The sequence below is a fragment of the Arvicanthis niloticus genome, chromosome 2 (assembly GCF_011762505.2).
Source record: "Arvicanthis niloticus isolate mArvNil1 chromosome 2, mArvNil1.pat.X, whole genome shotgun sequence".
Taxonomy (NCBI): Eukaryota; Metazoa; Chordata; class Mammalia; order Rodentia; family Muridae; genus Arvicanthis; species Arvicanthis niloticus.
The window spans coordinates 146,076,691-146,217,475 of record NC_047659.1 but is presented as its reverse complement, the minus strand read 5'-3'; the positions used below and the strand labels follow the sequence as shown (position 1 = coordinate 146,217,475).

General features: G+C 48.2%; 4 protein-coding genes, 1 long non-coding RNA gene and 1 pseudogene across 8 annotated transcripts in view; 3 read left to right on the top strand and 3 right to left on the bottom strand.

The window, feature by feature from the left end:
• Ss18l1 (SS18L1 subunit of BAF chromatin remodeling complex) overlaps positions 1–7,593 on the bottom strand; it is a 23,283-nt gene extending 15,690 nt beyond the window's left edge. Inside the window, exon 1 of the mRNA XM_034495682.2 lies at positions 7,250–7,593. Within this exon, the coding sequence (XP_034351573.1) occupies positions 7,250–7,318 (69 nt within the window). The 5' untranslated portion in view covers positions 7,319–7,593. The remainder of the gene's footprint in view (positions 1–7,249) is intronic.
• An 82-nt stretch (positions 7,594–7,675) lies between these two features.
• Positions 7,676–13,967, top strand: Psma7 (proteasome 20S subunit alpha 7). Its single transcript, XM_034496351.2, has 7 exons — positions 7,676–7,850; positions 10,914–11,040; positions 11,574–11,698; positions 12,364–12,486; positions 12,760–12,879; positions 13,303–13,365; positions 13,767–13,967. Exons 1-7 carry the CDS (start codon positions 7,755–7,757, stop codon positions 13,857–13,859), a joined length of 747 nt encoding a protein of 248 aa, XP_034352242.1. The 5' UTR covers positions 7,676–7,754; the 3' UTR covers positions 13,860–13,967.
• A 1,020-nt stretch (positions 13,968–14,987) lies between these two features.
• On the bottom strand, positions 14,988–25,607 carry Lsm14b (LSM family member 14B). 4 transcript variants are annotated; one of them, XM_034495926.2, is made up of 10 exons: positions 25,260–25,607; positions 23,737–23,900; positions 22,458–22,593; positions 21,437–21,553; positions 18,870–19,037; positions 18,558–18,635; positions 18,213–18,374; positions 17,772–17,922; positions 16,567–16,751; positions 14,988–16,101 (listed from the first exon to the last, which is right to left on the bottom strand). In XM_034495926.2, exons 1-9 carry the CDS (start codon positions 25,384–25,386, stop codon positions 16,580–16,582), a joined length of 1,275 nt encoding a protein of 424 aa, XP_034351817.1. In that variant the 5' UTR covers positions 25,387–25,607; the 3' UTR covers positions 14,988–16,101; positions 16,567–16,579. The 4 variants fall into 4 exon arrangements, with proteins under 4 accessions (XP_034351817.1, XP_034351814.1, XP_034351818.1 ...); XM_034495923.2 differs by lacking the exon at positions 18,558–18,635; XM_034495927.2 differs by lacking the exon at positions 21,437–21,553 and having other exon boundaries at positions 25,260–25,604.
• An 18,234-nt stretch (positions 25,608–43,841) lies between these two features.
• Positions 43,842–50,303, top strand: LOC143441540 (uncharacterized). Its single transcript, XR_013109088.1, has 4 exons — positions 43,842–43,985; positions 48,501–48,569; positions 49,459–49,587; positions 49,940–50,303. It is a non-coding gene; the product is annotated as an uncharacterized LOC143441540 (long non-coding RNA).
• Positions 50,304–56,676: 6,373 nt separating this feature from the next.
• LOC117703575 (ATP synthase F(0) complex subunit C1, mitochondrial pseudogene) lies at positions 56,677–58,158 on the bottom strand (annotated as a pseudogene).
• A 14,379-nt stretch (positions 58,159–72,537) lies between these two features.
• Positions 72,538–139,203, top strand: Taf4 (TATA-box binding protein associated factor 4). The gene is made up of 15 exons (XM_034496146.2): positions 72,538–73,794; positions 112,372–112,532; positions 113,778–113,897; positions 116,237–116,356; positions 117,076–117,198; positions 118,361–118,450; positions 118,896–119,141; positions 121,896–122,043; positions 124,677–124,791; positions 126,575–126,744; positions 127,011–127,141; positions 128,138–128,263; positions 129,099–129,155; positions 129,583–129,702; positions 137,786–139,203. The coding sequence occupies exons 1-15, from the start codon at positions 72,600–72,602 to the stop codon at positions 137,951–137,953; spliced, it is 3,090 nt and encodes a 1,029-aa protein (XP_034352037.1). The 5' UTR covers positions 72,538–72,599; the 3' UTR covers positions 137,954–139,203.
• The last annotated feature ends 1,582 nt before the right edge of the window (positions 139,204–140,785 follow it).

The following is a 140,785-nucleotide window of genomic DNA, read 5'->3' as shown; positions in this document are numbered from 1 at the left end:
GCTGATCCATGATGGCCAGCATCAGCCTATGGAGGAAGCCTGTCCTCTGCTGACACACTAAACACAGAGGCTGGGTATACAGTCCAGTGGTAGAGCATCTGCCTAACATTAGAGGGATCCAATCTGATCCCTCAAATGGCCAACACTTGGAGCAACCAAAATCATGAAGAAAACAACAACTCTGTAACCACAACACAACAATAAAGACAAGTTACTATATTAATGAAAGATAACAGAGCTATTCAAAATTAACATAGGGTTCTGGACAGTGTAGGCACATGCTTTTAATCCCAGCACTCGGACACAGAGAAAGGCAGATTTCTGTGAGTATAAGTCTAGCCTGGTCTACAGAGTTCCGAGACAGCCAGGGCTACACAGGGAAACCTTGTCACAAACAAACAAACAAACAAACAAACCACCACCAAAATAGGGCTAGAGAAATGGCTCAGTGGTTAAGAGCACTGACTGGTCCTGAGTTCAATTCCCAGCAACCACATGGTGGCTCACAACCATCTGTAATGGGATCTGATGCCCTCTTCTGGCATGCAGATAGAGTGCTCCACCACCACCCCTGGCCCTGTGCACACACACATACGTGCATGCATGCATGTGTGTGTGCACATATATGCATATATGTGTGTATATACATTTGTATATATACATGTGTACATATATACACATTTGTACATATGTGGGTGTGTGTATATACATATTCATACATATACACATATATAAATACATAAATAAATCTAAAAAAGTAGCTGGATATTGGTGGCTCATACAGCACTCAGGAGGCAGGAACAGGTGGATCTCTGAGTTGAGGCCAACCTGGCCTACAGAGTTAGTTCTAGCACAGCCAGGGCTACACAGAGAAATCCTGTCTCAAAAAACAGAACGCAACCAACAAATAAAGTCAACGCAGACCTCCAAACCTCTGCCATGGCAACCATGCACAGGCAAACTAATATATGGAATAAAAACTATAGGGAGCCCCTCCCCCAAAAAGCTCTTGGAAGTTAAACAAAACAAATGCCAGGTATGGCAGTGTGTGCCCGTTAACACCAATGCTCAGACAGAAAGAGTGTCAAAAGTTGAAGGCTAATCTGGCCTATGTTGTGGCATCTAGGCCAGTTGTAACTATACAGTTGAGACCTGGTTGAAAATCAAAATAGGAATGGAGAGATGACTTGACAGTTAAGAGGCAGTGCTGATCTTGCAGAGGACCCCAGTTCAATTCCTAGTACCCACTCAGAAAGCTCACAAGTGCCTAGAACCGAAGGATTACCTAGATTAGATTGGGGTGACAAGACCCATCATCCACTATGAGTGGTTCCAGTCCATGGGCTGAGGTCTGAGCACAAATGTCCATCTAACTTCCCTGTTTCCTGAGGTGAAAATCTTCCACCGTGGAGAAAAACTCTCTAAAGTCCAGGATGTGAAAGTGGAGGTGAGACACATGACAAAAACACTCCAATCTACAGGGATGTTCCTTAGGACAGGAAGTAAACAACTCAATACAGCTTCAGGAAGTCCCTGAAACTGACCAGATTCAACAGGCTTCAAAAGTATATAAGCAGTAAGGACTGCTAAGAAGACTCCCAGGCATGCCTACCCACCTGAAAAAGGCTCTCCAACCTGCTGAGCAGTCTGCAGCCTGTGCAGTGTACTGCAAGTTCCCAGCTTTGTGAGCTGTCACTCACGCTAGAGAGGCCTTTGGTGATGCAGCTGTCTTTGAGTCATTTCTAGGAGACGGATGCCTGACCTAAAAGCACACTCTTAGAGAGTGCTGAAGACCTACTGAACATTCACCCACTGCACAAGACGTGAATTAGTTGTGCAAGCTTCAAAGCAGTCCCGAAGTCACACAGAGGCTGTGCATATGGGAGGTACACACAGCTTCGTAGTCTCACCACATGCTTAACACATATGTCCAGTTTTCAAAGACTACACACACAGTAAAGCACATGACCACAGATACGGTATGTTTCCACCTTCCTGAGACAACATGGGTGTCATTTCTGGTTCTGTGCATCTCTAAATATTTAGAAGACTGAGTTAGCTCAGCACAGCACAGCACCCTGCCTCCGTAAGACTCTCTGAGCTGAAGAAAGATACACAGATGGCAGATGGCATTAAAACTCTGCATGATCAGATGAATCCAAACCGCATGGCACAAACTGCCCTCTTTACAAGATTCTGGGCTGGCCAGTTTTCTATCATTTTCTAGGGAGTCCTCAGTGCTCTTGCAAAATGGCACTGAGATGGTCTGGCCCATCCATACTGCCTGCTCGAGTGGCTTTAACTCAACATCTTCTTCACTCTAAAAGCAGGACACCGAGGCCCAGAAAGCACTTGTCAGGTAGAACTGATGGAAGACAATTTGAGCCCAAGAAGCCTGAGTAACCCTCTTTGCTCTCACAGTCCAGAGTGTAAATGTCATTTTTATTTCCTCAGATGATGGGATGAGAACTGTACTCAAGCTATGCAAATACACAGCTTGGGCTGACTAACTATCACTACGCCTAGGCCTGGAAGCTTTTAACCTCCATACAATCTAATCTTCCAAGTTGACTGATTCAATCTGCCTTCTCTCGGCTTTTGACTGAATTTTGCTTGGCCTCACACTCATTCCATGGCTTCCTAGAACACAGGCAGTATGTTCTGATCTTCTGGATCCTTCTCGTTCTCTGACTCATTTTATCTTCACCTGTGTCTGGCTTCTCTCTGCAACCTGTCTCTGTAAAACTGTCTCTCTCTCTCTCCCTCTCTCTCTCACACACAAACACCCTCCTTTTTTCCCTCTCTCACTAATCTTTTTTTTTTTTTTAAGATTTATTCTTTATTTTATGTATGCTGTCTTCAGACATACCAGAAGAGGACATCAGATCCCATTACAGATGGTTGTGAGCCACCATGTGGTTGTTGGGAATTGAACTCAGGACCTCTGGAAGGAAAATCAGTCAGTGCTCTTAACCGCTGAGCCATCTCTCCAGCCCCTACTCTTAAGTCGCCTCTCTTTCTTGTGCTGTTTTTGTGTGATCTGAATGTATCCTTTCCTCAACTCATTCTGTCAAATCTTCCTCTGATTTGTCACTTTGTTTGCCCCTCAATTAAACACAGCTTTCAAGCATGGCTGCTTCCTTCTAAAAGCTAACCTTACCTTCACTGTCAGGGACTGAAGGTGTGTACTACTACAAGTATGTCTACACTCCGGCCAGATCACACAGACCCACAAGTGTGTCTACACTCCGGCCAGATCACACAGACCCACAAGTGTGTCTACACTCCGGCCAGATCACACAGACCCACAAGTGTGTCTACACTCCGGCCAGATCACACAGACCCACAAGGTCTTTGGATATGGTCACTTGCTAGAGCAGCCATGCTACTAGAATAAAATTCCTCTGCACCAGAGGACCCCGTATGTACATGCTTACAACGAGGCACAATCTGAAAGGTCGCACAGAGTGGCCCTGACCACAGCCTGTTCTACACAGCATCCCACAGTTCCCCATCCCCACTACCTAGACCTTCGGGCCTTTCTGCCACAGACGAGGCTCTGAAGCCTGACTGCTTTTCTCCAGCTTCAGTTCAACACTCTTGATTGCCGGTGCTCACATCTACCCCTCACTGAACCTGCTGGACACAGTGTGTTCATCACCTGTAGCTTGGGGACTTCATGGAAATGGCCCTGGGCTCCACGCACAGAGATAGTGGTAAGTAAACCCACTGGCCCAGAAATCTAGGATGCCTAAGGCAGAACACAGTGTACCAAACAGTATAGGTGCTCTCTCCAAAGGCACACAAAGGATAGGGGTATAAAGGTGATGGACACTGAATCCTGTTCCAAGTTGATTCTCCCCTTGAGACTGGGGAACAGATATGGCCTTTGGCCAGAGATGCCTTCTTGGGAGTGCTTCCAGCCAGACCTCACTGAGCAGAGGGCACAGGCCTGCGCGTCTCTTTCTAAAGAACACCTGTCCCCGCTTCTCTCGGTCTGAGGAATGCAAGGCTCAGGCTGAGAACCATGCAGAGTGGTTTCTTGCCTGACAGAAAGCAAAGAGGCCAAAGCACTGTTCCCTCCCCAAGTTGGACTCCAGACTGAGGAATGAAAGAGTGTCATTCCTTCCCCATTCCAGAGACGGGAAGAGAGACCCTGTGCTCCCCTGGGGCGTGTTGTTGCTCACGAACAGCTACCCAAGAGCCATTACTCTTCCACTTTAACAGCAGACTGAGGCTCATCTCCACAAGGCTTTCATCACTATGGGGACAGCTCTACCAGTGCAAGCAGCCAAGCTGCCTTCCTAACTGGATTGGCTTTAGAAACCTGGAGACTGGAACCCATGTCCAAGGAGAAGGAACTGACTCCACAATCCTCTGACCTCAACCCGTACACTGTGGCACATGTACCCATCATGTACTTAAGAATTTAAAAAAAAAAAAAAAAAAAGCCAACAGAGACAAATAACTTTTATTGTGTAATTGTTGTATGAAACAGCAGGGGGCGTCCAGTGGGCCTTCTAATAGGCATGCAGCCATAGGAATCACTGTACTGTACCCTGGCTAGCTGCGTCAGAAGCACAGTGCTGGACACTGGTATACTATGGCCCTTAGCTAGTGGAGAGGAAGACAGAGTTGGTCCTTGGTCAGTGGTGTCTCTGAGGGCTCTAGCCAGCTGCAGCTCCACCTCAGGATCTCAGGCATATACATGTCTTCAGAAAAGCACACTTCTGATTACATCCTTCTCTCAGGTACCAGTGCTCTATCACAAAGTCACCTGTTCCAGGTCAGGCCAGCTCTCCAGACTTTCACTCTGGGTCCCCACTCCCCGCAGGACACATCTAGAACTATTCGTAGCTTGCTCAGATTTCCTGACCTAGCACCCTTGCTTCTATGGAAAGCCCCTAAACTTGGAAAGAAGGCCGTGTGCAAATGAATGCTACCATTATCCTTGTAAGAAGACGGAGGGAAACAGGCAAGGAGAGCCCAGAAGAGGAAAATAGAGATCTTATTGCAGACCAAAGGACACCAAAGGCTGTGGCAGCCACCAGTTGAGAAGTTGAGAAGGTATGAGGTCGCCTCCCCCGGAACTGCAGTATGAAAGGAAGGCAGCTAGCCGCTCTTCATAGCTCCAGAGTGAGTGAGTGAAGTCTGTTGCCTAATGTCACCTGGGTTGTGGCCAGTCAGGGAAGTTATGGGACACGAATACATCTGCTTAGGCAGTACCCGTGCTATAGATTCTATAGTATATAGGGTGCACCATGTAAGGCTAGGGACCAGCAAAGGCTACCTCAGTACATGTTAACTCATATGCCACCAACAATACCTCAAAGTCTACGATGGCCTTGAGACTGTCAAGAGAAGATTAAGGAGAGGGCATTCTGGGAAGGTTGAGCAGGAGCTCCAAGAACAAGCTGTTACTTCAATCCCTGGCTCTCCCCAGTGGTCTTGGCATGGGCTGGTTAGCACACTGTGTGTGTGTGTGTGTGTGTGTGTGTGTGTGTGTGTGTGTGTGTAGTTTAGGGTTTTGCATGCTAGACAAGCAAGCGTTTTACTACTAAGATACACCCCTAGCCCTTGGCTTCGATCCAGGTTTTGCTAATACAGCTTGAGCTGTCCTTGAACTTGTCCTGTAGCTCAGGCTGTTTCTTAAGCCTCCCATCTTGCCACACTTGTTTCAGAATGTGATTACAGCGGTACATCACCAGGCCAGGTCAGAGTACAGTATTAAGTATATGACACATCCCCTCAAGCCTTTTCAGTAAAGGATTCAGAGACAGGAAGCGGACTGCTGGGCCCTACCAGGTCAAGGGCCTTGACAGGCTAAACTGAAGACCCACTTCCAAAGATGCACAGGCTGAGTTTCTGCCCTGGACTGAGGTCAGCAAATGTCCCCTCTGTGTGATCTGATGTTTGGGGTAGTCCTCCAACAAACCTTTACCTGGAGGAATTGAGAATCTTGGATGAGCAAGTGTGACTACAAAATTCTGAATAAACGTGGAAGCCAAAGGTGGCTCTGGAAACAGTGACTGTTAAGATCCAGCAGCCAGAGTGCCTGGGTACTGTCTCGACTTCCAGTGTGTGGGGCATCTCACTCTCCACCAACCAAGGCTCCTAGCCTCTGGCCACAGCGGCAGCAGCCAGGAGGCATACGTCAGGGCTACTATTAGTTCTATCATGTAGCCTCTGCGGGCTCAGACTCCTTCACTAAGTCACTTCTGCAAAAAGTTAAATGTGGTAAGATCTATAAAACCTGTATTTCTGCTCTGCTCCAATAATCTCCCCTGCTCAAAGCTGACTAGGGCTTGCCCACTGTGATAACCATTGTATTCCTAAGGAGGACAGCAAGGGTGATCAGGGAAACAGGCAACAAGCGAGGGAAATCCTCCCCAAGCCTTTCAGGTCATGAAGAAGTAGAAAGGCCAGTGCCCTTGGAGACCTAACTGGATCAAGAAAATTCAAGAATTCTGTAGAAGGAACCAGAATTTTAAAAAGCCAGCGCATAAAAAAATGCTCAGAACCGCGAAGACAAAACAGTAAAACGCTAAAGTGTCCATGTCAAAACTTAAAGCTTCCTTTTGTTAAAGATGTCCACAAACCCACGCAAACACCTTCTCTGAGAAACTGGCCCAAACTAAAGGATGGGACCGAGAGAGACTGCAGGACAAACCTGGCGTCTGAAGCCAGGGTGCAGGAGGCGAGGCTCGCTGATACCCAGTGGCCCGAGCGGGGGCGGGGCTGCGCTAGCCTCAGGTCCACCGCGTGCAGCAAGCTCCGGACAGCGGTGCGGGCCCTGGGGATGGCACGCACACTTTGGATGCGTCCCTTTGTGCAGGGCACCGCAGTACCTCACGAGAGCGGCCAACTCGCCGCAGCGGCGCGCCTCCAGGCTGCCCGCGCCCCCTTCTCCACTCGCCAAGCAGCGCGCAAACGCGCGCGACCGTCGCTACCAGAGCTGTCAGCGGAGCGCGACGAGCCCCCGCCCCGGCTGGAGGGGCCGCGGGCCCTGGCGTCTCGCGCTGCCTCGTCTGCTGCCTGGGGCGCTCTCGGAAGACACCGCGCGACGAGCTCCGGGGTCCCCACCCCCTGGGGCCGCCGGGTCCCCACTGCCAGTGCCTCCGGCAAAGTTGGCGCAGGCTTTCCTGGGGGCGCGCGGAGCCGCCGTTAGGGCTCCGTGCAGCGGGCTGTGCCCCGGCTTTGTTCGTGCCCCGCGCCCACCCGCACTCTGCACCCCCTCAGCCCTGCCCACCTTCTGGATGGTCTGCTGAGTGACCTCCCCTTTGCCTCTCGGCCGCGCCGAAGCGAAGGCCACGGACATGGTGGCGGCGCGGACTCAGCCCGTGATCATTGGGGTTTATTCTCCGGCTGCGCCCCGCGGCCCGAGGTGCCCATTCTCCGCAGCGCGGGGGGCGGGGGCGCGGGGGGCGCGGTGCCGTGGGCTCGCCCGCCTGCCTGTCGCCAATGCGCGCTCGAGCCTCCCGCGTCCCGGCGCCTCACGCGACTGCCTCCCGGGACCAGATCCCGCGCGGAGCCCCTCTGCACCCGGCCTGCGCTCTGCGTCCAGCCGGTCGCCGCTACGCCGCCCCCTGTGCTGAGCTTCGGTGGTTCCGCCCGCCCTGCCCCGCCCCGCCGCGCCGCACGTCCCGCTGACGCCGGACGCCGCAGACGCCAGCAGCGTGGCCCGGGCGGGCGGGGCGCTGACGGTGAGTGTGCGCTTTTGAGCGGCGGCGGCCCGAGCTCGCGCGTCCGCAGTGATGAGCTACGACCGCGCCATCACCGTCTTCTCGCCCGACGGCCACCTCTTCCAAGTGGAGTACGCGCAGGAGGCGGTCAAGAAGGGCTCCACCGCGGTGAGCCGGCCGGGGACCTGCGCGGCGGGGTGCACAAGGAAGCGGGGCACCCAGACCTGGGCGCGGAGGCCGCACATCTGCTGGCGGCGGGTGGCCCGGGAGGTGACGGGAGCTGAATGGTGACGACGTAGGAAGGGCGCCGGGCCGTGGGGACTGCGCCGCACTCCCCGGAGAGCCAGGCTGCTTTGCCTGGCTTCCTTGCTGCTGAGCGTCTAGGCGAGCGCATCCCCGGGGCTGGGCCGTGGCCATCTTGGTGCTGTGCGCGCGGCGCGGATGGCGGAGGCCGCAGGTGCGCGCGGGCGGCGGGAGGCTGGCTATAGTCAGCGCCGGCGGGGACCTGGGGATCTGCGAGCTAGGCCCAGGTGGGCGTTGTGAACAAAGGGCGTCTCGTCGGCCCTGCGATGGTGACAGGCTGCTTCCGGGTCCTCCTGCGCCACCGACGCCGTGTTCTGGTTCCGGTGGGTGCCCCTCACCGCGCCCCAGTTTTTGTTCTGAGACCTCTTGCGCTATTTCGAAAGGGGCTGCTCCACACCTGCAAGCGCCAGCCGTGAGACAGTTTTAGTTTTGGTTTTGGTTTTTCCCGAGTCACCGGATCTTCCGGAACACACGCGGTTCCGAGTCTTGAAGTGCTAGCATTTCCCAGGTATTTTATCGCCTTGAAACTAAAGCCCCAAGCTTTTGGTGACCCAACCCACTCAAGAACTGTGGAATGACCAGGCCTGGAATTGCAGGCCTATATAACTCTGGCATTTAGAACGTTGAGACTCGAATATCTCACAAATATAAAGCCAGCCTGGAGTTCTAAAATTAAAGACCCTCTTTCTTTGTGGTTGTGTATGTATGTGTGCATTATTAACTTACTATTTTTTAAAGTTATTTTTATGCATTTGGCATTTTGTCTCTCTCTATACACACACACACACACACACATCTGTGTGAGAGTGGCAGAGTCCCTGGAACTGGAGTTGCCATGTGGGTGCTGGGAATTGAACCTGGGGTCTTCTGGAAGAGCAACCAGTACTCTTAGCCGCTGAGCCATCTCTCCAACCCCAAGAGATAATGGCTAGTGAGAAACTGGTCTTTCAAAACAAAACAAAAACCTGTGAGGCTATTGAGATCGCTAAATCAGTGAAGTGCTTGCTTCCAGTGAGGCTTCCAGCATCCACTTTGGTTTTTAAAGGAAACTGCACCCAGTGACATGCCTGGAATCCCAGTGCCTGGGAGGCAGAGGCAGGAGGATAGGATACACTGGGCTTGTTGATCAGTAAGTGTAGCAGAATCTGTGAGCTTCAGGTTCAGTGTGAGACCTTGTCTCAAAACAACAACAACAAACCGTTGGAGGGCTGGAGAGACGATGCAGCAGTTGAAGAGTGCAGATCCCTCTTGAAGAGTACTGAGTCTCGTTTCCAGCACCCAGGTTGTAAGGATCAAAACTGCCTTACACTTAAGCTCCAAGGGCTCCATCGCCTATGGCCTCCGTGGGCAGCTACACTCAGGTGCAGGCACAACATACTTAGAAATAAAGCTGCTTTTGAAGTTGGAGAAGGGTTTCAGGAAGACACTGGTATAAGGACCTCTGGTCTCCATGCACCCAATAGGAGTGTTCTGAAATCTGGGGTGCCTGTCTTCCTGTGCTCCCACTTGGCAGCTGCTTGCTGAACCCAGCTAGCTTCTCTGGATCCTGCAGGTCACAAGAGTCAACACAGAAGGGACTTGTGAAATCACTCCAGGCCCTTGGTAGGCATTACAGAAGGTTCCTGGTCTCTGGAGAAATGGAGCCAGGGATCCTATCCCAAGTCAGAGGGAGCTGCCACGGAGTTGTGCCCTTTGCCCAACCGCCCTTTCAGGGATTGCTACATTTGTTTCTGTTCCTCTCTTGATCAAAGAGTTAACTGTCAGTGAATTTTTCTAGGTTTATTGTGGAGGTTTTTTTTTTTTTTTTAAACAAAATGTCAATCGTTGGATTTTACCAATAAAGACTCGGGAACCAGATGCTGGGGTGAAAGCCTGCTGGCTCAGAGGCAGAGAAAGCACCCTGCTGACCTTCCTCCTCAGTGTCCCACCAGGAATGCCATCCCCCTCTCGCTGACTCAAAAAAAACTTCAAACTGAAGGTCCCTCCTTATGCTTCCTGTGTGTCTCTCTATGCATCCTCCTGACTTCCTCTTACTCTTTTTTTTTTTTTTTCTTGGTTTTTCGAGACAGGGTTTCTCTGTGTAGTCCTGGCTGTCCTGGAACTCACTCTGTAGACCAGGCTGGCCTCGAACTCAGAAATCTGCCTGCCTCTGCCTCCCAAGTGTTGGGATTAAAGGCGTGCGCCACCACTGCCCGGCTTTTTCTTTCCTTTTTTTTTTTTTACTCTTTTTTTCTTAATAATCTTACGTCCATTTCTGGCTAACTGGTTGCTTGCCCTGCCTCTTGACCTGTGATCGACTTCATTTAATCCTGTTTCCCATATTCAAGCAGAAAGTCCTTGGACTAAAGGTGTGTGCTGAGGCTGAGCCATACCGCCACTAAAAAGTTGTTCTCGGTAAATAACGTAGTCTTGGGGTTCACAGTCTGATCAAATATCTCACAACATTGGTTTGGTTTGATTTTGGTTTTGATGGAGCTAGGCAAACACTGTCCCACATTTCCGGCCCATTTTCCCATCTAAACAGTGGATAGTGCTTCACTTTTATAGCACACTGGGTCCTGCCAGTACTGTGTGCAGTGTGGAGAGGCAGGATTGTGGCCCAGGGTTTAGTCGACTCAGGCTTCCACTCAGGGTCCCAGGACTGACTATTCAGCTATGATACAGTGTAAGTACTTCGGTGCTTTAAAGGCATGACATTGCCATTCAGTTCCTGATAACCTGTCCTAGTCCACAGGAGTGGATCTGGGTTCTCATTTGTGGTACAGTGTGTCGAGTGGTAGGCCAGGTATGGGTGGGCATACTTTCCTGCAGGGCTCCTGCACCAAGCCTTGTGTATGTGCCTGATCTCGCTCCACTCTGCTGCGTTAGAATGCAACAGCAGTCTTGCTGAGACAGTTCTTAAAAGTGACTTATGTACCTTCATTTAAGGTTGGTGTTCGAGGAAGGGACATTGTTGTTCTCGGTGTGGAAAAAAAATCAGTGGCCAAGCTACAAGATGAAAGAACAGTACGGAAAATCTGCGCTTTGGACGATAACGTCTGTATGGCCTTTGCAGGTATTAAGTTGGACCAGGGTGGCAAGTGGAGCATTGTTGACCGTTTGGAGGGAATGGGCAGTCATGACACGTGTATACTGGGTAAATGGAGATCCAGTCAAAGAAGTGGATCTCAGCCTCTGAGTTCCAGGCTAGCCTGGACTACAGAGCAAGAACAGCAGTTGTAGCATGGGGTCTCTGCTAGGGATTCCTGGACCTGGCTGCTGCTGTTAGTCATATCAGCAACTGTCACTGACTCTCCAGTCGGGGAGCACCTGTGGCTGGAGGGGTGACATTAGCCTCCTTGTCCTCACTCTCGCCACAGAGATGGCAGTCACCATCTTCAGCAGTTCCACCCTGAGAAGCCTCAATTCCCCTAAACAAAACTGAATGCTGGCATAACAGGATTTGCGGTTCTTCGTGTACTTGCTTCTTAGGACAGCTTGCGGAGGCTGGTGTGATGATTTGGGTTGTGATGATCAAACGCTGTGTGGCTTGACATTCTTGTACTCGGTTGTAGCCATGAGCTGCCCTGACAGGAGCTTTTGTCTCAGGTCTCACTGCTGATGCAAGGATAGTCATCAACCGAGCCCGAGTGGAGTGCCAGAGCCACCGGCTGACTGTGGAGGACCCGGTGACTGTGGAGTATATCACCCGCTACATTGCCAGTCTGAAGCAGGTAGGTGCTCGCTTAGGCACTGGCTGCTGTCAGGGTGCTGTGTGACTTCATCTTGCCCTTACAACACCGTTCTGTTGCGTCTTCTGGCTTGGAGCCATCCTGACTCTTGTTCTCTGAAGGGGAATACAGGTACTTGTCTTGCTTCTCTGGTTGAGAGGGTCTGAAAGGCACCCCCAACTCTGGTAAGCCGCTCATGAACTTTAGAGGCAGCTTATAGCTGGAACATGTCTGCCTGTGTTGGGGTGACTTCCAGTAGTCTCAGTTGACATGGGTGATGTACCTGCTAGAGAGATGATGACGGCTCGACAGTTAACGGTATTAGCTGCTCTGAGGACCCAGGCTCAATTCCCAGCACCCACAAGGTAGCTTACAAGCAGTCTCTAACTCCATTTGCAGGATATCTAACCCCTCCTCCTGACACTAGACACAAATACGGTGCACATTCATGAAGGCAAATACACATAAATAAATCTTTAAAGGTGCACAGTACATTGCCAGTCCTGGGTGTGTCTAAGAGGACAGGGATATATTGAAGGCTGTTCTCCAGTTTCACTTACCATGTAATTGCAGGTTGCTTTCAAGAGTCTTAGTCTTCTTTCTCTACTGACCGCTTGTCCGTCCGGCATGAACTTTGCGCTGACAGTGCTTGCTTCTTTTCCTTCCAGCGTTATACGCAGAGCAATGGGCGCAGGCCATTTGGTATCTCTGCCCTAATTGTGGGTTTTGACTTTGATGGCACCCCCAGACTCTATCAGACTGACCCCTCGGGCACATACCATGCTTGGAAGGTAAGTCTGTTTCAGAACAGTGGAGGTACAGAGCTGGCATCAGCTTGGTTCTACGTGCACTGCCTGTTTGTTCCGTGGTGTATGTATGAAATCAAAACATTCTATTCCTGTTTGGCACTGTATTGAAGGGCGATGGGATTAGATGAGAGAGGGCTTGGACCTGGGTCTGTGCCATCACCTCCCACTTCTGGATAGCCAACTGCAGGCCATGGAAGGAGGCAGCTACTAGCCAGCTACTCAGACTGGCTCTGCTAAGACTCACCTTTGTTTTAGGCCAATGCCATAGGCCGGGGCGCCAAGTCAGTGCGTGAGTTTCTAGAGAAGAACTACACGGATGATGCCATTGAAACAGATGATCTGACCATCAAACTTGTGATCAAGGCACTTCTAGAAGTGAGTATGCTGGGGACATTCCACCCTCACCCCGACCCAGGCAGGCCTGCTGGGTGGCAGTGGCATGGCTGGTGTGTTTACACAGCTTGGTCAGTCAGGGCTTACCCGAGGGCAGAACATGGGAAACAGTGCTGAGCTGTGAAGTCCCCTGCTCAGGTGACTGGGCCTTTCCAGAGGCTTGTGTTGCTAAATTGTGGAATTAGGATGCAAGTAGGTTAAGCCAGTGAGTAGAGCCTTGACTCCTGGTGACCATTGCTGCCTATTGAAGTTGCTGTACAGAGTGGAGGTTACACAGGCATCTTTCTTCCTTGAGTAGGCCTGACTCAGCAGCATTTGGGGCAATAGATGTTCCATCTTTGGTAGATTTTACTCATGAGCCAAAACTTAGGTCAAACACTCCTTGACTCTTTTGTCGTCTTCAAGGTGGTCCAGTCAGGTGGCAAAAACATCGAACTTGCTGTCATGAGGCGGGATCAGCCCCTCAAGGTAAGCCTACTTTTGGGTGGAAGGGCTCTTGCATGGGAGGGCTCCTTACCTTACATACCTAGTGCCCGGTTACAGGTGTGCACAGACAGTGATTTTTTGCTTCATTGATGTCACTTTCTTGGCTTACAGGGCTAAAATGCCTTGGGAAACGCCTTCCCAGGCCCTGTGATGTTTGCCTCTGAAGTTTACTTTCCTCAAAGGGCTATTTCTTATACTGAGGCATTAGTTCCTGCCCTCGTCCAAGAACATTCCCACTCCCCTGAGTCCCTCTGCTGCTGCTTCGAGGCCATGCCTTGTTCCTAGCAGCACCCTTCAGGTTGTTTAAATAGCCTTCCTACCCCAAGGTGCTGGGCCTGCACCTTGTATAGGGATTAACCATGGATGTGCTTCTTGTGGGGCAGATTCTAAATCCTGAAGAAATTGAGAAGTATGTCGCCGAAATTGAGAAGGAGAAAGAAGAGAATGAAAAGAAGAAGCAGAAGAAAGCATCTTGATGAAGAGGGCTCTGATCAGAGCAGCTTTGAGCCTCCATCCGGGCAAGCCTCGGTGCTGTGGGCCTTGTGGCTATTTGTCTGAGTCCAATAAACTACTACATTTTTTAACTCCTTCTGTGATGAGAACGTCATTTGGGTGCAGTTGTGGTTAAGATGGACTCTGTGCCTTTCTTGCCTTAGTGCTTGCTTCATCCCGCCCTCAGGGCCACGCTGAAGGGTATGGCAGCTCCTGGGTTCTCAATACATTTTCCTTTCAGACTTGGTCAAGTCTCTACAGGTACAAATAACAAGCCTGTGGAGCCGGAGCTTTGTTCAGGTGCGAGCTTTGAGTCTGGTGCTGTGGCTGTTTACTGGTGTAACTCAGGCCTAGCCTGTGAGGCCTGGAGATAGCTCAGCACGGAACACAACACTTGGTGGTGCTCTTCCAAAGGGCTTTTGTGGATTCCCAACAACTTACAACTCTCCAGTTCACAATATGGTATTATGTATATACTCAGTGATATAGACACCCATACACAAACCTTGAGGGAAGCCTCCATCTCCCATACCACCCCCAAACAGCTCAGTGCTCGCTCCATTTTTCTGTTTGTCACATTTTCTACATTAACCGTAGGCTGACCTTTTTTTTCCCTTGGCCAGAAGTGCACTTCCTCTTGGCTTCTAAACCAGTTTATCTTTCTGCCATCTGCTTTAGCTTGCAGCTTCCCTTGCCCTGCCCCTTGTTTGTTTTACCAGTTTTATAAAGATTTGGGTCAAACTTGTGCCTAGCACATCTGTGTGACTTAACGCTTAGTAAAAGCCTGTTCAGTCTGTTGGTTTTGTATGCTGCTTCCACCTAGCACAAGACTGACAGCCTCCTGCAGGCTCCCCCAGCCTGAAGATCATGCATCTGCTCTTGAGGACTGAGCTTATCCCATACTAGCTTGCATCCATACTAGATTGGAGTGCATCCCAGCAAGACAGCCCAGTGAGAACTACCCTGTCTACTGTCTGGCACCAGGTCACTTTTCTGGTATGCCATATAGTTCCCTGTCATTACCTCATCAGAGTCCTGGCCTGCATGTATGTGTTCTAGGCCTAACTAGTGCTTGCTCCTGACAGGCTTGACAAAGGCAACAGAGGCAGCACTTCAAGAGTCCAATGTTTATTTAGTTTGCATCACCCCAACAGTAGCCCCAATGCTATGTTCTACTCTCAGCTATGAAGTCCTACAAAAATAAAGCCAAGCCTTTACGTGACTTCATCAATACAGAACTAAAGCTTTGTAGCTGTTTGGAAGGGGTTTTGGTTTTCAAGGTGCTTTTATTTTCAACAAAATGCCCTGTCAGTCAGAGGAAGCATGCTTACACAGAAAATCTGACACGTACTCATGCAACAAATTTATGTCCCCACCCTCCCTCCACCGCCTTTTAAAATAAACAAATAACTATTTACAATCGAGGAAATAAGGCCAATGACCTTGAAAAAGGGAAAAAAAAAAAAAAAGACTGGCTCATTTCAAAGTGAAAGAACACTTAAGTGCAGCCAGAGGCTGACAAGGACAGGAAGGTTGGGCACACCACAGGAGCTTGCCTTGAACTTCAATACGATGCCTCAGTGCCTGTGGAAGGAAGGCAGGCTCTACCTGACACTCGGGCCCTTCCCACTACTTCACTTATCCCGTTAGTCCCCAGCACTGAACATCACTGGTTCATTACATAACATGATCCATGAAACACCTCCCCCACCCCGTCCCTGCCCTGGCCCTCCCACCCCGTATGACTGGCTCACCCTGTGCTGGCCCTGCCTGGCTCCTGAGACTTCCCACTTTTAGCAGTTGGGGTACCAGGCCAGCAGCACCAGGGGCCAGATGGGTAGCAGAGACACATTTGGACACCACACGTGCCAAATAAAATTTGGTTCCATTTTAAGAGTCAAAGCTGTCATTTAAAAAAAAAAGTTACAAAGTGAGGATTGAGCCTTTGCCTATAGAAACCTTTTTGCAAAATACCAAAACTTTACTAGTAGGCTGTGTGCAACCAAGAAGAAAATGTAGGTCAAGACACCTTCAGAGGTTACCTACAAATACTTCCCAAAAACCAAGTGGTACTAACTCTCAGACCAAGTCCAAGTAAGGTTAAATCCAAAACTAAGTAGCAGTATGAGGGTTTCCAGACTGGTAAGCAGAGTCCACTTCTCCTGCTGACTGTAGCAGTTCCTTCTGTCCTTATCTTCAGGGCAGCACCTCTGTCTCTTCAGGACCCTGTGAGGACAGGAAGGAGCATGTCCCAACAGGTGCCTATTATGCAGCTGTCTATTCCCTCACCTCTGGTGATCAGAAGGGAGTAGAGAGAGAGGTAGGAAGTCCTGGCCACATGGCACTGCAGAGATGGTCCAGCAGGATTGTTCCACAATAATGGAACAACAGGTCCTGACTCAGTGGCCACTGAGCTTCCATTCTCACTTATAGACACTACACAAGCCCCCAGCTCACAGATGACTGAGCCCTGGCCCTCCCATTCAGACAAAGCAGGGGCCTGCTTATGGTGCTCACTGCTCCTAGGATCTATCTGCCTGCATCATTCTAAGAGTCATGATCCATGCAATGGTGCGGTTTCTGTGAGCTTCTGTGAGTTTCTGACAGGCTTGCTCCCCAGCTTCTAACCAGTATCTAGGGACGCTCACCCCACCACCTCCTACCCAAGGATCCAGAAGGCTCCGCACTCACTTGTACTGCACCCTTATACCCGGCCAGTCCCAGCTCGGTGGGAAGTGGGGTTGCGGCGTGTTGTCCCATTTCCTCTGCCTCCTCGGAATCCACCACGTGAACTGCGGCCACGAAGGAACCTCCCCGACACTCCGAAAGTCTCAGTATTCAGCTTCCTCTCTTCAGCCCATGTTGTCCGCCTAGAACTGAACCAAGAGATAAGATGTGTTAAGATCTGACTGCAGTGGGCAACAACTAGTTTCTGAAATAGGCTTTGTCCTGCCACAGCTGTTAGAGACAGGGCCACTGCCCGGGACTTGGACCCTCATACAGCAGAATCAGGCCTCCTGCAGCCACTAAGTCACCTCCCTCCACCTGAGCCATCTAGCTCTTTCATACCAACCTAGCTTCAACCACAGTCTCATCACCAAGAGACTGTCATCAGCAAGTTCTCCTGACTGCCTTGGTGGGCCTCACTTAGCATGTAGTCAAGCTATCACCCTGCAGGCTGTTCTGATGCACAGCCACACGCGTGTCTGGGCTTCACCTACAAAGTCCCTTCCTCCACTCCGGCTGCTGCTGAGCTGGCCACACCTCTTGTACATGACAATGGTACAGCTGGGTCTAAGTCCTTTTCTTCCCTTGTCTCTTTCTTGCTTCAGTTGCTCCCCTGGTGAAGTGTGTGCACGACTCAGGATGCCCAGCTCATCTCCTGCTCTTCAATGGCTGGCAGCATGCCTAGTACTCAACCAACAGGACTCCTGGGTCTGTGTTTATACACCATTCCTTCTGTAAAGACTACCATACAGTCTGGGGTGCTCATACAGCTGACACAAATCACAAGGACAGACTTCCAACACTTGTGAGGACAGGATGCTCAACCAACTGCCTAAGCAGCAAGGTCGTCAAGGGCTTCCCAGACCGGTGGGCAGATCAGCCAGAGAGAACAGCATGAACGGAACTCTTAGAGGAAAGCACAGACTACAAAGACCTGACCTCAGCAAGTCCTGATCAAGCTCGGAGACAGCCAGAAGTTTCTGGCAGCACATCCTAGCAGACAGAAGTAGAACCAGCTGGGTCTCGTGCTTATCATGTAGAATGTAAGATCCCACAACACCCACTCCGAATATAAGCTCCAAGGCTGACTTAGTGCTAGTACGTTTTAGTCACGTGCTTCCAGGACTTAGAAAATAACCACGGTTTCCACAGTACACCCAGGTCCTTACCTTGTTTTGAGTTCAGAAGAGATGTTGTCAAAGAAGGACTTGGATTTGTCATAGTAACAGTTGGGCCCCAGAAGGTCCTCCTCGGCAGGGGTCTCTTCACTCTGCGTCATCACAGCTGGGTCCTTTTCTTCCCCCTTTTCAGCTTTGTCATCTACAAAGACAAGCAGAACACAAAGGTCCAGAAACCAAACACTACCGGAGTGGGGGTGGGAGGGTCTACTCTCAGCCATCCTCAGGCCAAGGATAAACAGCCTGACCAGAATATTTCATAACAAAGAGTCTTTCCTCTTACCACAAGTCACAGGTTCCACAAAACCTCCCAACACATACAATCGATTTCTCAGTTTATTCCAATTTCCACATTGGTCAGGACCCCACCAGTCCTCCTGTGCTAACATGCTCTAAGGACTCTCATAGGGAGAACGTGCGAGTGAGTCAGACCTTTAAAGTTCAGCTTCTTCTTAAACTCCTTATCAAGCTCCTCTCGGTTGAACTGGGCGTTTGCACTCTCAAAATCAAAGTCGCCTTCAAATTTGATTGTGTTTTCCTTAACATTAGCTGGACGGTTTTGCCCCCTGGAACGATTTCTTGTTCTCCGATTGCCTATGTGGAGAAAAAGCAGCATGGCTGATGTCACCAACTATTCCAGCTTCAACTCAAAAGCAGCTCACACACTAACGGAAGGCACAGCTCACCGAAGCACCACCTTAGTCCCAAGTCCCCAGCACAGGCAAGCAAAGCACAGCCTGCTGCTCATGGCTATGGACTCAGTGGCCATGGTGTTACCTGACCGCCTCCGTGGAGGTCTTCTGTTCTCATCATTCACCTGCCCTGGAGTGTGCACAGGTGCCGGCTGGACTACATCTAAGGTGCAAAGGGAGAAGTGAGGGAAAGCTCCTGCAGAAGCCAGAACCCAGCCACCAAAGCAGACCACCACCGCCACCACCATCACATGCAGCCCACAGAAAGGAATAAGGCTGCCCATAGGCCTGCCTGCAAAAGCATGTGGCTTGGGCTAGGATAAGGCTTTAAAACACAACCCAGTGAAACTTCACTGGGAACACAGAGCAAACTACAGGGGAATCAGTGTTCAAGTACCGCTGGCAGGCTTGCTGCTTGGCTGAGCCTGGCGACCATTGAGCTGTGTCGCCGGGGTGACCTTGCTGGGCAACAGTTTCTTAGCATTCAAGTTATCAACAGAACTAGTCTGGACAGCCTGCTCCACCATGGGGCTCTTGCCGACTGGGGTAGATGGGAACCCAGCTCCTGAGGTGAAGAGAGAAGGAATGTTTAGAAACAGCTGAGCAGAGAAAGCTTACCACCTCAGCCAGTTTTCCCCTGGCTGACACCTTGGGGTTAGGACAGAGGTGACATACTGTCTAGAAAAAGTCTGAACCTAGGGTTTACTCTCCCAGGCTGGCCCATTCCCTTTGAAGCTGGTCCAAGGTGACAAAAGAAAGTCACAGGATGGCACCAAAGCCAAGTCTCTAGGAGCACCAACCCTAGAGCTCCAAGTTAAGGAGCTCCAAGGAGAGCAAAGTCACTGTGCTGCCAACGGGAGCACCTCCAGATTTACCAGTAGGTTTTCTAGGCAAGCTCTGACCAACCCTGAAGGTGTCAACAGCCCTGAAACAAGTTCAGAATTCAAGAAATGTTACTCTGACCACCCCAGCCTGGTATCTTCTAGAAAATTCAGTAGTCAGACTCTGAAGTTAAATTCTCCAACAGCTTTATGAAAACCAGATGAGGTGAGGACGACAGACTGCAACAAAGGCTAACAACCCAGTTTCTCAAAGAGTAAGCCCTTCCTAAGCAAGGACTGGCTGCCAGGTGTCCACTGTGGGAGACTACACTCCACACCCCACCAAACAATCCTTTGACACTAGAGAAACATAAAGCGCCTCCAGTATTCTCTGCTGCCCCTTGACCTGTCCCAGGCCCTGTAACCCATGGGGAACATTGCATTCTTCAGGGTTGTGTGGAACTGGACTGAGATATGAAGCAGAAGATCATGGTAAAACAAAATGAAAACACTGATGTGGAGAAACTCCAACAGGGTCGGAGACACTCGCAAGGCAGGTCCACAAAGTCCTCCTAACAGAAACTGAGCTGCACCTGTTTCTCAGGCCTGTCATCTCACTCAGCAAGAATGACCCCAAGAAACAAACAGCAAACAGTCTCACATAAGTAGCTCATGTGTGTGGTTTTTAAAAATACTTCTCTATATAGACACAGCCAAACATTGGACTGAGGTCAGGGACCCCTAAGGAGGAGTGGGGGGAAGGATTGAAAGAGGTCAAGAGAATGACAACCCCATAGAACAACAGTATCAACCAACCTGGACCCCTGGGAGCTCCTAGAGAACGTGAGGAAGGTTGGTGGTAAGCCACCAACCAAAGAGCATATATGGGCTAGGCCTTCCCCACAGCCCACCCCAAACGTATGTAGTGAAAGACTGCCTTGTCTGGCCTCAGTGGGAGAGGATGCACCTAACCCTGTAGAGACTTGATGTCCCAGGTAAGGGGGATGCCGAGAGATGGGGTGAGGTAGGGGAGCACCCTGTCAGAGGCAAAGGGGGAGTGGGGATAAGATGAAAAACTGTCTGGGAGGGGAGACCAGAAAGGGGAAAATATTTGGAAAGTAAATAAAAATGCTTTTTTTTTTTTTTTAAATGCTTTTCCAGATATGTGTGTGGGTTTGGGTATTGTGCCTGCTTATCTCTATCTATGGGTATTGTGTGTGTGTGTGTGTGTGTGTGTGTGTGTGTGTGTGTGTGTGTTGTGTCTGTGTATCACATGCATGTCCAGTATCCTCAGAGGCCGGAAGAGATCAGAGACCCTAGGATTGGAGTTTTAGTAAGTTCTGGGAATCAAACCCAGGTCATCTGAAAAAGCATTCAGTATCCATTCAACTACCAATCCAGACCCTTGTGTGCTTTTTAAGAGGCAATTTTGCCTATGGGTAGATTTATGTGACCAGTCCTAAGAACAATGGAAGTATCTCCCGTCATAGCTCTTAATTAGAAAGGATATTGTATGTCCTAACTCAGATACAAAGAGGCCCTCAGGACTTAAGAGCCCACATATACAGACTGCTACTTGCTATGTCCCGACCCCTGGAGGCCTCCTGAACTGAGGGGTGTAATGAGGACGGCTTGAGCGAGCTATTAGCATGGCACCGCATATAAAACAGATCTGAGCACGAGAACACATGGAAGGTGCAACACCCTGTAAGTGCTGCTGTCTCAGCAGAGACAGGTGAGTGCACGGCAGCACAGCTAGCAGACTCTCCAATGGCGCTGTTCACGCAGCCAAGACACCTGGGGCTGCCATGCAAGCTCCCCACTTACAACATCCTGAAGAGAGAACTACATGTCTCATCTTACTTGTTGGGGGAATTTTCCAGAGCAGCAATTCAGAACATGTTTAAGACCTAGAAAACCCCAACAAACACCTTTATGTCTCCCCGTGCAACGGCCATGAGCAGGTCAAATCCTAAACCCAGCAGAGTGAATTAAGTGCTCTACTGACTCTAACCAAACACAAGCAGTAACCTGGTCCCTGGGCCTAACGGATGCTCTGTCCCAGCCCCTGCCATCCTGGATGTTCACCCCTGGCTCTCAGTCTACAAGACAGCATGCACTTAGTTCTCCAAACTGCTGTTACCCTTGCAAGTGAGCTGAGGTGGCTCTGAGGACATGTCAAGCTCTGAAACAGGCTGTGGAGATGGAGAAGAACTAGGGCTGGAAGCAGCGGCTGAGGCTGGAGGGCTTACCAACTTCTCTGAAGAAGAGAGAGAGAGAAGAGCAAAGAGAAAGCACACAAATAAGTCAGGGCATACTTGTCTTATCCTAGCAAGCCTGGAAAGAGCCAAGTGACCTCTCAAATGATGTATTTAAAGCCAGGCTGAGAACTCACCTGCCACATCAGAACAGCAATCTCAACAGGGTGGCCCATAGCATTGGTCTGGAGCTTAATTAACATTCCCTACCTCAGCTACCTTATGTTGGAGTCTGAGAAAGGGTGGATGGACAAGATGCATCCGTTCTTAGGGATGGGGAAAGCATGCATGTATACATGTATGCACATGTGCACATTCATGTAGAGGCCATAGGTTAACCTTGGGTGTTGTTCCCTTGGCTGTCACCCACCTTTTTTAAGACAAGGTCTCTCCGTTGGCCTGGAACTCACTGATTAGGCTCAATTTGCAGGCTAGCCAGTCTCAGGGTCTGCCTATCTCTGCCTCCCCAGCACTGACATAATGCCCAACTTTCCGAGTTTTGAACACAGCTTCAAGGTCAAAGACAGGGTTGATCTCTGGGAGTAGTAAACCCTGTCAGTAGAACCACGTTTGAGCTGGGCTCTTGCAACACACCAGTCTAGGCTACAACAGGACAAAGGGTATGAACGGGTTCACAGACAGATCTCAGCTGTAAAGCTTTTCATCTCAGGTGCACTCTCTGACTTATGTCATCTGGTGCAAAACTCAACACTGCTGCCTCAGTCTCAGAAAGCAGCTAGTCAACACTAATGAGCTGAAGCTGTGCTGGGCCGTTTATCAAGTGTGGTTTAAGATGCAAGAGTCCAGCAGCTGTAGGACATGAAGACTGTCTGGCTCTCAGGGTGCATGACTCCACTGTGTGGTGATCATGGTAAGAGTAGTCGCACACACAAAGCGGTCACTCACCTAGACCTAAGGAAGCGGCATACTGCTGGCTGAGCAGGGAGCTGGCTGCCAGCTGGCCATACGGTGGCATCCCTCTGAAGGGGCTGTAAGGCACATGCGGCTGGAAGGGCGAGGCGGAGGCAGAGCCCAGGGAGGACTGAACAAGGAGACACACAGGTAAGAGTGCTGCAACATCCTGTTACCCTCAAGTCTCCATATACTGTACTTTCTCAGGAAGAGGGTGCCAAGTCTGTCAGCCTGCACTCCTGGTCTGGTAGGTACTTCTGGGCAGTTCCCATTGTTGCCAAACATGCCTTTCCCCCAAAATTTCACTAATTTCACTGAAGTTCAGCTGCATGAACTTCACAGAATTAAAACTCTCTTACAGCTCCCCACTGCCAACAGCAATCTGACCTTTGCACATGAGGAAACGCCACTTTGAGGAGGAGAAAGGCTCCCTTGAAGAGGGACAACTATGAGGTCAGGAACTATTTACACATCTCTACGTGTCCTTCCTTTCTCTGCCCACCAACCTGCCTCCAGGATCATGAGTGCTTATGAGGACTGCCTGTCCCCACACCTCCTGACTCCTTGCAGCCCCTCTAGTCTGGCTATAACTTTCCCCGTTTTGAGACCTTAAATACCTATCCACCAAGCTTTTCAGAAATCTGACTTGGGTTCTTCCAAGTGCCAACCCTGCCCCCTGTCTGCTCCTATCTTTCTAAATATAGCTTCATCTCAGAACCTGGGGCAGTCTGTACCAGAGAAGCCAACAAAGGTCTAAACTTACAGAAGATAATAATCTAGCTGCCTTTCCCCTTGTAATCCTTGGGTATAACCTACTAGGCAGTCAAGCTTAGCTTAAGACTTTCAAATTTAGTGTCCTACAATAATGCAATACCACAGCAGAAAACTATTCAGACAGTGAACCAACCCTGTCACCCCTGAAAACACCTGATGCCACTTACACTCTGCCACTCAAAACTGGACTGCTATGCTCCAGGCACGCCAGGACCAGGCAAGACCACCAGCAGCAACATCTGTACATCATGCACAGCAAGCTACAGGTCTCTTTCCCTAGTGGCCTTGCCATGCTGAACATATTACCCTGTAAAGTGTGTGCTGCTGCATCGAATTAACCCTTTAGGAACAGAAACTGTCTAGATGAAAACCAGGCCAGTGCTCACTAAAGGGCAAGTCCTTAAGCTGAATGCTCTAGACAAACAGATGACACCAACTTTCACATGGAAACCAGCCTCTCTTGTAAAGGCACACCCACACAGAAGCACAACACACTTACCTGAACAATAGCAGGATCCTGAGGGAGTGTATGCTGAGCTTTCGGAGGTTCGCACACAGTAATATCTTTGATATCACTTCCCCGGAAAATGATGTACTCATAAATTTCCTCTCTTGGGGGAGCAGGCCTGTCTGTGGGACGGTCTTCAGTACCAAAGGACCTCACTTAGGGGTTGAGAAAAAGAGAGTTAAGTTGTTGTCCTGTGCCAAGTGCATTTGCTCAAGCTTCTGACTACAGCACCCTCTGACACAGCAGTCTCTTTAAACAGCTACTTAATCTCTCAATTTTCAGCTTACAATACCTATAAAGCACCATGTGGCAAAGATCACAAGGGACAGTAAGTAGTTCAGGAAGATGACATGAGAATTTCCATAGACTCTCAAGCTTCACAAATCTCCCTGATAATCTGCAAAAAACCGCCGACGGGCAGAGCTCTTTGTAGACAAGGCTGGTATGCAGAATCTCTTTTCTCACATCTGACTTTGCAGATGGAACCCTGGGCCCTCATCACAAGCTACAGCTGAGGAGATTTTCTGAGGCAAACACGGAAAGTCTCCCTAGCCCTGGTACAAAGAACAGGCCATGGTTGTGGCAGAAACAAAGGGAACAAGTCCCCAAACTCAGACACCCCCCCCCAACATATCCCATAAGGAAATCCTGGACCCAAAGGACCCTCTACAGGATGGGTCTAGGAAGGCTAGCACACCTCTGTTTGGCAAGACTCCTGGGCTGAGCTGAATCTGGTGGCAGGCTTTAAGCAGAAAACTCCTATTGCGGACAGGGGCCTACTCTGGGTCTGTTTCTCCAACTGGGTATCTCACTTCAAGTGCAGCATGAAGAGTTCAAGTGAACAAAAAGCCCAACACTGAGCTCTTCCCTGCAGCACAGCAGTCTGGGTCCAGGCGCCACGCTTCAAATAGAAGGTATGGCTAAGGTTTGGGAGAATGGCCCAGGACTGCAGCACGCTGGCTTCAGATTGGCCTCGACCCTTCCATCTGCACCCTCGAGGGTCTAACACACCCCGGGCGGGCTGCTGCGCTCATGCTTCTGGAGAGCCGAAGGAAACGAGCGCCCCATTTAACGCGGAGAAAAGAAGACAAAGAAAGAAGCTCTGGGCCCTCACGCTGCCGCGACTACCGCACCGGCTCTGCACTTCTCTCATCAAACCAACCCCTCAAGTGAACAGGGTCGGGAGAGTTCAGAGCAGGGCAGCCGCGTCCCAACCGACGCCCTAGCTCGGTGGGAGGCTGCACAGGACTCGACGGGCGGAGGCTACCAAGGGGTTCCAAGGAGAGCGCGCAGGACCCGGGACCCCGCCTCGGCGCGCGTCTCGCCCCGCGGGGGCGTCTCGCAGGTGGGGAGGTCCACGGCTTCAAAGCCGCCCCATCCCCCGACACCAGCAGGACCCTGGTCCACTCCTCCCACAGCCCCCAGCCGAAGCCAGGAACACCATTGTGCGGGCAGGCGCGGGCCGGCGAGCTGTTGGGGCGGCAGTTGGGCGCGCGGCGGCGGCGGGCCGCTACCTTTGGCGAGCGCCACGGTGGAATTGTCGGTGTCGATGGTGTAGAGGATGCCCTCGTAGCGGATCTGCGCCTTGGAGATGAGGCTGATCTTGCTGCCCAGATACGGGGTACCGGACGAGCCGCTCATGGCGGCGGCCGGGGCCCGCAGGGCGCGGGGTTCCAGCGCCGGGCCCCGCCCGCTCCGCTGCCGCGCGGTGGCCTGGCCGCCGGGAGCCGCCGCCGCCGCCGCCGCCGAGGCGCCTCCTGCCGCGCCTAGGGGCCTGCGGGCCACGAGCGAGCGGGAGTGGGAGCGGAGCGAGGCGCTTAGCCTGAGTCTGAGGGGAGCGGGGGAGGAGCGCCGCCGCAGCCACATCCGGGGCCTCCCGCCACCGCGCGCCGCCCCCGCACGCTCGTAGCCCATTGGCTCCTCGCTGCCGGCTCCCTTTAAATATGGCCGCGCCGCCGGCGGTGGGCGGGCCCGCGCCTGCGCAGCTGGGAGCTGCCGGCCGGCGACCTGCCTCTCGAGGTTTTCCCAGCGGGTTCCCGGCGGGCCCTGCGCACGGCTTAGGGGCGTGAGACTGAGCGGCCGGGGCGGAGCGCGCGTGCGCGGGGCAGGCGGGAGGCCACTGTTTGCAAACTCGGGGGCGGGGCTGGGGCTGGACCTGGAGGAGCGCCAGGCTCCTCCCGCCGCGCGTGCCAGAGGCACCCTTCGGGCCCAGGTGTTAATAGGGTGGAGATGTCAGTCTTCGCTTCTTGTTTGCAGGAGCTGGACCCCGACAGTTAGCCAGCGCTGGGCCAGGTGCGTCCTCAGTCCCGCTCGCGCCCGGGGGCCAAGGAACCGGCAAGCGGGTGCTACTCAGTTCTGCGTTGCTCCTGGCGGGGTGGCCCCGAAATAGAAAGTGCAGGGGGAGCCCGGGGGAGCCCTACGCTCCTCCCAAGCCTGTGGCGCTGATGTCCTTAAAATAAGCCCTGACTGTCTTGGATGGTTCCTGGGCGCCTGCACGCGTCCTCGGACTGCAGCCCGAAGCCCTGCCCACAGCTATGAAATTGGGAGTTCCCCGCCCCCCACCCCCTACCCCCGCTAAATCGCTGCCTGTTCTTGCTGGGCTGGCTCCGAGTCAAGCATGATCAGTAACTTTGTATATATGAGCGCAGGTTTATTTACAATTAGTCTCCACCATCAGATTAGGGTCCAATATTAGTTATTATTAGAAAATGGGTAGGTGGTGATCTGCATTTTATAAACGTGAAATAGAATGAAAGAAGAGATAAGGGAACATACCATAGAGTGAAAATAAGTACTGTTCATGAAATAATTTCTCTTAAATGTGAGACACGAAACATACTTCTTACTGTGGTGACATCAACTTACCACCACCACCACCGGAGGATGCTGGGAATAGTTGTGAACATTTTTAAATTTTAATATTTTCTTACTTGATCCGTGTGTGTGTGTGTCCATGTGTGCATATGTCACAACATGTGTAGAGGGCAGAGGACACCTAGGAGTTCTTTGCTTCCTGGAAGCATATGGGTCTTGGAAATGGGAACTCAACAAGTGCATTTACCCACTGAGCCATCTTGCTGACCCTGGTTTTTTCTTTTAGTTTTAGTTTTATTTGTGACAGGGGCCTCACTCTTAGCTCAGGTTGGCCTGGAACTGACTATGCAGCCCAGACTGGCCTCTAGCCTCCTGCCTCAGCCTTCCAATGTGCCAAAATTTTGAGAATGAGCCACCACACTAGAACACCCATAGTGGGACGACTTCCCACAGTTTACAGAGGCAGAAACAAGTGTAGTATGTGGGTGAATTGTTGGTGACCCTTGAGAGTCCTTTGAGATGTTAGTCTGGACCTCAGATGCCATGTATCCTATTCCACACCGCACTTCACCCCCATCTTTGTGAGACCCACCGAGTAACACCAGCAGCAGAGAAGGCAGAAAAGTCTGTTTGATCAACCATAATTCAGCCACACTTTTCACAGCTGCGTCTTGCACTCAGGAAAATTGCGTTCAGGAAAACTGAGGCAGCCCTGTTGGGGAGAGGTCTCCTGGCCTGGGGCATTCAGGCTGTCACTATGGCATGGCCTTGCTCACTCAAATATCCAAGTTGTACTTGATGGGGTGGGTGGGTGGGTGGACCTGTAAGCACCTCAGTGACCCAGCTGTGGATCCCTCCTGCATCTGCAACTGGGTGGTTCCCCGAGGACACTAAACACAGTGTAGATGGCCACACAGTGTAGAGCTAAAAATATACACACTGCCCAGGTCCAGGAATACAGGCTGGCCATTCATTCCTGATGTCCTGCCCAGAACCAGAAATGGAGGGTACTTGCACAGACCCAAGAAAGGGAACAGCTGTGCTAGCCTGAAATTTGACCCAAGTATCCACTGGAGAAGTGTGTGTTTCCTGGCTGGCACATCTGCCCACTACAATGTAGCTCTTTACAAGGGTGCAGGTCTGGAGAGCCTGCTGAGCCCGCCCATTTGATAGTCCATGGAGCCAGTGAACGGAGAGATCTAGAGAGAGAAGCCAGGGCTTCGGAGAAACTCTGACCATGTCAGAGTCCCTATCTCAGCCTCTCCTTTTCCCAAACTGTGATTTAGCTACTCGGTCCATCTTACTGGAATACTAGAAGTCCCCAGAAGATAATGCCTCCATGAGGCTTTGAGAGTGGCTAGGTTGGATGTGTGAAGAACCCGAGGGAGCTGCAGAAACCTACATTGCAGCCATAAGCTGCATGGAAGTAGGGTACAGAGCCCCCAAGAAGAGCAGGTAGAAGGTAGGAAGGTGAACCCCCATCTCACACTTCAGTGCTGACCAGCTGGGGTTACACTAGCCAGTATTCAGTATTCAGTAGCAGGTAATTATATGGTGCCACAGAAAACCATCTGTAGCTCAGAAGCACACCAGATCTCATACCAGCGCTTAGTACAAAGCATAACAAATCAAGAATCAAAGAAAACCATGGTTAGGTTGGTGGTCCACAGGTAAAGAGGGATTAAGACCCGGTCTGATTTATAGAGCTATGCCTGGTAAGGAATCCTGACCTGGCTCCTCCCCACACTCAGAATCTCATCACCACACTGCTGGAAAGAGTTCTGTGATCACAACTGGCTGAGATAGAATGAGGAGGCACAGGTGGACTGTGTGGGAGGCAGAGAGAAGAGGGTGGGTAGCCAGGGTGACTGCCTCTTAGCATACCTGTGCCACACGTGTGACTGCTCTGCATAAGCAGAAACCCTGTGGTCTTACCTGTTGTCCCTGGTTCCAGATGAACTCCATTTCCCACTGGTCAACAGGACTGCTGTCCCAGCATGAGCACAAGCAGGTCAAAGTTCATGTGTTTTGATATCCCCCCTTCTTTCTATTCAGACCCCCTTCTCGTCTTCCCCTTCCTAGTCCTGTATTGTGTCAAGTAGCCAAGGCTGGCTGAAAACTATGCAGCTCAGATGGCTTTGAACTCCTGATCTTCCTGTCTCTGCACCCCAAGTTTGGGGATCGAAGGCATTTGCAACCACATTAAATACAGGCTTGGTGCACAGTAGGCAAGCACCCTGCTAGCTAAGCAACATCCCCAGCCTTCCTGGTCCTCTTTCTGTCTTTTTTTTTTTTTTTTTTTTAAGACAGGATTTCTCTGTGTAGTTCTGGCTGTCCTGGAACTCACTCTGTAGACAAGGCTGGCCTCGAACTCAGAAATCCACCTGCCTCTGCCTCCCAAGTGCTAGGATTAAAGGCATGCACCACCACTGCCTGGCTTTCCTTACTCTTTTTAAAATTTACATGTATTTATTTATTGTATGTGTGCATGTGAATTTGTGTTGGGGGCCATTGTACATGCATGATAGTCAAAGGAAATTGTGGGCTTTGTCTTCCCTTCTGTCATGTTGGTTCTGAGGACTGAGCTGAGGTCACCAGGCTTGACAGGACACCAGGCAATTGCCTTTATGCTAAGCTCATCTTTCTGTCCCTATTCTTGCCTGTCTCCTCCCCTCCATCCCAGGTGGCTTCTTGTCCTCTTTGTTGCCTTTCTCCTCTTCCCTCCCCACTTCCTTGATACCCAGGTTTTCCAGGTTTGGAGCAGTGCAGCAATGAAGCATACTACAGGGAGGCAGAGAGAAGCATGTGAAGCTCTTGACACAATCACCAAGGCTCAGCGGCTCTCACAGGTGCCCTGTTTGTGGCTGGAATGCTGCTAAGACCTGATAGGGTTATAGGCAACCCTAGGTATTGAATCTCTAAATGTTGGAGAGGCGGAAACACAGAAAGTGCTTAGAGAACACTGTGTGGACAGAAATGGACCTCTACTTGGAGACAAGCCTCTCTGAGACCTCAGGAACAGCTTAGGGTGAGGGGCAAATTCCTTGGGCATCTGTTCTTCTTGGAGAGAAATACAAGCTCACTCAGAGCTAGTCTACCAAGCCCTCACTAAGTGCCCACCACTACACAAGAGCCAAATCCATGCAACTCCACGTGTGCCATCTGAGCACACCTGGTCACATGGTCTCCTTGTCATCCCTCTGATGTATCATGCACAGTTTCATCCTGAGCTGGGTGACTTTGCCAGGGTTATGCAGCCAGGGAACAGTAGGTATAGGGCAGGGCTTCTGACCTCTGACCCTTGGTTCTCAGCCACTGGGCATCCTGCCTTGTGGATCTGTGTAGTCATCTGAGTGACTAAGCCCAGATATGCCTGAACACAGGCTCTTCCCATGTCCAGAGGAAGGCTCCCTGAGGCTGGAGCAGGGCAGTGAGAAAGAAGCAGCAGATTCTCCAAGTGTTTTCTTTGGCGTTTCATCCTAGCGTGGCTCCACAGGAGACACAAGATGCTCCCCACCTCCTAGGTAGTTGCCATGACAACCCAGAAGCCTACCTGGGAGCCTTCCAGCCAGCCTGGGCACTCTTGGCACCTGCTTGCTGGGGAAGGAGCACCTGCTGGGCAAAGCCACTACCCAAGCAACAAGGTCATGTAAAAGAGAGATGTCCAGATTCCCTGAGGCGGTCCTCAGCTGACCCAGGACACTTGTCCCTGTTCTGAGGCTCTGTCCCTCAGTCCAAGGCCGGCATGCTGGGAAACGGAAGATTCTATTTTTACTCATAAGCAGGTCTGATTTGACAGCCACAGTCCTTCCGTCCCCACCCCACGAGCAAAGGACGAGCTAGTGCTCCTTGTGACTGAATTGTCGTGCACTAGCGATGGAAGCCTGCGGTGTGGAGCGCTGTCTGTGTCTGGGAAGCCTGGTCGGGAGCAGGCAGGGGCGGAGAAGAGGGCTGTCCCTAGAGGACACTGGTTCCCCGGCCTAGGGCTTCTGTGCTGTTTCAGCAGGTACCAGGCACTAGATAGGAAAGGTAGCCACTGGTAATATGTTCCCCTTGTACTAAAACTCTGGCGTTGGGAGTCCTGCAGGGTCAGAACACTCAAGTGACAGTCATCAACAATGGTGACGTTTCTTTTTCCACACTAGGCTGGACCAGAATAATTTCTGATTTACTTAAGTTTTACCTAGATGCTACTTACTCAAGTATACAGTTCAGTGATGTTCAAATATGTTCAGAGTTGTATAACCATTACCCCAAATAGAAACCCCATACTCATCAGCAGCTTTTCTCTGTTCCGTCTTCTCTAGTACCAAACAGCTTAGGTGTGTTTGTTTCTGTTGATTTGCCAACTATGGACATTAAATAAAATTTCATATGAGTGGAATCATGCATGGTCCCCCTGCATGGCATATGTTTATGTGATTTCCAGGCTCATCTCTGACAGCATGGATCAGTGGCTCCCTTTTGATGACTGGATAATGTTCTGTTTTATGATGTTGCTTGACTCGATGCCACCTGACAGACATTTAGGTTAATCCCACTGTTTAAGTGTTACGATTCTGCTGTGAACACCTGTGTATTTGCCTGGCTTTTTAAAAAATTCACTTTAATTGTTTACTTCCCCCAGCCCAGTAGACCCCTCCCAGAATCCTCCCCCCACCATCTCCCTCTTCTCCTCTGAGTGGGTGGGAGCTCCTGGGGTCTCCTCCCACCCTGGCACATCAAGTCTCTGTGGAGCTAGGTGCATCCTGTCTCACTGAGGCCAAAGCACCCAACCGACATCGCCTAGCTGTTTTAATTATCCTCGGGACTACAGTGTCTGGATCATGTGGTAATCAATATTTCACATTGTGAGGAACTGCTGACTATTTGCCAAAGCAGTTCTACAGGAGTCATTTCTGCTCCTGTAGGTAACTCCCTCCCAGTCCATAGTCCTGAAAGCAACTCCAATAAAACCTCGTATTCCCACTGTCAGCTGTGTGTGAGGCGGACCCTGTTTTTACAGTGCCTATTACGACCAAGGACAGGGTGCCGACACCTCAGTGGCCTATCCTTCCATTCAGGCACAGGGCCTCCTGCTCATTTGAGCATCTCAGGACTAAGCGCCCACTCTCCCTGACCACATTTTCCCAGGGTCTCGGGTGAGCAGGGCAGATGGAAGCTTCTCTCCTGGTGGAGTCAGGACTAGAAGCCTCTTCCAGAGCTGACTCCTCACTCTTGCTAGACAGTCCTCAGGGTTTCTCTTTTACGTGCTTGTGTGTGTGTGATGCATTTGAGAGTGTGTGTACATGTCTCTGTGTGTGCAGGTACACATTCACATGTGCATGCATGTGTATGGAGGACTAAAGGCAATGTTTGGTGCCTTTCTATGGATCTCTCTACTCATTTTCTAGAGGTGGGGTTCTCGCTGAGAGTGCTGGGAGCACCAGTTTCTAGCTAGCCAACCTGCTCAGGGACCTGGTTTCTGCCTCCTAAATGCTGAGCAGAAAACCAGCCTTCATGTGGAATTCAAATTTCAGACTTCATTCAGCGAGCCATGTCCCCAATCCCACAATCCTCTATTCTCACCACTCCCCTCCCTCAGTCTTCTTGTTACCATCACTACCCCGTATGGCCACATCCTGGGCCTGCTGTGTGACAAAACTTTTCTCGGAGAGAAACAACACACATCTACAAATCCCAGATAGGGAACCCGCTACAGACAAAAGTACGGATACCACCCACATCCACTTTGGTAAACGTTATATTATTAGGTATTTTATTAGGGTTGCTTTCAGGAATATGGACTGGGGGGGGGGGTCACCTACAGGGGCAGAAATGACTCAGACAGCTGCATCGCCAAAACCCACTCCAGCACGGGGACAGCTCACAAAGCTGGGAACTTGGAGCATGTTGCATAGCCTGCAGGCTGCTCAACAGATTAGAGCGTGCCCTTTCCAGGTGCTTCGGTTGGTCTAAACCTCTCCTTCCAGGGATCTGGGCTGGTGTTTTCCTCTTCCAGGCAGCTGGTCTAGTCTGAGAGTCTTCTTTGCAACTTGGCTCTGCTCTCCTAAGAAGGACTCTCAGCTTTTGTCATTTACCTTGTCAAGGAGGGACCTAGTGAATCCACTCAGTTTCAGGGACTTCTGGGTGCTGTTTTGAGTTTTTCCCTTCCTGCTTAAGGAAATATCTGCAGGATGGAGTGTTTTAATCTCGGAGGCAACTGTTACACAACGGTGTCCTAATTCTGAATAGAAAAACACGCTCATGGAGCAAAAGCCTCGAGATTAGTGCCCGAGCTGCAGATGAAGCTGCTCATTTGACCATGTGCTGGACATTCGCTAAGACTCAGCCACTAGGCAACCTACACATCTGACACGGGAGAGCGGATTTTACCCTGTCCCTGTCTTGTAGACAGCTGAGTGGCATGAGGTGCAGCCCAGCACAGCTAGATGCAGACCTAGATTGAAGAGTTGATGGTGGCCTTGAGTGTGAGGTAACACACCCTTCCCAAATGTTTGTGAGTGAGTAAAAGAACTCTCTGGCCCTTCCCACCTATCCCACAAGAAAGACTCCGTGAGAGGGTGCTGTGGACTACTGTCCTCCAGGCACGACAGAGCTGTCACTGTCTTAATTAGAGTATCTGAGATTACTCACTGGTGACTCTCACAAGATTGAGAGTGTGGGAGAGTCATTTGGGCCTCACTTGAGATTCTGGCCACTCCCCTTTAAAGCTGCCTGTAATTCTGTCCCAGAGGATGCACTTGGTCTTGGAAGACAACAGGCTACAGAAAAGGGAACCTGTGCTGCGCAGCTCTGAGCAGGGGCTGAACTTTTCAGTGATGCAGCCGTTTCGAGATCACCTGTAAGCAAGCCTTATAAACTAACTCAGTGGTCTGCCAAGCAAGACGTGGGTAGGCTCGTTCTATCTGTGGTCAGTGTGCTGACTGGAGTAAACAGACATTTCTGTGTTCCTGTCTCCCCAGGAAAAGCCATAGAGCAGCTCCTCCGGGAAGGTGGGGGGTGGGAGCTAGTGCCTGTGAGTACGCAGTAGAGATGCAGACTTCATGAAGTTGGCCAGGCCTACAGGGAACACAGAGGCAGCGGACAGTGCAGAGCCCCACAGTGGGCAGACCTGTCTGGGTTCTAGCACCGCTGGCAGTGGCAGGAGCTACAACTCAATGGTTGTCAGAAACCTGAAGAGTTCCCTTCCCTTCCCCCATAGGGAGCTCCAAGTGAAGCCAGATCCTTGAGTATACCATAAAAGAAGAATTTCAGGATTAGTCAGAGTGAAGCCAAGTTCTGAAGCCTTTAGGTGTTTAGACAGTCATATCGGAAACGGAGAATACACACCCATGACACAGGTGGGGTCCTGGGGAGAGTTGCAGCTCAGCGTCTTTACAATCACCGCCTACATGATGTGGCAGGTCTCCAGCTCACATTCCTCAACAGATATAATTTACAACAAGGTTTAAAGCTTAAAGTGTGGGTAAGGTTTAACAGGTGAGAACACGTGAGCTGCTTTAATTGTCTTCTTAAAGGATTTCCCCTCGTAAATTGTAAGGCTTTTTGTCTGTTCGTTTTTATAAGGGGCTTTGGTTAGACCAGGTGCTAATACAGTTAACTCACAAACATTCTGGTCCTGAGTTGGTCCAGTTCATTTGTTTTAAACACCCTTTAAAAGATGTCTCTTGGGAAACATGCATTATCTTTGTCATTTTGGCTGTATCAGTTGTCCAGACATTTCTTAACCCTTAGGCTGTGGGGAAGGCACATTAGATCCCAAGGTTCAAGGGTTCCCCCATTTCCTACAGCCCCTCTGTCTTGCCTGTCCTTCTGTCCTGCTGTAGTACCACAGTCTGAAGCACCAGCAGCTGTGGGCAGTTGGGTAGAGAGCCTCTTGCTGAGGGAAGGGGTATCGAGATTCTGGAACCCGAGGACTCACAGCCACTGAAGAGAACTCTGCCACTACACCACCTCCACTTACTTGTCCCTTTGTGAAGGGAGATGACCTTACGCAGCAGGCATCTCTCGCATCTGTGGGTAGCTCAGTGTCTGTAGCTACAGCTTAGCTCTTGCTTGACAGACTTTCCTCACTAACTCAGTTTTCCATGCCCCAGCTGTAACCCAGCTGTTACCACCCCAGCTCTCCAGGTCGAGCTTTGGCCACTGTACCAGATTAGGGAAGCTGTACTTCTCCATTCACAGGAAGAACTTGTGGGGGAGGACTCCAGGCACCCTCAGAGTCCACAGCATCTCACCTGCTGGGTTGTGTCTGGACAGATCTGGTTACAGAAAGAGCATATGTACAGCGACTTCCATCTGGAGAAAAGGTTGTTCATGGTTAGTCATCCCCACCTGGATCGGGCTAGATGGGGAGAGGGGCCTGCTTCTGTGGCACATGTGGTTCAGGGGTCTCTGAGGGGTCAAACTATAAACTCCTTGGGATATCTATCCACCTATTTGGGCCCCGTTCTCCCCTGCTGTCTGTCCAGACTTGTGCTGATTGAGTGTTCAGCTATCTTTGAAGTCAGTCACTCTGGCCATAAAATCTGGATTTGAACTTGAACTGTCTCAGTTCTTTCTAGAAAAAAAAAGAGGTTTGAAGCTGGGAGTATAACTGGCTGCTCTCAGCTTTCAGTTGTTAACTAATTGCCCTCGGCTCCTTGTTAACCAGCTGCAACTGCTGTTGTTAACAGCCACCATTATCCTCCCCTCCACACAGTCCTCTGTCAATTAACTCAATGCTGCGCTCACCCTAGAACAGCCCCTTGCACCGACATCTCCCCTGACTAGCTCTTAGACCATTTTCAGGAGAACTGTCACGATGTATGGCCCCCACCTGGAACCCACCACCTCACAGATGCAGTTGTGAGTCATCTGGTGCGCAGTTCATCTTCTCTGTCCTTTTTTGCAACATTCCATCCCTCGTTCCTGCTCTCCAGAGAGCAGACGCTGAGGTGACCAGAGGTTTCTTGGGAATCACATCTTTGAGAGGAGGAAGAAGGGACGCAGAGATAGTAACCGGAACCTGAAGAAGTCTGAAGCATCTCTCTCTGGGTTAAGAAGAAGCACAGACTGCCAGTAAGAAAGGCCATGTGGACAGACAAACTGCCCAGGGCTCCAGCTTTGCCCAGCAGGTCTCTGGAGACTCTTCACAGCAAGGCAAGCACGGTCCCTGAGTCTGCTACCGAGGGCATGGCAGCGTTCAGGCAAATCCTCCTGGGAGCGCTATGAGTAAGTCCTCCCTCTCTGAGTTACTCTGTGCCATTTATGGAGAATCCAGTTGAATATGGCTCCCAGGGATCACCTCCTTGGATTCTCTTGGATGGGATGGTAATCTAACCTGGAGCCTCTCCCTAGGTCAGACCTGACATACCTCCAGCTGGGGAAGGGTAGGGGTCAATGGCTGAGGTCAACGTAGTAGTCCCCCACACAGGGGTCACCCAGTGGAGCTGTGTCAGACAAGGCCTCATGGGTACATGTACTACAAAGCTGCAGAGAAGCCTCAATCAGAAGTACGAGGAGACATCCCACTAGCTGTCTCTCCAGATGAGGGAGAGGGCATCACTGATAACAGTTCATGTCGCCTGGCTAGCAGCAGCATTCAGCCTGCAGTGGCCTTCAATGGCATTTGCAGTCTTCATGATCCCAGACCTCAGGATGTGTAAACATATGGACAGAATTCTTTCTGTGTTTGCTGGCTTGGTGCTCTTCAGCATTCTGGCCCCAGGAATTAGATATCAGATTGCTGTTCCTTGAACGCTTGATTGTCCAGGACCCACAGACAATGGAGGTGATGGGGAAATATATAAGGCCACTCTGACTGCTCCAAGATTGGGTAGGTCGGAGACATTGGCTCAGGCCTATCGACATGTGGTGGAGAAGGGTTTGTGACTTTTGGCACTCAGATGAGGTATAACTTCTCTCCCCATCCCCAGGACCTTGCTAGCTTGCAAGTGAGTCTGGAACTGCATTGGGAATAAGGCCTGCCCAGGCAGGATGCAGCCTCCAAGTAAGACATCCAGTGGCTGCCTCCATCCAGCAGGCCTCCTCACTTTTATTTTGAGATAGTTGGGTTGAAATCTACTGCTTGTTTCCAGCTGTGATGGGTAAGAGTTCATTGTTAGCTTGACAGAATCGAGGATCACCTGAAGAATACGCCCCTGGGCTGCCGGTGGGGGGTTATTTTGATGACACTAATTGCCATGTGAGGACCCATCTTAAGTGTGAGCAGGATTGTGTCCTGGGGAGAAGATACTGTGAGAAGGCAAACTGAACACAAGCATGTGAGCTTTCATTGTTCTCTTGTACAGAGGTCACATGACCAGTCCGACCTCCTCAGACCTTGGCATAGTGGCTGCGAGAGACTACTTGGAATTGTGAGTTAAAATAAAAACCCCTCCTTCCTTAAGTTGATTTTTATATTCTTTTGTTAATATAAATTTATTTATTTTTATTTTATGCATGTCTTAGTCAGAGTTTCTATTCCTGCACAAACATCATGACCAAGAAGCAAGTTTGGGAGGAAAGTATTTATTCAGCTTACACTTCCACACTGCTGTTCATCACCAAAGGAAGTCAGGACCGGAACTCAAACAGGTCAGGAAGCAGGAGCTGATGCAGAGGCCATGGAGCAATGTTACTTACTGGCTTGCTTCCCCTGGCTTGCTCAGCTTGCTTTCTTATAGAACCCAGGACCACCAGCCCAAGGAATGGCACCACCCACAATGGCCCCTCCCACCTTTGATCACTAATTGAGAAAATGCCTTACAGCTGGACCTCATGGAGGCATTTCCTCAACGGAAGCTCTTTTCTCTGTGATAACTCCAGCTTGTGTCAAGTTCACACACAAAATCAGCCAGTACAATGTACATAAGTGTTTTGTCTACATCCATAAAGGTGTCAGATTTCCCCTGGAACAAGAGTTACAGACAGTTGTGAGCCGTCATGTGTGGGTGCTGGGAACTGAACCTGGGTCCTCTAGAAGAGGAGCCAGCACTCTTAACCACTGAGACATCTCTTCAGGCCCCTTAAGTTGCTTTTTTAAAAATTGTATTTATTGTTGGATAATGGTGGTGCACCCTTTTAAATGCCAGCACTTGGCAGGGAGGCAGATGCCAACAGATCTCTGAGTTTGAGGCCAGCAAGTTCTAGAATATTCAGGGCTACACAGAGAAACCCTGTCTCAGAAAAAAAATTAAAAAACAAACAAAAAAAAACAAAAAATCCCATATCTATCTATATATATGTGTGTGTATATATATGTGTGTGTGTGTGTATATGTGTGTGTGTATATATATGTGTGTGTGTGTGTATATGTGTGTGTGTATATATATGTGTGTGTGTGTGTATATGTGTGTGTATATGTGTGTGTGTATATGTGTGTGTGTATATATATATACATCAGCATATATACATATATACATTTATTTGTGTTTTTCATATATATATGCTTACATATTTCATTGTGTGTTTTTCATACATAAATATATATGTTTATATATGACATTTATTTGTGGGGGTGGGGTACACATGTGTGGAGGTTAGAGGATCCCTTGACAGGGTTACTTTTTCTTTCTACCACACAGATCCTGTGAGAAACAAGATCCCCATTTCATACTAAGAGTCTGGGGACTCAGAGGAACAGGACTGAAGTGTGTCTTCCATGAGCAGCCTCCAACAGTCTACAGACTGGAGCACAGTACCTTCCTTCCTGTCTCGAATAATCATGGGTGACAATCTTGGAGTCACCTAGCTCTTACCTTTCCCTCTGTTGGCTTATGGTGTTTTTTCCTCAACAAAACCTGTACTGAGTTCACCTCTGCATTCTACATCCTGTTTGTTTTAGAGCAGATCAGATCCGTGAGCTTGTAGTTAGGCATTGCTGACTGTCTACTCTAGGCTTCTAGGAGTTTTTGTTTGTTCATTTGTCTGTTTGTTTTTCAGGAGTCTGTGTGGCTGAACCAGCAGGCATTAAGCCAGGGGCCTAGTGTTTTCCACCCATTGCACCTAAGCTAGCTCAAGGCACATTTGAACACCGAGCCGTCAGATTTTATTTCTAACAGTTCCAGGGGGCAGACTCGGGTTATCTGGCCTGGTGACAATCACCCTCACCCACTGAACCCCTAAAATCTCCCTTTTCAGAATGTTTTATCATAATAACAAGAAAAGAAACTAAGACATCAGCCGAAGAGATTTACAGAACAGCCCTCCTGCCACAACCAAACCTGAACTCCAGGATTGCCCCAGGACCCTGCCTAGCCTAAAAGACTTAAAATGATGACAACTTTATCATTTTATCAACATTTAATTCAAATATACAATAATGTACTAATTTAAAACAAACACTTCAATGTCTTGGGGCCATGTTGACCATTATGGTTTAGAATGGTTTGCATATCCAGTCAAGGAACCCAACACCCACCATTGCTGTCTCTCCTCAGGCCCCTCCCACCCAAGACAGGCCCCTCCCACCTGTCTACTCTCATGTCTTTATGGAGTGCCTCCTCTGGACATTTTGTGTAAATGGAAACCATGTAAGATGTGTAAGATGCGGGCTTTGTCCCAGGCTTCTTCCTATAGCATGAAGGTTTCCAGGTGACTCCTTGTTAAGATCTGTCAGCAATCCATTCCTTCACATGGCTGTACAATGATCTATCATATTGATATGCTATGTCTTTTTTTTTTCTTTTGTGGTTTTAACATTTACTTTTAGTCCAGACATAGAGGCATACACCTTTAATACCAGCACTTGAGAGGCAGAGGTAGGTGGATCTCTATGAGTTCAAAGCCCTGTCTTAACTGGCCTCCTACTCCAAAAAAAAAAAAAAAAAAATGTTTTTAATTGGTACTTAAGTATGTACACCACATGGGTGTGGGTATCCACAAAGGCCAGAAGAGGGTATCAGATCCCCTAGAGCTACAGTTACAGGTGGTTGGTTGTGAGCCATTTGATATGGGTGCTGGGAGCCACACTTATATCCTGTGGAACAGCAGAGAGCACTCTTTAACTGCTGGGCCATCTCTCAAGCCTCTTGGGTTTTGGTGGTGTTGAAATTGTGTGTGTTTGTTTGCTGGTTTGTCTCATTTTGTGACAGGTTCTTGATATGTACCCCAAGGTATCCTGGAACTAACTATGTAGCCCAGAGTGGCCTCAAACTCATGGCAATCCTCCTACTTCAGTCTTTCCAAGTGCTAGCGTGACAGGTGTCACTCATCTTCTTTGCCCATCACCAGCTGATGGCCATTTCTTAGCTAGGCAGGACTGTGCTGCTATGAACTTGGTATACAAGCTTTTGTGTAGGCAGTTTTCATTTCTTTTGGGGACACACTGGGGTGGACTTGGCAGGGTCAATTGGTAACAGGCCAGCCTTTTGAAGAACCATCAGCCCGTTTCCCAGTGGCAATTCTAGGCCACACTCTCACCAGCAGTGTTGTGCTGGCCAGTCTGGCGTCAACTTGACACAAGCTAAAGTCATCTGAAATGACGGAACCTCAGGTGTGAAAATGTCCCATAAGATCCAAGTGTAAGACATTTTCTAAATTAGTGATTGATGGGGGAGGGTCCAGCCCATTGTGGGCAGTGCTATTCCTAGGCTGGTGGTCCTAGGTTCTATAAGAAAACAGGCTGAGCAAGCCAGTAAGCAGCAGCCTCCATGGCCTACGCTTTAGCTCCTGCTCCAGGTTCCTGCCCTGTTTTGAGTTCCTGTTCTGACTTCTTTAATGAACAGTTATATGGAAGTGTAAGCTGAACAAACCCTTTCCTTCCCAACTTGTTTTTTGGTCATGGTATTTTGTCAGCAATAGAAACCCTAGCTGAGATGAGTATGTATTTTTTTTAACATAAAGGACTTAAAAGAAAATTTTTAATTTTGTTTTCTGCTTATGTTTGTGTGCCTGAGTTTATGTGTACCACACACATGCATGCAATGCCCATGGAAGCCAGAAGAGGGTGTCAGAACCCATAGATCTGGACTTAACAGATCTTTGTTAGTTGTTACATGGGTGCTGGACATTGAACCCAGGTCCCTGGAAGAACAGCCAGTCATTTTTAACTCCTGAGCCATCTCTATAGTATATCATACATACTATACATAGTATATAATTTTGTTTTTAATTTGTTCATCAGGACTAAATAGAAGTAAAACTGATTTTTTGTGTATTGATTTTATATCTTGTAATCTTGTCAAACTCATTTATTATGCTTGTGAGTTTTTGTTTCTTTGTTTGTTTGAGACAGAGTATCACTATGTAACTCTATCCTGGAACTCACTTTGTAGACCAGGCTGGCCTTGAACTCACAGAAGCCTCTTGCTTTTGCCTTCCAAATGCTGGGATTAAAGGTGTGTACTGCTATGCCCACATTAATAGATTTTCTTTTAGTGGATTCCTTAGGATTTTTATCTCTCATCATATTTTCATTCTCTCTCCTTCTCTCCCTCCTCCCTCCCTCCCTTCTTTCCTCCCTCCCTTCCTGTGGTGGTTTGAATAGTATGGCCTCCATAGACTCATGTGTTTAAATGCTTGGCCCATAGATGTGGCACTATTAGGAGGTGTGGCTTTGTTGGAGGAAGTGTGTCACTGTGGAGGAGGGCTTTGAGATCTCCTGTGCTCAAGCTAAACCTAGGGTGGCTCACGGTCTCCTTCTGCTCCCTGTAGTTCAAGATATGGGACTCTCAGCTCCTCCAACACCATGTCTGCCCGCACGCTGCCATGCTTCTCACCATGAGTAAACCTCCGAAACTGTAAGACCATCCCAATGAAATGTTTTCCTTTGTGAGAGTTGTTGTGGTCACAGTGTCTCTTCACAGCAATAGAAACCATAACTAAGACACTCCCTCTCCCTTCACAATAACAGCAGAGCTTCAAGCCTGCTAAGCAAGTGCTATACTACTGAGCTATATTTCTGGTTCTTTTTTTTTTTTTTTTTAAATGTGTTGTTTTTCAGACCAAGTCACTAAGTTGCCCGGGCTAGCCTTGAACTTGAAATCCTCCTGCCTTCATCTCCTGAGTAGTGGGGATGACAGGCCTGCAGCACCAGGCCAGCTTCCCTGGAGGTTTTAGCATAGGAGATCCTATAGCTTGCAAGTGGTTTTCCTTCTTTCTTGTATCTTATTTTGTCTTTGTAAGTTGGAGACTTAGAGAAAAGAGCCACTCAGTGAGGTATACACGGTCAGAACCAACAGTTGAGCCTGAAGCCCTGTGGAGCAGAGACAACCATGTCTCCCTGGCCACCGCTTCCTGCACAATCTGAAGCTGCCACTTCTCATTCCTGAGCTATCTTCTGGTACCTGGGGCTCAGGCCAGGAAGTCTGAGGTCTAGTTTGGCCATAGGACCGAGGATGCTTGACATTTTTCAGTAAAGTCTGTGAGGACCACACTTCCATTTTGCCCAGCAGAAGCTGCCCTGATCTTAATGGCCTGCCCTGGGGAAGCTGGCTCTTCCTTGTCTGCTCAGAGAAGGTTGGGTCCTCAGCCACCACTGACACCTCCATATCCCAGAGGCTCTCTAACATGGAACTCTACAACCCAGGTCAATTGATGCCAGAGTTCTTTGTTCTCTTGGAAGCCAAATCAGGGTCAGAAGCAGACCTGAACCTGACTGTGGGAAGGCAAGGCTCAGCAAGTGCAGGGCGCATCCTTGGAACACCCCGACGCCCGTCAGTCAGCAGCAGAATCCGGGGTGACTGGGGTGGATCGGGTGTGTTAGCAAAGCTGTGAACTAACATATTAACCAGATAAAGATGGAATTACAAATGTGAAGTCCCCCCAGAAGGAAGCAGACAGGTGAAACGTGAAGGAGCTCTGTGCCATCTCTTAAGCTACTTCAGGAGGATTTATTTTCCCGCGTGGGTGCTCTGAGGGGATACAGTCCATCCTGGTGGGGAAGTCATGGTGGCAGGAATGTGAGGCAAAGGCGGCTGAGAAGCAGAGAAAATGTTGCCACTCAGTTCATAGTCTCCTCTTTGTTTAGTGTGGGACCTCAGCCCATGGAATGGTGCCAACCACACGCACGATGGGGTTTCCCTTCTCAGTTAAGCCTCTCTGGAAGTCTAGTCTAGTCTAGTTGGTGGTTGAAATCACCCCATTGTGAAAGCTAACCCAGCGGTTCACGCAGCTGGGGGCCAAGGGGATCGTGATATGAGGAATATGCATCAAAGACACACAAAGCATCTGGCTATCTGAGGATTGCATTCCTTGAAAGGATTATACAGCCAGCAGGGAGGTGGTGAAAGCAGAGGTGGTGGTGGTGGTGGTGGTGAATCCTTCTCCATCGGGATCCCTGAAAAGGGTTTCCTGAGGAAGGAGCCAGGGGTAAAATGGCTTCGTCAAGGAGACACCTCTGTGGGAACCCAGGTGCCAGCAAGAGACCAGGGTATATTCGGAGCTGTGTGAGGCTCTGGGACGTCTTAGCCCGGAGCCAGTGTGGCCAGCAGATGTGGAGATAATGGATCTCCAGAAGGTTTATACTTCGTCTTCAGCCCAGATGGGGTCCTGAACAAATCGGAACAGATGAGCTGTGGACTCAGCACACTGTACTCTGATCCATTGGCCCCAGAACTGGCCCCAGAGCACCTGCAGGCAAACATGACTCAAAGGGCACAAGAAGGAGCATGGTGCCCGGGCAAGCAGGTCTCCTTCCGCTTAGCACCTGGCAGGCGGCCACCAACCCTCTTTTCCTCCTGCAAGTGTGGTGACTTTGCCTGTGGGGGTGAGGAGAGGCACCGGATTTATCTAGCTTCCCACAGGCAACCTGCACACCCAGCCTAGAACGGCCCACAACCCAAACTGGTCTGTTCAGTCCCCAATCCTTCCACTGGGCCCTTTTGCTTAGCTCATAGTCCTGCTTGAAAGGCCAGTCTCTCCTCTTCCAGGAAGCCCTCCTTGACTGGCATATGTGGTGACCTGTGTTTCTCAGAAGCTGGGAGAAGTCGGTGACTGAAGAAAGCTGTACTCTCTATCAAGGGCTGTGAGGTGACTGCCTTTGGTTTTGTCCCCAGGCTGCTGTTTGGCTCTGGTGAGCTTGGGTAAAAAAATCTCACCTAGGTACACGGTGACATCATTTCTTGTATTGCCTGGCACCTGCCCAAGGCTAAGCCCCTTTCCTCTCTTCCCACCATGAATGTGTCCTCTCCCCAGCCCTGCCAGCTTCCCTCTCCACAGTTTTCCCACAGCTCCCTGGCTAACTTGCCTCATTTCTCTGACTCCTTCACAGAATCGCCCCTCCAGAGGCCACACTGCTCTCCTCCATTACTGCCCACCCACCTCCTCTGTGCAAAGCAGGCTTCTACTAAGACAGATATAGCTGTCAAGGTTACCAGTGACCTCCAGGATGCTAAGCCCCTTAAGCCCATCTCTGGGGCGGGAGTGGGTGCCCAAGCATGCATCTCCTCTCCTTGTTGGCTTCCCTGTCTCTCCTCCTCCTTGGATTTCCCTGGAACATGGTAAGCAGTCCTGACCTGGCCCTGACGCTTGCCAAGGGATCTCTCCTGTGGGCAGATGGCCCTGAAGCTCCCAGGATGCAGTCTTCTCATTTATGGCTGACACACAGGGGAATCACACAAGAATACGGACCCTAAACCGTCTTCATTATCTCTTTTTTTCTCTCCAGGCCAGGAAATCCCAGTGCCTGACTTTTCTACAGGTATCCAGATTCACGTGGATCCCACTTTTGTTTGTATTATGTTACATTGAGCTGGCCTCTGCCCCTCTTCTGACCCAGGGGTGGGTGGATGTAACCAGACTTTTGCTACTTTGTGGGTTCTTTGTTATTATACCCTTCTCCACCCTTCCAACCTCTAAATACTAGATAAGAAAGAAAAAGACTACTTTTCCTGCCACTAGGGTAGTCGAGTTCCTTGTGTCAAGTTTGATGTTCCACTGTCAGGATATCTAAATTATTCTTCTTGTTTCTTCTTTGTGCACAACTACTTAACGAACTACAACCAACCAGCAACCTACTCTACCTCTCAAATGCCCCAGCATTTGTTTACTCTCTGAAGAGTCCCCAGAATTCCAAACGTCTGCATCTGGCAAAACCACGGTTCTGCTAGAGCAGGGGGCAACTCGTTGTTAGCTGCTCTGGACAATCTGAAGCAGCCCCATGTCCTACATCTGGGCTTAAAGAAACCAGAGTTCTCACTACAGGTGGGGGGCGGGAGATTCCTTCAAAGACTTGTTCTCTTGGAATCTTCTCAGTCCCACACCTGTGGGCTGTCCTAGGCTCAGGGACAGGGGTTCCTGCCTCTGTTTTTTCATGTGGTGTTTCAGAGATGGCCCTCCTTACTGGGGTCCCTCCCTTCGCCTACTCCGTTCATTGGCACAGAAGTCCTGCCTGGGTCCTTTCTCTACCCACCTAACATCAAGGCTCTGGACATTAAGTAGCTCATCAAGAAGATTCTACTTAAGGGCTGAAGGAACGTCTCAGTCAGTAATTGCTTGCCTAGACGCTGAAGGTCACTTTGAACTTCTGCCTCCACACCCTAAATTCTGGGACTACAGGTGTGTGCCACTAGGCTAAGTTTACGTGATACTTGGCTAGTACCCAACTGAGTACATGCCCAGACACTCATGAATTGTTTAACAAAATCGTGCGAGTGTGTGTGTGTGTGTGTGTGTGTACACGTGTGTTTCTGTTTCAGGGTATATCCATACCATGGCACACATGGAAGTCAGAGGACAACCTCAGGTGTTGATCTTTGCCTTCCACCATGTCTGAGGCAGGGGCTCTCTTGTTTGCTGCTGAGATATGTATTCAAGTCTAGCAGACAAGGTTCTAAGGGATTCTTTTGTCTCTGCTTTCCATTTTTCCATAGCAGTGCTTGGGTTATAGACATGAGCCATAGCATCTGACTTTCATGGATTCCTGGAGTTGAGAGTTGAGATTTGGGTTACCTGGCTTGCCTGTTGAGCCCTTTTACCTGCTGAGACATCTCCCTGCCCCTTTGACTTCTTTTCTATTTTGAATTTGTAATAGCTATTATATATATATATATATATATATATATATATATATATATATAAAATTTTATATATGTATTCTGCCTGGATGTATGTCTGTGCAACTGTATGAGCCTGGTGCCTATGGAGTTTGGAAGAGGGCATTGGATCCACTAAAGCTGGAGTTACAGGCAGTTGTAAGCCACCATGTATGTGTTCAGAATTGAGCCCAGGTCCTCTAGAAGAGCCAAGTGTTCCTAACCAAGGAGACATCTCTCCAACATTCACCTTTTATGTTTTGTACCTAGCTCTCCTGTCCTCATTGAACCTGAACTCACCCCAGATACCCTGAATATTCTGGAAGCCAAGGTGACCAGCATGGTCATGTTTTCTGGCTCCACAGGCTGAGCCCTCCACCCCTACAGGACTCACCAAGCCACCTCAAGAACCTTCCTCGTTTGAACGTGGCACTTGGGGAGCTACCCAGAGCTGAGTGGTTGAAAGCATAAATTTACTTTCACTTATTTTCCTGCTTCATCATGTCCTCATGATGTCTCCTCACATCTACTCTGGGACCGTGATTCATCGGGTCAGTGGTTCTCACCCTGCAAGTGCAGCCTCGGAAACTCGACTGCATGTTAAGGCTAAATTCCTAGCTTGCAGTTGAAGGCTCATGGGACTTAGCCTCCATAATCATGCAAGCCACTACCTCATTATGCCTATAGTCAGAGACATAAGAATGCTTTGGTCAATGTTGGCTGCACGGACAGTGAAGGTATCATAAGACTATAGGGGAGATTGGAAACCCCCTGCAGGCTAGTGACATCATAACCATCACAGGACAATGCATCTTTCACATGTGCCTGGTGGTTTAGACAGATCTTTTACATTGGCTATAAAAGCATGTGTAATTTAGTATAGTGCATAGGCTTTGACAAAAGCAAACACTGGTTACTGGTTTATGAATTTACTATATGCACATTTTACCACTAGCATGCATCCTTTCTACTTATAAAACTAAGTACTATAAATAGCTTGTGGTAGTATAAGCAGTAGCCTCATGTATCTATATATCTGACATGTCTTGGTATCATGGGTTAGCCCAATGTCTGGGAACATATGCCACAATACACACACACACACACACACACTCCTTATGCATCTGATGACATCTATACAACAAAGAAATGGTCTAAGGATGCCTTGCTCAGATTGTGACCCTACTGCTGCTAGGTCTCTTGTTTGTTCTGAAGAACCCTGTGATGGATCTTTGTTGTCTTGATCAAGTTATGGATCAATAAAAGACACAGCTCTTGGAGGGTAGATGCCCTAGTTAGCTTTCACTGTTAACACAGGTCTAAGAAATGGTTCTGGGGTCTCAAGAAAATGACCGCACAATCCAAAGTATTTGGTAAGGCAAGTTTTATTTCTGCAGAAGGGTATGTAGCTATGCTTAAGCAAGCAAGCATGCCCTGGAGATATGTCTGGCCAGGAAGTGTTGGCCATACCTTTAATTCCAGTATTCAGGAGGCAGAGGCAGGCAGATTTCTGAGTTCTAGGCTGCCATGGTCTCTACAGCAGGTTCCAGGACTGCCAGGGCTACACAGAGAAGCCCAGTCTTGAAAAACAAAACGAAAGAGAACTCAGTACATTTGTTTACATTTTCACACAGCCTCCAAATATCTGAGAAGGGAAGCTTCAATTGAATTTTCTAGAGCAGAGTGGCCTGTGGGCTTGTCTGAGAGGCACTGGCTTGATTATTGATGCTGGAGGGACCAGTCCACTGTGGGTGGTACTATTCCCTAGTCAGATGGTCCTGGGATGAATTAGAAAGCTTGTTATGAGCCTTTGAGAAAGCCAGTAAGCAGAATCCCTCCTGCTTCTAGTTTGAGTTCTTGCCCTGGCTTTCCTCAACTATGACTTGGAAGTGTAAACCAAATAACTCCTTTCCTCCCTAAGGTGCTTTTGGTCAGAGTGTTTACTCACAGCACCAGAAAGGAAGTAAGAACAATATGGGAAGGTAACTTCTGGGAGGATTAACTAAGGAGGAAACCGTCTCCCAGAGGGTTTCTATTCCTGCTTCTACTATTCTGAAGTTAGAGCTCAGCTTCTTCAGCCTTCCCATGATCACAAAGACCAGCTGTAGGCCTTTAGCACCAGCCTGGGCTCCCTGAGACACCCAGCCTTGTGGACTGAGCAGATTCTCAGCCTCCCCAGCATGCAGATAGCCACTGTTTGACTACGCAGGCCACATGTGGAAACCAATTTGGAAAATATTCTATGTGATATGTACATTCTATTGACCTGTTCTTCTAGAGAGCTCTGACTAATACGAACCCTATCATACCACCTTTATGTTGATAGACTATAGACCTAGCTTATTCCCAGATGCCCTCGTCTTCCGCTATGCGGTCCCCATCATCGTTGTTTTATTGAGTATTAGTCATGACTCACAGAGACCAGGGTTTAAGCCAGATTTACAAGCCAAGAGCTTCTTTGTGTGTTAGCTGAGGTAGGAAAGAAAGGACAGGGAAGATGGGAGAGCCTGGGTGAACGCTGAACTGCCCAGCAGCTGGAGAGATGGAATGATTTGTTCAAATCATACAGCAAGTCTTATCCAACGAGTCCAGTCTGACGTGTATCATTCATTCCTTGGCTTCCAGCTCCCATTGATTAACACCTCCCATTGGAGGCGGAGCCTGAGTCACTGGTCTGTGTTGAGTGGGCTTGGGAATCAGGGTAGAAAAGATGGCAGCAGGGCTAGAGGCAGGGCTAGAGGTGGGGCTAGAGGCTGCCGCTGTGTGAAACGGATTGACCATCTGCTTTCAGTTGGCTTATGCAGCTGTGTGTGTGTGTGTGGGGGGGATGTAGGGTGTGGCCACGAGAATTCGAAGAGGTGCCCAAGAAATGCCAACCAATAGTCATTGTTTACTTATATGTTTGTGTGCTTATATGGCCTGAATGTTTATTAGTAAAATTTCAACATTAAGAATTTTAAAGACTTTTTTTTTTTTTTACAGTTCTGAAGGCTGGAAACCCCAGATCGGAAGGAGAATCTATTTCTAGAGTTCCCAGCTCCAACCACTCAGGTAGGGGTTCTTCTTGAAGTCCCTGTTAATCTTCCCCCTTTTGTTATAAGGACAGCTGATATTCTCTCTCTCTCTCTCTCTCTCTCTCTCTCTCTCTCTCTCTCTCTCTCTCTCTCTCTCTCTCTCGCTCTCGCTCTCTCCCCCCCCCCCCCGACCTCTTTCTGGGCAGAGTCATGCTATGTGGTTCTGGTTGTCCTGGAACTCAGGAATCCACCTGCCTCTGCCTCAAAAGTGCAGATATTAAAGGTGTGAGCCATTATGCCTGGTTTTCAAGAAAAAAATTTTAAAAATAATTATTTATTTTATGTATGTGAGTACACTGTAGCTGTTTTCAGACACACCAGAAAAGGGCATCGGATACCATTACAGATGGTTGTGAGCCACCATGTGGTTGCTGGGAACTGAACTCAAGACCTCTGGAAAAGCAGTCAGTGCTCTAAACCACTAAGCCATCTCTCCAGGCCCCTCAAAATTCCTTTAAAATAAGTAACAATAATCCTACTTTCTAACAGTTAATTTTTCTGCTGCTTCAGCATCCCCCCCTCCCCCCCAGACAACACAAGTTTTAGTATTGGATCACTCGGGGACCTTTTTCCTCTTGTTTTCTACAGTTCAAAACACCACATCTCTGAAGACCACGTCTTTGAAAGCCATGTCTCTAAAGACCAGTGTCTCTGGGACTTGCAGTTGGTCTGGAGATGGTCTTCTCTGTAGTTTAGGGCTTTTAAAAAAATTAAATTAATTAGTTAATTAATTTTCAATTAGCTTTGTTTCCCTGCCTATCACAGCCACTCTGCTTCTGATTGTAACCCCACAGTCCTTGGGTCATTTCCCAAGGCTGATGTTTTTGATACGTGCCATATTCCTTACAGGAGCTTCTTTTCCTCAGGGTTTAGGTACATTGGTCATCTTTGCAGTGGAGGCATTTACAGGAAGAAAATGAGAGATTCAGTGACTAGGATTGCTACCACAAACTGCTTGCACTGAACAGGAGCTGATCTCAAAATTGATAAACGAGGTATGGTGGCTAATGCTTATAATTCTAGTGCTGAAAAGGCAGAGGCAGGAGGATTGCTGTGAATTTGAGAGCAGGTTTGGCTACTTGAGACTTTGTCTCAAACAAAGTAAAATTTGTGAGTACATCTACACAGATGGTATCTCCAAACAAGGTCCTGTTCATGGGTAACGAATTAGGACTTAACTGGATCTAACCCAATTCCAAGGCTAAACACTTCATTTAGTGAAAAAAAGATGGCTAGCGGGGGCTCTGGTCCCCCCATTATTTGACAGTTTCATTTAGATCACCTTCCTGTGTGTGCATGTGTGTGTGTGTGTGTGTGTGTGTGTGTGTGTGTGTGTGTGTTTTGCAGGCCACTCTATCCCATGTTTGGGGGCCAAAGTGTCACGGACCGCTCTGTCAATGTTGGAACCTGCACTGCCAAAAGCCTTGGGGGCTAAACTGTTAGAGCCTGCACTGCCTCAAGCTGCTCCAGTCCTCAGGTCGGGGTTCAGCAAGAGAGAGTGAGGATGATGCAAGGGATGGAGACCAGCCAGAGTGTGATTCAATCCCGTTTATTCTTCAGTCTCTCTTCTTAGTCTAAGTCCCAAATCTTGAGTTCCTAGTCCCTAGTTCCTAGTCCCTAGTGCCTCCAAGTTCCAAGTTACTTCTTCCAAGTGCTAAGTGCCTAATGTCTAATTCCAAGTTCTTCCTCCAAATGCCAAGTACCTAATACCTAATAATAATAATTTCTTCTGAGTTCTCTAGTCCAAGTGTCTTCTTCCTCAATGCCTAATTCCTACTCCAAGTTGTACTCAACTCTTCTGTCTGCCTCTTGCCTTTTATATGTCTCACTTCTAAGCCACACCTTTAAGTCATGCCCTTAGACCTTGTCTCTAAATCTGATCTCTAAGTCATGCCCTTAAGCCTCGGCTCTAAATCACACCTTTAAGTCTCACACACCCAAGGGAAGATCCTGGGTATCTAAAGCAAGATGTTATCAGAGTGTGCTCAGCTGTTGTAGGCTATTGTAATGAAGTCTCTTATCCAGGTATATGGCTCAAGATGGCTGCAAGGATGATAGCCGCCTTCTGTCAGCTCCCCACAGGTCCCTCTTTTAAATTTTTTTTTCAAAAGGTAAAGCTGGGAAAACTTATGGAAACCGTGCATGTCTTAGGTTGGGACAAATGACCCCAGCCTGCCTTTCCTGTTTTTGTATACTCAACAGCCATTAGTTGAGCTCCTGTCTTAGGATGGTGAGGCCTCCCTTTTTAGGGGCAAGGGTCTTGAAGTGTTCTCTTACCCGTCATTGACTATCTGGCTTAGCGCGTAAGTTAGGGGATAATCCTTGTTAGTCTTGATGACAGAGGTTTTACAATCCTCTACTTCCAGCCTGTAATAACGGACCTGTATAGGTTTCATTTGAATAGTGTACAAAAGCCATCAGTTTGTTGAACAGCATGGACCCAAGAGACAATAGACTTAACAATGCCTGAATAGTCAGTATAAGAGCAACACTCTTTTTTAAGGGCAACACATAACTCCCTCTATCAGAGGAGTAAAAAGTATAAGCCTCTTCTATTCTGTTTACAAATGTGTTATAGCAGAATCTAAATCTATAGAAATACAGAACTGATCATAGCTTTGATCTTAACAAAACAAGTAAGGAAATCTCTGTTCCTGCTTCAGTCAATCTCAAACCCAAAAAACAACTATAGTAACTGTGGTACTGGGTTTTCTCCTGGGTCTAAACAATGTTCTCCACTAAATCATAAGTTGGGGAACTAAGAGTCCAATAGAGCCACCCTGGAGGTATGGGTGGTGATGTCTCCTTCCATACTGGGGACTTCTCAAGTCAGGTTTGCTAGTTGATCTGTTCCAGTTTGAAGGCAATTGAGAAGCATCTATATGTTTCCTGCAAAGAAAAAATATGCTTCTCGGGGGGTTTTTTCTCCCTGGATTTTTTATTGTTGTCTATTTATTTAATCAGTCTCTCTGGCAGCCAGCATGTGGATTCTGCAGTTTGGGAATATATGCAGACTGAACCTCTTCCCCAGATAAGCACTGGATCTGGCCCATTCCAGGTTCCAGTTAATGGGTCTTTCCAGAGGACTGTTGCAACATTCTTTTTGGTATCAGAATGCCAGAATCTATCTGCAGTGGATTTTCCTTCAGAATCCAAAGTTTAAAAATTTAAAATAAAGAATGTGTGATGAAGGATATTTCTGGGGGATCCCTTGGTAGGGTGCCATTACCCCTTTTTAATTTTTTCAAATTGACACTTAATGGTTCGATGTGCCCTTTCTACCATACCTTGGCCCTGTGGATTATATGGAATACCCGTTTTATGTAGTATTCCCAATTTTTCAATTTTTGGTGGAAACTGGAGCTTGTATAACCTGGGCCATTGTCAGTCTTTATCTGTTGTTGCAGCAAGCATACGAGTGATCACATGCTTGCTTGTTTCTCCAGATTGTAATGTCGCATAAATGAAGCCACTGTATGTATCTGCACATACATGTATGTATTTTTTGATTGCCAAATTCATTATAATGAGTAACATCCATTTGCCAGATACTGTTTGGTATCAGTCCCTTTGGATTTACGCCCAAATGAGGAACTGGTAAAAGTGTAACACATGATTGACATTGTTTAACAATTTGTCTAGCTTGTTCTCTGGTAATTTTAAACATAATTTTTAAAGTTTCAGAATTAAGGTGATGTAACTCATGAGCCTTTATGGCCTGATGCAAGTTAGATTGCGAATCTAATAAAGCCACTTCGGTGGGTAAGGCCTGAGGTCCCATTTCTGGGGTTAATACTGTGTGGGTAGCAGAACTGAGGTCTAGTCCTGCACTTCCTGGTGTTGCTCGACTAAGTTCTGAATTGAATTGTTGTTTGCTGGTAAGAAACTGACTGATCCATAATCACGTTTTGGCTTGTGTTGGTTTGGGGCCTGGAGCTGGCCCCTGTTCCTGTTTCCCTGATTATGGGAAAGGATGTTTCCTTGTGCATCTCTTTTGGACCTACATTCACTAGCCCAATGCCGTCCACCTTTGCAAAGTGGGCAGAGCCCAGGCAGTTTTCTGGGCTGTCGCTGGGTTAACTCATTTTCTGCCTTGCAATCTCTTGCAAAGTGTCTAGGCTTGCCACATTTAAAACAGGCCTTTTGGTTTCTACTTGCCAAAAAATCTCTTACTGATTGTCCTTGCATGGCGGCCACCATAGCTAAGCCCTGTTGGTAGGAGGGACCTATGTCAGAACAGAGTCTGATATACCCTGTAAGGTTTTTCCTGTAGGGTCTAATGGCTGCTTGGCAGGCAGGATTGACATTTTCATATGCAAGTTGTTTCACATAATCTACACCTGCCTCTGCATTACCAAAAATCCTCCCTGCTGTTGTCATTAATCGATGAGCAAAATCAGAAAATCATTCATCAGGTCCTTGTCTGATTGCTGTTAAGGACGCACCAGGGTCCCCTTTTGCTGGGAGTTTATGCCAAGCCTTCATGTCTGCATTTTGAATTTGAGCAAATAAGCCTGGGTAATATTGCATCTGGTTATCACTAGAAGCAAATTGTCCTTCTCCTACTAAGGCTTCAAAGGATCAACCATTGCTTGCCTGAATGTTTCTCCTAGCTGTTTCTTTACAATTCTCATGATACTCTGATTTCCAAATAAGATAGTCACCACCGCTAAGAACTGCTCTCACTAACGTATTCCAATCACTAGGAGTCAGCACTCCTCTGCGGCAGACTCTAAAATTGCAAGAGTAAATATTTAATTTGAAAATTAAATCCTGTGTGATATCTCCAAGCAACCCCTTGATTGTCTCTGGTCTCTGATACAGGAAAAGCCTCAGCATCTCCCTTCTCTGGATGATCTGTGGCAAATCTTAAGCTAGGTGATAGGGACTGCCTTTGGACTCCTAGTTGAGGAATCCAAGGAGCCGGGGTTTTTTCGCAGTTTACCTCTCAAGACATCTTCCCTGTCTTTAATTTTTGTAGCTGATTAATTAAGTCCTGATACTCTTTTTCTAACTCTATTTGTTGTTTAAGAACAGATATTTTTTTCCTATAATTCCCATCTGGGATCTATAACCACCATCTCCATTGCGGGAGCACTTGGAGGCGGAGGTGCATAGGGAGGGTGTCGTCTGGAAGAGGGCCATTCAGGGTCGTAATGATCGGCAGCCTCTTCCTCTAGGTCAGCACAATCTGGCTCTGACAAATTGTCATCAACCTTTGGTTGTATTTTAGATTTTAATTTATGTTTCTTTTTATTTTGAACATGAAAGATAGCATTCAAACAATGAAACAAAAGCAGACAATTAACACACGTGAGCAGCAAACAACAAAACAAAAACAGAGAGTTGAGTTCAGGCTGACTTTTTTCTTGCCCCATTTTCATTAACATGACTTACCTTTCTCAAAGAGGCAGATTCCCGCGGTGATCACGTTCATTTCACTTCTGAATTTTCAGCAGATCCTTCTTCCAGTAATGTCCTTCACTGGGTCTCTTGTTCTTGCTGCCCCATGTTGGGCGCCAAAAATGTTGTGGCCTGAGCTGCTTCATGTTTGGGGGCCAAAAATGTTGCGAACCGCTCTATCAGTGTTGGGACCTGCACTGCCAAAAGCCTTGGGGGCTAAATTGTTCCGGCTTGTACTATCCCAAGCTGCTCAGGTCTTCGGGTCAGGGTTCAGCAAGAGAGAGAGTGAGGACAGATGAGGAATGGAGACCAGACAGAGTGTGATTCAATCCCGTTTATTTTTCGGTCTCTCTTCCCAGTTCAAGTCCCAAGTCTTGAGTTCCTAGTTTCTAGTCCCTAGTGCCTCCAAGTTCCAAGTTACTTCTTACAAGTGCTAAGTGCCTAATGTCTAATAACTAACTTCAAGTTGTTCTCAACTCTTCTGTCTGCCTCTCGCCTTTTATATGTCTCACTTCTAAGCCACGACCTTAAGTCACACCCTTATGTCTTATCTCTAAATCTGATCTCTAAGTCACACCCTTTAAGCTTTAAGTGAGCTTTAAGTCTCACACACCCAAGGGAAGATCCTGGGTATCTAAAACAAGATGTTATCAGAGTGTGCTCAGCTGTTGCAGGCTATTGTAATCAAATTTCTTGTTAGGTTATATGGCTCAAGATGGCTGCAAGGATGATAGCCGCCTTCTGTTGGCTTCCCACATTTCTACATGCAGATATTCAGTTTGTCTAGCTCCATTTGTTGAAGATGCTTTTTATCTTCCACCATATATTTCTGACCTCTTTATAAAAAAATCAAATGTCTATAAGTGTGTGGATTTATGTTTGGGTTTTCAGTTGGATTTCATTGACCAACATGTCTGGCTTTATGCCTATACCATGTTGTTTTTATTACTATGGCACTGCAGTACAACTTGAAATCAGGGATAGTGATACTTCCTGCAGTTCTTTTATCATTCAGGATTGTTTTAGCTATCTTGGATTTTTTTTAAACATATAAAGCTGAAAATTGTCTTTCAAGATCTGTGAAAAATTGTGTTGGAATTTTGATGGGGATCACATTGAATCTGTAGATTGCTTTTGGTACTATGGCCATTTTTAACTATGTTAATTCTACTGGTCCATGAGCATGAGAAATCCCTCTATCTTCTGATGTCTTCTTCAATGTCTTAAAGTTTTCATCCTACAGGTCTTTTACTTGTTTGGTTAGAGTTGTCCTGAGATATTTTATATTTTGATGCTATTGTGAAAGGTGTTGCTTCCCTGACTTTTTTTCCTCAGTCTCTTTGCCATTTGCATATAGGAAAGCTATTGATTTTTGTAAGTTAATTTTGTATCCAGCTACTTTGCTAAAAGTGTTTGTTAGTTATAGGAGTTTTCCAGTAGAGTTTTTAGGGTCACCTACATATACTATCATATCATCTGCAAATAAAAATACTTTGACTTCTTCCTTTTCAAAGTGTAGCCACTTGATCACCTTCAGTTGTCTTACTGCTCTAGCTAAGACTTCAAGTACTAAATTGGATAGGTGTGGAGAGTGTGGACACCCTTTCCTTGCTCCTGATTTTGGTAGAATTGCTTTGAGTTTTTCTCTATTTAAGTTAATGTTGACTATAGGCTTACTGAAACTGCCTTTATCATGAGCTATGTCCGTTGTATCCCAAATCTCTCTATGGCTTTTATTCTGAAAGTGTGTTGAATTTTGTCAAAGACCTTTTTTGCTTCTAATGAGATGATCATGTGTTTTTTGTCTTTCAGTGTGATTGTGTGGTGTATTACATTTATTCATGTTTGTATATTGAAACATTCCCCATATCTTTGGGATGAAGCCTTTTTGATCATAATGGATAATCTTTTTGGTGTGTTCTTGGATTTGGTTTGTAAATATTTTATTGAGAATTTTCATATCTATGTTCATGAGGGAAATTGGTCCCTAATGATAATTCTCTTTATTGGTCCAGTCTTTGTGTGGTTTGGGCATCAGAGTAACTGTAGCCTCATAGAATGAATTGGGCAATGTTCCTTCTGTTTCTATTTTGTGGAATAATTTGAGGAGTATTGGCATTAACTCTTCTTTGAAAGTCTGGTAGAATTTCTTTGCTAAATAAAACCATCTGGCCCTGAGCTTTTTTTTTTTTTGGTTGGTTGGTTGGAAGCTTTTAAGTACTGCTTCTATTCTATTCATTAGGGGTTATAGATTTGCTTAAATTGTTTATCTGACTTTGATTTTTTATTTTACTTTGGTAAGTGTCATTGAGAAAGTTATTCATTTCTTTTAGATTTTTCAATTTGGTGAAGTACGGTTTTTATTTATTTATTTTTTTAAAGTATGTCCTTGAGATTCTCTGGGTTCTTCTGTGTTTGGTGCTATGCCCCTCTCTGCCTTTAGTAAATTTGGATAAGAGTTTGTCAATCTTAAATTTTCTTAAAGAACTAACTTTGTTTCATTGTTTCTTTGTAGGTGTTTTTTGTTGTTGTTTCTATTTTATTGATTTCAGCTCTGAGTTTGATTATTTCTTGTTGTCTATTCCTTTTCTGTGTGACTTCTTGCTGTTCTAGAGCTTTCAGATGTGCTATTAAGTTACTAGTGTGATATCTGTCCAATCTTTCTTTCTTTTCTTCAGAGAAAAGTTGTTGTTTGATGATAAAACTCAGAACACCCATCACTGGGACTGGCATGGAGTCAAAGCAGCAGAGACAGCTGGATGACCCCACAGAGCCTCCATGGTGAAGACAATGAGGAAGGCGACCACCAAACAAGAGCTCCCTGGCTTCAGACAGGGCAAAGCCCAGAATGGCATAGGAGAAGAGTGCTGCTTAAGAGACATAGCCAATAATCAAACTACCAAACACTGTTCCAATGATAGCCCCTGATCTAGCCTCACCAACTGCGGTGGTCCTATACCAATAAACTTGGCTGCTCTGTCAATGTCCTAGGAAATAACACTGGTCTGGAATTTCTGTCTGGCCACCTAGAAGAGAGCTGCTGCAGGAAGGCTGTTTAGAGGAGGCTTCTGGTGTACTTAGGAGGCAGACACAGGCCTGATCAGAACCTTGGTACATGAGCAGATCAGAAGAAAGGAGCAGTGCCTTGGTGGTCTGCATCTTTCCGTCTGCAACCCCGTTTACTTGCCTTTTTGAACTTGCCTCTTCATTGTGTCCCATAAGTTTGGGACACAAAGTTGTGTGTCCATTTTCATTAAATTCTAGGAAGTTTTTAATTTCTTTCTTGATCCATTTTTCATTCAGTAATGAGTTGTTCAGATTCTTTGAGTTTGCAATCTTTCTATTGTTTCTGTTGTGTAGGGGTCAGAGAGGGTGCAGGGGGTATTTCAGTTTCCTACTATCTGTTGAGGCTTGCTTTCTGTCCAAGTATGTGGTCAGTTTTGGAGAACGTTCCATGAGAGGCTAAGAAAAAGAACAAGGCATGGTCTTTTGTGTCTGGGTGAAATGTTCTATAAATGTTTGTCAGTTTGGTTCATAACATCTGTTAGCTCCAGCATTTCTCTGTTTAGCTTTTGTCTGGATGACCTGTCTATTGGTGAGAGTGGGATATTGAAGTCTCTGCTTATCAATGTGTGTGGGTTATATGATTTAAGCTGGAGCAGTGTTGTTTATTATTATTATTTAACTTGGCTGCATAGATGTATGTATAGATGTTAAGAATTGAATTGCAAGCTGGGTGGTAACATATACCTTTAATCCTAAGACTCATAAGGCAGAGGTAAGCAGATCTCTTTGAGTTCAAGGATAGCTTGGTCTACAGAGTGAGTTTCAGAATAGCCAGGGGCCACACAGAGAAACTGTGTCTCAAAACAAAACAAACAGCCAAACAAACAAAAGAATAGAGATGCCCTTTTGGTGAATTTTTCCTTTAATGAGCATGTAGTGTCTTTCCTTGTCTTTTCTGATTAGTCTTGGTTTAAAGTCTATTTTGTCAGATATTAAAATGGCTACATCAGCTTGCTTCTTAGGTCCATTTGCTTGGAATATTTTTTCCACTCTCTTTTACCCTGAGGTGAAGTCTACCCTTGGTGTTAAGGTGTGTTTCTTGGATGCAACAGAAGAATGGTTATTTTCACATCTATACTGTTAGTTTTTGTTTTTTAATTGGGGAAAGATCACTGATATTTAGAGATATCATTGAGAAGTGTTTGCTGATACTCATAGTTTGGTGTGTGTGTGTTTCCCCTCTTGATTTCCTGGTTTATTTTTTTATGTTTTCTTGGGTATGGTTGATGTTCTTTCTACAAACTTCTCTAGGGCTATATTTGTAGGCAGATATTGTTTAAATTTGGCTTTCTCCATTCATCATGATAGAAAGTTTTGCTGGGTATCATAGTCTGGCCTGGCATCTGTGGTCTCTTAGATTTTTAAAAACTTCTGCCCAGGTCCTACTTTTATAAATTACTTGATTTCTTTACCTTGAAATTCTTTTTTTATTTGTTTTTTGTTTTTCAAGACAGGGTTTCTCTTTATAGCCTTGGCTGTCCTGGAACCCACTCTGTAGACCAGGCTGGTCTCAAACTCAGAACTCAGAAATTCACCTGCCTCTCTCTGCCTCCCAAGTGCTGGGATTAAAGGCATGTGCCACCACTGCCCAGCTACCTTAAAATTCTTAATATTTTCTTTTTTCTATAGTGTTTTGATTATGTGCCAAGGGGGGCTTTCTTTTCCTCCTGGTTCAGTTATTTGGTGCTCTGTCTGCTTCCTGTGTTTTGTGATAGGTACTTTCTTCTTTAGGTTGGATATATTTTCATTTCCAGATTTCTCTCAGTTTGGGTTTTCTTTATTGTTTGTATTTCTGCTTCCAGGTCTTAAACTGTTTTAATTCATTTTTTTCACAGTTTTTGACTTCGTAGATTTTTTTAAAGGATGTATTTTCTCTTTAAGGACCTCTGTCATATTCATAAAGGCTATTTTAAGGTCTTTTTCTTGTACTTTAGCTATGTTAGAATATTCAGGGTCTGCTGTGGTAGGGTTGCTGGTTGTAGCAAAGATGTAGTGTCCTGGTAATTGTTGATTCTGTTTTAACACTAGCAGCTAGGCATCTGGTGTTGGGATGAATGTAATTCTAGTTGCTGACATCTAGTCTTGTCTTTGTTGGGTGGGTTTTTGTTGTCATTGTTTGTTTCTTGGTTTCTGTTGACATCTGGTGTGGGGAGCCGACAGAAGGCGGCTATCATCCTTGCAGCTATCTTGAGCCATATACCCTGATAAGAGACTTGATTACAACAGCCTACAACAGCTGAGCACACTCTGATAACATCTTCCCTTGGGTGTGTGAGACTTAGAGATCAGATTTAGAGCCAAGACTTAAGGGTGTGACTTAAGGTGTGATTCAGAGATAAGACCTAAGGGCGTGACATAAGGGCGTGTCTTAGAAGTGAGACATATAAAAGGCGAGAGGCAGACAGAAGAGTTGAGTACAACTTGAAGTCAGTTATTAGGCATTAGGTAATAGGCACTTGGCACTTGGAGGAAGAACTTGGAGGCCAGCCTGGTCTACAGAGTGAGTTCCAGGACAGCCGGGACCACACAGAGAAACCCTGTCTCAAAAAACCAAAAAAAAAAAAAAAAAAAAAAAAAAAACCAAAAAAACCAAAAAACCTGCTAAAATTGTGGCTGTGGTGATGGCTCAGTTGACAAACTGCTGGTCATGCAAGCATGAAAACCTGAGAGTGGACCAAAACCCTCTTTAAAAGCCTGGCAAAGTGGCCAGAATCTGCAATCCCAGTCTTGGGTTGGGGGAAAAAGTTAGATCACTGAAGCTCACTGGCTGGCCAGCCTTCCCCACTCAGAGAGCTGAGCGTCAGGTTTAGTGAGAGATGCTTTCTCAGAATCGAACAAACAAAGGTGGAGGGGTGGAGAGATGGCCGAGTGGTTAGGAGCATTTTTTCTTACAGACGACACAGGTTGATTCCTAGAACATACCTGGCAGCTCACAACTGTCCAGAACTCTGGTTCCAGGGATCCAATGCTCTCTTCTTACCTCTGTGGGCACCAGGCATGCACATGATACCCAGATATGCATGCAGGCAAAATATCTGTATACCCAATATAAAGGATATTAAAAAAATAACGACATGTAGAAAAGGATCACGGATAGGCACCTGTTGTCAATATTGGGCCTCAACTTGCAAACGCCCACGGGTGCACCTTCAGTCACATCTCACATAACACACATAACACACATAACACACACACACAACCCTCCACAATACATAAGTGTGATAAAGTATACAGAAAGTTTATCACCTTCATGGTGGCAGTTTAACACAGCATACAGTATACAACTCTGTCCAGTTTACTGATTTCCTTCCAAGTTGGTTATGTCCTATCAGTTTGTGCCTAATTCAAAGCACAAGGATTTTCTTTTGAATTTTCTTTTAGAATGTTTATGCTTTTGCTTTTCTGGGATCTGGTTTGAAAGAATTTTGTTAGAATTGTAAGGTAGGGTGGGTTGCAGTTTCTCCATAGTATGTCCAGTCTAGCCCTGTGTGTTGAGAACAGTTTTCTCCCATTGGTGGCCACTGGCTACAGAGTGGAGTACTTCTTTCCAGGACCCTGAGTCCTTACTCCTCTGCCTTTTCAAGACTGTGTGGGGGCTATTCTGGTTCTTTGTTGAAGTAATCATTTAAAACGGCCACTGGTCAAACTGACTATCTAAGCTGCAGTGGCTCTGCCTAGCTCAGCTGCCATGTTCTGTGGCCAGAGGCTACATGTGCACCGCAGCTAGAAACGGCCAGCCAGAAACACCAGCCCTGCCACCCATGAGACGCCAACATGGGAGATGGCACTGCCAATTTTCCATGCTGTCTCCTCAAGGCTGGGCATTGCCCAGACCATCCGCCAACCACATGGGCTTGGTACAAATGAGACCCTAATGCATAGATTATCCAAAGGCTTATATATTTGGTAATGATCAATAACAAGATGCCCACTCATTCAGAGGTGTAACCCAATACCCAACCTAGATATGCCAACTACCTTTGATTGTGGGAGACAGATGAACATCCACCTCCATGTTCCCCTCTCTCTCTCTCGTTCCTCCCATCCTAGCTCTTCCTCTTCCTTCTCCTCCTCTTTCTCTTCTTACTCCTCCCACCTTAGCTCCTCCTACATTTTGTCCTCATGTAAGCTCTAGAATTAACGAGTTTCTGCTCCTCAGTGCTGGGACCACAGGGACAGACCACCTTGCCTGGCCTTTGGTTTGCTCATCACTGTGGTCACCATCTTGGGCAGCAGGTCATCATTCTCACACCTCCTGCCTAGGTGGATTCTGCTCTGGCTGACCACTCTGCTCTTGTTTCTTTCTTTTTTTTTTTTTTTTTTTTTTTTTGTTTTTCGAGACAGGGTTTCTCTGTGTAGTCCTGGCTGTCCTGGAACTCACTCTGTAGACCAGGCTGGCCTCGAACTCAGAAATCCGCCTGCCTCTGCCTCCCAAGTGCTGGGATTAAAGGCGTGCGCCACCACCGCCCAGCTCTGCTCTGTTTCCTTCTCACTACCAGACGCCGGAAACTCCTCCATGGTCCACACTCACTATTTTGCTTGTCTTTACATTATATATCTAAGTGAGACCTTGTGGTTTTGTCCTTCTGTGCTTGGTGTATTGTCAGCTAGCATGACATACTTCAGGCTCACACATGTTGTCACACTGATAGAATTTCCTTCCTTCATAGTGCTGAATAGCATTCTGTTGTGTGTATACTATATTCTAAAGATTTTTTTAATGTTTAATTATGTATTTGTGTCTGTGTCTCTCTATGTGCATGTGTGTGCAGGTGCTTAAAGAGGCCAGAAGAGAGTGTCAGACCCTCTGGAGATGGAGTTACAGGTGGTTGTGAGTCATCTGACATGGGTGTTGTAACTGAACTTGGATCATCTGCCAGAGCAGCAAGTGCTCTGGACCTCTGAGGCATCTCCCCAGCCCTCTGCCTTATTTTGAGATAGGGTTTCTTACTTAGCCTGGCTTGCAGTGAGCACCTGGTATCTGCCTGACACTACCCTCTATCCAGCACTGGCTTTTACATGGGTGCTAGGGATTCCAGACCTGGATCTTGTATTTGTGTGGTAGGCACTTTGCCTACTGACACATGTGCACTTCTGAGGAAAGCAGCTTGTTGGCCTTGAATCTTTGGTCTGGGTCATAGCCTTCTGTTTTCTGGAGGCCAAAGGTCAGTTTCATCTCTGGGCTCGGGTTTCTGCTTCCTACAAAATGAATTTGCTCTTGACTTTCCAGCTCAGAAAGTCAGTTTGCACAGAAGAGCTGCATCCTACACTGACTTTCGTCCAACAGTAACACACTTAAAACTTTACTCACAAACACACTCAAAACTGCACACACAAACACACTCAAAACTGTACATGCAAACACTCAAAACTGCAAACACACACACACTCAAAACTGCACACATAAACACACTCAAACTGTACATGCAAACACACTCAAAACTGCAAACACACACACACACACTCAAAACTGCACACATAAACACACTCATAACTGCACACACAAACATACTCAAAACTGCACACACAAATGATCTTTACCAGAAAGAACCACTCACCATAGGCTGAGCAGACGGTTTCTCCTCACTGCCTTTACTGCTGGCAGAGACCTGGGATATTCCTAGTGTGTGGTTATCAGGAAGAGCACTGTGAGTCTGGGGTGTGGAGTACGCATGTTTTTTGGGGATATGTACAATTGCTGGACTAGATATGTGTTTATTGGAATCTGACAGGAATAAAAGAGTCTGCAAAATGGTTAAGTAGATAAAACACATAGGCATGCTGACCTGAGTTTGGAACTCCAGAACCCACTGAAGTCACATTTGGTAATGTGTGTATCTGCAATTCCCATGCTCCCATGTTGATATTGTGTACAATCCCAGTGCTCCCATGCTTAGATGGAGACAGGAGAGTCCATAGAACCTCACACAGAGCAGCAAACAGCAAAAAAGATGAATATGGAAAACAGACCCCTGAGATTGTCCTGACCTCACACATGGATGCCACAGAACAAGACCCACCCCCCATCTATGCACATGCATGCACATACTTGAGCACAAAGACACCCCCCACACACACACACACACAGAGGGAGAGAGAGAGATATTTTGAAAGTGGGTGAGGCAGCATAGAAAGACCAAAAAATAAAGGTAACAGAGTGAATGAGGCCCTATCCTGGGACCCAGTTTGCATTTCCTGCTGCCGAGAGAAGCAGCTGTAAACTTAAAACTGCAGAGACTGTGCCTGTCCTAGAGACATCTTAAAACATGACAAAAATAGCACACTGTGTTCCCACTGGGTGAGAATGTGTGTGCCCTGCAGCTTAAAGGCTAACGATCCCCTAGTCCCCAAGTCTAAGCAGCAAGGCTCATAAAGCCGCCTTACAAGAACTATTTTAAAGATTCCATTTTACGCCTATTTGTATATGTGGGGATGTGTGCAGGTTCCCAGGGAGGCTGGAAGAGGGGGGTCAAAACCCCTGGAGCTGGAGTTACAGGAGGTTGCGAACCACCCACCCAACTGAGGTGCTGGGAGCTGAACCCTAGTCCTCCGAAAGCCCAGTGTGTGCTCTTTACTGCTGAGCTTTCTCTCCAGCTCCAAAAACAAACTTTAAAACATTTTTATTATATTTGGCGCTCTCTCTCTCTCTCTCTCTCTCTCTCTCTCTCTCTCTCTCTCTCTCTGATGTGATCCATCCTGGGAACCCACTAGGTGGAAAGGATTGTCATAAGATGTCCTCTGACTTTCACTTGTGCACTGTGGCATGTGTATACCACACACACACACACACACACACACACACACACACACACACACACACACGTCTTTGGTGTGTACTGTACTTTTCCCTACATGTCTCTGGGTCTAAATACTTACTGAAACCTACACCTGATAACTTTGCTTCAGAAGTTATCTGGCCCTGACATTCTTTCCTTCACTGGCAGCCAAGGTTCTCTAGCTTTATTCAAAGGGAAGTTCCTAAGGGGGTGGGATTCTTCAGGCTGCTGACAGCAGTGCTGAGCTGTCTCCCTGAAATGCTGCTGACGTGTGAACTGATGCCCATTGTCATCAGTGGCTGCTTGTCACAGGCACAAGCACTTGAGTAGTGTAGGACCACTTTTTATTATAGACGTGTTGTGTCGTTGCTGTAAAATTGCCACAATTCACTGCTGCTGATTTTGCATTAGAAAGGCATGTGCATTTCAAAGGAATGAGGAAAAGCATTGTTTTTTGCTTATTCTAATATTCAACATTTCTGAGATTTTTAATTTTTTTTCTGGTCACCAAATTTGTGTCTGGTATCCCTTCAGTCTAAACAATCTCCTGTGGTGTTTTGGGGTCTGCTGGTGGTGAGTTCTCTTAATTTTACACGAAAATATCTTGACTTAGCCTTATTCTCCAGTATTGAGGATGGAACACATGGGGTGAGTGCTTTACTTCTAAGCTATATTCACAGCCCCATTCTTGCCTTTTATTTTGATAGTCTTACTAAGTTGCTCAGGCTTGAACTTATGGCCTCCCTCCTGCCCGAGCCTGATTAAACTAGGATTCCAGGTCAGTGCCACCGGGGCCAACTTTACTCTCACTCTTAAAAGGTCTGATATATATAAATTGGTCAACAGGCATCTTTCCAACACTTTATTTTTGTTCTTTCGAGACAGGTCTCACTGTGCAGTCCTCAGTGGCCTGGCACTCGGTATGTAGATCAGGTATATATTTGACCACGTTGCACATACCTCTACTTTCCTGTGAGTTTATTCTTGTGGGAGTTCAGAGAATTTATAAAAATATTAGTGTATATCTCTCACTAGACAGAATTCCAGCCACGATTCCCTCCCAGGCTCTCCCTGTCTCTGTTTTCTCTGTAATTCCAGTAATACACACACAGACAATGTCACACGGCAATGATCACACAGACACTGTCACACATAAACACTGTCACACAGCAATGCACACATAGACATTGTCACATTGCCCCAACTTCTCACCTCTCCCTTTCAGATTATATGAGTTCTATCAATTCATGGCCCAATCACTGAGTTTTATCTCAGTTCCAGAATATAAACTTAAAACAGTTTCTAGTTATGTTGTGAAAGAAACGTTTCATTGGCTGAAAGCCTATTTTTCTTTATGCCAGATATTATTGCTCTAGTAGTTGTCTTATATTTCAATTTTATTTGTGTTCATATTTGTGTAGGGGTGTGACAGAGGATGACTCCAGGTGTTCCTCAGGTACTGTCTAGCTTTTGAATATTTTAAAAAATGTGTTTGTGTGTGTGTAGGGGAGCATGTTCACATGTACACACATGCAGGCCAGAGGACAACTTCGGGACTTCTTCAGGACACTTTCTTTGCTTTTGCTTTTGCATGCATGCATGCATGTGTATGTGATATGCACATTTACATGCAGAGGACAGAGGACTTTGTGTTTGGGACTGCATGTGTCACTAGACCTGGATCTTGTCAGGCAGGTCACAGGCCATCTCCTTGTCTATGTCCCTCAGAGCACTGCAGTACATGTGTGTATGGAGTCATGCCTGGCCTTTCTACATGGCTGCTGGGATCCAAACACAGATTCTCATGCCTGCATAGCAAGCACTCTTACCCATTGACCTTTTTCAGCCTTTGTCTTTGTCTAAGACAGGGTCTCTCACGCATCTAAAAAATATGAGCTAGGCTGACTGGCCTGCGAGCCCCAAGGATTTCCCTGTCTCCAATTCTGCAGCACTGGATCATGAATTTGTTTATTTATTTATTTATAGAATTTAAAAAAATTATTTATCCTTTTGTCCTTGAAACAAAGTTTTATTATGCAGTCTTGGCTGGCCTCAAACTTCTAGCAATCTACTTGCCTCTCTCTCTGAGTGCTGGTATTAAAAGCATGAACCACCATGCCCAGCTTAAATTTTTTTTTTAAACTTCAAATTTTTTTTTTAACTTTAATCTTTTTAAACATGGTTGTCAGGGATGAAACTCTGGCCCCCACGCTTGCAAGGAAAACATTTTATAGAGCCATCTCCATAGCCCACAGCTACTTTATAATCCTTACATACTAATCCCATCAGGTCAATTTCCTTACTCTTGTTGAGAATGGGTGATTTTTAAATCTATTTAAACATTTTCTTTGAGACAGGATTTCTCTGTGCAGTTCTGGCTGATCTGGAACTCACTCTGTAGATCAGGCTGGTCTTGAACTCAGAGATGTCCCTGCCTCTGCCTTCTGAGTGCTGGGATTAAAGGAGTGTGCTCCACCTCCACTTTAGGATAATATTATTTTGGTACTGGTTCTTTTGGGCTTGTGGCCTGGACATTGTGACACTGTTTTGTCAGCTGATGGCTGACTTGAGGGACTGAGACCCAAGTCCTCATCTGTCACTTGGACAGCTGTTCCTGTCTCCTCTCATGTCTTATTCTGAGCTATGCTGTTTGGAATCTCCCTAGTACGTGGCTCAGAGTCCAAGTGGAGATGGAGACAATGCTCGTAAGCCCAACTCTATCTCCCTTTCTCAAGCTTTTTCTTTTCTAGGATTCCCTGTACCTTCAGGAGAAGGGTGACACCCAACTTTGACATCCAGCTCTTTGGGGTTTCTTTCTGCCTAAGTGGCCTGGACCATGCTCTGACCTTAGCGGCTCTCCAGGCATGAGTCCCTGTCCTGTGATGAACCCTTTCCAGAACCTGCACCTGAAGTCCGGCTCTGGAAAGCTGGGCAAATGTTAATATCATTTCACCCAGAGTTTGAGGTATGACCCAAGGGAGAGTTAGTCTTGCCATGTGGGAAACACAAGCCCAGCTTGTCAACTTTTGTGACCAATGATTTAAAAAAAAAAAAAAAAAAGTGCCGGTGGTCGTGGTGCATGCCTTTAATCCCAGCACTTGGGAGGCAGGGGCAGGCGGATTTCTGAGTTCCAGGCCAGCCTGGTCTACAGAGGGAGTGCCAGGACAGCCAGGGCTACACAGAGAAACCCTGTCTCGAAAACAAACAAACAAAACAAAACAAAACAAAAAGCGAAACAATTGGGATTTAAACGCATCCCCCCCTAAGTCTGTAGCTGATTCTGGGGAGAAACGGCACTTTTACAATGTCAAGACTTCTCATTCTTTAATTTGGTATACTCCTCTAGGTATCTACTCTATGTGCAGTGTAAATGTTTGCATGGGTGTGCAGGCCTGAAGTTGAAAACATGAAGTCTGTCATGTTTTCCTTGATTGCCTCCCACTTCATTCACAGAGGCAGGCTGTCTTGACGAACCCAGAGTTCACCAATTCCAGCTAGCTAGCCAGCTTGATCTGGGAATCTAGTCTGCCTCCTGAGTGTTGGGGTTACAGGTGGTTGCCACACCTGCCTGGCTTTTACAGAAACTGTGCAGATCTGAACTCTGGCTCGGGCTTGCAAGGTAAGCACTTGGCTCACTGAGGCATCTCCCCTGCCCTCCTCCAACTTACCTCAGTTACGTGGTAACTGTGGACTATGGGTCCCATGTTTTTCATTCATTTCATACTAAGGTACTTTTTACTTTACGTGTGAGTTCTCCGTGTGCCCTGGCTGTCTGCCTGCCTCTGTTGGGATTCAAGTCACATCACCACTCAATCCGTATTTCACATTCTAAGTGGTCAACTGTTTGATTACTTGGTCCCCAGCTGCTGACACCTGTAGGAGGTGGACATGGATGAAAGGGGATGCTCAGAGGCTAGACCTTCAAGTATAGCAGCCAGGCCTTGCTTCCTGTCTTGTGGGTTACAAGCATCCTCAAGCTCCTGACACTGCAATCCACGGGCTGTTCTCCTGTCATGTCTTCTCCGGCATGCTGCACCAGAGTAAGCTCTTCCTCACTGAGGCTCACTGAGTCAGCCAAGAGAACGTTGTCTTTTGTCACTCTGTCACGGAGAGGTGAAAAGTGTGCTGGGCTCCACCCTCTTTTTAGCATCCTCAGTGACCTGGGCATCTCACTTTCTGCTTAAGTGGCCTGGACCAGAAAGTGGCTCCCCACCAAACCTTAAATGTGATCATTCAACATGTAACAGCACTAAGTTTTCAGGGGCATGAGGTGAGGTTTGAGGGGTTTGTTGTTATTGTTGTTTATTTTTTATTTATCTTTTGAGACAGAGTTTTATGTGGACCACCTGCTCGCCACACTACTATACAGCTGAGGCTGGCCTTGAACAGTTCCTGCCTCCACCTCTGAAGTGCTGGGATTGTATGTGTGTACCACTATTCTCAGTTCCAAATTGAGTTAGGATTTTATAAACTGGACATGTGAGCTGAATGGGGGCAAGTTGTATTAGAAATCAACCAAAAAGAAAACCCTCAGGGAACCACCTGATAGTAGAGTCACACTGTACCTAGCAGGAGGTATGGCCAGCTTTTCCTGGGAATTGAGGCTGATGAAGAAGCACTCAGGGTAGGTGGAGGCTCGGGAATGCAGATGCAGGCATGCTGTCAGGCTGGGCTCCCTCATGCACTCTGAGTAAGCTCCTCTGAGCTGAACTGTAAACCCGCTCACACAGCTATAGTTAGTCCTTTGTGGGAGTCAGCCAAGAGAATGTTGTCCTGAGTCATTCTAGAGTTTAGTAGACAGCTGGCTCTGGAGACCAGGGTCAGTTTCAGAAGGAGAAGGCAGGAGCAGGCACCAGACCTATGATGTCCATTTGTGTATGACATGTGGACAGAAGGATGGCTAACCTCAGCATGAGAAGAGTGCCACCAGTGCCCAGCAACTTAGTGTCCGAGACTTGGCTTTCTACCCTAACCAAGAGTGAGAACCAGCCACAAACTTGGCCTTGCAGAGAGCACTCAATGCATTAGTCCTAAGATTGGTGGCCACCCAAGCCTGGTCCCAGGCAAAGGGGCCTTGAATAGGCACAATTGAATGCTGTTACTTTCTTGGGAATACAGGGCAGCAATTGGACTCTGTTCCAGATGCGTCCAGCCTGTATCCTACTCCAGCTGCCTCAGGCTTCTGTACAAGCATGAGAGACTGGATAGGCCAAAGAGTACCTTGTGACTTTTACAAGCCTTTTCTCTTCTTACAGGGACACAGGGTGTAGAGGGTTGAATAATGAGTGACCCTTCCCTCAACTCACATCACCCATTACACAAACTTCTCTTCCCTCAACTCACATCACCCATTACACAAACTTCCTTTCCCTCAACTCACATCACCCATTACACAAACTTCTCTTCCCTCAACTCACATCACCCACAACACAAACTTCTCTGGAGGAGATTATCTTTGCAGTTGTAATGTGTTAAAAACCTTTCAAAATCATCTTGGAATCTGGTAGGTCCCAAATCCAGGGACTGGCATCATTCGAAGATGAGAGGTAGCAGCTATGTGAAAGGCTGACAGGATAGAATGAGCCTATCAAGGCTAGCATGTGCAACTCAGCAAGACACTGTGTCAAAACAAAACAGAGGAGAAACCATAGCCAGGTGAGGCCAGAGATGGCTGAAGCCACCACTAGGCAAGGGTGCCTGACATAATCACCCAGAAGCCAGAAGCAGGAACCAGCTCAAGACCTCCAGCTACCATCTAGTGTGCCCCCAACCCCGTGTGTGGAGTGTGCCCCCCAGCCCCCCATGTGTGGAGTGTGCCCCCAGCCCCCCATGTGTGGAGTGCACCCCCCAGCCCTGTGTATGGAGTGTGCCCCCCAGCCCCCCGTGTGTGGAGTGTGACCCCCAGCCCCCCATGTGTGGAGTGCACCCCCAGCCCCTGTGTGTGGAGTGTACTCCCCAGCCCCCCATGTGTGGAGTGCACCCCCAACCCCCCAGCCGTGTGGTATGTGCATGTGCATGGAGGTTAGAGGTCAGCATCAGGTATACAGTGTATTCCTCAGTCATTCTTATTTTTGAGACAGGATATTTCACTATACTGTCTGGACCAGTGGGACCCAGGAATACTGTGATTTCCCCTCTCCATAGTTGGGATTACTACACCCAGTATTTTCATGTGGGCGGGATTCAACTCATATCCTATCACTTCACCAAGTGAGCCATCTCCTTATCCCTCTGCTGTGCCTTTTTAAAAAATTTACTTATTTTTTTAATTAAACAAACATCTTATGGAGCTGGTGAGATGACTAAGCAAAGGTAATTGCGATATTAGCCCAAAATAAATTTGATCCCTTGAACCTATGGTGGCCAGAACCCACTCCTAAAAGCTGTCCTCTGCTTCTACAAAATGAGGTGTTTTATACTTTATACTGACTGATTCTTCCTTTTCTCTTTTAATGCTAGTTCTGAGATTTTCAGCTTCAAACTATGGAAGTTATAACAGCCTGTGGCACCCTATCAAAGGGAGAGACATTAAAAAAAAATTGTCCTTTAGGCTCCAGAGTAACAAAGGTTAAAACTCTAATAGTGTCTACTGGCCCTTGCACATAGATTTTGAGGAGGGGAGGACTTTTTTTTTTAGCTCCACCCACTTCAGTCTTAAGGGCAGTGTGCTTGAAAACAGCTGCCTGAACTGTGGCTCCCATACTGGGCTCTGCAATAAGAAATGAAGGTGTTGGGGCACAAACCCTAAGCTCTACACCTGTAACTTAAATCTTGGTGGTTCAGGGGCTGTAAGTGTTATCAACAGATGCTTAGGAATGAAAGAAGGCTTTGTCCCCTTGAAGAGGCTTGGGACCACACTGGAGATACATCCTGGTGGGCCTATGGAGAGGACAATGCTTGCCCTCATGAAAGATCTTAGTACCATGGCAGCAATGGACATGCAGGGTAGGAGTGTGGCGCTGGGAATCACCAGTCTCCAGAGGCCTGTGAGCTCCTGAGCCTGGGCTTTGCTATAGGTGTTCACTGTTTTGCGCTCTGTCACCTAAAGGTTTTGGGGTACAGGCTGCTGCTGTATACCTAACTGGTAGTTCCCAGCATCAAGTCAGCTAGCAGAACCTGCTGATCATCTGGTTGACTTTAAAATCTTCAAACCACCATCAAGAGTGAAAAATTCCGAGTGGTGTCCCACTCTCTAAGGGTGCTCTTGACCCTGAGTGTGTTCTGTGTCAAAAGAAGATTCTTGGGTTTTATTTACAAATGTGAATTTCTGTTTCTCATGCCAAGCCTATACCGGCTTGTATCAACCTGCTTCCTCACTGTCTTTCTTTTTACTGACTTCCCAAACTTGGAGACCTGATGTTCAAGAACAAAGTTTCTGTTGTTTAAGGATTCACAGGCACACTTTGCAGTGAGGGCACCGTTTCTTCTGGCTTCGATGTACACAGTTCCTTAGGTAGACTACTGCTTAGACAGCAGCTGGGGTAGGGTGGGGTTTGTATAGTAGTTATGTAACTCATTTAGTTTAAAAGGCTGGGATAGGATCAGCACACAGGCTGAGAGTTATATTCTGCTTTTGAGAGAAGAGTCCTCACCTCACCTTTTTGATACAGGGTCTCACCAGACCCCAGGCTGGCCTCCAACTAAATACATAGCAAAGGTTGAACTCTTTACCCTCCTGCCTCCATCTTTCAAGTGCAGGGATGGTGTGTGTAGGTAGTACCCGGGCTGATGGGAAACGTCTCTTTCAAGGTACCAAAGGGGGGAAAAAAAAATTACAATGTCAAATTCCTCATCCCGCAGTGCTGGATCTGTGCAGACTGTGGCAAGTCTCTTTCTTCTGAAGTGACGATGATTCTAGGAGGGTCAGTTGTAGTGAGGTCCCAACAAGGAGCTTTGCCATCTGGAATTTGTTTTTCGGCCTTTCCAAAAAAAAAAAAAAAAAAAAAAAAAAAAAAAAAAAAAAAAAAAAAAAAAAAAAAAAATGGGAAGACAAAATTCATAGCAACGTCCAATAAGACGGTCTTTTGGTTAAGAAAACAGCCAGGAAGAAAGGGGCGAAACGGTAACGAAATTGTTCCCACGAAGTGCTTGCAAGCATCAGTTTAGAGGATTTACTACCCCCTCCCCCACGAGAAAAGTAAATAAAGAACAAATCAGCTTCCGGATGTCCAGCTTCGCCCGGGGTGTGCACGGCCCTCGTACTAACCGCTGTAACTCAGGGGAGCTGACCCGTCGCGTCCGCCGTGTCCTCTGCGCACCTCTCCGCCCCGAAAGCGTCTTCGTGCCAGGACTCAAGCTCCTCACTGACCGCCGAGGCCCCGGGAGCGCTCGCGCAGCTGTCGCCGCCCGCCCTGGCCGCAGCCATTTTGGAAGGGTGCAGACAAAGGGCGAACCCCGCAGCAGGCTGCCGCGACCCAGCCGGCGCCGAGCGCCGCCGCTCTCCCGGCTCCGCTGCCATTCCCACCCACGCTCCAACAGCCGACCGGCACCCAGCACCTCGCCTGCTCCCCGGCCTCTGGCGCTCGCAGCCATTGGCCGCGTCTTTTAAGAGGCGGCCGCAGCCAATCAGAGGCCACAGGGGTGCGGGCGGGGGCGGTGCGTGTCGGCGCGCCTGCGCCGTAGGCCGCCCCTCCCCCTCCCTGCGCGCCGCGCCCCCGCCCGCCCCGCGCACCGCCCCCCGCCCGCCCCGCGCCCCGCTGGAACCTCCTCCTGCCCAGGCGCGCTCGGCCGAGCGGCGGCGGCGGCGGCGGCGAGGAGGAAAGATGGCGGCGGGCTCGGATCTGCTGGACGAGGTCTTCTTCAACAGCGAGGTGGACGAGAAAGTGGTGAGCGACCTGGTGGGCTCGCTCGAGTCGCAGCTGGCGGCCAGCGCGGCCCACCACCACCACCTCGCGCCGCGCACGCCCGAGCTGCGGGCCGCGGCCGCCGGCGCGCTCGGGAACCATGTTGTGAGCGGCAGCCCGGCCGGAGCCGCGGGCGCAGGGCCGGCCGCCTCCGCCGAGGGCGCGCCCGCAGCGGCGCCGGAGCCGCCCCCCGCAGGTAGAGCGCGGCCGGCGGGTGGGGGCCCGCGGCGCCCGGGCTCCAGCTCACCGCGCCGCTTGCTTGTCCCCGCAGGGCCCGCGCCGGCGCCCGCCAAGCTGAGGCCGCCGCCCGAGGCCAGCGCGGGGCCCTGCCCCGTCGTCGCCGCCGCCGCCACCGCCGCCGGGCCGGATCCCGCCGCCGCCGCCCCGCCCGCCGGCCCCGGCGCCTCCAAGCCCGGCCCGCCTGGCCCGCCCGGCCCCGGCGCCGCGCAAACTTTGAATGGGAGCGCCGCGCCGCCCACCGCGCCGCACGCCGCACCTGCTGTCAGCCCGGTCAACAACGGGCCCGCGCCGCCGCCCGCCGCCGGCTCTGTCATCCAGGCGGCCCCCGCGCCCGCCGCGCCCTCGCCGCCCGCCGCGCCCGCGCCCGCCGCGCCCCCGCCGCCCGCGCCCCCAGCGCCCGTCGCGCCAGCCCGGCCGCCCGGGCACCCCGCCGCGCCCGCGCCCCCCGTGTCACCCGCCGCCGCCGCCGCCGCCGCGCAGAACGGGGCCGCTCCTGCCCCCGCCGCGGCCTCCGGGGGCGCCGCGGGGTTGGGCCAGCCGGGCGCGGGCGCGCAGGGGGCCAAGGCCGAGGCGCCCAAGCCCGGACCCGGGCCGGGGCCGGCGGCGGCGGCGGCGGCGGCGGGGGTCGCGGGCGGGGGCGCGGCGGGCGGTGTGCTGCTCGGGCCCGCCATGCCGGGCGCGCTGCCGGGGCCTGCGCCCGGGACCCCCGCGGGGCTGGCGAAGGGCGCGGCCGCGGCGACCCCCAGCCTGCCTCGGACGCCGGCGGCCACCACCGGCGCTATCCGGGCCACGCTGACGCCCACCGTGCTGGCCCCGCGCCTGCCGCAGCCGCCGCAGAACCCGACCAACATCCAGAACTTCCAGCTGCCCCCAGGTGAGTGGCAGCGCGCGGCGGGAGGCGAGGGCGGGTGCACCAGGCTGCCCTGGTGTTCCAGGAAGTTCTAGGCTGCATTCTGGGGACGTGCCCTGGTCGGGTGGCCCGCGAGGCCGAGGGGCGGCCTCTGCCCAGGTGACCTGCCAGTTTTGAGTGCTTCCCAGTCCTGGAGCTTCCAGAGCCTTCGGGGAACTCTGCTGTCCCGTTGGGGTGCTGTGGGTCACCACCGTATAGACGAGGGTCCCTTCTCTCTCCTCCTTCAGGTGAGGTCAAGAGAGGGCGAACCAACTACTCACGGGCAGGCTTATGAAGTCTGTTTCTGTGTGGAAGGTGTGGGCTTCCCTGTTGCCAGGGAAGCCGGTTGGGGACTCTATGCAAGGGTCTAGTGGTCAGCGGTGCCTGAAAGGGGATCCTGGGTGTTTTTATTGTTGTCATCCCTGGAGGTCAGCAGGACACTCAGTGCGTAGGGGTCTGCGGATGCAGGAGATCACAGTGATGTGGATGCTGAGACTCAGACGCTGTCTCGGCTAGGCGCTAGCAGATTCCACACATGCTCTGACTCTTGTCCTCGAATTCCTCAGGGCCCCTTGGGTTTGATGAGTGGCTCCTTACCCCGCTTTTAGACTGCTTTTGTTTGAGAGTCCTCTGCAGGAGTGTTCCCACTGAACCCTGGGCCGGAGCGAGCCCTGAGCGCTCCTCCCGTATTACACAGTGACATGTGCAATCAGTAAGTAGCAGCGCCGCCCGCCCGCCCGCCGCCGCCGCCGCGGTGGCAGTAGTAGAGAATTAGAAAGCATGCTGCTACTGTGTCCTCTCCTGTTTTCTGAAAAGTGGTTTGGGTCACTCTGAAGGAGCTACAGCGTCTTTAGAGTTGAGTTTCACTGTGGAAGTCAGTGAGGATGGGCAAGGCTCCCCAAAGGTCCAGAGATAGCTGCCCTATCTATGCAGATCATAGGACCCAGAAGTGTTTTCAGGGTTGCAGGGGCTGCCATGCTCTGAGGAGGCTCTGGGTGTGACATAAGGCCTAGGAGCTGCAGATGTCTGTTGCCACACATCTGGGGCTTGCTGAGAAGTGTGCACGGTGTGTGTGAGTGTGAGTGTGAGTGATTGAAAGGTCTTGTTCATTATCTTCATTATGACTTTTGGGTGGGAAACATGGCTGATGTTTATAGTTCAAGATGCATTTTGTGCTTATAGCCTGTTATTTGAAATGCCACAGTACTTTGATACTAATTTCCCCAATGCAAGGATGTGCCCACGTTGTCCTTTTATCAGGAAAGCTGGCCTAGTCAGGTGCCCATGCCATCCTTCCATAGCAGTCTTGGCTTACCCTGGTTCCTTTGCTTTTGAGTGCTGTACAAGTGAAGTCCATCTCCCTGGGAGAAGGACGATGTCGTTTGAAAAGGGCATTGGCTGCTGTCTCCATCACTAATGCCTCCTTTTCCAGGTCAGGCTCAGGGTTGGTGCATCTGCATCAGCCCCCCATGCTTGTGTTGAAGAGTAGGGCAGAGTCTGTTGGTGTCTGAGTGGCAGACACTCAGAACTCTGTTTCAGAGTAGCCACATGCTTTCTGAAAGGAGAAGGCTCATACCCATCTTCTGTACCCTCTGGCTTCTGTTGCTGTTTTGAAAAGGAGTGCTGATTGATTACTTTAAAAACACTCAAAGCTAAGGTAATGTTTGGTGCTTAAAACTACTGCCACCAATGCTAGAAAGCCAACATCTTTTTAAACAAGACAGGAAGGCATAGGATGCAAACATTCTAGCTTTGTCCTGTAACTGAGTAATCAGAACTTTTTCTAACTGATGTTCCTCCTTCATTGAAATCTTTAATAATAAAATCTATTCAAAAAGGTGAAAAATAGGTTATAATAAAACTTTGTTTAGTCAATAGCAGCCTGCATGGTAAGGTGGAGAGAGATAGGGGAAGCAGGTTTCAAGGCTACACATAGGTGTCAAGTGAAGCAGCATACACACCATTGGCAGTTGAGTGAGAGGAGTGTGAAAGGGGCTGAGTCCCTCCCAGTGCCCTCATGATAGAGGTCATGCTGGGGGAGGGGAGGGACACGGGTTTGACCCTGAGATCTTTGAGATCAAATTTCATCTTCACAGTTCACCAGGAACTTCTAATAAACATGTTGAACCTTTTTTTTTTTTTTTTTTTTTTGCCCTGATCTTCCCTGTCAGGACAAGTTTGTAAAGGGACAGGGATGTTACTGTGGTTGTGGCTTGCTGCTGGTTTGCTGGTGCCAAAGTCTAAGTTTGATCCACAGTGAGAGCTTTAGAGAGCTCTGGAGAGCACTGGACAGCAGGTGCACATGTCAGGAGGAGATAGAGGGCGAGGCACAGTGTGACTACAGTTGCCGAAGGGGCAGGTGAGAGAGAGGACCTCAGAGTTAGTGTTGCTCTGGTAGCTTTGAAAGATCTGGGTGGAGGATGCTGTTCTGCAGGCTGTTTTTCTTACTTGGCAAATTAGCATTTTCGTTTGTATGTGCTCTTTCTACCTTCATACTGAATTTACTCTCATGTTGCTCTAGATCTTGGCTAATTGTAGGTTCTCCGTCTAGGAGAAAACACTCCTTCTGTTGGACTGGATGCTGTGGCTCTGGAGTGAGCACAGGTGTCAGGTGCTGGTGCCCACATGTGGTAGGTTGTGGATTAGTGGCTCACTGCATGTGGGCCTGCCTGAGTTGTTGGGCAGACAGAGTCTCAGGTTTAGAATCTCAGGCAGCTCAGGGTGGAGAGATGCCGGTGGACTCTCTGGGCTGGGGTTCTGGAGGCCAACTTTGGCTGCAGCAGCAACCAAAAGGAACATTCTTGGAACTTTAGCTTTTCTTACTTGAGGTCACAGTTGCTGTTTGCCTGGGAAAATACATTGCTAATGGAGCCTCAGTTTGACTGTAAAGTGACCGACAGCTTTGTGAATAGGAGTTCTGTTCGGATGAGGCATAGACGGGCACAGCGGCACTGTATTCCTAGTTCCCCAATCCTTTCCCTGCTTTAAGGGTGGTGTTGCTGTAGAAGTAACAGTGTTTTTAAGGTTAGTTTTATTCCAGTGAAAATTCCTACCCAGTGGACAAGAAGTTTGGGGCAGGTTGTCTTGCTTTGAGTGGAAAGAACAGTGGACCGCTGGGGTGGTCGCCACCCACAGAGCCACATGCTACCTGTGCGAGGACCTCACCAGGGCCTGGCTTTAGGCCAAAGGTTGTAACCTAGTTTGCTGCTGCTGGATGAGAAGGAGGAAGAGAAGGAAGAGGAAGAAAAGGAAAAACATTTTGGTAACCATCATGGGCAGTGGTGCACTTTGGAAGACTGAGGGTGGGTCTCCTTCCCTGTTAGATTCACAGCTGGCCTGTCATTGTCATCTTTGGGCAGTGTGGTAATGGGATAATGACTGGCATTTGCAGCTGTTTTTAAGGCTGTTCAGCATTGTGTTTTGGTGGTAGTAGTAGAGGGGCCTGTGAACATTTTAGGATGGTGGTCTTGTCTATACTTCATGCTGTGTGTGGGTTTTGTGAGGCAAGGTCTCTCATTAGATTGTCTGGGACTCTCATTCTATAGCCCATTCAGGCCTTGCTTGAGTCCTCAGTTCCAGCTTCCTGGGTGCCAGTGTACGCCGTCACACTTGGCTTATTGGTCTCCACATATATGCACTGCACTTCTGGGCAGATCCCTGAACACCAGGGCTGCTGGGAAGAGCACCCCCTGGCGTGAGTTGGAGTGAGTGAAGGAGGGAAGACAGGCTGCTGGGAAACATCTTCACAGTTGCCCCAGAGATGCCACTGGGTCAGAACCATGCCTATTTCACTCAGCCCTGGCCCTCAATGGAGTGCCTAGTTGGGGGTGGTACAGTCAGGGTGTTCCAGGATGCTTCCAAAGTCTGCCTCTGTGGAAATGTGCACTTTCTTCCACTTACAATATAAATTTGGAAACAGCTTTTATAAATAGCAGGTTATATTTGAGCTGATCAAATCGTAATAGCTGTTTTTTTTTTTTTTTTTTTTTTTTTTTTTTTTTTTTTTTTGCAAAGTTTGAAGTAAAGATGTAAAATTCTATAGAAACTGCCTAAGGTCTGAAGAAGTTTGTAGAGTTTGAAGAAGCAACTTTTCTTTTCTCCATGAGCCTCTGCTTGCCTGGTCTAGGATGCAGCTGTTATTCAGGGCCGTTGTTGGCAGTCTTTTAGTCAGGCCTTGGCTGACTAAACTGCTAGATTAAGTTGGGGGGGGGGGTGTCATTGTGTAGGAAGTCTAGGTGCTATGCAGCTTTGTGCCTGCACTGGGAGCCAGGGTTACCTGGGTGTTGGTTTGAGTGCAGTTGGGCCAATTCTCTTAGAGCATCTTGCTTGGCAGTGTTGTTCTGCAAGGCAGATAAGGCACGGCAAGGTTATGTCTACGAATTAGGAGTTTTATATTTTATGGTAGGGCTGTGAAAGTTTTAGTTTTTACATTCTTTTGAATATTTGTACCAAAGACATAAAAACCTGAAAATCTTCAAGAGCTAAGATTGCCCACAGTTAGGATCCACCTTTGCCCTGTTTTTTTGTTACCTGCCTGTCCAAGTGCTTTGTCGCTGCTGAATGGGGCCAGGGAGCTGCATGCAGACCTGCAGTTTGCTCTGTGATCATGTTCTGGTAGGAACTTAGGATGGGAGAGGTTGCTGGAAGCTAGGGCCCTTTTGCTACTCTGAGAGTCTGTGAAGTTAGGGAGACGCTTATACTTCCTGAAGCTTTAAAGATATTATTGTGTGTGTACATGGTGTGTGTGGGTGCATGTGCTTCAGCACATGTGACGAGCAGACAATAGTGTGTGGAGGCATTTGTCCTTGCCACTTTCTGTGGGTTTTGGGGAATCAAACTCAGGTTGCCAGGCTTGCATGACATAGCAAGTGCCTTTACTCACTGAACCATCTCGGTGTCTCCTTCCTGAGGTTTTGAGAGACAGTTTTGTTAAGGTCCTGTCCTCTGTGTATGGTAGAGTGGCTCTGAGGAAGGCACTTCCTGGTTTCTGTGGCCCCTAAACTTTTGCAGGGAGTGCACCCACAACACACATTCAGGTGGGTGGTGCTCATGACCTTGGGTTTTGGAGTCATTGCTCTGAGGGACTTCTGGTTCTTGCGACAAACTGAATATCTGATTTTAGAATGAGACCTTAGTAGTGAGTCTGCTCTGTGATTCTGAAGGCGTTTAATTTGAGGGTCTGAGGTCTTAGTTGATACTGAGCAGCAAAAAGAGTTGAGCCCTCCCCATCCAGGGCTACTGTCCAGTTCGTCCTGCAGAGTCAAAACTGGGGTATGTGGCCCAGGGCAGCTACAGGGCAGAGGCTGAGCATCTCTTGATCTGAAAGCACTTTTGAGCAGGTGCTAGCAGGGGTGAAGGGTCCTTGGCTGGTGACCTTTCACCGAGTGGCAAAGAAGGGAGGGAAAGAGCCTGCTTTTTACTTCCTGTGTTAAAATACATGGGGGTGGGGCTCAAGATTCATTTATTTCCCTGTGTGTACCAGTTTGTGTTTGCATGTGTATACATAGTATATGGTGTCTCCCTACCCCTTTAAAAAGGACAAGGTTGCTCACAGAACCTAGAGCTTAATAAAGCTCTAGGCTGGCTGGCCAGCAAAGCACAGGGCTCCTTCTTTCTCTGCCTCACCAGCTCTGTCTGAGACTATAGTGGAGCTGCCATGCCTGACTTGTCTTAGAGTGTGCTTTGGATTAAACTTAGGTCTTCCTGTGTGCACAGCAAGTATTTTACTGCCTGAACTATTTCCCCAGCCCCTTGCTTTTAAATTAACCTATTCCCACCGTGGGGTGTGTGTGTGTGTCTGTCTGTCTGACAACTTGGTAGAGAGGCCAGGGGTTATTCTTGGGAGGTATTTCTCACATGCAGACTACCTGTTTGTTGAGAAGGGTCTCTCAGTGACTGGAACTCAGCAAGTAGGATGGACTGGTTGGCCAACAAACCCTTGGGATCCACAGGCCAGTGCTTGTCTAGTGCTGGGGTTACAAGTGCAAGCCCTGGCTGTTTATGTGGGTACTGAGGCTCAAACTCAGATAGATCCTCACAGTTGTGCAACTAACACTTTACCAACTGAGCTCTCCCCAGCCCTCAAGATTAGTTTTTGAGAGACTTTGGGTTTTTCACAGCGGGGCCTGACTTGATGACTACTCCTATAATCCACTCGGAACTCTTGTGGAGAAGCTCCCACTCACAGGATGAGGCTGCTTGGTGCGCAGCTGAACCTTGTGAAATGATTCAGAATACTACCGCCTCTCTCTCAAGCAGTGGTTATTTGAAGGAAAGCCTTTTGGGCTGACTTACTTGGACAGGGTCTCCCTCCATGTGTAGCCCAGGATGTCTTGGAACATGCAGTTCCCTGGCCCCTGCCTCCAGAATGATGTGGTTACAGGTATGCACCACCACACCTTGGTGTCCCCCACATCCCCCAGTGTTGCAGGGGCATTAGTATTTTCCAGTCTGCCTTTTCTGATTTTAAGTTTGTATTTACTATAGGAAAATTTGAAGTTAGTGGGAAGAAAGTAAGTCTTGTGTTGTTGATCCTTGCCCAGACTCTCCTGTCAGGGCTGGTCATTTCTGCCCCTCTTAGGATATACTTGATTTCATAAAGTTAGGACCTTCCCCACCCTCTGAGTGTGGCTAGCCTTGCCTTGTCCTAGGTTTTCTGTGCTCTTCCAGCCCTTACTGGCTTTTGAGACTTTGTTGCACTGCCAGCACCTCAGCCTGTGCAGACCCCATGCTGAGGTGTCCTAGCCTGCTGTAATGGCCCACCCTTACTTGCATATCTCCACATACACCTGCACATCTGATGGTTGAGCATTTTCTAGGCCTTGATAGAAATTACTTTGCAGGAGCTAGGCCAGTTTATACTTTTATAAGTATTTCCAAAATATGACTTTCTTGGGAATCAGTACTACTGCATAGTGACTATGTAGTTGTGTTTTGATTGTGTCTGTGACTCAGCTGGTGTGGGTCTTGTTAGTGTGGATGGTGCTGGGGCATGCTGACTGATTTCACTATGAACTTGCAGAACTGCACCTATAAATACATGGTGACAGTGAGCATGCTGAGCCGGGTGCTAAGGGGCCTACCTCAGGGTCTCACAGCTATAGATCCCCACTCTTCTGCAATGCCCTTGTGTGGGGTCAGGTACTTGACAGAGGAAGTTCAAAATATATTTCTGGCCGTGATGGGTGCCTATGGCAGAGAGGTAATGTTAGGCAGGGAGGACCTTCCTGGGAGTGAAGAGAAGGGCCAGCCATACGGTCTGTCCAGAGAATGAACGACTGGGGAAGGTGAGGGGTGTGGAGAGAAGGGTAGTAGGAGGTGAGGCTGTGTTGGTTCAGTCTAGGAATTGAGATTTCTCTCACCTGGGAACCAGCTGTTGAGAGTTTAGTCAGGGCAATGACAGAATCAAACTTGGTTTTGTGGTCCCTTTTGTGTCTGTGAGCTGTGGAATACAAAGTTGTTTGTTGTGGGGGCTGGGCAGAGGCAGGGCATGGGATTGGCAGGATCCTAGTTGTGGTGTGAGGTGAACGTCAGTGGGGCTTGCTCATGGCCTCAGTTCTGGAGACTGGTTAGGTGGTCTTGTCAGTGAGTCTGGTATGTGGGCCATACTGATGGATGCCCTCTTGGTGGAATGTGCAGGGTTTGATGTGTTATGTCTGAGTGGGAACATTGGGTAGTGAACATAATCCGGAGCCCAGGTGGAGGTAAGAATTTGAGAGTCAAGAGTATTTGATGGCCCTTATAATCATGGTGGGAAGAGCTGTGGGCTCTTCTTCCAGGCATGCCCTGCACCTGGAAGCAGTGGCCTGCTCCTGGGATGAGCTGTGGAGTCTCTCAAGCCTGGGCCTGGCTTGGGAGGAAGGCCTCCCAAGCAGGCAACTGAGATGGAGACATAGTGTAGACACTGTGCTGGGGCCTTTTTTTTTTTTTTTTTTTTTTTTTGGTATGGGGACCAGGGCTTGGTGTTTGGGCTCTTTGATATTGTAAATGGGCTCAGGCCCAGCCCAGCTGCCAGGTGTGCTGATGTTGTAAGTTTGAGTCTGTGGCCTGTCTCTGGGCCTTGGAAGTCTCATAGTAGGGACAGTTCCTGTGTGAAGGTGCTGAACAAGAGGAAAACGCCTGCCAGGGACCCAAGGCCACTGAGGAGACTTGGCAGTTCAGCGTGTTAGCAGCTCTTGGGGACCTGCTTGGGGTTCACTTTGAAGTTTGTTTTTGTGCTTTACACATGTGTGTGCAGGGAGTGGGCTTCTATAGGGAACACATGGGGGGAGAGCCATCATCTGCATAGGGGAAGTGCTCACTATGCTTAAGGATCAGGGAGCCTATTTGGTGCAGTGACTCAGTGTGTTCTCTGGCCTTGGCTTCTGTCATTCTGCGAGGGTGCTGGTGGGCTCTGTTTCACAAGGCTCCTTTGATTTGAGTTCTTTGAGTTCTGTTCCTTCTTGCAGCTCCTGTTTGTAGCTAGGGCTCCCTGGCTAATAATGCCTGTGAGGTAAGTTATTGTAGTCATGCCAGATGCAAGAGCAGCAGGCAGTGGGCAGGGGCTTCCCCTTGTCCTTAGGTCTTGTCCCAGAAGCATCATAACTCTCTTTCTCTAATTCCAGCTGGGGAAATTTGGTAATTGGCTGGTTCTAAGTGCAGAAAATATTGGGGAATTGGACCTATACAATGGGGAAGGACGTGGAGGTTTGAGGGACAAGGAGCAGGCCCCAGGATATGGCTAAGTGGGCGAGAGGGATGGTCTAGGGAAGGTCCGGCTTCAGATCCCTGTGGAGGTGGAGGACGACTGTTGCGGCTGTGTTTCGGGAGCAGAGCTCTGTAAGTGTGGAGTGCAGTTTACTAATAGACTGTCCTCTGCATCCCAGAGACGCTTGGTCAGCTGCATTCCATACAGGACACTTCCCTGATGCTTCCTGGAAACTGGGTGGAGCCACTTGGTGCCACTTAGGGAAGAATTTACTTTAGCACTGAGGGAATTTGGATCACAGAATGTGTGTGAAACTTTAGGGTGACTCGGTGAAGTTCTGGTGCTGTGAAGAGCTGTAGGGAGTTTCTCACCAGGGTCATTACTCCGTCTGGTTCTAGGTGTCTCTTGACTTCTGTTCTCTGACCTCTGTCTCCTGGTTTGGAGGCCTTACCAGGCATTGATTGCTTCTAGTTTCACCCCTTGGGTCCTGTGACATGATTCTGTTGCCATAACATTTGTGATCACTCTTTGGAGGCTGATTGAAGGTTGAAGAGAGAGATGTTCTCTTTCATCCTTGGGATGTTTTGTAGGCCAGATTCATTCTGTGGGATGGATCTCTGAGTTACTGCTGTCTTAGCATCATGGTCATGAAAACCCCAGTGTCTAGACTGGCTTTCCCAGAATCCTGGCATCATTGTCCTATGACTTTCTCATCCCAGACCTGGCTCCAGAGGGTAACACCTCATGACTACATGTGACCATGACCTTATGGACAGCTGAAGCGCTTGAGCCCAGGTAATACGTATGTGCGTGCGGAATATTGTGTGTGTGCATCAGCTCTACATGACACACATGTACTGGGAGATGTATGAACACCATTCTTAGGTGACAGAAATGCACTAGGACCAGACCTAGTGGCACAGTCTGTAATCCCAACTACTTACTTAAAGGCTGGTATGGAAGGATCATGAGTTCAAGGCCAGTCTGGCTGCAGCATGAGCTCCTGACTGAAATGCAAAGTAAAGAGGGCTTGGGCACTACTTTTGAGTCTTTGTTCAAGGCTCTACCTTTATTGCCTGGCAGTGGGCTGAAAAGGACAAAACCTGTGTCTTGGTGTTGTGTAGACAGGGTGGCCTCACTACTCCCAGTTTTCTGTGAACAGCATTGTGCCTGCTGAGGTAGAGAGTTTTCACATGCAGCACGTCCAGGTAGACAAGGAACTGCTCAGGCATGTTACTGTGGGTCTCTTAAGGAGACCTGGAGCCGGGCTGTTGCTGCAATTTTAACAGCCTCTCCTCTGGGTGCTAGCTTTGTTCTTACAGTTATTTACAGCAGCCTCAGCACTGGGAGGGAATTGTGCAGCACCTGTGGCAGGTGTACTTCCAGCCATGGTGACACTGTGTGGTTGGTTACAGGTGTCTCTCTCCACTGTTGGGACAACACTTTAAATGCTCTTTGAGCACAGGGTGTTCTTCCTCTGCCTGCCGAGGAAGCTTCGTGAGTTCTCTGCTGCTTTTAGAATGAAATCTAGACTCCCAGAGCAGCCTGACCCTCCAAAATCAGTCTGGCCTTTCTGCCAGTTTTGTGCTTGACAGTTAGGACCTTTTCCCTTGGCAGAGCTTGGTGAGTCCTTCACTGTCACTGGGTTGGAGACCCAGCTGAACAGAGTCCCTATGAGGTACTGTCCCAGGTGGTTGCATTATTCAAGCAAGCCCACCTCTGGAGCTTCCTGTTGCTTCAGTGCTGGTCTTGCTGTGATCTTGTCTGCTGATTGGGAGTGCCTACACAGTCTTACACTCTGGTGGTTTAAATATGCTTGACCCAGGGGGTGGCACTATTAGGAGGTGTGGCCTTGCTGGAGTAGGTGTGGTTTTGTTGGAGGAGGTGTGCCACTGTGGGGCTGGGCTTTGAGACCCTCCTCCTAGCTGGCTGGGAGATAGTCTTCTGGTCACCTTTGGAACAAGTTGTAGAACTCTCAGCTCCTTCTCCAGCACCATGCCTGCCTGGATGCTGCCATGCTTCCTGCCATGATGATAATGGACTGAACCTCTGAACCTCTAAGCCAGCTCCAATTAAATGTTTTCTTTTATAAGAGGCGCTTTGGTCACGGTGTCTCTTCACAGCAGTAGAAACCTTAACTAGACATGCACCCTCAGCATCTGGTGTAGCACTCATGTGGTGAGATGTCCCAGTGATTCAAGGAGTCTGTAGGATGCCATGTGGCTTGGCTAAGGGTTGATGGCTGGTGTTTAGAAGACTATTAATTAGCATGGGACGCCACACAAGGGACAGGGTGTATGCTCTGGGATCTCACAGATGTAGATCTGGGTTTGCTTACAGTCTCTGCACCCTGCCTGGCCTGCTTTCTTTTGTGTCGTTTCACATAGAGCTTGCAGGAGAGCTTGGATCGAGTCGGCATCCCAGGTGACCATGCATTGCATTGCTGTCCTGGCCTTCCTTTCCTTCTGTGCATGGGCACTGCCTTTTCAGTCTCTTCCTAGGTGTGGGCACTTCATCTTATCCTAATGGTGTAGAGCTTTCTGTTACCTGTGGCCTTTGAGGATTGGTTCCTAGGCTGCTCTGCTTTTTTGCAAAACCTTTTCTGTTGGCGTCTCACCGGCCACAGTCTCCATGGCTGTGTGGTGCCTCCTGTGTGTGGTCTCTGCAGGTTTTTCTGTCATCCATGTTGTTGTCTGTGTAGAGGGGCGCCCTGTCCATCTCCCAGGGTAAGTTTGGCAGATGGACAGATGGATGGCAGCAGTGCAGCCTTGGACATTGTCAAACTGTCTTTCATGTGTTCAGTTGTTGTCCAATATTGAAGGTGGCCTTCTGAGAACAGGCCGTTTACGTACTGCCTGTGACTCTGGGAGTGCAGCTTTTGAGTAACAGATATAAGGTGAATCATTTCAGGATAGGGACTCCCAAAAGATGAGTGACTTTTAAACCATGAAGATGTCCCTTCATTTGGTGTTGGGGAGAGGACAAGAAAACCAGCCTGGAGTCCAGCTCTGGTCTGGTCGGGGAAGAAGGGTAGGTGTACAGGAGGACCCATGGGGGACACACAGGGTAGCCTGGTGCAGGAGTGTGGTAGAAGGTGCTTGCCTTCCCTAAACCTTCTCAGAAGGAATGTGGGAGAGCATGTCACTGTAGGAATGGGGTCAAAGGGCGTTTCCTTTGTTTATTGTTTTGTTTTGTTTTTGAGACAGGATCTCATCATGTAGTCCTGGCTGGCCCAAGGTCTCTGCCTCTGCCTCTGCCTCTGCCTCTGCCTCTGCCTCTGCCTCTGCCTCTGCCTCTGCCTCTGCCTCTGCCTCTGCCTCTGCCTCTGCCTCTGCCTCTGCCTCTGCCTCTGCCTCTGCCTCTGCCTCTGCCTCTGCCTCTGCCTCTGCCTCTGCATGCTAGAGTTAAAGATGTGCATTGCCACACCTGCTAAGGAGAACTTTGGGGAGGGGGTATTCCCTAGTAGAGACAGAGCGTGAGTCACGTGGGCAAGTTACCATTCCTAATAGCATGTGAAAGCATCTAAGAGACACTGGTGGTGCATGCCTTCAAGCAAGAGGCAGATAGAAGGGACTCTGAGTTCTAGGCCGCAGAACTACATAGTGAGACTCTGGTCTCAACAAACCAAACAAATGGTGAAGCCAACTTGATCAGTCTGTCTGATGTGACTGCCGTGTCTGTAGTTATGCACTGTGAGCAACGGCTGCCTCTGTCCTCTCTGGTAAGCCTGTGCTGCCACTTGTGCTTAGACTTTGTGATGCTGTGTAGCAAACAACAATTGAGCAGAGGGAGGAGCTGATGGCATTGGAGTGTGGACGGACTTCAGGAAGGACAGAGGGGAGGGGTGCGTATGGCTAATGTGGAAAGAATAGGGCGGCAGGCAGGGCCTTGTTCTTTCCCTGGACACGTTGACCATGTGGAAACAAGGATGCTGGTGGCTGGCCACCGAGGCCACTGATGAAAGATTATCCAGGAGACGAGTGGCGGCAGGTGGTTAGGGTAGAAGTTGTCCTATGAGTACAGACTTCCTGTAGTTGGGATCCCTGGGTGTCCCTGACCTCCTCTGCCGAGAACCCTGCTGGACCGAGTCAGCAGTGGCCACAGGCCTGGGAAGGCGGGACAGAAAAGGACCACAGACTAAGGACCAGCACCAGGAGAGCAGAGCTGTCACACAGTTGGTCCCACTTTTCTCATATGTGATTTCTGAGGTAATCAAGTATGAGGTCATGGAGTGGGGCCAACCATTCTCCTCATGAGGGTACTGAGGACTGAAGGACTGTCCCAGTGGCTATGGTGATCACTGAGTGTGTGTGTAGGGAGACTGAACCAGACAGTGAAGAGGGCCAGGGTAGCCCGGTGTTTGGCATAGCCACTGGCACAGGTAGCAGAGGTTGGCTGGTGGACCCCTGGCTACCAAGAGTTGGGCCTCCATCCTGTGCTCTTCAGGCCAATGTCTGTCCTGGTTTCAGGTCAGTAGGTGAAAGAGTTCTTAGCAAGAGTATTCTTGAAAGGGTGGGCACCTACAGAGGGACCTTGTAGCATCAGGGTTAGGCTGGGGTATTGACAGTTTCTCACCAGCCAGGAGCTTTTGTGAGTGTGAAAGGGGTCATACCCAGATCAGAGCTGGACACATTCCAGTTGGGATGTCATACTCAGGGCGAGTCCTGCCTTGTCTTGTCATGGACAGACAGAACATGGACCCTCCAAGGGCCCAGTAAGGACCTCTTATAGGCCCACCTTCGTGCTTCCTCCTGCTGCTAGCCTGTGTGGCCCCCTTGTTTGTAGGCTGTGAGGGTGTGTGTGGAGAGAGCGGCTGTGTTTCAGGCTGGCTGTGTTGAAGAGCTGTGGTCACTTCTGGCCTAGTTTCTATGGCAGTTCCTCCTTTATGAAGCTCTTCTCTAGTCTCCAGAGAAGTCTCTTATTTTGGGATGCCTGTGACTCTCTTGTGGTGCTTTCTCCCCCAACCTGAGTGTTTCCAGTGAGGTCCTCCCCACCTCCATTCTCCACCTGGATCCTTTAGACTTGGGTCTTCCCTGCTTGGGTCCTCTTCACCTATGTCCTTACTTCTTCCTGGATTCCACCACCTCCTCTCTACAATCCTTCCTTTAGGTTCTCCCTCTTCTACTAGCAGGCCTCATGGTACTTTTGACAAGAATTTCAGAATTGCCTGCTGGATAGACAAGACAGGGGGCACTGAGAAGCTCAGGTAAGAGGGATCTGTGGGACTTGTGAGGTCTAGGTCACTGTTAGCATGGGAGGAACAAGGCAGGGCTGATGGGCCTCTCAGGCAGAACCAAAGACAGACAAGCTCTTGGACAGCTCTGACGGGTGCTGTGCACTATCCCCAAATGAGCAAGTATGTGGCTTTCTTTTGAAGTTACTTTGTGTTTGTGACCACACTCAGCATTCGAGCCTGTCTTCATGTGACACAAGGTCTCCGTTGTATCTTCTCAGTATGTTGTACTCAAGTAATCGGTCAGAGCATGGGCATTGGCTCTGGGTAGATGGGCAAGTGTCTGATTAAGCAAGATGGCATCCGCTTTGGTGGTGTGGAGGTCAATGGTGTAGCCATCACTCAGATGGAGCCACATAGGTTCATGGGAAAGTTGTGCTGTTGGACTGTAGTTGAAGATCAGGCAGGCACAGTGAAAGACGTCGGAGGGCACACGTAGGCTCATATAAGAGCCTCGTATGTGTTCGGGAAGTAGAGTAGAACAGTGTTCAGGTGTAGAGCCTGGCTGGGGTTTCATAGCTCAGTTCTGATGTTACACAGGAGAGATGAAGAGCCAGCGGCGGTGCTGTGGGAGCAGGGACATGGGGGGGGGGGGGCCCGCCAAGCACTGCCCACAAGGCAAGCGCTCAATCATTTCTCAGGAGGTTGCTGGCAGTCATAGCTGTAAATTGAGCTTAGAGACTGTGAATAGTAGACATGGAAGATGGTGCATGGCACAGTGTGTATGGAGATGCCACAGTCTAACAGGCATCCTTGGACGATGCTGGCTGGTGGGAGGGCTGGGAGAGGCACTCCAGGAAGTCCCAGAGCTATGTGCAAATAAAGGTCTTGGAAGATGACATACTAGTGGGCATGAGAGTGGGTGAGCCTCAGTTCTCAGGGGAGCAGCAGGGCCTGATTCGTTCGGGGAGTGGCACTGATTGCCAGATAGCATAGGAAGGTCAGGTTCAGGGTAGTGCTGGGGGGCTGTTGGTGGTACCTCAATGGTTTTGTCTTACAGGGCTCCAAAGGTTTCACTCTGATAGGCATGGTCCTGTCCATACTCTCCTAGCCACATGAGAACAGTTTCTAGGGCACTGAAGAGCACATTAGGATGCTTGTGGCACTCAAGCAGTGCATGAGCCCAGGGGTTGTAAAGCAGTTTTTGTGCCACATTAGAACCCTTCCATTGGTGCTCACTCAGCTACGCAGGTGTTCATCTGCTCCAGGGAAGAGCTGATACAGAGGGGCTGCCTCAGCTCTGTGCCCTCTGGGCCCTCCAGATTATTCTGGCCATTGATTGTTAGCAGACATGGTTGCAGTTGGAAGGAACCCTCTCAAGTTGCAGCTCTTGGTGTGGGGATGGGCACTTCGTGTGTCAGGATGGGAGCAGTGAACCTAGGAGGAAGAGGGGCCTAGGGCAGCCCTTGATGAGATCACCACAAGCCCCTCTCTGTCTATTTGTCCTCAGAGGAATTACAGGTACTTATAAAATTGGTTGCTGGCTTCTGTGACTGTGCCATTCATTTTTGGTGAAACTGAAATTTGACACTGCACATGTGGAAACCAGGATGACCTTTATCATGGCAGAGCCTGATTGTTCCCAAGAGTACTAAAGGACCTTTGGTTTGTGACAGGAACTCCGAGTTGGCAGAGAAAGGAGGGGCTGCCTGTCACAGTGTCTTAAGCAGATATCCTTTCTGCCACAGCCAACCCATCTTCTCCTTGGAGTGAAGGAGGGAGGACAGTGAGTCTTCCCCCAGGGTGAGCTGGCCTTCTCCTTCCTAGTGCCTTCCAGGTAGACCTTGGTGACATTCCCAGAGGGAGAGATCTCTGGAAAGCTGCAATGCAAGGTGTCATGTTGGCCTCAGGGGCGAGTGAAGACTTCAGGAAGATGTGTGAACTGCTCCTGTGTCTTCTGACTGGGCTGAGGAAAGGCCTCAGGACATGGCAACATCAGAAGTAGAGGGGGTCGGAAATCTTGACTTCAAAATGAAAAGAAAGTGAGTCGTTCTGGCAAACACTTTACAAAAAAAAAAAAAAAAAAAAAACTCTTGCCAGAGTTTACTGCTAAGGCAAAGGCAGCAAGCAGCTCTCACACAGAGGAAGGAAGGCAGCAGTGCTTGAAGAGACATTTTCACTCTCATGTAACTGCCGAGGTGAAAGAGACTGTCAGTGGAATGAGACCCCAGGTCCTGCAGGGCCTGCAGCAATGGTGGGGGTCAGGAGAAGAGAAGTGAGGGGTGAGAGCTTACTCACCAGCCCATCACCTCACTCCACGGGCCACTCCTGTGGGAATGAGTGGTCTAAAAATACTGGTCAAGAGAAAGCAGGTGTTGCATTGCATAGTTCTGTCCGTATGGCATTCTAGAGAAAGGTGGTGCAGCTCAGTGGTAGGTAGCTCTTTGGTTAGCATGAGCCAGCTCTGGGCTCAGTTCCTAATACTGTAAACCCTGTCTCCAAACAACACAAAACCTAAAGTGAACTGAGTGGACGTGCTTTCTTAGAGCAGAGAAGTTGCAGTGAGGCCCAGGGACGCTTGTCATGTATGGGAACATTTGTGTCGCAACGGTGTTGTCTCATCACTGCACATATTCTCCAGACCATCAGACTGTGCCCCCTAAGATTTGAGTTGTATTTTTGTGAGCTACATTTTAGTAAAGTTGCAGGAAAGTTCATACTATCCTGTCTTATCCTTAGTGCTATGAACTATTACAGGGTCAAGAAAGGTGTTTGCAGCTGGAACCATGTTTGGGTTCAATAATGATGATGATGGTGGTGGTGGTGGTAGTTCAATAATAATAACAACAATAACAACACAATTATTGTATTTAATTGTTGTTGTTGTTGTTATTATTATATCTCAACACCCTGCTGCCTCTGAAAAGCAGGTGCAGCGGAAGAGCAGGTGCGGCAGGGCTAGCTCTGGCTACCTGCTTAGGGCTCAGTTAAAGCGGCCCTGGGGCTGATGCTGTCTTGTTTGCACAAGGACAGTGTTGAGTGTTTTGAAGAGTTGAAGGAGTCTGTTGTGTGAGAAGACTTACTCACACGCATCAGCAGGCTTCCTGGGATTCTGTCCATCTGTGCTCCATCTGAGCAGAAGTATTTGTCTTTGATAGCCTAGGTTTGGTTTCTCCTTGGGCGCTCTGATTCCAGTTGTGGCTGTTACATGATATCTACATTGCTCACACTTGAATGCAATAATTGTGTGTGTGTGTGTTCATGCATGCACATGTTTGTGTGCTCTGTAGCACCGAGGTGTAATCGTGGCAGGGCCGGGCATACAGCTCAGCATTGCCTGTTTAGGCTTTTGGCATGGCATCCTCTGCCACAGGTCCTTTTGAATTGTTCCTATCTTTTTTACACAGGAGGTCCAATAAGGTCAGTGTGTTCACTAGCCTGGTTGAACTTATTAGACATGGGTGAGGCTCTGCAGTTCTGACGTCAGAGCAGAGTAGGTGTGGCTTCCAGGGTCTTTGCCTCAGAGCTGTCCTGTAAGGATGCTTCTCAGGCTGCCTTTCTTGTGAGTGCTGAGAATTGCTCGCCTGTCTCGTGTACCCGTGGTAGCTTGGTTTGGTTTCAAAATTTCTATTTGTTGTTTGTTTTCATCTTATGTATTAAGTTTGTAAAACACATGGGTCGGGAGGGCATTTCTCAGAAGCACTTTGACCTCTGCCCTTCTTCTCTTTCCTGCCCCCAGGATAGGTTTCCATGTTTCTTCTTGCTAATTTCTAAGCCATTCTTAGTGTTTCTTTGTAAAAACAAGCAAGTGTATACATGTGTGCCTGTGCACACAGTGTACATGAACACATGCAGACATGTAGCCATTGACTCCTGTCCTGTTAGTTTTAGTTTAGGTCTGTTTTGAGAGAGGGTCTTGTTCTGTAGTATAGACCAGCTTTGGATTCTCCTGTCTTCACTTGAAGGAGATGCTGGAATTGCAGGTGTGCCCCATGGTGTCTGGTGTAGTGTGTTCTCTGTCTTCTTGACACCATTGGTGTCACCATTGGTATCAAATAAACTGATGTGTTCCTTGTGTTTTCCTCAACAGGTATAGCTTATAGATTGTTGTTGGTGACATTTTCTTGTTGAGATTTACCTATTTTTGCTCTGTGTATATGAGTCTTTTGTCTGCGTGTATGACTGTGCATCATGTGTGCTGTATCCCTGGAGGACAGAAGAGGGAATTTGATTCTTGGGAACTGGAGTCATCCCGGAACCCAGTTCCCTTCTGGAAGACCAGCCAATACTCTTAATCCTTGAGCCGTTACTATAGCCCTGACATTTCCTTTTAATTGAAATACTTTTAAATTTATATCTAATACACTCAGAGAAGAAATTGCTTTCAATAGTGATGTGTTTCTGTATAATTCAGGCACTAGAACTTGAAACATAATTTCACAAGGAAATAGTTCAAATCACACCACGCTTTGCTAATGTCAAAAGCATGTAGTGGGTTCAGTTAGTTCTGCCTGGGTGAATCTGAGAGTGGAAGTGATGGCATCCAGGCAGAGTGGGTGGTGGTGAGGGCCCCCTTTCTGTCTTCTCTTCAGTCACTGTACTGGTTGTTTTTTTGTCAACTTAGCACAAACTAGAGTAACCCGGGAAGAGGTGACCTGGGTTGAAGATTGCTTTTCTCAGACTGGTACATGGGTAACTTTGTGGAGCATTTTCTTGAGTAGTGATTGCTATGGAGAACCCACTCCATCCTGCAGCAGCCAGTGGTTGTGTGAAAAAGCAGTCTGGGTAGGGCATGAGAACAAGCCATATCATTGTTTTCCCATTGTCTCTGCTTCATATCTTGTCTCAGGTTCCTGCTTTGAGCTTTTGCCCTGACTTCCCTCAGCAGTGGAGTGTAACCTGGGATATATAAGCCAATTAAACCCTTTCTTCCCCTAAGTTGGTGTTTGTTATTATTTTATTATAGCAACAGAAACCAAACTAGGACAGTCACTGTGGACTTGTGGGCAGGTGACATGGTACTTGGAAGTTTGAGGGGGTGGGCAAGGTCTTGCTTTATTTTTAAATTAGGCAGCCTTAAAACTTACAATCTTCCTGTCTTCGTTTCCTGCCTGATGGGCTTGTAGATAGGTGCTACCACACCAGCTAGGTACCTTTTAAATATTTATTTATTTGCTTATTTATTTATTTTGAGGTACAGTCTTACTTTGTAGCTCTGGCTAGCCCAGAACTTGCTATGTAAACCAGGCTGGCCTTGAATTTATAGAGATGTACCTTTCTGCCTCCTAAGTGCTGAGATTAAAAGATTTGAGTCATCTTGTCCTGAATGGCTGTTTTTGGTTTTTGGTTTTTTTTTTTTTTTTTTTTTTTTTTTTTTTTTTTTTTTTTTTTTTTTTTTTTGCCAATGATGGAACCTAAGGCCACCTGTGTGCTAGGTGAGTATTCCCTTTAAATACAGGCATGTATATATAACATTTTTTTTGAGGGTCATATTTTACAGCAACATATCCTCATTTTAGGGTACAGTTTATTTTGAGAAGCAAGTGTCTAACTACTCATTAGTCAGGACACAGGGTTTCACACAGCCCTTCCACTGCCCATCCTCTCACATCCTGGATCCCAACTGTCACCATTAGCATAGGCCGGCTTGCCTCCTCACTGATCCTACAGAATGAGGGACCCTTGTGCTCTCTTCACGCTGTGTATGGATTATCTTATTGGTAGCTTGTTGTTGTCTATGTCTGAATCTTAGAATATTCTTTCCTCTAGCATAACACTGATAGTAGACTAGTGAGTCCTGTGGAGAGTCTCTGATCTGTCTCCTCCATAACTTCCAGGACATCTTCTGTATATCCACATTGGCACTGTTTGGTAACTCATTCGTTCCCATGGTGGAGTAGCTTCTCATCATTTTTTCTTTTTAAATCGAGGCATAGTTGGTATTGGGAGACACTATTTTTAGTGTATGGTTCTCTGAGTTGTAATGAACTCAGTTGGACCACCACTGTCAAGGTAGGGAAGTACACCTTACTGCTGTGGTGGCCTATTCCTCTCCTCACTCTCCCTGGCTGCCTTAGAGTCCATGTTGGCCGTTTTGGTTCACACAGTGGGTGGCTGCACAGCATCTCTCTTCTCCTGACAAGAACTTGAGTTTTTTTTCTCAGTAGTTAGTTGGTCCTTTTGTTGGTGAGTATTGTTCTGGGGACCAAGCTCCTCTACCTGCTTAGCAGTCAACAAATGTGTGGGTTGTTTTAGTGTATTGGTCAGAGTTCTTCTAGAGGAACAGGGCCAATAGAATGAAACAAATGTATATATTTGTTTCATATATATGCATATATATATGAATGTATTCATAGAAATACATATATACAAACATCTCACACACACACACAAATTAGTCAGGGTCATCCAATGATGGTTGCCTCATTCTGAAAAGGCTGTGAATCTGATAGTTCAGTTCATGAGTCTGGATGTCTCAGCAGCCCCAGTCTGGTGCTGCAGTCCCAGAGGATTCCTAGAGAGCTGCTGGTCTTCAGTCTACATTGGAATCCTGAAGAAGTAGGTTCCAGTGCCCTGAGGAATGCCTGAGCAACAGGGTAGATGAACTCGCCAGTGAGAGGGAGGGCGAGCAGGCAAACAGCAGACATTGTTTTAGTTGATTCCAGATGTAGTTAACAGCCAAGGTTAGCGATCACAGCAAGCTTTCCTCTGTTAGGAACATTCCCTGTAGATCTTTTAGTAGATATGGTCTCCCTTTCTTGGACTGCCACCTGGGAGAGGGATTAGGAGCGTGTGAGGAATGCTTGTTTAGCCATTTAGGCTTCCAAGTTGTTTGAGATCTGGAACTTCCCCAGGTGGGTGTGACTGAATCTCCTCATCCTTTGGGAGGTGGGTGGTGTCCTCTAATGTGGGCCCTGATGGGTGTGTAGTACTATTGTACTGTGGTTTTAATTTGGTTTCCAAATTAAAGGTGTGCAGTATTCTTTCATGTGCTTGCCTCATCTTTTGTGAAGATGTTTCAATCTTTGGCCACTGTTTTTAAAAAAAAAAATGTGCTTGTTGGATTTAGTAAGAGTTTTTCAAATGTACTATATATAAATCAAGTTCTTTGTCAGGTAGAATGGTTTTTAGCAATACTTCCTCTTAGCCTATATTTCCTCTGTACTGACTTCCCATATGCCTCAGAGTATATGATTCTGTCCAGTTTACTGATTTTCTTCCAAGTTGGTTATGTCCTATCAGTTTGTGCCTAATTCAAAGCACAAGGATTTTCTTTTCTTTTTTTAGCAATTATATTTTTTTACTGGATATTTTATTTACATTTCAGATGGCATCCCCTTTTCCTATTTCCCCTCCCTAGAGAACCCCTATTCCATTCCTCCTTATCCTTTTTGCTTTTATACAATTTTTAAAAATGTTAATTAAAGGCTTTATAAATTTGGTAATGCTCAATAACAAGATGCTCATAAAATCAGAAGTGTAACCAACCCAGTACCCAACCTAGATATATCAACTATCTTTGACTGGTGGAGACAAGCAAACATCCACCTCCCTGTCCCCCCCCCCCCCCCAGCTCGTCCTTTCCTTCTCCTCTTCTCAGTACTCCTCCCACCTTAGCTCCTCCTACATATCACCCTTCCTGTTAAAATAAAACTTTTCTCTAAAAAATACAATTAGAGCATAACTATACCAATTTGTGTCAGTAAGGTACAAGACCTAATACCCAGTCCATCATTTTGTTGACTAACCAGAACCTCTGTCATCTCTCCTAACTAAAAGACTTAGTTCTGAACCTGACTTTTTTCTTGGCTTTAGAATGAATGTCAACTGAAAACCATCCTCTCAAATCTTTTCTCTCAAAGTAAATAGCCGGGATTGGCTATGAGACTGTAAGTTTTCAACCCCGTCAGAAATCCAGAATGACTGAGTTAACTGAACTTATGGGAAGCACAAAGCACAGCTTCTAAAAACTTAGCCAATTTATAGAGACCGCTGAACACCTGGACAGTCCCTATACACAAAACATTGGAGCATCTGATCCTCAGCCTTCTGGCCCAGGATCATCTGACAGACCTAGTGATGCATAATTATTAAGGGCTGATTACTCTGTCTTGGCAGATATAATCAGTTGACTATTCCACAAGTGTGTCCTTTTCTGGACAGTAATTTGTCTGTAGGTGAAAAGAGGCAATTCTTGCCTAGTGGCTGTCTCACCACAACTGGAGTAACTCCAAAGATGCTCAATTTCTTCTTAGAATCCAAGACTGGAAGCTGTCAGGAGCAGACAGGTCTCTAATCAAAATGAACATTACTACAGAAATGTTTGTAACGTCAATTCTGTGGACTTCTGACATTTTGAAAACCAATTATCCATGTAAGGCAATCTGGACTGTTGTCTGTTAACTCCTCTTAGCTATTTCTAAATAAATTATAGAAAACACCCTAACAATAAACTCAGAGCCATGAATTGCTATCGGCCCTTAACTTACAGGCTAACCATCTCAAATCAGTTAGAAAAGTTAAAGAAGGACTGGGTCTAAGCCTTGTATTCCTAAATGTGTTATATAGGCACAATGCCCATGAGAGTAACAATATTCATCTCACTTTTATATCAATAAGAAGCTCATACCAATGAAAACCTTAAATTTGAAATCAAAGTAAATTTTGTACCATTTAAAAAATAACTTCATCTTAATAACAATTATACATATTTCTACCAATAGGTTATGGCTATGCAATAAATCCTAGCTCATCCTCCCTGTTCCAACAAAACCACTACTTTTCCCTAGAAAGACAGCCCAATATTAACCACCTCAGTCCCCAAGCCCAGGGAATAGGGGCACCGACTATTCATTAACTTCTTCAAGCTGATTATAGGCATTGAGATGTTAGAAGAGGGGCAGGGGGAAGAGTAAATGGATAAGCCTCTGATGCTGTGTCTTCACTGCATCCAGCTGGATTTCCAGGACATCAGAGGTTCGAGCAGGTCTGCTCAGCTTGCTCGATGAGTAGATACACCAAGGCTGTGTATTCTGCAATAAACAATTCTCGAAACAAATTTTAGTATCAAGATAATTTTTTGTTTGAATTCTGGAATCTAGTCTTCTGGCGGCCTGCCTCTGTCATGTCTAATCTATATAATTCTGGGAGTGTCTATGAGGGTGTGCTCCCACCATCCTCCCATTCCTGCCTCCCTGCTCTCGAAATTCCCTAACATTAGGGAATCCAAACTTTCAAGCACCAAAGCCCTCCACTTCCACTGATGCCTGGCAAGGCCACCCTCAACAAGTGGAACCATGAGTCCCTCCCTTTGTGTTCTTGGGCTAGAGATTTTAGAATGGCTACTCCAGCTTGTTTTTTAGGACCATTTGCTTGAAAAATTGTTTTCCAGCCTTTTACTCTAAGGTAGAGTCTGTCTTTGTCACAGAGGTGGGTTTCCTGTATGCAGCAAAATGCTGGGTCCTGTTTACATATCCAGTCCATTAGCCTATGTCTTTTAATTGGGGAATTGAGTCCATTGATGTTAAGAGATATTAAGGAACAGTAATTGTTGCTTCCTGTTATTTTTGTTATTAGAGGTGGAATTATCTTTGTGTGGCTATCTTCTTTTGGATTTGTTGGAAGAGGATTACTTTCTTGCTCTTTCTGGGGTATAATTTCCGTCCTAGTATTGGAGCTTTCTTGCTATTATCCTTTGTAATGCTGGGTTTGTGGAAAGATATTGTGTAAATTTGGTTTTGTCGTGGAATATCTTGGTTTCTCCATCTATGGTAATTGAGAGTTTTGCTGGGTATAGTAGCCTGGGCTGGCATTTGTGATCTCTTAGGGTCTGTATGACATCTGTCCAGCATCTTCTAGCTTTTATAGTATCTGGTGAGAAGTCTGGTGTAATTCTGATAGGTCTGCCTTTATATGTTACTTGGCCTTTTTCCCTTACTGCATTTAATATTCTTTCTTTGTTTTGTGCTCTTGGTGTTTTGATTATTATATGAGGGGAGGTATTTCTTTTCTGGTCTAGTCTATTTGGCATTCTATAGGCTTCTTGTATGTTTATGGGCATCTCTTTCTTTAGATTAGGGAAGTTTCCTTCTATAATTTTGTTGAAGATATTTATTGGCCCTTTAAGTTGGGAATCTTCACTCTCATCTATACCTATTATCCTTAGGTTTGCTCTTCTCATTGTGTCCTGGATTTCCTGGATGTTTTGTGTTAAGGACTTTTTTTGCATTTTGTGTTTTCTTTGACAGTTGTGTCAATATTTTCTGTGGTATCTTCTGCACCTGAGATTTTCTCTTCTATCTCTTGTATTCTGTTGGTGATGCTTGCATCTATGACTCCTGATTTCTTTCCTAGGTTTTCTATCTCCAGGGCAGTCTCCCTTTGTGATTTCTTCATTGTTTCTACTTCCATTTTTATGTCCTGGATGGTTTTGTTCAATTCTTTCACCTGTTTGGCTGTGTTGTCTTGTAATTCTTTAAGGGATTTTTGTGTTTCCTTTTTAAGGGCTTCTACCTGTTTACCTGTGTTCTCCTTAATTCTTTGAGAGTGTTTTTATGTCCTTCTTAAAGTCCTCTATCATCATCATTAGAAGTGATTTTAAATCTGAATCTTGCTTTCCTAGTGATATGGGGAATTCAGGATTTTCTTGTGTAGAACTAAACTAGGTTCTAATGATGCCGAGTACCCTGGGTTGCTGATGCTTATGTTCTTGAGCTTGCCTTTTCCCATCTGGATCTCCTTAGTGCTACCTGCCCTGTCTCTGACTGGAGCCTGTCTTTCCTATTATCTTGATAGTATCAGAACTGTGTGGGGTGGGTGTTAGAGCTGGGGCCCAAGATCTGCTCAGTTCTTAAGCGTAGACTGGAAGGAACCAGTGCTCTGGGCCAGGAGTGACTTCCTGGGTCCTAGTGGTTCCCAGTTACTCCCTGTTTGGGACTTGTATTACTGTCTCCTTACCTAAGATACTACCCAGGTCAGAGCTTTTGGGAGGCCTGCTTCCTCGGGGTTCTGTGAGATTGGGGGCAGAGCTGTTGCCTGGGATCTGCCCAGACCCGAAGGCAAGGAATTTCTTTTGAGTTTTCTTTTAGAATGTTTATGTTTTTGCTTTTCTGGGATCTGGTTTGAAAGAATTTTGTTAGAATTGTAAGGTAGGGTGGGTTGCAGTTTCTCCATAGTATGTCCAGTCTAGCCCTGTGTGTTGAGAACAGTTTTCTACCATTGGTGGCCACTGGCTACAGAGTGGAGTACTTCTTTCCAGGACCCTGAGTCCTTACTCCTCTGCCTTTTCAAGACTGTGTGGGGCTATTCTGGTTCTTTGTCCTCATGTAAGCTCTAGAATTAATGGATTTCTGCAAAAGCTCAGGATCCTGTTGCACTTTTAGATCAGTGCAACTTTTGAAGATTTGATATCACTTTTGATGATAATTAGTATATATTTTTTTAATCCGTATACAGCATTCTGCTTGCATGTATGCCTGCAGGCCAGAAGAGGGCATTGGATCCCATTATAGATGATTGTGAGCCACCATGTGGTTGCTGGGAATTGAACTCAGGACCTCTGGAATAGCAGTCAGTGCTCTTAACCACTGAGCCATCTCTCCAGCCCCTGGTAATTGGTATCTTAATATTGAACTTCGTGAGCATGAGCATGGCACTTCCCTTCATGTAGTCAGCTCTTTCAAAGGCCAAGACTATGATGTCAGAATACAGAGTCAGGACAGTTGTATGTTTGAGGCCCTCATGGGCTGTAGTGTGTAACTGTATTACAAATCAAAATAAAGCAAATTTCTCTTAGCATTGTTTTATAGTTTTCATACTCCTTAACACATTTTGCTTAATTTGTTATGTATTCATATTCTATAGAGTACACATTGCAGTACTTTAAAATGTCAGCATGTAGTTATTTGTTGCTAGTACTTAGAAACATCACTTTTTAAACCATTCATCTATTATACTGTGTCCTTGCAGAAATAATGTATTAATAGTTGTTTTATAAAATTTACTTTTATGTGTATGAATGTTTTGCCTGCATGCATGTTTTTTTAAATGCATTTTTTATTTTATTTATATGATGAGTCCACTGTAGCTGTCTTCAGACGCACCAGAAGAGGGCATCAGATCCCATTACAGATGGTTGTGAGCCACCATGTGGTTGCTGGGAGTTGAACTCAGGACCTCTGGAAGAGTAGAAGCATGCCCTTATTTGTTGCTCTGGCTAGCACAGGATGGCACAGGAAGGGACTCTAGCGTCACTTCTGATCAGTCTTTTTCTCCAGTTCCCCTGTAGCAAGCGCCCTTTTCTCATTATTCCTCTCTTATCCCTTTTCTAGGCTATTTGGTCTGCTGTGATTAAAAAAAAATACCGTGGGCAGGGTTGGGGCCTTATCAGTGGCTGAAACTTGCCTTTCAGTCATGAACCCTGGAACTCTAAGACCAGGTTCCAGCAGATGGCGTATCTGTTGAGAGCCCTCTTTCTGGTGCCCAGAGGGCGCTTCTCACTTTGTCCTGGTATGACTCAGGAAGGAGGCCAGGGGTCCTTTTGAACTTGAATCCTGTTCTCGAGGCTCCACCCTAAGACCCATGACCCCCTAACCCACCCCTTCCCTTGGGAATTAGGCTTTGTCCCTTTCTGTCTGTGTCCTTGGTTGTGCTCCATGTGAACACCACTTGTGTTGTCCATTGCCTCCCTCTTCACAACACTTGTAGCATAGACAGATTTCAAAGTTCTTCAAATCCAGGTGACTCTACTCTCCCTCTGTCCTGAGCTCAGAAGCTGGCTCCATACTGTCTGTTTTCTCCTGTTTCTAGGGATCCTGAGAGATATATCTTTCTGTCTGGGTTTCTTTTAAACAATTTCTTGCCTCCTGCGTGGTTACTTTGTTTTCCCTTCATGGTTCACCCTTGCACTCATTCATTCATTCATTCATTCATTCATCCTCCTTTCCCTCACCTCTTTTCTCTCTTTCCACCCGTCCCCACTCCTTTCTTCTTTGTTTTCACTTCTATTTCTTTGCTTGGGTCTTAGTTCCGGCTAGTCTTGAACTCACAATGGAGCTGACCATGACCTTGAACTTCTAATCTTCCTGTCTCTCTCTCCCACATGCTAGGATTGTGTATGTATGCTATTTCCCTCAGATTTCTTGATATGTTTTCTGGTGAATAGGCATTCCTGATTTTAATGTTTTTGAATTTACCTATTCTTCCCCAGAGTAAACACTTTTTTGAGATATCTGTAATTTTTTTCTAACTCCAAGATCATGGGGATCTCTTGCATTTTCCTGTAAGATTTTAGTTTTTGCTTCTATTTTTCCCCCCTCAAGACAGAAAAGGGTTTTTCTGTGTAGCCAGTGGCTCTCTTGAAACTCAACTCTATTAGACCAGGCTGCCCTCAAACTCAGACGGTGGGCGTTGCCACACCTGGGCAGTTGGTCCTAGAGAGTGCAAAAGGAAGTAGGCTAGGCCATTCCCCCATGGCTTCTGCTTCTTCAGTTCTTGCCTTGACTTCCCTTAGTGAGAGAGGAAACCTGAAAGTTGTAAGCCAAAATGAACCATTTTCTCTCCAAGTTGCTTGTGGTTATGGTGTTTTATCATAACAGTAGACATCTAAGACCCTGTATTCACAAGATGTTTGTGCCACAAGCCCTTTACCAGATTTAATATTTAGAGCTTTTTGTGGTTGTCATGAGTGGTTGTTGGGTTTTATATTTGCTTTCTTTGTGTCTCTTTACAATCTTAACAGTACTATGTGAGCTGGAAACTCTCTTTTGTCAGTTCCTTTTTTTTTTTTTTTGGTACAGGAGACCACTAGTTGCTGTTCTCAGCAGCTGAGGTTGTGACTTAGCTTAGTCGGGCAGTGGAGGTGTGTGTCTCCTTGGTCCCCTGTGTTCTTCCCAGGCTATCTGCTTGGCTTCATCTCTGGTTGCTTCTCATCCCTCTTAACAGCAGAGTCTTATCCATCCTGCATGTGGGCTTTCACAAGAGGTCTAAACAGTTCCTTATTGTACAGAGTGGTAGTCCTTCCTTATACACACAGAAGATACGTGATCTATAACATTGGTTGGGTGCAATGGGAACTGTAGAAGAGTGTACCACATGTGTGTGGGGTTTGTGATGGTTGATGGAGACCAGCCAGTGGGTATGCAGGGGGGCACAGAGCAGGCTGGATGTGCATGTGGTGGTACATGATGGCACTGTGAGTGTGTGAGGCAGCTCACAGCAGGTGTCAGTGTGTGTACTGGCTGTCAGGATGATGGGAGAGCCCATGGCTGTCTTCTCCTCATCATGGTTTGTTAAGTGAGGTTGCAGCCAAACTTCAACTCTCCAAACATGACTCTCTAGCATTGAACTCAAGCCTGACCTGTGTTCTTGTCAGTGGTGGACACAGCACCAGTTTAATACATTTTTGTCACAAGCAGAACACAATACAGGCCTGGCATTCCTTCAGCCCGGTCTCAGATTGCCTCTCCCCCACTTTTAGCCTTCTTGAGTAGAGGCTACTTTTAAATCGTCAACATACAGAAGGACAGATACACCCTCCATCTAGAGGACCTTTGTCTGGTGCTGGAGATAGGCAGTGCCCACCAGTGAGTATCCCACCATATGCTCTTCTCTATCTGAAGCTTGTAGCTGAGATGACCTGAGACATCAGAGGGCAAAAGTTACTGAGCCCAGTGACCTCAGAGGCTGTCACTCACTGGTCACTCCATGTGAAGCCCTGTGACTGGCATTAAGTGCCAGTCAAACTGTGTCAGATATTTTCTTCAAGTTGTAAGTAAGACGTATCAAGACATGGTAAATCCTAAATAGTACAGCTGCTTCTAGAAGGATGGAGAAGAATAGCAGTGGGGACTGGCGTAGGTATTCTCTCTCTGCCTACAAGGAAAGGAGTTTGGATTTTGTCGGAGCAGCATGTGAGTGTCCCTATCCTGTTCCTAAGCCCCAGCAGAGATGGCAGCAGAGTATCTTGGTTGCTCTTTGGGGGCTTTCGTTTTCATTTTATACACACATTCCTTGCTTTAGTCAGAATGCAAAGTGAGAAACACAAGCACAATACCAGAAGTTAGAGTTACTGAGAGTCAGAGCAAAAGGGACTAGGGAGTAGGAAATGCCTTACCTCATATTCCCTTGCTCCTGTCAGGTTTCAACAGAAGGGCAGTCAGAGTGCCGACTGGGTGAGTTCTGACTCTTCAGAGGACAGAACAAGTGCTTAGATCCTGTATCAGTAACAGGCCTGTGACGCTGGCAGTGTGTGACACTGACAGGAGGGACACTGAACAGTGAGTGTGTAGCCCATTGTGCTGGTGTAGCCACCCCTGGACACTTGAGACAGATGGTCCCTCGTTCTGCCAAGGCACTTAGGGTCAAAGAGCCCATGCAGTGGAAGAGCTGGGCTGTGCAGGAGGCAGGCAGGGTGTGATGGAGGAGGAGAAGTGCAGTGCTCAGGCTCCCGTCTAGCGCGTTTTTGTTTTGTGTTTGGACAGGGCCCTTAGCTATCTGTGTAGATCAGGCTGTCCTTGAGCCTGGTGTAGTGCCACCTTGCCTGCCTTTATTGTTTGCTTTAAATTCTAGCCAGTCACACTGTGATGCACACCTTTAATTTTAGCACTTGGGACACAGAGGCAGATATATCTCTGTGAATTTGAGTGTTGTACACCAGGCAGGTCTTTCTGTTGTAAAGAGTTGAACTTTAAGTCACTGTGTCAAAGGATGAGCATGTGTCTGCTTCTGTGTGTAGTCTGTACATAACAACTCAGGAATAGATGCTAGAAATTAAATGAAGTCTCTGCTAGCATGGTAGGTGAACTTGCCATCTCAGTTAACGTGCTGTTCTTGCTTGTTAGTCACGCAGCGCAGCCTTGCCGATTAACCTTCCAGTTTGTTCTTGGTTACTTCTGTGGTACTCGTTAGCCAGCTTTTAAAGTAGACAAGATTATCAGCTAGCTTAGCGAAGTGAGTTATTTTGTATCACACACACACACACACACACACACACACACACACACACGCAGATGCATGTGCACCAGTAGGTAAATGTTGGGTGTCTTCTTCAGTTGCTCTCTGCTTATTTGTTAGGACAGGGTCATATTGAACCTGAAGCTTGCATTTGGCCAGGCTGGCTGGCCAGTGAGCCCCAGGGATCCTGTTGTCCCCCTCTTCCCAGGCTGGTGTTACCAGGGCCTGCTGCTGCACCTAGCTTTTTACATAGGTATGAGGGCTCTAACTCAGACCTTTATACTTTCACAGCAAGCACTTTATTGTCTGAGCTATCTTCTAGTCCCCTTAAGTAAAATTTTTAAGCAAAAATTTTATTTTGAAAAATTGTTACTAGCTAGGCTTTGGGCTCACACCTTTGATCCCAGCACTCAGAAGGAAGAGGCAGGCAGATTTCTGTGGGTTCAAGGCCAGCTGGCTCTACAGAGTGAGTTCTAGGACAGTCAAGGTCACAGAGAGAAACTCTTTTTTGAAATACAAAAACAAACAAACAAACAAACATTGTTACTATGTGTAGCATGGGTTTTTAGCTACTCTGCTTTATACTCCCAGGTAGGTTGCACTTCCAGCCACCTGCCCAGGGAATCTTTGGATCCCTGAATGAAACACACACACACACACACACACACACACACACACACACACACACACACACACTCACTCACAAGCTTGTTTTTAATATGCCTTCTAGCTCAATGGCTGGGCACTTCTAGTCCTTCCTCCTCCTGCTACCTTAGGGCCAATGGGGGAAGTCTCACATGGCTGGCTGGCTTTATCTCCTGCAGCTCCTATGTCCATCCGTACCCCACTGCTTCATGGTGATCTCCCCTCCTCTTCCCCGCTGGTCCTAGCCCGAGCAACTGGTAAGGGTTCCACCCCGTCTCCCTATGCCCAGCCATTGGCCACTGGCATTTTTATTGGTTGATCAAAAACCAATTGAGAACAAGGACCTTTAGTGTTTTGAACATGCAGATTCCTGATTGAATCCAATCATTAGAACCAATCTCCAACATCTTTGAGCTGAGTGTGGTGGCATATGCTTGTATGCCTGTATACCGGTGATTCTAGCACTGGGGAGGTTGAGGCAAGAGGATCACAAGTTTGAAATCAACTTAGTTTACAACATGAGACTATTTTTTTAAAAAGTCGCTGTAAACATCACTGGAAACTTTGATCCTGAGTGGATGTGTCATGTGAGAAGAGACACCCAGCTCTCTGCTGGGTGCTCAACACGAACATTCAGAGAGTGCTAGGGACAGTACTTGCCACCCTAAGACTCACTGAGATTTAGAAACTTGCTGGATTCAAAGCTCATTGTGCCTGCTCAGGGCCCAGGCCATTCTCTGTTGTGGTCTAGAGGGCATTTGTGTGTGGACTTCAGGGGCATCTTGGAGAGGCTGCCTGAGCTTTCAGAAAGCAGAAGTCTTGGTGCTGTCATATACTGACAGAATATCACTGTGCTTGTTAGCCATGGTGGCTTTGGCCACTTAGTCTCTTGTAGCCCTTGCATTGCCTGGTTGACCTTCTTGCTTAGGCTGGCCTAGAGCTGAGTTTGAAACAACCTCTTTGAATGCAAAAATAATTCTGCCTTTTTAGCTGAGTGTTTTCTGAAAAGATGTGTGGTTAAGGAAAAGTGAGAGCGGATGCCTCTGGGCTCAAGGTGGAGAACTGTCATCACTACCACGAGGGACATCTTAATATTGCAGGCTTTTGAATTCTGTGTCTAACACATTAAAACAGATCTCACTTAGCATGGACTCTGCCGTGAACAGGCTGCGGCTTTCTGCCTTAGTGGCGTGGTCCCATGGGGAAGGCTCTGCCTTGGCCATCCTAGTGGTATACATAGAAGGTTAGAAGTCATTTGGCAGTCATTGCATTGCTTACTGGTGTCTTCTCACCATGTCTGTTTTTTTTTGAGACAGTATCTTGCTTCGTAGTCTAGGCTGACCCCAAACTCATCATCTTTCTGCCTTTCTAGTGTGGGACTTGGTTTGCTCATATGTGGTGGTCTCTCTTCTCGCTGTACTGCCTGCTGTCTACTCAGTCCTTTTGTCTGCTTGGCTAGTCCCTGACACTTAATGTTGGGTGCCTTTAGTCTGCCCATTATCCATGGCTCTGGGTTTTTTCGTCCAGGCCCCTGTCTGGCCCCGGTTCTTCCCTCTAGGCCATCTCTTCTTGCTTACCTCTCCCACAACAGAGCTGCTGGGTACTAAGAAGAGGGTAGAGGTAGGAGTACAGGAGGCAGAGCATGGAGGGGGTTGGGGATTGGGAGGGCGCCTGAGTCACAGGGATTCTGAGATAGCTGGCTTCCTTGGGAGCCTGGCTCAGTCATGGGGTCACCAGTCAGGCTTCTGTTGCTCTGTTGCTCCCATACTCAAACATGCTCATTTCACCCAGGTTTATGTCTCTACACAGCAAAACAGTGCTTGGAAAGTTTCCAACTTAAAGGAAGGGCTAGCACGCTTTCTTTCCCTGGCTCCAGCAGTTCCTCACAGTTACAGCAAGCCACTGTTGATCTGTAGTCATGGGCTTTGTGGGAAATAAACCTGTGCTTTTGGTTAGATACTATTTGAGACTTAGATGAAGTACTTAATCTATAGTCTTGAATATGCAGCTGTTTGTAGGGAAGATGTCACTTTGAACTGGGTGGATATTGATGGAAGGATGTTAGGTTGGTTAGTTTGTAGTTTGAACCTGTATACTACAGGTTTGAACCTGTGTACTACATGCACACTTCTGCTTGTGAAAACACAAGTTAAGGTCCAAAAGTCATCTTACCAAAGTCTGCCAGCTGTTTAAAGTTGAAGAAAATTTAGGGGCTAATGCTTTGAAGGGTATATTTAGGTTTAGGGAACTCTAGTGTGGAGACTGGGCCCCAGTGCTGGGGACCTGTGGGTATCAGCCATTCCAGGTGGCAGACTTAGCTTCTCTTGTAGAACAGCTCCCTGTCTGGGGTTGTAGGCTCCTACCTCAGATCTAAGGGAGCCTGAGTTTTAGTCATGGAGTATGCTGGGTAGAGGTGAGCTGCCTGCCAACCACTGGCCAGTTCTGTGGCTTAGAAGATGCAGAAGTACACAGAACCTGGGCGCTTCCTGGAGGGCACTCCAACCAGGAAAACTCTAACACACACACACACACACACACACACACACACACACACTCTCTCTCTCTCTCTCTCTCTCTCTCTCTCTCTCTCTCTCTGTGTGTGTGTGTGTGTGTGTGTGTGTGTGTGTGTGTGTGTGTCCTCACAACCACAGAGTAGTAGCAGCTCAGGGTCCCCTTGCCTCCTGCCCCCTGCCCTCTGCCATCCCTTGGTCTTAGTCCCTTGCCTTGTTTCCCTTTCGAATGGGTCTCACGAATCTGAGGCTGGCCTCTAACTTGGGATGTAGCTACAGATGGCTTAAACGTAAGGTCTTCCTGCCCACCTCCTGAGTGCTGAGGAATGAAACCAGAGTTTCATACATGTTAGGTATGACCTTATCTGCAGCCCAGCTCAGATCTCGTTTGAGGTCCATTTCGTGTCTAATAATTGCAGATAGAATTCATGATAAACACTTATTGAACAATATGCAATTTAGATGTTTGTAAACATGGTATTAATGTGTTTGGGGGGGGGGCAACCAATGCATGAAACAATTTATTGTCAACTATTTTATCCTGCTCTGAAAAGAAAAGTTAGAATTGTGTGGGAAGGAGGAGAATGCAGATGAGCAGAAGCAGCTAATTGTAGGGGGCAGAGGTTTCTGTAAGTTCCAGCCCTTGCCTTCAGGGGCTGACCTGGAGAGCAGCCATAGCTAGTGACTGTGAGGGACTGGCTGAAGAGGCTGCTAAGAGCTTCTGTGTCTGCAGCTGGCAGCCTGTGAGAGTGCAGAGGACACTCCTGACTCTTGAGAAAGGAGGCATAGGGCAGTCTCTGCTCTCAGCAGCTGGAGCTTAGTCCTGCAATGGGAGGGAGGCATTGGAGACTTGCTCCTGACTTAGGTGACAGGCAGTTACAGCTCAGGCAGGTGCAGATGCTGGAGTGGAAGCTGACTGGTTGTGTGACAGTGAGGTATGGAGAGGAGGGCCAAGGAAACCTGGAGCAGTCGAGATTGGGCGGGTGCAGCTCTGTAGTGGTAGGTGGGATGGAGTGGAGATTGGGCGGGTGCAGCTCTGTAGTGGTAGGTGGGATGGAGTGGAGATTGGGCGGGTGCAGCTCTGTAGTGGTAGGTGGGGTGGAGTGGAGATTGGGCGGGTGCAGCTCTGTAGTGGTAGGTGGGGTGGAGTGGAGATTGGGCGGGTGCAGCTCTGTAGTGGTAGGTGGGGTGGAGTGGAGATTGGGCGGGTGCAGCTCTGTAGTGGTAGGTGGGATGGAGTGGAGATTGGGCGGGTGCAGCTCTGTAGTGGTAGGTGGGGTGGAGTGTGCGCTATCAGTGGGGAGAGTTGTTGGGGGAGAGAAGAGTAGATTTGGGTTCAGGATGAGTAACCAGGAAGCAGCCTACAGAGAAGAGCTGCTGATAGAGGGTCACAGGTCTCCGAGTGACAGGGAAACCTGTGGCAGTGTAGTTAAGGATGAGTTTGAAAGCTGAGGCAGTGATAGTGAGAGCCTGCTTAAGTGCAGTGTTGTCCTGAGGGATTCTGGGACGTACTGTGAAGCACAAAGCTGGGTTTGACACCCACCCTGTCCATTCCAGATTTGCATTGGGACTCTGGTTATCTGACTCTCCACTGAGATGGGAAAGGGCTGTAAAGTATTACTTGTGTTCATGTGTATGGCCCGCCTTTTTGTTGTCATTTCGCTTGACATGTACACAGACTGCTGAATTAAATGCACCGTCAGTGAAGCCCCACAGGCTACCATTCAGGGTCTTGCTGTAGAGAGGGCTGTATGGGCAATTCTGAGTGCGAAGACTGCCCTGTAATCAACTCTCAGTTCTTAGGTGATCCCAGAGCCAGTGCATAGGGAGAGTGCAGGCTGGGAAGGCCAAGAGGCCTGGTTGGGCTCTTTGAGGACCTACTGTGTGGGCTCCTTGGGTCAGCAGATACCTGCCATGATGACTGCAGCCCACTTTCTGGGCTCTTGAGATCAGCTTTCTGAAGAGGGCAGAGGTACGTGTAGGAGAGCGCCTTTCCTTCTGACTCTTGGGTGGACTCTGCCTGGCTGGCTCTTAGGCGTGTCCTTCTGGGGTATTTCTGGGGTCTCTGTCATTAGAGGACTCCAGTGCTATTTGGCACTTTGACTTGGAGCCTCATGCTGAGGTCCTGGGCATCCTCCATGACTTTTTACCAGCTGAGCTGAGCTATGAGAAGTGTCATTAAGGAAGAGCCTGGAAGGCATATTGCACTATAAGGTCAGCTTCCAGTTCCCATGTGTGAGGGCAGCCTGAGCTAACACTCCTGACCTGCTTTTGTATGTTATGGTGGCTGGATATGCTGGTTGAGACCGTGCCTTATCTTTAGACCTTACTTGGTTCTTGCTTTGTGCATGTGTATGTCTGTGAGCATGTGTGCTCACATGTATGTGTGTGCTTGTGTAGGGCTTTATGGAAGTGCAGTTGACATACAGGAATCTCCTATTGTCTTAGTGCAGTTTGCTAGACTGCTACACACACATCCCTGAACTTGCCACCAGTCAGGATAATAAGCCTCCTGTCACCTGAACACTCCTGCTGTTTCCCCATTCTCTAGTGTTTGCCTGTTTGTCAGCTTTCTATCACATGGAGTTGGGTCCTAGAACATAGGAGTATATAGTGTGGACCTTTTCCTGGCTACTTTGATTCAATGTTGTCATTTGAGGGTCATCTGTGTTGTGTCCGTGGCTCATTCTTTATCTTTGAATACTTTTCCATTATGTAGATTCCTTACATGTCTCTGTATTGGTAAGCTTTGTTATTCCTAGTTTTGGGCTGTCAGAAATAAGACTGCTTCAGTTAGTTCAGGCCCAAGTCTCTCTGAGGTGGAATGGAGTGGAGGACTGCACCCCATCATGGGACAGGCCTAAAACTGCAGGATGGTGTCAGGGGCTCCAACGTGCTGCTGGGAGTTCTCTGCCCGAATCACCAGTTAGGTTTGGTCTCCTTTCAGCTGGGGTGTGGATAGCTCCGTATGGTGGATTTAATTTGCACTTCCCTTGCTGGCCTGTAACACTGAGCCTATTTGTTGGTGTGGGTTGTGTCTCTCGTCGCTGGGAAGTGCCTGTTCAGATATCTTGCCTACTTTTAATTTTCTTGCTGAGGTATGAGTGATCAGTGAATGTGTGTTCTGTATGCTGGCCTTCTCTGTTTGCTTTGGTTTGGGGACCAGCATTTCCCTTCAGCTTCTGAAGAAGAGCTATACCTCGAGTTTGGGGTGTGTGAATCGTCCACTGTTCCTTTATGGAGCGTGCTTCTGGAATGATTTCTAGAATAATGGTATTGTCTTCTCTCTCCTGAGCTCTGGTCTTAGGTGCAGAGGGTAGATCCAAGTCTTCTGTATTACCTGTCTGGGTCCTTACTCACTCACTCACTCACTCACTCTATCTCAGCACTCTGGGCTGTGCTGACGCACTGATGAGGCACTGCATGCTCTGGAGATTCTGAGGCGTTTCCTGGATCTCCCTTGGGTACAAACCCATTTCATGCCCTAGTGTCATTGCGTTTCTTCAGAACATACATGTTTGAGACCGGGCATCTGAAATGCTTTCCTTCCTGTTGCAGTAGTGTGGCAGCCCATAGGGTCTCTTGTCTGCTGTAGAGCCTACAGTTGTGCCAGCTTAATGTGAGTTCTGGGCTTCCTTCCCTGTTGTGGCCTGTGCTGCTGGAGTCCTGTGTGGTCTAGAGGGTAGGCATCGTCTCTTTTTCCCTATTGGCATGGCAGAGCTCTGCTGCCAGTACCAGGGGACCCCATCCAGCCATCCAGGATGTGCTGTCTTTGATGGTTGCTTTCCTTTTCTCTTTTCATTGGTTGGAGCTTCAGAGACAATCTCCTCAATTTTATCATACCCTCCCTCTTGACCTATTCTGTATGTTTCCCTCCTGCAGTGTCTTCCATATGGTGCTGGGTGCCTGCACTTGGCCATCCTGTGGTCTTTGGGTGTTTGGGTAACACTGAAGGGCATTCTGATTAATTCTTACTGCTCTCAGGCAGACATTTTCTAAAGAGAGATGGCACTTGTGCATTTGTCTGTTTATGTCTGTGTCAGGTATCTAGGATATTTGATTGTTACCTGATACTGCCTGGTGAACAGCTGAAGGAACTGGGTAATGTTAACTTTAACAAAGAGTTTAGTCAGAGGTCAGGGATGCAACCAACGCAGGGCCTGTGAGCCACCATGGGCTGGCTAAGCTTGTCTACTGGGCTCTACTGTACTGTGCCTGTTATATTGGGTATATTTACACTAGGCAGTAAAGACGCTTCAAAGCTTGAGGGTTGGGTGGTATTGAGGTCCTCTCAGATGCCTTATCAGCTGAGGAATTACAGGGTATCTTCCATCTGTTTTGCGTCAGTAAGGGGTGCCCTTGAGGAATTCTGCAGGTTGCTCCACCAGCTGGGCTAGACCACGCTCTGCAGTGTCAGTGGGTATGTGTGACATAGCCACATGGATAGTCAGACAAAACCTCCCAGGACATGTTGATTGTACCTTCTTAGGTCCACAGAGAATACCAGTCTATAGTGTGCTGATGCAGATTGTACAAGGTAGTTAGTTCTAGAGGGACATTTATTTCCTTAATGCCAACAATAGGGTTTTCTGGATTAAGAATTTAGTGAGTTCAAAGAGGCCCTGTTACTGTTTCTGGTATATTCAGAGCTTGACAGCATTAAAGACTCTTCCTGTAGGAGTACTCTGGCTTATTCCTCACAGAAGGAAAGCCCAGGGTTTTTATGGGTGTGTAGTTTACAGTAGGTTCTAGTTTCATCTCTCTCACCAGCATCCCCTTCCTCTCAGGTGTGTTACTTTGTAGCTGTGTCCTGCTGAGCTGGGCTGTTGCTGAGGGTATCTGTAGCTCTGTTGTGGAAGTTAAATTTAAGATAGATGTGTTACTGTTGCTTCTAGGACTTGGGGTACAATTAGTTGCTAGTTTTGAAGCCAAAATTAGTCAAACTTGATTGGTAGAATTTTCTTTCCCAGAGTCTCAAGAACTTTGAAGCCTTGAGACTGTAGACTTGTGCTTGTTCCTGTGTACGTCAGTGTTATGTCGTGGGCACATCCTGCTCACCTAAGGGAAAGCACGGCCCCTTTGTCTGACAAGAATAGTATTACCATGAATAGAGGGCCACAATTTTGGTTTGGGTTGGACATTCTGGGGCGCAGCAAGCTGGAGAAACTTGGCTGCACTCAGAGTTGTGACTGTAGCTCTGCAAACAGACTTCTGCATGGAGGACAGAGAATTATGGAGCTAGCTACCCAGGACACAGGCTCACGGCCGTTGGAAGCCTGCAGTGAGTGTAGACAAGGCAGAGGCAGTGTTTCACATGTGCTCCCTCATCTGAAGAGGCTGCAGGGCACACATCTGGGCTGAAGCTGTGGCCGCTGAGCTTAGCTTTGTTTGCCACATGTGTTTCTTGTGAGAGGAGATGCGATGAAGTCTTAGTGTATTTGGACAGCCCTCCACCATCCTGTGCTCTGTCTACCCCCAAGAGCCAGCTTCTTTGCAGCTGCTTACATATGTCTCCCATAGTAAGTAGTTTCCTGGTCAGGGTCTTCTTGCACTGGGGTAGGGGGCACTTCCTGATGCCAAGTCTCATTTGTCCCCAGGAATGGTCCTCGTGCGGAGTGAGAATGGGCAGTTGTTAATGATTCCTCAGCAGGCCCTGGCCCAGATGCAGGCCCATGCCCAGGCCCAGCCTCAGAGTACCATGGCACCCCGTCCTGCAACCCCCACAGGTGCTCCACCTGTCCAGATCTCCACCGTGCAGGTGAGTGCATGTGTGGTGAATAGGCTGGTATGGGGTGCTGGTTGGCTCAGCCTGGCTCACCCAGGCTCACCCACTCCCCACTGCTGCATCCTGGGGATGTTGCAAGAGTGAAGGTGTGTCTCGTGTGAGTGGATGCTGAGGCATGCATATGTAGGATCAGGTAGGATCTAGGATGGCTCTGGTTGCCCATTTCCCTGGCTGAGAGCATCCACTCTTGAGAGCCAGCTCTTGTGGCTGGTGCTCAGCTTGCTGACCAAGTAGGGTTAGAATAGACACTTGGGGTCAGCTGCGTTGGCTGAGCCCTGGCTTTTCCTCTGGTCACCGGTAGGTTTAGCTTTCTGTGTCCCAGTTCCTTTCTCTGTAAAATATAGATCTGGTCATGCATAGGTCATGGTACTGTCATGAGGACTGAGCATGCTTGAAGTACCAAGAGAAGAAGGCGGAGAGGCAAAGGCCATACAGGTGTGCCCTGGCTCCCAAGCCTTGAGGTCATCAGTCTTAATGCCAGGCTGTGCTGTCCACGAGTGCAGTACCCTCACACCCTCAGCATCATAAGCCCAGGGTCTCCAGCACACTCTGTTCTGTGCTTTGCGTGGCCTTGCTTTTGTCTGGTGCCTTCCCCGGACAGCTGACAACTAAGGAGATGGTGGAGTAATCCTGATACTCCCTGTGCAGTTGTGCCCTGTCCCGTAGATGGGGTGTCTGTGCTGGAGATGGCAGAGCTCCCTATAGAAACAACAGAGAGCACCTCTGCAGTGTTGTTTCCTGAGGAGCAAGCATGTGCACTGCTGTGGAAGGCTCTCTGTGGCGGGTGGTGCCTCTCATCTGAACCTTTGTGCCTGTACTCACATTGCTCTGGTCACCTCAGGACTCCAGGCATCTCCATCCTGCTGGACCCTGCCTTCCCCATTGACACCCTCTGTCTAGGACTCAGGGCATCTCCACTCTCAGTTCAAGCCAGTGTCCCCTAAGAGCATTGTCACAGTTGGGTTTCTAGATGTCTGCTTTAAAAGATGGCCGTTTTGTAGACTTCACTAAAGGAGACGGTTTCTAGGATTTTCCATGAAAAGTTTCTCATCATAATTTTTTATTTTGGGCTTTGAATGATTTCCTTATAGGTTAGTAGTAAGCAGTGGATTACGTGAGTGCAGGATTGTATTTTAAGAGCTTGTCTGTGCGCATGTGCTCAGGTGCATGTGTTACTTGCTGTAACTCATTTTAGATGATTTCTAACTTATTTTCCAGGCTCCAGGAACACCTATTATTGCACGGCAGGTGACCCCAACTACCATAATTAAGCAAGTGTCTCAGGCCCAGACGACGGTACAGCCCACTACAACCCTACAGCGCTCTCCTGGGGTACAGGTAAGAGGATACAGCCTAGTGCATCAGTAGGGCTGCATGGCTGGCAATGCATGCTTTTGCTTTGCTGCAAAGACTAGGCTTTAGGGTCCCAGGTTGAATTTGAAGATGCAGGGGTCAGTGAAGAAAGTGATTTCTGTGTCTGAATGCAGGCTCCGTCTTCTCCTTATTTAGCATTAGCAGCATTCAGAAGCTCCTGATAAGATGTAGTTAGTAGTGTCACCTCATTGATATTTGACCCAGGGCATCTTTGAGGAGGGAGCCTGTGCTGAGAGAGTTTGTGTCTATGCTGTGGTCCCATTCCATGCTCATGGACAGTGCTACTGGTGTGTGTGCAAGGTGTCCTCTCAACTTCCTGTGGCAAAGTTGTAGATGAGCTGGGGAGGGGAGAGGGACGGAGGGACATTCTCCCTAGTCTTGCTTTCCTAATGTCAGTGCTCTGGGGAGAGTGTCCTGCAGACACTGGCCTTACCTGGGCCTTACCTGGGACAGTTGCTACTCCTGATCAACCTGTGCGGCTTCTAACATATAAAGCCAGGAGGGGCTTTCATGCTCCTCCATTGCAGAGGGTGAGGCCGATGTTTAAGAGTGGTGGAAAGGGCTGGTCAGGGAGGACTAACATGTTTGGAGAAATGTAATTGCCTGTGCAAGACATTTCTACAGAGAAGACACATCTGATCAGGGAAGCACTTGTAGGGAAGACGTCATTGGCTGGGGAGGCAGACGTGGTTAGGGGAGCGGTCTCTCTGGGCACTCATTTGGGAGCAGGTGGGACGCAGAGAGCCTCAGAAGCTCCTGATGTTGAGTCTGTGAGCAGTCATACAGTGCAGGGCTTTGAGCTCTGTAGTGAGCACTGGCCACGCTGGGTTCTGCTCATACATGATCTTAGCTGCAGTGTTCTGCATACGCTGCACCTCGTCCTGTGGGAGCCTGAGCTGGGTGATGAACTATGGGGCAGTCCACGCGTGGGCTGTTGAGCTCTTGGGGTTCAGCTCCATTTTCTCTGGTAGAGTTCTCTGTTGAGAGCAAGAACATCTTGGAGAACGGCTCTGTCCCAGGCAGCTGTAAGCCAGGAGAGAGGCCTGTGTGTTTCAGAAGCTGGAGTCTGGGAGAGTTTCCTGAAGGGAGCTTGTAGTGCTGCCTGTGTCTGACTCCAGCCTCTGCTTCTCTGAGGAGGAGGGGCTCTAGAAGCTAGTGAAGCACTTGGCACATTGTGTGTCATGTTTAGTGGTGACAGATGCTTTGAGGTCAGTGAACAGTCTCCAGTCAGGGTGAGTGTGTCCCTAGCCATAGCTGTCAGCTGAAGTGAAGGAAAGGTGGCAAGAAGGGTCCCTGGGTTCTGCTGTCCCTGGCTTGCTGAGTCAGCTCTTAGTTTGTTTTTGCATATTATCTTCTTCATATGATGTTTTCTGTCACCAGCTGCAGGGTAACTTGGGGGCCAGGAGGCCTGAGGTGGCTTAGTGTCTGTGCAGCTCCCTCATAAGCATCTGTGGCTGGAGTGCTCCAAGGCTTTCCTCTGAGGGACCTAAAGACTTGCTTAAAGCTGCTATAGAGTTCTCCTTGATGTGGGTGTGGGATGTCAACTGCCCCCTGCCTTCAGATGGCAAGGGGCAGTGTTTAAAAAACTGGAGTGAGGAAATGTGAGCAGCTAGATTTGTAAATTGGAGAGGTACGAATGTAAAAACCAGTAACTATTTTATTGTGATTGTTCAAGTATAGAGAAATCTTAGGAAAGAGGCTAAGGGCCAGTGGTTTGGAGATTCTGAGCTGGTTGACATCTAAGTACCCATTTGCTTTGCCAATGTTTTTCTGTTTGGCCAAGGTGCACCTTCCTGCAGCTGGGCCAGTACCTGTGCCTCTGCGTGCTGTGGCTTCTTGTCAGGCCTTACGTTTGGAAAGCAGAGCACATTAGTGCAGGTAGGGAGTGGAGGCCCTTCCTTTGTCTTGGTGGCCTGTATGGTCCCTGTGGCAGGTGCTATGTGCTGGAAGGTCTCTGAACAGATGAAAGGGTTCTCAGGAGTACTGTCTGAAATGGGAGCTCATTGTGTATCCGATCCTCTGTGCTTGTCTCTCAGACAGCTGTCAGTCAGTCTGACGGATTCTGGACAGTGACAGATTCATACCCATCAAGCTTTATTGTAGATACAAATACACCTTCGTGCTATCACTGTGGTCCTCAGGTTGGGGTATGCCAGGGATGGCCTTGACCACCTCTCGTGGCTGCGGGAAGTGTGGCGACTGGCACTTGTTGAGCCATTTGCTCCCCACTTTTTAGAAGCTGTTTTGCTTCCCTGGGCTTATGCTGCTGTTGAGATGCACTTACCTGTGTTTTGACCTTCTAGCCTCAGCTGGTTCTGGGTGGCTCCGCACAGCCAGCCTCACTTGGAACAGCCACAGCTGTTCAGACAGGGACACCTCAACGAACAGTCCCTGGGGCCAGCACCACCTCCACAGCTGCCACGGTGAGAACTCCCTTTGAGACCCCTTAGGCCAGCCCATTGGTATTAGTGGGGAAGTGGAGCTGGTATACAGAGGGGCTTGAGACTATTGGGGCCCACAAGCTAAACAAGAGCAGAGACGCATTGAAGGGGCCCGCGTGAGAGCTTGGGCTTCCCCTTGTGGGGTGACCTGAGGGGCCGGCCACTGAGGAGTGGTAAGAAAGGGCTCTGAGCGTCCTGCTTGGGATTTAGGACCCTACAGATGCCCGTGGAAGCCACAGGTATGTAGCTGCTGAGCACCTGTGATTTGGGCGTCTGTCTGTCTGTCTGTCTGTCTGTCTGTGTCTTCACTGCTTTTCCTTTATGTACCTGGAGCTTGAGAGAAGCTGGGGCCTTATTTTGCAACTTTTCTTTTGTGTTCTTTGCAAAGTACTTCAACTGTTTCCAGGAGCTGTGTTTTGGCTTGTGCACATTTAGGTGGCAGCAGCCCTGCCCTGAGGTAAGGGCAGTGTCTTGGTAGATGCAGCCTTCCCTAAAAGGTCTGGTTGAGAGATGCAGGCTTGGTGGCCTTCAGAGTGGCTGATTGCCTTTCTGAGAAGATTATGGTTTGTGCAAGAAGTAGCATGTTTTTTGAAGGAAATTTAGATGCTGAGTTTACGTCTTTCAGACCTATATACATTTCACTTTAGCGAGACCCTGTGGGAAAACCTTCTGTAACTTACACCTTTTTTATTTTAATACAGGAAACTATGGAAAATGTGAAAAAATGCAAAAGTTTTCTATCTACATTAATAAAACTGGCTTCCTCTGGTAAACAGTCTACAGAGACAGCGGCTAATGTGAAAGATTTAGTACAAAACTTACTGGTAAGAAAATCACATGAAACTCTCTGCCTCAGAGCATGCTGTGTGACCTGCAGCCCATGTTCAGCCTGCGGGAGGATCCAGAGAGGGAGGGGTGCACTGTTGCCAGGATGTGTGGATTGCTTGGCATGAGATGCCTCAGCATTCCTACTGCACTTAGATGGGTCACCTGAGGGGACCTTCCAGCACTAGGAAAGAAGGTTTAGAGGCCCCTTAGAAGCACCTGCCTGTGCTTGAGAGTCACAGAACATATGTTTGACAGCCACTGTTGCTTCAGGTGCAGCACACCTCCTCCTTCCTTCCCCCTTTAAAATGGAAGGAAACAGGGAGGGTCCTCTTTGTAGACAGGTGGGCTCGGCTGCCGACAGCGAATGCCATTCCCAGGATTAGAAATACTGCCAGCCTGTGTGCCTTACCTTGGCCACCTGTGCCCTCCCCAGAGCCCAGTGAGGGTGTGTTCCTCACTCACAGGCCAGCTGCTGGTGCTTTGTGCTCTGGTATTGCTGATGGCCTCCCTTCTCCCCTGCCAGCTTGAAATCCAGTTGTGTTGCTCTTAAGATTGCTGTCATAACCCTGCTCCCAGCAGTCCGCCATCGCTCTGCCTGCTGCTGCCTTCTCCAGGCTTTGCGAACCCTGGGCAGATGCTGTAGTAGTGTGGGGTGCCCCTCTTCCTGGCAGCATGGCTAGGCCTCTGCCCCACTTCAGGTGTCAAGTTCTCGCCCATCTTACAGCTTTCTCTAGTCTTTTTCACAAGTCCTCAGGTGTCTGAGACAACTGGGTGCCTTACTTGTAGACTCTTATGCTTCCCCTTTGGTGTTGTGTAGGCCCAACTATGGGTGCTGGTCTTTCCCGACAGGTGCCCTGCTCCTGACTGGGCTCGAGTTGCTCTTGTTACTCTGTAACACACGCATGTAGGTGCCTGGGTGGGACCCAAGTGAAAACACTTGACTGAGAAGAAAGCCTGTGGGAGGGTATTAACCTGGACCAGTAACTAGCCAGCTAGAGACATGCTCACCAGCTGCTGCTCAGGGTCCGAGGGGCAGAAGACATGTGTACCCAGGGCTCTGCATCTGTCAGAAGGGCCAGACCAGTGTGAGCCTCTGTGGTGTGCCTTGACGCTGTGTGGGAATGCGCCACTGCAGTGTCGGTTTGCTTTGTTTTTCAGGATGGGAAAATTGAAGCAGAAGATTTCACTAGCAGGTTATATCGAGAACTGAACTCTTCACCTCAGCCTTACCTTGTGCCTTTCCTGAAGGTGATTGACAGCTTGTGCTGAAGCCATGTGGTCCAGTCAGGAGTGGGCATTGAGATTCCACCTGGCGTGGCTGGGACAGAGCTGGCTTTCTTGCAGCTGAGTTCCCAGATTCATGACAGCTCCAGCACACTTGTGTGTGGCCAGTGCTGGGGGGGGGGGGGGACTTGCTTCCAGCATAAGCCTGGGACCCTGACATTGGTGCCTTTTGGAGATGTATTTTTTTCTGAAGTGTATTATAGCCAGTTCTCACCAAGAAAGTCCTGGTCAGTGAGTGTACTTGGAGTTGAGTGACAGGTTAGTGACACTGTAGATGTATGTCTTTACATCTAGATGAAGTGATATTAGCCACGAGGCTTTTCTGAAGGATTATGCTTCTAAATTTTTAAGATACTATAAGCAGTAATGTTCCAGTTGTGTCTGACACTACATGTCTGTCTGTCCTCAGAGGAGCTTACCTGCCTTGAGACAGCTGACCCCAGACTCCGCGGCCTTCATCCAGCAGAGCCAGCAGCAGCAGCCGCCTGCCTCGCAGGCCACGACTGCATTGACGGCTGTGGTGCTGAGCAGCTCAGTGCAGCGCACAGCTGGGAAGACGGCTGCCTCGGTGACCAGCGCCCTCCAGCCCCCGGTCATCAGCCTCACGCAGCCCACACAGGTTGGCGTTGGCAAGCAGGCACCGCCCACACCACTGGTATGAAGGCGCGAGCCTGGCATGGTGCTCTTGCCAGCCGCCATGCCACTTAACTCACCAGCCCTGGCTCGGAGCCCCTTTCTGGAAAGTGCAGGCAAGGAAGCTCCTGCTGGAAAGCCGTATGGTTGCTCTTTTAAGTAATGAAAGTGTGAGCTGGAGGTCGAGGCCCATGGCTTTGTGTTTTTCATAGAATGAAGTGAACTTCTTGGCTCAGTTACTGGCAGGCCCTTGACCTGTTGTTGGGGTTTCCTGTACAGGAACACAGTGTTTAATGGGCCTCTTAGGAGGACACTCTGGACTTTGCGTGATGCCTGAATGTTCAGACCTTTGGGAACGGGAAGGAGATGGGTCAGTCAGGCATTTGCCTTCCTGGGATAGAGCTGGCTGATGGCTATAGAGCTCAGGGAAAGCTGAGGGCTGAGGCAGTGGATCCGCCTTTGTCTGGTTGACATTCCTTCACTGAGGCAGGATGACTCTTCACTGTGAGAGGCATTCAGAGTGTATGTACACCTGCCGCGAACAGCATAGCCTCACCACACATAAAAGGCAGATGTCAAAAGGGATAGGACGGTGCTGTATATAGGACGGTGCTGTATAGGACAGTGCTGTATATAGGACGGTACTGTATATAGGACGGTGCTGTATATAGGGCGGTGCTGTATAGGGCGGTGCTGTATAGGGCGGTGCTGTAGAGCATTTATGAGGTCTTAGGTTGAATTCCCAGGTCTGGGTGACGGTGAATGACAGTCAATTGGAATTGTTGTAAATGCAGGCAGTGCAGTGCTGTGTGTAGGGTGGGTGTTAAGGAGGCCAGACTCCTCGGGTGCTGGCTGCCCTGTTAGAGCTTGCTTTTGTCTTTACTCTGTTGGTAGTGAGGAGAAGAGCATTCTGTGTGGGCAGGCATTCCTGTGTCCTTTGCTTTCACATGGTTTCAGTAGGGAACTGTGCTGTTAGTAGTCAGCACTCTAATTTACCCAGAAGGCCATTCTGTGGAAGAGCATGCTCTCTTTGTGAGAGTCTCACCTCTGGTCCTGGTTCTTCTGTCAGTTGTGGCCTTGAGTGCTGGATTGTGTGCAGAACCATTTCCATTGTGTTGGTTTTAACTGTCAATTTGGAATAATGTAGAATCATCTGGAAAGTGCGGTCTTAATGAGAAATTATCTAGATCAGAATGGCATGTAGGTATGTCTGTGGGGGATTGTCTTGATTTTTGACTGATGTAGGAAAACCTGCCCTGAGTGTTGGTGGCATTGTCTCCTGGGCCCGGAACTGTAGCAGCTCAGAAAGCTGCTGCACAGAAGGGCAAGGGCACAGGCAGGCAACGCGGCTGCATGTGTCTCTTTTGGCTGTGGATGTGGTGTGACTGGTCTCTGGTTGCCTGACTTCCCTGCAGGGATAGACTGCGACCAGGAATTGTAAGCCAAACAACCCTCCTCCATCAATTGCTTCTGTCAGGCTGTTTAATATAAACCTCCTCCATCAATTACTTCTGTCAGGCTGTTTAATCGGTGTGAGGAATTATGCTAGAACAGTGGTGTTTCTTTTCACACACATGAACATGGTGTGTTCAGACACCTTCCTTTTCTGTGTGCTGCCCTGATCCCCTCTTATGCCCGTGTGTGCAGCTGAGGCAGATGGGTCAACTGTGTACAAACCTGGGCCTGAGGCCAGAAGATCTCAGACCCCATGGAAGTGAGCCACTTTTCTGTATCTTCATTTAGTGGCTTCTCAGTGGAAAACCCTAGCCTTAGTTGCTGTGGGCTTGCCCATTCCTGTGGTGTGAGCACCATGTTCTGTTACAAAAGCAGTCCTGGTGCAGGCCTCAGCTTCTGTCCTTTGTAAGTGTCCTGTTACATGTGGTGCTCAACAAAAGCACAGCCACCTTTTTTTTTTTTTTTTTTTTTTTTTTTTAAGCAAACTTGGGGTTCAAATCCTAGAAGGGTTTCAGAATCCTGCAGACACTGCGATACTGTGTTACACTACCAGCCACACAAAAAGGCTCCTTTATAAAAAACTACAGTTCTTACAGGAAAGCTCTTAGCCCAGAGATTTATGGTTGGGCCATCAGGGGCCTTCCTGTGGGTCAGACCCAGAACACATCCAGTGCTGTGGGCTCTTGGAGCCTGTTGTAGGCCTAGAGTAGTGTGCAGGACAGCAGAGCTGAACAGGCCCTGAAGTATAGACCAACCACCCTTGGACTAAGTGTGCTTCAAAGTGATGAGGGGACAGGCTGTGTTGGGACAGAGAACCAAATTTAGGGTAGGACTTGGAGATCTATCTTCACTCTAGCAGAAAAGTAATCTGACCCTATAGAAAACTGAGAATAGAAATAAGTTATTTGCATATGGCCATCAGGCAAATGTCTCAGTCTGCTCACAGGTTGGGAGAAACCCATGTTCCTTGTGGGGCCTGAGCTTAGCAAGTTTTGCTTTGCTGCTGCCTTCTAGGATATGTGTGGGTTCCAGTGCAAGTCTTCAGTGTCATGTGCTCCGTGTACTTGCCCTGCTGCACTGTGGCCTGATGTGGTACAATTCTGTCTTTGTCTAAATCTTTGAAGCTGTGTGCAGAGGCTTGTTGGAGACTTGTTGGGTCAGGCTTTTAGATCTGGAATGAGGTATACATCTAGACTTCCTGAAGCTTGTGGCAGGGCAAGGTTGGGGTAGCGCCAATGAAGCAGATAGCTGGCCTCATGGGTCAGTGTGGTGGCCCTAGGATGTGTGTGTGTGCTCATGCACTCTGCTGGCTGTGCCCCAGGTGATCCAGCAGCCCCCGAAGCCTGGAGCCTTGATCCGGCCCCCGCAGGTGACCTTGACGCAGACACCCATGGTCGCATTGCGGCAGCCTCACAACCGGATCATGCTCACCACACCACAGCAGATCCAACTGAACCAGCTGCAGCCAGGTGAGGCCCCGGCTGCTGCCACCCAGGACTGGCTAGTCCCGGAAATGGCCAGTTGTGGGACTGGTACTTGATTTCATTTAATCATTGTGATAAAATTAATTTACACACATCGCTCAGTGACTTCATTTATGAGGTTTGTGCAGGCCATTACCTTTGTCAATGTGGTTTTTAAATTCCCTGAATTATATACATTACACTGTTAGTATCTATTAGATACTTCTAGCTAGACCTTCTAGCTGCCTGTCTCCCTCCCCGGGCAGGCAGGCCAGGCCCCTGCAGCTCTCAGACCCTCTCACACCTTGTGCCAGTGGTCTACATGTTCTCCCCCTTCCTCTGGCTTCCCTCCTCTCCCCGTGTCCCTGTTTTTCTTAGAGTTAGTCTAGATTGTGTGGTATAAACTTTATCCCTACCCTCTTAAAACCTACCAAAACCAGAAACCTGCTTTGTTCTTGGTTTGAAGGGAGGGTCTTCTCTCTCTTTAGGGTGCCATTATACCGCCTATGATGTGACACAGCCTCTTCTGAGACTCTTCCCACTTCAAGGCCTGAAGTGTAATTCTATACCAGCTCTTCTCCACCAGATTCAGGCCTTCAGATTATAACAGTATTCCTCCTCACCCCCCCCCCCTTCTTTTTTTCCAAGGCAGCTTCACTGTGTTACCCTGGCCCTAAACTCCTGGGCTCCAGAAATAATTCCTGCTTTAGTCTCCTAGGTGAGACTTTAAATTCAATATATAGCTTATGTCTGCCTAATGTTACCCTCTCAGGAGTCATTCCTGTACTTCAACAGTTGGCGGGAGCTGGGAGTGGTGGTGTACACCTTCAGTCCCAGCACTCAATGGCAGCCTGGTCCTCAGAGTGAGTTCCAGGACAGCCAGGGCTACACAGAGAAACCCTGTATCACCCCACACACACACACTCCCCCAAAAAAAGTTTGAAAAAATACAGGCGAGTAGATGCTTGAAGGATGCAGCTAAACCTTTAAAAAAAACTTAGGGTTTAAAGGTTACCTACATTTTTAAACTTTTATTTTTAAACCTTGTAAATTATTGTATCTTTTGAGATTTTACTTAGTGATAGCGCACGTGCACGCACTCGCGCGCACACACACACACACACGACACACACACACACACACACACGACACACACATATACATATAACACGTGTAGATATATGACAAATATACATATATATGTATAACACACATATATGTCACACATATACATACACAGATATGACATACATATAATACACATGTATATATGGCACATATAACACATGTATGACACATACACATATATGGCACACATATATACATATATGGGACATATACATATAACAAACACGTGTATATATGAGACACACACACACACATATATCACATACCTGTTGTAAAGACACATTAAGAACGCTTGTTTAGAGTCTGCTGGTAAGGAAGTGATGCAGATAGGCCACAGGGTGGGCTCTACCATGAGCAGTGGCACTGTCTTGGATTTGCACTGGAGTTTTCCTAAGACTGTTTTTCTTTCTCCTCATGTGTAAGCATGTATTCTTATCTTTTTAATTTGAGATTTCACACATATATACAACATGTTTTGATAAAATCCACCCTCCTGCCCATCTCCTCCAACTCTTTCCAGACCCTCTATCTCCCTCCCAATTTTATGCACTTATAAAACCAAACCCCTTGAGTCTGTTGGTGCTGCAGGTTATGTGCGTGGGTACAGGACTGTCCATCGGTACATCCTTGGAGAAACAGCCAGGGGCCCCTTCATATCCATGCCAGAATTAAAAACAAGACCAATAAACAAAATACCACAACAACTTTATTATTGTTTCCTATGAGGGGGTGTTTTGCCTGCATGTATGTCTGTATACCATGTGCGTGCCAGGTGTCCTTGAAGGCCAGAAGAGGGTGTTGGATCCCCTGGAACTGGTGTCAGCCATTATGTGGTTGCTAGGAACTGAACCTAGGTCCTCTGGAAGAGGAAGTGCTGTTAATCACTGAGCCATTTCTCCCTTCCCCTTCTATGCTGGCATTTTAATGGGCTTGGTCTTAGCAGATGTTGAATATGCAGCCATAGCTGCTTTGGGTCTATATGTGCAAGGGCCTTTCATATCTAGAAAACAGTTTCCCAGCCATCTTCCACAATCTCTCGGCTCTTAGAGAGTCTTTCCACCTCCTCCTTCTGGGACGATCATTGAGCCTCAAGGGGAGAAGATGTGGTAAAGGCGTCCCATTTAGGGCTGAGCATGCTGCAGTCTCTGATTCGCAGCATTCTGATCGTGTGTGTGTGTGTGTGTGTGTGTGTGTGTGTGTGCGCGCACATACACATACAGGTGCCTACAGAGTTCAGAAGACAGCATTGGATCCCTGGAGCTGTAGTTGCAGGGGTTGTGAACTGCCTGACATGGGTGCTGGGAGCCGAGAGTGGGTCTTCTAAAGAGCAGTGCAAGCACTTAATCACTGACCAGCCCAGCCCTGTAACTTAAATATGTGTGCATGGTAGAGTTTTGAGAGTGTCATTGTGGTGAGTGAAGAGATGGCGGTTTCTCCCTGGGCTTATAAAGCCAGCAGAGTCAGTCCTCCAGTAACAGCCTCTGGTGTCTACTGTGTCTTTGACTTTGCAGTCCCTGTGGTGAAACCCACCGTGTTACCTGGAACCAAAGCCCTTTCTACTGTATCTGCACAAGCAGTCGCTGCACAGAAAAACAAGCTCAAGGAGCCAGGGGGAGGCTCCTTTCGGTAAGGACTGAAGCCCTGTATGCTTTAGGGAGAGCACAGGAGGGGCTCAGGCTGCTGACTTCCCTATTGTCTCTTGGCACTGGTAGTGTCATGATTGTTTGTTCCACTTGGGTCTGACCACACATCTATCTGTCTATCTCTGTCAGTGTGGGTTCCCGGCGTGGATGCAGAGGAGCAGCTTGTTTCATGCCCTCTGCAGGGATGGAGAACAGGTCAGCTGACTTGGTGCCAACAGAGTGCACCAAGGTGATTACCATTTATAACACAGATGACCCTCGTCACCCTGCTCACTGTGACTCTTGATGAACAGAACAGCCTTCCTGGACATTGCTGTGTCTTGAGATTCTTGTGTGCGTGCACCAGAGGCCAAACTATGACCTTCACTGTGACTGAAAAATGGGAGTTGTTTGAATTTCAGGGAGACTCTTTATCCCCAAAATTATTAAATGGGGCTGGATAGAGTTGGGAGCTGTATTGGCTCTGTAGGGTAAGGAGCAACCAGACAGAGCAGGACAAGTCACCTGAGTGGATCGGGAGAGAGCTTAGGTGTGTATATCTGGCAGAAATGCCTGTACTACAGGCTTCTCGATGCTCTGGCCAGTGTGCTGAGGGAGCTGGAGATAGGATATGTGGGTAAACTAGAGTTGCCGCAGTCCTGAGTCCCAGCTGGGCAGAGGAGGATGCTTAGGAACTGAAGTGGAAGCTAGGGCTCCTGTTTGGTTTGCTGGAAGAGCTTAGGTGCACTCATTCCCAGCACTTATATCTTACCTACTAGAAGCCACTTTCCAGTATAAGGCCAGGGCTGCTTTTCAGGGGAGAGTGCTTAGAGCAGGAACAAGCAAAAGACAGCGTGAGCTGTGGCCACCTCATCATGTCAGGACAGGGTTCAGGCAGTGACCTGCGTTGGGCTGGACTCCTTCCTATAGCCCAGGCTGGGATGATCATTTGGATGGTCAGCACTGAATCAAACAGGGCAGGACCAAAAGGCTGAGTAGAAGTGAACTACTGATGAACTTGTAAGCAGTAGGAAGGCCAAGTGTGTTCAAGCTTCAGGATGCCTCCGACATCCTGGTCAACACTGAGCTGTCACCCTCAGAGTACACACAGTAGCAGGTAGCAGGGTGGGAAGGACAGTGTGGTTCAGTGAAGACCTCTAAGGGTCAGACTGCGAGGAGGACTCTCCTTTCGTCCTATGAGTCTGTGCCAAGGGTGTATGTATTAAAGACAGGCTGCAAAGTGTTCAGTGAGGGACACTGGAGGGCCTGGTGCTGGATGCAGACCTCCCCAGTGAAGAGGTTGGTCTTAGGATAGTGGCCACATGTGGACAGGTTCTTCTGTTGGCCATTTTCAGAAGCACACATCTGTCTGGGACAGGCTGGTAGTGCTCTGTGGTGTCTCTGTGTGAGTTTTGTGCTCACTTTTCCTCCACCTCCTCTGAAAGCTGTGACTGAGGGAAGGATTTTTTTCTTTCCTTGAAGAGTTTGTAGGTAACATGGAATTTTCAAAGCAACAGATGGTGTTCTCGGTTTTGTTTTCTTGGGACATACTATGGACTGTGGGCATAGAGTTTAGCTGTGACCCCATACACTTCTTCCTTTGAACACTTTAATTTTCAAACAAGGTAGCAAGACACTGTCAGACAACAGGACAAGGCCAGTGTAGGAGCGTCTTCCATCTCAGTCCTTCTGCCGTTCCCTGCCCCTTGCAAGCTGCCACTGAATTGGAACCACCTTAGTGAGTGGTGATTTCCTCCTGCCACAAGAATGTTCCTCTCATCTTGCAGGGATGATGATGACATCAATGATGTTGCGTCGATGGCTGGAGTGAACCTGTCTGAAGAAAGTGCAAGAATATTGGCCACAAACTCTGAGTTGGTGGGGACGTTGACCCGGTCCTGTAAAGACGACACCTTCCTCCTCCCCGCACCTTTGCAGAGGAGGATACTGGAAATAGGTACGTTTGCACCAGATGCTGCCACTGGGAGGATGCTGAGTGCCTAGACCTCTGTCTGATGTGCTCCATGACCCTCCTGCAGTAGCTCCACTGCTTTGTCCTGGGCTCACCTGGCAGAGGTCCACTGTTGGCTGGCAGGTAGTAGAAGGTGGGCAGTGGCCGTCTGCTTCCTGCTTAGACTGCCTTCGATTGTACAAAGCAGTAACTAGTGCATGAGAGAAGCTGGGTAAGTACCATAAAGTGCTTTTTTTCTGCATGGCCTGCAGGTAAAAAGCACGGCATCACGGAACTGCATCCAGATGTAGTGAGTTACGTGTCTCATGCCACACAGCAAAGGCTGCAGAATCTTGTAGAAAAAATATCTGAAACGGCTCAGCAGAAAAACTTCTCTTATAAGGTAATGAGGCTGTTTTCCTCGGGAGAATGTTCGTGTTCTCACCTCCTGACCTGGGCTGTCTGGAAGCCTTGTTCTGGTTGTTCCAGTGCTCACTCCTAGCTCCACACACTACCTGTAGGTGCTCCCAGGTGCTCTTGCATCTGGTCTGGGGAGGTGCTCTGCAGTTATCCTGATTTGGAAGACGGGGCTGTGAGGTTAGGAGATTATGGAGTCTTGTATTCTAATTCCATCTAACGTGTCCAGTTCCTGCAGCTTGGCCCATTTTGAGCCATGAGCTACAACTGCAGGCTCTTTGCCATGTGGGGTGTGTGTGTGTGTGTGTGTGTAGAATGTGTGTAGAATGTGTGTGTGTGTGTGTGTGTGTAGAATGTGTGTAGAATGTGTGTGTGTGTGTGTGTGTGTGTAGAGTGTGTGTGTGTGTGTGGTGTGTGTGTGTGTGTGTGGTGTGTGGTGTGTGTGTGTGTGTGTGTGTGTGTGTAGTGTGTGTGTGGTATGTGTCTCTGTGTGTGAATGAAGTGGGTTTTCAGCCAGAATATGTCTTGAGCAGTTACACAGATGAAGGAATCTGTGTCTGAGCCTTCAGAGCAGCTCACAGTGATTCGTCAGCTTCAAAACACTTCTAAAGTTGGACTTGGTGATGCACACCTTTATTCTTAGTGCTCAGGAGGCAGAGTGAGATGGATCTGTTTGAGTTCAACCCCAGCCTGGTCTACAAATCGAGTTCCAGAACAGCCAGGGCTACACAGAGAAACCCTGTCTCAAAAACAAAAAACAAAAACAAAGAAATGCTTCTACACAGAAGGACTTACATATCTCTTAAAAAGGCCAAAGTGTATCAAATGGTGAGGTGTGAGCAGCTGCCACCCCTATGGAGCTGTGTGCACACTGTCCAGCTGTGCGAGGCACGCGCGTGCTTGTTGAAGTTCCAAATCCATGGTAGACAGTGTTTTCACTGACTTTGCTTTTTTCTTTTTTCTTTTTTTTTCTTTTTGATAGGACGACGACAGATATGAGCAAGCAAGTGATGTCCGGGCTCAGCTCAAATTCTTTGAACAGCTGGATCAGATTGAAAAGCAGAGGAAAGATGAGCAGGAGAGGGAGATCTTGATGCGGGCAGCAAAGGCAAGTTAAACCCTGTCTCCAGCTCGGGCGGGCTCAGCTTGCCATCCTCCCCTCAAGCTGCTCAGCAGGCACACTGTCTTGTCATGCTCATCTCCCTGGAAGGAAGGAAGGGTTGGGAGAGGTGCCGGAGAGGTGGCAGAAGCTGGCTCCTGTGGCGTAGGATGTCTCTGTGCTGGAGGACACACTCCAGCTGGAGATTTGATAGAAGAGATACGGCTCTCTCAGTTTGTTAACCAATTTAAAAAATATTTTGTTTTTGAAATAAGATCTCATTATGTAGCTCTGGCTGTTCTGGAACTCACTGTGTAGACTAGGCTGGCCTTGAATTTACAGAGATCTTCCTGCCTCTGCCTTCTGAGTGTTGGGATTAAAGGTGTGTAACACTATGCTTGATGGTGTGGGCTTTCTTAAGATTCTGACCTCTTCCCTTCCCTGTGGGTTCACATTGCCCTTCAGTCTAGAGCATTCAGAGCTAAGGTAGGAATTTTGTTTATTATTAGAGTCATCTAGAGATGTTAATTCCAGTGTCAAGCTCTTTATGCAATAGGAGCCGCTGAGCCCAGGATGTCTGGAAGCTCTGTCCCGCCTTTCTTTCTCCGTCTACACTGAGTCAGAGGCATATGACAAACTGGTAGCCATTTGCCTGAGACTCTCTCACTGCATCTGGATGATAGGGAAGACATTTTTTTTTTCATGGCACATTACCTAAATGTTTGTCATTTGGGTATAAACATTTATAGAATTAGCAGGAACTCTGTCACCTGGCTAGATGCTGTGGGTTCAGTGATGGTCATGGAAGACGTGACTCTTCTTTTTCTCCTTCTTTCAAAAATAGTCTCGATCCAGACAAGAAGACCCAGAGCAATTAAGGTTGAAGCAGAAAGCAAAAGAGGTGAGCTTCTGTTTGGACTCCTCACTGCGCTTGCAGCTCATGTTCATGCTTGGTGCCCACAGAAAAGAGAAGAGTTAAGAAACCTGGGGTTTCTGAATGTGGGCACCCATTGCTAATTCATGCTCTTGGGTGACCAGTCAGCACAGGCTCTTTCTATGCTGTCTGAATTTGGCTGGAGAGTACCTGTCACTTTTCTGTGAGGTTAGGCTTCCTAAACCCCTTCTTCTAATCTTCTGAGCATTTTTAGGTAAGCTTCTGTTAAGAAAGTTTTGTAATTATTTTGGTTACAGATATGTCTGTAGTTTTAAAAGCTTCAACTTTAAAGAAGTTCTAACTTAGGAAACTTGAGACAGTTCTTGGTAGCTGTTGCTGCATTTGCAGTAAGAACTCAAAGCAATGATGGTTCTGTTTCCTTCCCAACATGAAGATGCAGCAGCAGGAGCTGGCTCAGATGCGACAGCGAGATGCCAACCTCACTGCATTGGCAGCGATTGGGCCCAGGAAAAAGAGGAAAGTGGACTGTGCTGGGCCCGGATCGGGAGCAGAGGTACAGCAGAACATGAGGCAGAGGTCTGGAGGGTATGGGAAAGCGCCTTCCTTGAGTAGCCAGGGGAGCTCCTGGCCTTCTGTGGAGACGTGGTCTTGCATTGGACACTTGATTTTCAAGTCGCCTTTTTGTGCGTATAACATGAGCTCAAACAAACGCTCATATGGTCAGCTCTGTTGAGGTTCAGCCTGACTTGGAAAAGCATGGGGTGGAATTTAGGATTGACCTGCAGGGTGTGTGACCCAGAAAAGTAGTCACCTGTTCCCTGGGCCAAAAGTCTGAGTGTCTTTTTTTTTTTTTTTTTTTTTTTTTTAAGATTTATTTATTTAAGCCGGGCTGTGGTGGCGCACACCTTTAATCCCAGCACTTGGGAGGCAGAGGCAGGCAGATTTCTGAGTTCCAGGCTAGCCTGGTCTACAGAGGGAGTGCCAGGACAGCCAGGGCTACACAGAGAAACCCTGTCTCGAAAAACCAAAAAAAAAAAAGGATTGATTTATTTATTGTATGTATGTGAGTACATCGTAGCTGTCTTCAGACACACCAGAAGAGGTCATCGGATCCCATTACAGATGTCTGTGACCCACCATGTGGTTGCTGGGAATTGAACTCAGGACCTCTGGAAGAGCACTCAGTGCTCTTGACCACGAGCCATCTCTCCAGCACCTGAGTGTCTTATGTGCTACCCTAATGGTTACATTTGCTTTAAACCATTAGTTCTCATTTGCATTTGGAAGAGCAGTAGCAGGCCTGCTGTCTACTGCTCAGTGGTCTCCGCTGTTGCTGCTGAGGATGTTGGGTCTGTGCATCACTGGTCCGGTGGCTTGGCAGGCAGGGCTGGTGTCCATGCCTGAATTGGGTATGTTTATTCTTGCCTGTGCACTCTCTGCACTGGTTTTCTAGGGTGCTGGTGCGTGTTGTCACTTTTCCTGTCCTTGCTTCTGTGTGTAGCAGGTCTGGTCTGACCTCTGATGCTTCAGGCCTTCCTTTATGAGGTTCTCTGTGTCTTAGGTGCAGTCTCTGGGGGTCAGCCTGCTTCTTCCATTTGCTGAGCTGCTTAGCCTCACATGTGGGTTTGTGCCTTCGAGTACATTTACAGCACATTCTGTTCCCATCTCACCTCCTCTTGGGCCCCAGTCACACACACACACTGGGCTGTGGTGTGGCCTGTGTTCATTTGTATCACTGTTTTCCTCTCTGCCCTTCAGACTGGGTCACGTTCCTCAGCCAGGGTGGCGTTGTGCCAGCTCCTGTTGGCTGTTGAGCTCCAGTGCAGCTCCTATTTACAAACGTAACTTCAGGTGAGAGTGTCCAGAGTAGTGGTCTCCTCTACCTGTGGTTAAGACCCCTGTGGGTTGCATATCAGATATCCTGCATATCAAGTGTTTACATTATGATTCATAACAGTAGCAAAAGTACAGTTATGAAATAGCAGTGAAGTAATTTTATGGCTAGGGGTCACCACAGCATGAGGAACTGTATTAAAGGGCTGCAGCATTAGGAATGTGTTATAGAACCATTGGTCTATAGTCTATATGTTATGGTCTATAGGCTCTTTGGAAACATCTATCTAGTAAGTGGCAGACTTCCCCTGTCTGTCACTTTATGATGGCTCGATCTCTCTTATCATATTGAACATATGTATTGAAGCCTCCAGCCTCAGTTTCCCCTCACTGTTCTCCCTCAGTCGTGCCTGTCACCTGAGTACTGGGCACCTTGGAACCGCTGTGATGAGGCTCCTGGGTGGTTTCCCTCTGAAGAATGCGGGCTGAACTCATGATTTAGCAGCTGCTCCAGTCCACTGTGGCTTTGGACTCATTTGCTATTCTTTCTGTTACTATGGCTCTGTGCAGACATGGGACTTTTTTTTTTCTAGTCCAGTACAACACAGGACCCCTGTCTGTGCGTGGCTTTGGCTATTTTTACATGAGTCTTAATAGAGAATGACCCTTTATCCTGGGAAGTTTGGCTAAAATCTCAGTTGAACTCTTGTGTTGTCACCAGACCTCTTAGTCTCTTTTGCCTTTATCCCCATAGAAACTGCTGTCTGCTTTGCTTGATCAGTCCTGCTGTGGAGGTGTGCACAGACTCTGGGTCAGCTCAGAGTAGTGACTTCAGCAGGGCAGTGCTGCCCCTGCCAAGGACTGTTGACCCATCTGCAGCCCTAGTGCCAGCAGTGACTCCCTGTGTAGTGTTCTCTTGTGTGGAGACTATACCTTAAAGGACAGGTACATCTCTCTCAGTTCAATGGTAGGTAAAAAGTCTGAGTGTGGGATAAGAAGAAAACCTCGGCCAGAATCTTTATGTAAATGTGTTGTCCAAAAAGCTGCAGCAACTGGGTCTGCTGTTCAAGTGTGCAAAGCCCACACAGAAGTGAGGCCAAAAACTGAGTAAAACCTTGGGTAGCAGCTGCATACCCTGAGAAGGACAACAGGGACTTTAGTGAACTTTTTCTGCTGGGTGTTTTTATGGCTTGCTGAATTATTGTAAGATGTAAGTCCTTGTAACTCATCACCAGGTTGAGGCAAAAACCCAGGTGCTGTAGTGTATACCATAATCCCAGCCCTGGGCAGGAGGACAGAATCCAGGGCTTTCTGAGTGGCAGTATAGCTGAGTCAGCGAGTGAGAGACATTGTCTCAAATATGTGGCAGTCTTTAGCTACTTACTGGGTTCTTTTTTCTACCCTTTCAACCCCGTAAAGCCCAGTCAGAGAAATAGAAGGATAGAGGGGGAAAGGGGTAACATAGTTAGAATACTTTCTGCTGATCAGGGCGTCAAGTTCCTTAGGGCAAGTTTGATCTTCATATCTAATTTCTTCTTGTTCTTTACACATGACTACTGAACAAACTGACCAACGGGTCAACAGCAACCAATAACACACCAACAACAACCAACTCTTGGGGGCCTAACGTTATCATTATTATTATTATTGTTTTTTTTTTTTTTTTTTTTTTTTACAAAAGGGAATCTATTTAATGTTTAGTTAATGTTTCAAAGGATTATCTTCTCATGCCAAAGTGAAATAGTTGAGTAGTTGACCCTGACTATATAGCTCCAAGTCACCTTTTCAGTGCCTCTAGCCGAGTGACATAATCTGTCAGATGTATCAGGATTGTACTGGTGAAGTTGAGAAGAAGCCATTGAAATAGAATTTAAATCTCCTGGAGTAACCAGGTACCTATTCTGCAATGATAAGGGGGACAGCCCTAGGATAGTCCAAATCGAATCTTGAGTGGTAGGGCCCTAACATTATATACCTGCTGAAAAGTCCCCAGAATTCTAAATGTCCCACAACCGCAGAAGCCGTCTATAACTGGCAAAGTCATGCCCTTGCTAGAGCAGGAGGCAAATTACAGCTGCTGCGATCAGTCAGAAAGCAGCCCACACCTGCGATTACAATGAAAACATTCCCATAATATTTCTGTCTTTTTCAAATAAACCAAAATTCTCACTATACAAATAAGGTAGCCATTAACTTGTGGCCTTGCACGCACATGTGTACAGGCAGTGCACGTGCATGTGTGCATACACATTCATGTCTCTGTTTCTTTGCTTGTGCTTGTGACTTTGTTGAAGACAGCAGCTCCTGCGGCCCATATTGGACTTGAGCTTGCTTTGTGACAGCATGACTTTAAACTCACCACACCCCCTCAGGTTTGGGGATTACCAGCGCCTGCCACTGTGACCTGCCCTGTATTCGTTTTTAGTTTTGTTATTCTTGTTGTTTTAGTTTTTGAGACAGGTTTTCTCTGTGTAGCCCTGGCTGTCCTGGAAGTCACTCTGTAGACCAGGCTGGCCTTGAACTCAGAGATGTATTTGCCTGCCTCTGCCTCCAGAGTGCTGGGATTAAAGGTGTGCGCCAGTACTCCCTGTTTCTTTACAGTTCTTTGACTGCATGGCTGGTCTTTCACCTCCCAAATGCTGGGGTAACGGTCTCTCACAGCACTCCTGGTTTCTTTGTGAAGGCTGCTGTGCTAAGGAATTGTTTGTCTGTATTCTTGTGGTTACTTTCTTCCTTGCACAGCTTCTAAGTGTCCCTGGTCTCACGGTGGTCTCTGTAATGTAATGGTACCTTCTCTTCACACCTTCTGCCTCCCCTGTCACTTGTGATCCTGTGAGGCTGGCCTCCTGGAGATGTTGCTTTTCAGCTCTAGGCTAATTGAACCTGTGTCGTAAGCATTTTGGGGGAAGATGAAGCCAGCCTCCAGCAACCCAGCCCCGCTCTGCTCTTGCTGCTGCCATCCAGTGGTGGCTGATCGCTCTCCTGACCTGCAGGTTGGTTAAAGGCAGAGGTGCCATGCTTTCCTTGCCTTGGTAAGTTAATCCCTGGGAGCTGTTGTCACTGTCACTGCTGTGGTGCCCTTGCTGTGCTGCAAGCCTTGGTTTACACAGTTACAAAGTTCAGAGCTTTTTGCATGCCAGCCTTTCTGACCCTCATCACTTTTTTCCTTCTCTTTTCTGCTTTTCCTTCCTCCTGGACTTGCCTAGCACTCCTTTCTGTGTCCACACCGGCCTCTTATATCTCCTCTCTGTAAGGGCCGTGCTTCTGAGCTCTGAGCACACAGGGCCTATTGCTCACAGGCACAGCACTGCCCTTGGTCACCCCTGCTTGGCCAGGGGATCATCTATGGTTGTACTCTTCCTCCAAATGTGGCACCTGGATGTTTTGTTACTCGTGGGGTGATGGCACCCTCTCCTGGCAGTACTGGGAACTCTATCTAGGTTGTACCACATCTTGCTGTGATTGACCTGCTGGTGTCTACTGACTTGTTTTGTAGACCTTGAGCCCCCTCATTTCTTCCCTTTCATTTCTTCTTGTGTGAAGTTCTGTTCTGCCGTCTGAGGACCCATTACAGCCTGTGAGGCTCCTTCCTCACTGCCTGTGTTGGACCACGTGGGTACATGTCCTAGGTTCCTTCCATTCTCAAGTCCGCTGAGTGTCTCCACCAGTTGTGAGCAACCTTGTTGAGAGTGTGGTCATGCTGTAGGAGTGGGGCCCTCTCTTCTAACACCCCTGGCTTTACATGGGGGCAATTTCTCCCAGGGTTTCATTAGACTTTTGCACTGGAGGGGTGGCCAGCTGCCCTGTGCTGAGCCTCTTAGAATTGATGTCATTTCTTAACAGAAGTCTGAGCGTTTATTAGTGTTCTTCATATGTTTTGCAGGTGAGCATGGCTCATGTGGGGCAGTTCACAGAAGTGAGGACAGCGATCCCATCTGTAAGGATGGTAGCCATTGATAGGTCTGGTCCTACGTAGGCTGCTTTACCAATGCACTCTGACCTAATGGCTGGCTATGAAACAGTGGTGCAGATTCATGGTCTTAGAGGTTTTCCTAGGAATGCTCACTCTGTTCTGAGGTGCAGAGCTCTAGCCTGCTCCTGAAGTGGGACTCCTTGGTGGAGAAGAGTCAAACTGCAGCATTGTGACCCTGTGACCTTGGGGAGGAGCTGAAGCCCAGCGCTTCCCTGAGAACATAGAACTAACTACACAGTCCCCGTGTTTGGAAGGCTGGTCTTAATAGACAGAGCTAGATAGACAAGAAATAGACTCACCTTTAGTCCTTTCAATAGCCTTGGATGGGGCCAGGTGGGTAGCCACCGCATCACAAACCAGGAGTCCCAGACTCGTGTACTAGGGAGAATGTTCCTGGTATCACCACTGTGTGTGTCCATGTCCATGTGTGTTTGTGTCTGTGTCCATGTGTGTTCATGTATACTCGTGTGAGTGTGTGTGTGTGTGTGTGTGTGTGTGTGTGTGTGTGTGAGAGAGAGAGAGAGAGAGAGAGAGAGAATGAGAATGTGTGTGTCTGTCTGCTCTGTGTCCATGCCCACCCTTCAAATAACTCAAAGCATCCTCTGACCTGTAGTTCCCATTTTGAAACTGAGGTTTCAGCTTTTATGTGGGTGCTGGCAATGCCTTGTTCCTGTGGACCCTGTATCGGGCTCTGAGCAGAGGCTTCAACCCCAGGAGCCAAGAACACATTCACTATATCCATGACCCTTCCTAGACTATGAGCTGAGGACTCCCAGGGGCTCTGAGACGCCACAGGTGGATGACCTGTGTGTTCTCCCTTAGCTCATGAGGGGTTTGGATATACTTGGGTGCCATAGTCTAGTTCTGAGGAGCATTCACAGGGTTAGGCTCTTGTTGCTGTGGCAAACCCCTGAATGAGTGCGGCGTCCATGCCGTGCCTTCCGCCTGCACTTGGTTAGAGCCCGAGTCACATCCTGTTGCTCACGAGGCCAGGCCTGCAGAACACAGTGGACAAGAGGGCACATCTGTGTCCTCTTCTCACCTGACTGCTGACCTCTCAGGCGGAGCAGTGGCAGCTGTCCCACTGTGTTGGAGGCCCAGGTTGTGTACTTACATGAAGCTGTCTGGGCCTCATTACCGTCAGTACTTGATTGTCAGATAGTGTGTGTGCTAGGTTGATCCTGTGTCTCAATTTCTAACTTTTAGCTCTTCTTAAATATTGTACCTGAGATTGTACCCATAATGTACCCATCCCAGCCCTGGTGGTGTTGTTGAACCTTAAAGTAGAGGCATGAAATACAGACACTGGCCGCACACACATCCTGCTGCCCAGGCAGGGCCTCAGTGGGCCTGGGCATCATACCGTCATCGCCTGAGTGTCTCTTTTGGGCCTGTAGTCACGGTGATTCGGAGCAGGTTTAGCAAGTGCAAGAAGAGTGAAGCTCACTACTGAAAATGGAGAGGCAGTTTGGACTTCAGCCTGCTCCAGGGCTCCAGAACCTGTGGAGTCTGCCGTCTCAGCAGAGCCTCCTCTACAGGCCTTCTTCCCAGAAACTGGCTTGTTGCTCCTTCTCAGTTCACCAAGACCCTCCTGAAGAAAGCTCATGTGTGTGCTGGTCCAAGCACAGCCTGAGGTGGCTTTTGGGAGACTGACAGCTTCCCTCGTTCCTACTAACTGCACATTCTCACTGTGGCCCTTTAAGAGGTACTACTAATCTCAGGATGAAACACTACTTAGGGCTGTTGCTGCCAACAACATCCAAGGAGATTGTCCACCCAAAAGCACCAAGGTGATGGTGGAGGCCAGGGCCGTAGATGGACAGTGGTGGCTCCCAGCATCTGAGGAAAAGTACCCTATCTTCAGTTGGACTGTCATATGCATGAAGAAACTGTGGCCAGGCCATGTAGGCCCACTTGTACCTGGCCGGCCTGCCTGCCAGCTTCCTATGACTGCCAGTACTGCCATCTACTGGCACCTGGGTCCTTGTGGCCTCACAGGTAGAAGGCGGTACTTCCAGTTTCCTAAGCTTTGACTATGGAGGCATAGTCAGGACGTCACTGCAGCATGTGTACTTGAATATGCACGAGCAGTTTACTACACCTGGTTCTCTACTGAGAGAAGAGGAGAGCTGTCTGTGGGAATCTTGTGGTGTGAGTCCAGCAGGGGTCAGATGGAGGTAGTGATGAGATCAGCTGCTGGATGCCACTGCTTAGTGGCCAAAAGCCAGCCCTAGTACATCCTGTCTCAGCAGGAAGGAAGTGGGCTCGGCTCGCTGGATAGCTGGTGGCCTAGGGGATGGGTCTGCAGCAAGGCCCAGCCAGGGGAGCAGGGAGCCTCTTCCCTTGGCTGTGGATCACCGTCGTGTGACTGCTGAGCAGTCGGCCTCCAGCTGATCACCAGCCTACCCCGCCCATGAGTTCAGGCCTAGTGCCTCTGTCAGCCAAGGAGGGATGGCACAATCCCAGGTGTGGCATCAAGTGTGGTCTTTGTCCCCTCACCTAAGCCTCTTGGGCAGTATTGCACTGTGTGATATGGAGAGCAGGGGCTGTGTGCTTCAGAGCCTCTGGATGGGAGCCTTGGCTTTGTCTTCTCTCCCACTCAGGGCCAAGCCTATGGGGACATTGGAGGGGCTGGGTGTCCTGAGTGTGTTGTAGAGTGGGGAGTTGGGGCCTCTCCCCTGCTTAGGGACTTAAATAACAGGACTGTGGAAGGGGCTTGGCCATGCCTGTTTCCTTCAAAACCAGGGTCCTTAGGATACTTAGATCTCCCTTTCCCTCCTAACTGTTCTACGGTCACTAATGCACATGTCTTCTCCTTTCTCCTCCCCAGGGCTCAGGCCCAGGCACAGCAGTCCCAGGCGGCTCCGGCGTGGGAACCCCCAGACAGTTCACACGGCAAAGAATCACGCGGGTCAACCTCAGGGACCTCATATTTTGTTTAGAAAACGAGCGTGAGACAAGCCATTCACTGTTGCTCTACAAAGCATTCCTTAAGTAACAGGATGAGCCGGCGTTTCTGGTGGGATGCTTGCGGACGTTTTTATATATTTGCAGATTACGCCTTTTTGTACCAAGCAAATGGGATGTTGTCAAACAGCCACCTCTTTACAATGGAGCAGTTTTATACTCCTGTTTATAATCAGCTCTTCAGTGCGGCAGAAACTGTCTGCAGCAGAGAGAACACAAAGGCCTGTGGATGCTCTCACAGGACAGCTGACCCGAGCTCATCCTCGGCTGAGTGGCCTTCTTGCCAAACAAGCCATATTTAAAGACTGAGGGAAGCGCTTAGCAAATAATTAGCAGTTGCTCATCCTGTGTGCGTTTTGGTTCCGCTCACCCTGACTCACCCGCTAGGTGTATGTCTACAGCCGATGACCTCATCTCTTGTTTTATGTTGTAGCAGTCAGTTGGCGAAGCAAACTGATTTTTTAGACTATTTATCACCCACCCCACCCTGTCCCTTACCTCCCTTCTACATGAAACTCCCCAGGAACACAACCTCCAAGCAGGGTCCCAGGTCTGCCGTGGAGGCCGGGGCGCAGCACCTGTACAAATACGATTTGTTTGCTGCAGTTGGAAGCTGTAAAGTGGAAGGAAATGAGAACCTTTTCAGCATAAATACATTTTACTTGCACTGTGTTTTTAGCTCAGAGTGAAGACTTAGATGAAATAAAATCAGAGTTGAGAAGAATCAACAACAGACTGTTTGTCAGTGTGGATCAAGTGTTGGAAATGGTTGCTGTGTTTTGTCAGGAATTGTACATAATTTTTGGCACATAACATAAAATGGCTATGTAAACTATAATTATTTTGCTAAGAGACTGTATGCAAGCTGTGGCCAACCTTACAGGCGTCCAGAGCAAAGCCCCTTCTTTGTACCTATTTTTTTATTACAAATATACTAATTGGTTCTTTATATTTTCAGAGGTTATTGTATTAAATTGTCTATTGATAGTACTTTTATGACTGTAAATACTTGGCTTTCTCCGTGTGGATTCTCATGTTAGACTTCAATTCGCACGTGTGAACTGAACGCTGATCAGTATTTTTTACGACACCCGAGAACTGTTACACCTTTCATTTTATCTTTTAGGAAATCCCCGTCTTTCCATTTTTTCATGTAAATTTTGCACAGTTACTTGTTAATATGTAAATATTTTACTTTCAGAAATGAAGTTTTTAATTGCTATTGTTTTATATAGGATTGAAAGAAAATTAACTCCTTTATTAAAAACAAATTTATCTGTATTTGTCATGCCTGTTTTTTCTATTTTTGAGTCTCTCTGGTCCTTCTGAATCGACAGGACTTAACGGAGCACAACCCCCTTCTGGGCTGGAGGTGGGGCCAGTCCTCTGTTCTGCTCACCCAGAGGACACCAGGGCTGTGCTTTTCCCATTCCAGGCCTTATCTTGTAGACTGTCTGGGGGCAGACATAGGGGTCTGTGATAGGCACATACCTCTGTAAGCTTCATTGCCATCCCTGATGTCCTGATCAACAGCTGTAGAGATGGACACACAGACCAGGGGCCATGGACAAATGCCTTGGCAGGATGGCCTGAGGTCCAGGCAGTAAATGTTGGCTTCTAGGCTTTCTGTTGTGGCCATCCATGGGCATGCAGAACAGCATCCTCTGTGCCTCCCTTTTCAGCTCCTGGCTGTGTGTCTGTACTGAGACTTCTCTTTCTGTCAGCACACCAGTCAAGGACACCTAAGCCACATCATGTTTACCTGATTGCCTTAGCAAAGACCCCCATCTCCAAACACAGGCATGTCTGAGGTCATGGGGTTGGAACACCACCATCACATTCGGGAGGGGGCACAGTCAACACACAGAGCTGAGCAGTGTGGAGACTGAGACCTGAAGTTTGAGGGTGGAGGCTGGATACTGTGGAGGGCAGTGGATTTGTGATCTTCCTGTGGTCTCACTATTTGTTTCTAGGCTTCCTGGCCTGCAGTTGGCTACATATGTGAGGGTATGGACTTTCTGTGAGTGAAGTCAATTCCTTTTTTCACTTTCTTGCTCTCCCTGCTGTGTCCAGTCCTTCAGGACAGCCACAGTGAAGAATCACACTTGTGCCCACGTGAGATGATACTGCAGTGCTGGTTTCCCCCCCTTGGCTCTTCCACTGTTGGGTTCATGAGCCTACTTGATACTTGGTCCCAGCAGCATGGCTGGAGCCATCCCAGGACCTGTTGAGCTATAAGGATGGGGACACAAGACTTCTGCTCTCAGCATCCCGTCTCAGGACAATGGCATGCCCATCAGGCATGATGAAGTGAGAAAGAAAACCTAGACCAATTTGTAGAGGAAGAATGTGAGGTGACATGATTGAGGGCTGGCTGGGCTGAGGCAGTGTGTGAGCTCCATGCCACACTCGAGGCCTGCAGCCAAGATGTAATCCTGCACACCAGGGATGAATGATTAGAAAACTTGGAACATGCTGTTAACAGTAGCACCCAAACAGAGCACGTGCCAGTGCATGTAGTGAAGGCTGTGTAATAGTTTCCTGTTGCTGTGCTAAAACTGACAGAAGTAATTTCAAGGAGACAGGGTTTATCCTGGCTCACAATTCAAAGGTGCAGTCCATCAAGTACAAGTCAAGATGGCTGGAGCTTGAAGCAGCTGGTCACCTATCCACAGTCAGGATGCACACCACTGCTTAGCTCCCCTCCACCCCCGCCCCTCTATTTTATTTACATTTCAGATGTTATCCCCTTACCCCATTTCACCCCCACACCCTGCCCAGGAATTCCCTATCCCCTTTCCTCCTGCTTCTATGAGGATGTGCCTCCACCTACGACCCCCCCACTCCCACCTCCCCACCCTCG

Coding starts and splice junctions, on each gene's coding strand:
- Taf4 (XM_034496146.2), top strand. CDS start 72,600: ATGGCGGCGGGCTCGGATCTGCTGGACGAGGTCTTCTTCAACAGCGAG. Junction 112,533..113,777: donor TCCAGATCTCCACCGTGCAG/GTGAGTGCATGT, acceptor CTTATTTTCCAG/GCTCCAGGAACACCTATTAT. Junction 118,451..118,895: donor ACCTTGTGCCTTTCCTGAAG/GTGATTGACAGC, acceptor GTCTGTCCTCAG/AGGAGCTTACCTGCCTTGAG.
- Lsm14b (XM_034495926.2), bottom strand. CDS start 25,386: ATGAGCGGCTCGTCCGGTACCCCGTATCTGGGCAGCAAGATCAGCCTC. Junction 21,554..22,457: donor TGCCGCTTCCTTAGGTCTAG/GTGAGTGACCGC, acceptor TCTCTTCTTCAG/AGAAGTTGGTAAGCCCTCCA. Junction 18,375..18,557: donor ACCTCCACGGAGGCGGTCAG/GTAACACCATGG, acceptor TTCTCCACATAG/GCAATCGGAGAACAAGAAAT.
- Psma7 (XM_034496351.2), top strand. CDS start 7,755: ATGAGCTACGACCGCGCCATCACCGTCTTCTCGCCCGACGGCCACCTC. Junction 11,041..11,573: donor CGTCTGTATGGCCTTTGCAG/GTATTAAGTTGG, acceptor CTTTTGTCTCAG/GTCTCACTGCTGATGCAAGG. Junction 13,366..13,766: donor GGCGGGATCAGCCCCTCAAG/GTAAGCCTACTT, acceptor CTTGTGGGGCAG/ATTCTAAATCCTGAAGAAAT.